We start from the raw sequence: 144,179 nt of genomic DNA, 5'->3' as shown, positions 1-144,179 counted from the left end.
CTTTTTGTATTTTAGCAGAGATGGGGTTTCACCATGTTGCCCAGGCTGGTTGAACTCCTGGGCTCGAGTCATCCTCCCGCCTTGGACTCCCAAAGCGCAGGGATTACAGGCATGAGCCAGTGTGCCTGGCCAACTACAGAGAATTTTACACAATGTAATCATAACACTCTTTCTCCTTCCCTCTCTTCTCTCTCCCTTTCTCTCCCCAACTCCCACACACAACTTCCATGTGTCACACCTCAGGTTTCTATTATATTTCCCCCTATACTTAGCAGTCTAAGTCTCCCCTGATAAGCAAAGAAGAGCTTCGCCACAGAAAAAGTGCATAATTTTAATTGTTGATCAGCAAGACAAGGAGGGGGTGCAGGTGTGTGTTTTATCAGGAAAGGTGCTGGCAGCTATGTGACTGCCCAATATTCACTGAGCGAACTCACTTTTTTCTAAGCATTATTATTAAAGGAATCACCTAAATGAAGCATATCCTCAAAGCACCAGGAGGGAGGGGCCCATTAACACCACCAACTTCAAATGCAAAGTTACTCTGTTTCCCCACCAGGTCTGCCATTGCCTCAGGACTCCATGGGTACAACGGGATGCTGGTGGGACTGCTGATTTCCGTGTTCTCAGAGAAGTTAGACTACTACTGGTGGCTTCTGTTTCCTGTGACCTTCACAGCCATGGCCTGGTGAGGCACCTCATTTTTTCTGCTCACAGCTCCATGGGGCCCCAAGACATTTGTGTGTCTTACACTGGCCAGAGACAGGACATACACATGTGGGGCCCAGCCCCTTCACAGCCAGGCTAGCTTGTCTGACACTGTGAAAGCCCATGAGTTCTCTTGTAACACAAGGGGGTCATTTGGAGATATGGAATAAGGAGGACTATTTTGTTTGTTTGACACAGAGTCTCGCTGTGTCACCCAGGCTGGAGTGCTGTGGTACAATCTCGGCTCACTGCAAGCTCCATCTCCTGGGTTCACACCCTTCTCCTGCCTCAGCCTCCCAAGTAGCTGGGACTACAGGCACCCGCCACCATGCCCGGCTAATTTTTTGTATTTTTAGTAGAGACAGGGTTTCACCATGTTAGCCAAGATGGTCTCGATCTCCTGACCTCGTGATCCGCCTGCCTCAGCCTCCCAAAATGGTGGGATTACAGGCATGAGCCACCGCACCTGGCCAGGAGAATTCTTTAAATCAACAAGACAACTTGTGTTTTATTGCAATGGTAATCTTCCTGAATGACATTCTTAGTAATAAAGGTCAGCATTTCCTAAGTTATTCCTGCTTGCTTGACATAGTGCTAAGCAGGGCTTATGCAGTGCTAAGCACGGCTACATTTGCCCACAGTTTACAGAAGGGAAGACCAAGGCATGCAGAGATTAAGTCACTTGCCGCAGGTTGTACTTTTTGGAAGTTTTTGATGCTGGCATTCCAAATCCAGTATGCACTATTAAACCGCAGGTTGCATGGGAATTGTCTATTATGTGGCCTAACCAAGACCTAAAAGCTGAAAACCCGCTTGTGATAGAAGCAGAGAGCTTTCTTGGAACAGAATATTTATATGTAAAGCATAGAATCTTTGAACTGGAAGTATCGGTTGAGATCTTGCTGGGCAATCACCTCATATTGTAGATGAAATAAGAAGGTCAGGATGAAAGGGCGGTTAGGAACAAATATTCACCGAGTGAGGGGTTGCTGGGCCATTCACACGTGTGATCCTTAGTTCATATGAATTTACAGCAGGTCTGTCGAGCATCTCAGGGTCTCTGCTGTGTGCTCGCTGTCATGGTGAACCTTTGTCCCCCAGACCCTGACTTCACATGTGTATACCACCCTGTTCTCAACTGCCCTCAAACAGGGTGATTTATTCCTATTCTCAGCAATAAATCAGACAGAATGATTTATTTTTAACATCTCTAAGAAGTAAATGCCTTTCTTTGGTTTCAAAGTCTGCAGTTACTAAAACCAGTTAGTTTAATTTAGCTTAAGTACTGTTTTATTGCTTTTTAGTAGTGCTTGCAAATAAATTACTACATTAAGCATTCTGGGCAATTTAGTTTTCTTCTTAGGGTTTCTTTCTTAATCCATTGGGACAAAAAGCTAAGACAGTCATTTCTATGGGGATTTTCTTAATGCCCCCCACATTCCCGCCTGTGAAAAGGAGAACTTGCCTTCATTTGCATACATTTGGTTTAAAACTACATAGATTAAGCCCCTCAGCACAGCTCCTCAGCCACATTGCACTGGCTGGCAATTAGACTTCAGTGCCCTCCATCCCACTTCCCAATTTAAAGGACAAAAAACACTAAGCACCCCACCCTGGGCTCTGTGCTACTACTCCAGTGCATTCATCAATCCATTTATGGGGTCCCTGAAATTCAAGTCATAGGGCAGGTATTAGTAGTGCCATTTTCCAGGTTCGTTCAGTAAACAAGTATCTGTTGAGTGCCTGAAACTATTTGTTGAGTGAAAGGTCGATCCCAGATGCTGGGAATATTTGTAAACAAGGAAAAGTCTCTATTCCCTTGGAGCTAACATTCTTCTCGGCTAAGACAGAAATAAACTTATAAACTAGTTAATAAAAGGGATCATTTCAAGATGTGATAAGTGCTTTGAGGAAAGCAAGAGAGGCTAAATGGGACAGCAAATGATTCCAGACATGTGTGATCAGAGAAGACAACTTTGCAGAGGGGACATTTGAGCTGTCGCCTAAATGATAAGAAGGCATCTGTCATCTGAAGACGTGAGTGAAGGATGTTGCAGGCAGAAGCAGCCCCCAAATGGGGAAGTGTGATGATGTATTCTAGGAAGACAGACAAGACTGGTGTGGCAGAAGCCCAGTGAAGGATGGAGGAGTGGCAGGAGGGGAGGGCAGAGACTCAATGAGAGTCAGACCAGGTACACCCTGAAGACCCAGTAAGACTGATTTCTGTATCAGCTTATCAGCTGTGATAGAAAGCAGTTGGAGTTTTAGGCAGAGGTGTAATGGGATATGGTTTAAATCTAAACAAATCACTCTGCTTGCAGGATGGAAACGGATTTTAACTGGAGTAAGACTAGATACTGGAAGCATCTGCTACAATAATCCACAATTATCTGCTACAAAACCCCACAGAGATGACAGTGTTTAGATTAGAGTAATATCCATGAACATGGTAAGAAGTGAGTGGGTCTGGGGTATATTTTAAGGACAACAGAGGCAACACAACTTGTTGGGATGTTGTGGAATACCAAGAAAAGGAAAAGAAAAGAAAATCGAATACACTCCTATAATGTGCCCGAGTACCTGGGTTAATACAAAAGACCAAGAGAAGAACTGGTTGTTGTTTCACGCGTCCGTGTGAAAAGATCACCAAACAGGCTTTGTGTGAGCAACATGGCTGTTTATTTTACCTGGGTGCAGGCAGGCTGAGTCCGTAAAAGGAGTCAGCAAAGGGTGGTGGGATTATCATTAGTTCTTATAGGTTTTGGGATAGGCAGTGGATCTCACAAAGTACATTCTCAAGACTGGGGAGAATTACAAAGAAACTTCTTAAGGGTGGGGGAGATTATAAAGAACTTTGATCAGTTAGGGTGGGGCAGAAAAAATCACAATGGTGGAATGTCATCAGTTAAGGCTATTTTCACTTCTGTGGATCTTCAGTTGCTTCAGGCCATCTGGATGTATACATGCAGGTCACTGGGGATATGATGGCTGAGCTTGGGTTCAGAGGCCTGACAGTTGGTGGCAGGAGACAGGATACAAATTAAGAATTCTGTTTGGACACATTATACTATGGACTTCCAAGTGGAGATGTTGTAAAGGTAATTGGATATACAAATCTGGAACACAGTGATATGATCAAGATTCGGGAGGCGGAAGCACACAGAAGCTTTCATCTATGGTACTAAAGGCAATCACCCAACAGAGAAGATTTTTTTAAGAGAGAGAGAGAAAAGATTCAAGACAGAATCATATGCTTTTCCATCATTTAGAAGTCTGGCAAGAAAGGGGAAAAACCATCAAAAAAGACTAAGAAGGAGCAGGCAAGAAGAAAACTAAGAAAATCCAGTGTCACGGTAGCCCAGACAGAAAGTATTTCAATATGGTGGGCAGGTCCAACTGTCAAATCAAAGCAATGGGGGATGACCATGGACTTGGCAAGATAGATGACATTGGTGAAATGGACAAGAGCCATTTCCATGGTGTAATAAGGGCACACACCTGATTGAAGTGGGTTTGGGAAAGACTAGGAGGAAAAGATTGGGGACAGCACAGAAAGCCAAACATTTCGAAGGATATTGCCCTGAAGGGAGCAGAGAAATGGAGCCACAGCTGGAGTGGCCATCAGGTTAAAGGGGGAAGATGTTTAAAGGTAGAAGACACTAGAGCATGTTATATCCTGATGAGAATGATCTGAAGAAAAAGAAGGGATTAAAGCTGTAGGAGAGAAAGGAGAAAATTACAGGAATGAAGTCCCTGAGGCAGATTAGATCCAAAGAAAAGGGAAAAGAATTGTCCTGATGAAGGAGCAGGGACGCTTCCATTATGTGAAAAAGGCGGAGAGGCAGAGTATGTGGGAAGAAAGCAGACAGGGTGTGGATTTTATGGCTGGGAAAACAAGCCTTTCTCATCTTGTCACTTCTATTTTCTTAATGAAGTAAAGCCAGGTGGTTGGCTGAGGCTAAAGGGAAGCAGACAGTAAAGATTTGAGGAGAAAGGTGAAAATGTGAAATACGTGTCTCAGTAAGTTGGAGAGTTAATTGGCAAGGGACGTGTAGGAGGGTTTTCAGGAAGTCTTAAATGCCTTTTTGAAATTCATGGTCATTCATTAAAAGCAGACCATTTAAACAAATCATGCAACTTCAGGTTTTGCCCAGCAGGTCACTGAGTGTGGGTGATGTGGGGTATTCGGTGTCTAGGGTGGCTGGTGCCTTCCAGAGGAAACTGAAGCTAAGGGAGATTAATTACCTAACAATGTTCCTTCAGCCTGTACCCATAGGAGTGAGTTAGGATTTGCGCTAAGCTTTGTCTGTCGCCAACATCCATTCTCTTTCCAAGGAAAAGGTGAAGAAGACAGAGGGTAAAACAACTGAAGGTCCTATTTTTCCCCTGGCAGTTTCCAGAGTAGCTCCAAGTATTTTTGCTGAAATTAGACCTGCAACTTGCCCATATGCCATTGCAGCCTCCTCCTAGAAGGTCAGTCTTCTAAAATGTTATCACAGCCCTGAACAATAGTCATTGTACGCCTTGGTGATTCAAAGGCAACACGTTACATTTTGTAAGGGTCACATTTTGTTTAGTTTTCTCGGTTTAAAAAACAAGGAAATATTTCCATTATTTTATAAAGTGTTTTACTCAAAATAAGTCACGATATTTTTAAAATGTGTTTCTCAGTGGTGTAAGCTTATGAAGCAGATGACAATAAATTGGCCAAAAAAAAGAAAAGAAAAGAAAAAAAGGTAAGAGCTGAAATTGAATACCTTATTCCCTATCCCAGATCAGTGGAACACTGGAGTCTCAAGGGGGCCAGAAACGCTGTGCCTAGGAGAGGAGTCAGTGGATGATACAGTGGCCAGAGCTGCTGAGACAATGTAGACCTCAGGATGTCACAGGGATTAACCCTTTGTCTCTTCCATCTGCAGCCCAGTTCTTTCTAGTGCCTTGAATTCCATCTTCAGCAAGTGGGACCTCCCAGTCTTCACGCTGCCCTTCAACATTGCAGTCACCTTGTACCTTGCAGCCACAGGCCACTACAACCTCTTCTTCCCCACAACACTGGTAGAGCCTGTGTCTTCAGTGCCCAATATCACCTGGACAGAGATGGAAATGCCCCTGGTAAGTTACCCAGTGGTGATGAGTTGAGACCCCCATATTCCACTGCAGGCCTTCTTGCCAACCAATTTGTGGATTACCCATGCTCTCAGCTTCTCTAGAAACTTCTCTGCCAGATGATGGGCCTCAGCAGGGTATCAGAAAAGGTTGCTGCCATGTCCATAGATCCTTTCAACAAGTACTTATTGAACAAGTAACGCGGCCTGGATACTTTTTCAGATACTGAGAACACACAAAGATGACATCCTGCTCTTGTGAAGCCTGCATTCTATACAGGGAAACTCCAACACACAAGTGAACAGATAAGCGTTGACAGTACAGAATCATAGTGGTTGAGTAAAAGATATTAGATAAAATGTATAGTCAGATAAAGGGGCAAGATACTAAAATAAACATTTAAAATTAGGATTTTAAAGGCATTAGCATAGAAGGCAGAGGGTTAATTTTTATATACTCTCTCTCTTAGTGGTTCTCAGGCAGGGATAATTTTGCCCCTTGGAGACATTAGGCAATGTCTGGAGACATTTTTATTGTCAAGACTAGAGAGGTGCCACTGACATCTAATGAGTAAAGGCCAGGGACGCTGCCAAACATCCTACGATGCACAAGACAGCTTCCCCCTGCCCCTGCAGAGAGTAATACAGAACAAAGTGTCAATAGGGCCAAAGGGGAGAAACCCTGCTTTCTGTCCTTTTGTGGTAAATGTACATATTCATTAATCTGCTGATCTCTAGACATTGAAGATATAGGAATGTAGTAAAGATCTAACATAAGATTAAATATATAGAATTGTAAAACTTTGGCCTTGTTAATGAACAGAGATAGCTAATAGCTAATACTTAGCAAGCTTACTATATATCAGATACTGTTCCAAGCTCTTGACATATTAACTCATTTAGCCCTCATAATATAACCTAATACTGTAGGTACCATCATTATCACTATTTTATAGGTGAGAAAACTAAGACACAGAGAGGGTTAGTTGCCCAAAGTCCAACTGCAGATAGTGCCTGTTCTTAAACCCCAGGCAGCCTGACACAAAGCCTAAGCTTTGAACCATCACCCGCCTAGTCCAAGGCAGGACATGTACATGCATTTTGAACAATCCCAGTGAGGCAAAATCCCCTACTTATTGGTGCAATCCACCCTGTCATGTTGCAGTGTTCTTTACCTTCATCAGAAATCCATCTCCCTTTATCTTTCACCCATTGGTTCCAGTCTGCTTTCTAGAGCAATTCAGGCTATTGTTTCTGCAACAGTCTTTTGAATATTTGCTATCATAACCTAAGTCCTCAAATATTGTTTGTGTGATACAATGCTTGAGTCCTGCCCATCTAGGTGTGCTGCAACCTCAGTGTAGCCTGCTGCTGTGCTCAGCTCTGGAGCTACCACTCCAGGGTCCTCCAGGGACAGCCACACTCTAAACCTAAACCCAGCAGAAAAGGAAATGCTTCCCCAGCCGTGGTTGTTAACACTGCAGCAAACAATGCAAAACCTTTTCAAGTTGTGTCTGAGGCTGGGGCTGGGGCACGAGTGGCAGTGTTAGGGCATAAACCCAAGAACATGGAAAAGACAGAGCTCTGCATTTAAGGGAAAGCCCACCTTCTCAGGTGGAAAACAGGCAGAGCAGGAGCAGGCACGACACTCAAAATTCCGCCAGGAGCATCGGTGACAGGCCGTCTGACAATCAGGCCACAGGCTGTCCCTGATCCCTATGCATGAGGTATTGCCCAAGTAATGGCCAAAGGCACATGTGGCACCAGCAGGAAGAAAGTCTCTCCGAGCCCCGACTCCACACTGCTAGCCGGACAACCCAACACCGAGGGGACCAGTGTGGTATGGTCCACCCTTGCCATTCCTTTCACAAGATTATAGACTCTGGTCCAAATAGCATTTGGTTATTAAAAGGCCATTCATTCAGATACAAGAGTGGGCAAAGCTTAAGAGCCCTCTAGGCTCTTCAAATACTACTCCCTGAAGAAATCATACTTATTCCAGAATTAAATCAAATTGTCAAAAAAGTACAAAATCTGGTCCAAAGGGAGAAACTAAATGATTCCCAGCGTCTATAGCAACATCGACAGTGTGGTATGGGTCACAGAGAAAAGATGCCTCTTGTTCACCTTCAAAATAAGCAATTAGAAAGTGGTAGGAACCAAACCCAGGCATCCTGAGACCCATACCCACCCCCTTAACACCCCACCAGCCCACCACTCTGACAACCACCTTCCTTCTCTTCCCACCTTCTGGATCTGAGTTTTGAAGAATCAATGCCACTTCCCTCTTTCTCTTTGAAACAACAGAGAAAGGCCTTCCTATTTGTTTAATCAGCTTGTTGTTGCTACATAAGGATTATGAGGAGTGTGGAGAAGGCCTGATGCTCAGTAAATTTCCATGGCACACCTGACTGCCCTTCACCCAGGGTGTCAGCTGCGGCCTGGGAGCAGTGTGCTGGGAGGGAAGGCCACCTGGGGAACAGCTCACCAGGCTGAAATGTGGATCCCAGTGGAGGAAGCTTCATTCTAAACCCAGGCTCCATTGCAAGACCCCTCATTCCCTCATTCCTCTCATTCTTGAGCCCTTGAGTTTAAAATCTGCATTCCCACATGGAAAGGTGGATGTGAACTCCCCTCAGCATCCCGCATTCCTCAGATCTTGGCAATCATGGGGTATTTATTAAGTAGACTTCCAGCCTGTTCCCAACATTTAAACTGAGTTCCCCAGTCTGGTACAAAGTGTTTTCTGGGTTTCTATAAATATGATTGAGCACCCCACCCTTGCCATTCCTTTCACAAGATTATAGACTCTGGTCCAAATAGCATTTGGTTATTAAAAGGCCATTCATTCAGATACAAGAGTGGGCAAAGCTTAAGAGCCCTCTAGGCTCTTCAAATACTACTCCCTGAAGAAATCATACTTATTCCAGAATTAAATCAAATTGTCAAAAAAGTACAAAATCTGGTCCAAAGGGAGAAACTAAATGATTCCCAGCGTCTGTAGCAACATCGACAGTGGATCATCCGTAACTCATCTCCAGTGCATGCCAGACTCACCTAAGCCCCACCATGCCCCATATCAAATCAGAATGTCTAGGGAAGAGCTGGCCATCAGTGTTTGTTTAAAGATTCCCAGAGGATTCTACTGTACAGCAAAGTTTGGGAACCACTGACCTAATCAATTCCTATTTGTTAAGCACCTATGATGTACCTGGGCATAAAGGGCCCTGTCCTCACAGAGGTCATGTGACCTGGCAATTATGAAAAGAACTACAGAGTCTCAAAGCTGGAAGATCATCTGCCAAGCCGGCCTCCTCATGCTATAGATGAGGATGTGACATGCTCACAGCCATACAATGAACTGTGCAGAGCCCTGATGGAAGCTGGAGCCCTCTACTCCCAGGCCAGTGCTCTGCCTGCCCTGCCATTCTCCCTCCTTTCTTTTTCTGCCCTCAAAGGACTCCAAAATATCCACAATTCAGCCTGGCCGAAGAAAAGCCATCTGACAGCATTGCCAAATAAATCCTCCCGAATTCCAGCACCACCAAGTTACTCTCAGGCTCAGGGATGTTTGGACTTCAGGCCATTCTCCAGATGTTCCACATACTACCTTTCCACAATGCTATGCAGTCTCTGTGAGCAGGGGACACACCTACTCCTCCTTTCCAAGGGCTCACAACCCCCAGGGTAGCTGTGAATGGCCAGGGGCCAGCAAAGAGGATGTGTCAGCAGTGGCCTGACAAAGAGACAGCAAGGGTGACAAAGACCTCAGACCTGAGCGAGGGGTCAGGCTCAGAGCCTCTAGTCTGCACTTGGCTACCAACAGGCTGGGTGACTTTTAGTCAAATCATATATCAAAATGGCCTATTATATTTCCAATATTCCTAGAATATTTGTATGGATTTCAGAAGGTCTAGAGGAAATCCCCAAGAGCCCTGAAACTCCCATTGGCATTCTAGGGAGGAGGTGCATTCTGGTCCCCTCAAAGCAGAAGCCATATGTTCCTCAGAAGCATCCATGCCCAGCCCGTGTTGGGGGCCCTGGCTTTGCATGAGGGATGCTCAGATGCTTGCTGGGTGGTGGAGTGAGGAGCTGTTTGTTCCAGCTCATTCCTCCCGTGTTCTCTCACACACTGGAAGGTGCAGTCATCCTCCTGTTCCACTCGATTACTCCCCCAAGGAATGGATCAAATCTGGTCCTGAGTCTGGTTTTACATTACTGGTCCATGCTCCGGTGACCTGTATTCTGTTAACTTTGCAGCTCTTACAAGCCATCCCTGTTGGGGTCGGTCAGGTGTACGGCTGTGACAATCCCTGGACAGGCGGTGTGTTCCTGGTGGCTCTGTTCATCTCCTCGCCACTCGTCTGCTTGCATGCAGCCATTGGCTCAATCGTGGGGCTGCTAGCAGGTAGGACAGAGCTCCCTTTCTTCAGGTCCTCAGGATAATTCACTTGAGGTCACTTCTTCCCTACATACAGCAAATCTTCCAGACATTCTCTTCCCTGAAGTTTTAAATACTTTCAGGGAGCCAGGCATGGTGGCTCACGCCTGTAATCCCAGCACTTTGGGAGGTCGAGGCAGACAGATGATGTGAGCTCAAGGTGAAAACCCATCTCTACTAAAAAATAAAATTAAATTAAAGTTTAAAAGTACAAAAATTAGCTGGGCATGGTGGTGGGCACCTGTAATCCCAGCTACTCAGGAAGCTAAGGCAGGAGAATCGCTTGAACCCAGGAGGCAGGGATTACAATGAGCCAAGATCGTACCACTTCACTCCAGCCTGGGCAATAGAGTGAGACTCCGTCTCAAAAAAGAAAAAAAAAGAAAAAAACCAAACAAGCAAACAAACAAACAAACAAACAACATGGAGAGATGCAAAGGGGTAAGAACAAAGCTGGCCTGCAAACTGAGCCCCTAGAGCTGAGGGTGCTGGAGGGACACAGGGATGGGGGCGGGAGCAGTAACCAAGACCAACTGTGATATAATAAATGTCCCAGCACTTTGAAATTTTTGGTAAGACACAAAGAAAATTGTTCTCAAACATTGGATTGCCATTTGACAAATGTGCTTTAATATTGTTACCTGTGTATATGTGTGTACACACATTTAGATAGGTATTTGCTCTTTCTGACAGCAGAGTCAGAGATTGGGGTAGTAGCATTGGGAGTAGGAACCTGTTTTAGACTTCTTCCAATATTTTTCAAAGATTTTTTGGAAGCAAAATTTTTAAAAGTATTTTTTTATTTGGAAATAATTTTAAACTCATCAAAAAATGGTAAAAATAAAAATATGAGGCATCTGTAAATTCTTTCCCCAGATATACCCACATCTTACTCCTTCTGCTGTATCATTCCTTTATCTACATATATCCATAAGGGTAAAGAAATATTTTTCTGGGCCATTTGAAACAACGTTTTAAAAATATTTGTTTAAATCTTCTAAAGCTTTTTGGAATCTTTCTTGCTAAGACTGTAGTTGCTGTAGTCAAAGGAGTAAGAAGGGGCCTAGAATCCCACCTCCTTGCCTCTTCTCACCTAGGAGGAAATAGTCGGACCTCCAAGTAAAGCCTGTGGCTTGGATAACTGATTTGGAAACCACTGTTCTCTTCTCATTGAAGGTTTCCTAAGACCAGATGCCATTTGTAGAGGCTCTTTTGATGGGCAGGTTTGGAGATGTGGGGTGAACAACAGTATGGAGGCCACCCTGAGACCTGGCACCAGCCCCAGGGTGGTCTTTGTTCTGTGGCCCAGAATCAGACAGAAACACCACACCTTGTCCCACAGCCCTGTCCGTGGCCACGCCCTTCAAGACCATCTACACAGGCCTCTGGAGCTACAACTGCGTCCTCTCCTGCATCGCCATCGGGGGCATGTTCTATGCCCTCACCTGGCAGACTCACTTGCTGGCCCTCATCTGTGGTAGGTGTTCAGAAAAGCTGACAACCAGGTTACTCTGGCTACTCCTTCCCTTCTTGTCTCTGTGAAACCCATGGGAACCACTAATCAATACTGTTCAGCAGTGACAGAAAGGCCAATGGCTGGCGCCCTAATGCCAGTGCTGCCCTTAACAGCTGGGATATCAGGTTCCTTTCTGTCAAATGGGATCACAACCACCTAATAGTGTTACACGTACACAGTGTTGTAAAGTTTACAAGGGAATCACATACACATTTCCCTGTGTGCTAATGACAGCATTCCTGCTCTCTATAACTCCTCATTCAACAACTGTTTATACAGCACCATCCAGTGCCAGGACCTAGTCTAGGCACAGAAGTTACCATGGTGACTACATCCTCATGAAGCCACAGCCTAGCAGAAGAGAAGTAATTGCACAAATAATTACTAAGACTGCAGCGTCCACAAAGGTTGTTGGAATGATCCAGTGAGGTGATGTACTAGGAGCACTAAAAATCATAACAACATTATGCAAGCTCGATTTCCATAGAGTAAATACAGAATATGCTGCCAGAAGGGAAATCAGCCATAGTCCTTCTCATATACCTGTATCCCAGCACCATACCCTGTTATATAAATATATGAACTCATTTAATCCCCCCCAGAATACCACCAGGCATAGCCTGCCTGGCCCATTTTACAGATGAGGAAATGAGGCTCAGAGGGGCTAATTAACTTGCCCTAGAAGATAGCTATTAATGGCAAAAGGGAGAGTCAATCCCAGCCCCAGCTTCCCACCAGCTCTCCTCTCCTGGCATTGTTCTCTGGAAGCAGGACAGGACATTAATAAATAAAACTGGAGTCAAGGAAACAGAAGAATAGCATCTGGAACAGCTTCTCTTTTGTTTTTTCTCACTTATGCATGGAGACTGAGAATGACTTTCATATTCCTTGTAGCCCCCCTCAGCAGCCAGCATGAGGCTGGGCATGGAGATAGTGGGCCCAGTAAATATTTGTCAAGTCAGAAGTGCCTGCTATTTTGAGGTTCAGACTGTAACTGCCGTTGGCCTTCAGAGAAGTGGCAGATTCCAGTGGCTGGAATCGTCTGGGAAGCCTACAGAGGGAGGCTAGGGTTTATCACAACACTTCTGGTAGGATTTGAGTTGACAAACAGAGAGGGAAGAGGTGCTCTGGATAGAGAAGGAGAAAGAGCAAAGCTGCAGGGCAGAAGGAGTTTGTCCAGAGGCACCAGCTACATGGACAAGCTTTCCTGGCTGTCCTCAGGACTCAGCTCCCATGGGGGAACCCAGCTGCCTGGCTCCTGGGGACTGGTTCAGGGGTCCGGTAAGGTTCAGCCCCGGTGAGACCTGGTGAACATCAAGCAGCATCACAGCTGCTCAGAGTTTTGAATAGGAGGGACTTTGGCAGGAGCTCATATAGTCTGACCACTCTTCCCCCACAACAGACAATCATCCAGCCTGTCCTAGCTCTTCACTACCATCAGCGTAGACAAGCAAATGATGTTTATTGACCCCTGACTCTATGCAAGGCCACTATAGAAGCAGGGAGGGGACAAAAAGAAATATAAATTTTAATCTCTACCTGAAGAATGAACAGTCTGGTGGGAGACGGGCCTCACCTATCTACAGATATAACAAATAATGCCAGGCAAGCATGCCAGATGTCAGGGCATGGTGCAGAATCTGAGGCTGCAGGAGAGAGGGTGGGGCTTCTGTTCTTGGTCTGGGCTCCCTAGGCCGCAATGGCAGTGGCTTAGTGGGAAGGCCCTGGGAAGCTCACTCTGGTGATCCTTGTTCCTCCACAGCCCTGTTCTGTGCATACATGGAAGCAGCCATCTCCAACATCTTGTCAGTGGTAAGTGTGGATTCTCCTGAACACTACCCCAAAGTGCTCTTCCCAGAGCTTCCGGACATACGGGGTTGTGGGGTCTGGTAAAGGAACATTGAGGGGATAATGGTAGCTGGTGCTCACACAACATCTCTGTCAAGGTTTGTCTAAGGTTGTCCAGAGGAGAATTGACAATTGCATACATGTATCTCTAGGGGAGTGAGGTGTGTGTTGTGTAGAAAGATTGCAATGTAACTAGCAGCAGAAAACACGGACGGACAGATGGCACTGTGTGACTGGATGTGGGGGACCAATTTGCAGCTCCATCATTGAAAGATTCTGATTGTGCCTCAAATTATCTGTTTTGTTTTTGTTTTCTTTGCAAGACAGGGTCTCGCACCGTTGCCCAGGCTGGAGTGCAGTGGTGCAAACTTGGCTCACTGCAGCTCCAACCTCCCAGGATTCAAGCCATCCTCCCAGTTCCACCTCCTGAGTAGCTGAGACTACAAGCATGCATCACCATGCCCAGCTGTCTCTTGTATTTTTTTGTAGAGACGGGATCTCACTTTGTTGCCAAGGCTGGTCTGGGCTCAAGTGATCCTCCCACCTTGGCCTTCCAAAATGCTGGGATTACAGGCATGAGCCACTGCATCCAGCCCCAAATTCCTTGACCAACTACTGTGACATTGCAAATCTGGGAATATCAGTGTCTTCACTGGAGGGAGGATCTCCATCCTCAATGCCCATCACATTCTTTTCCCCCAGGGTCCCCAGTCCAACATAGCAAACTAGGAAACTTCTTCAGCCCCCAATGCTTTTGTTTCCAGGTGGGCGTGCCACCAGGCACCTGGGCCTTCTGCCTTGCCACCATCATCTTCCTCCTCCTGACGACCAACAACCCGGCCATCTTCAGGCTCCCACTCAGCAAAGTCACCTACCCCGAGGCCAACCGCATCTACTACCTGACGGTGAAAAGCGGTGAAGAAGAGAAGGCCCCCAGTGGTGACTAGCCACGTTCCGGGAAGAAATGCTCTTTGCCTGACCTGATGTCTGCTCCCTGTGTTCTCAGCTCTGGTTCAATCAGTTGCAGCACTCACTTTCTTTGCCTCTCCTTGCACCTGTGTAGAACCAAGCACACCTGTAACTTTCTTTCCCTAAGCTGATTTTCATTCTCTGCCTGAATCTCCATAACTACCTACTGTGCGGCATTAAGGGAAATTGGTATTACAGTAAGATTTCTGGAGTTAGCAATAAGGAGTGTGTTTTAAATGTTGTTGACTTAAAACAAAAACAGTAGTCCTTTGGAAAGGTAATTAACAGATGATCTTCTTGGCATGTTAGACTAAATAATAGATGCTATAAAATTAAACTTGTTGAGTGTCCTAAGCAGACACAGAGTAGGGGGGTAAGTCAGGGGACACAGGCTAGGAAGGGAAGGCTCTCTAGTGGCTGAGCCAGAGGTTAATGACCACAGAGAGAAGAATTTTACACTGATGGGATTTTAAAGTCAAAACAGGGACAACTGGGGCATGGAATTATCTAAAGGAGTCTTGACCATTCAGTGGTCTTTGTAAGGGGCAAGGCGATATTCCATAGCAGGGAGGAATTAATAAATTAGAATCCTATATATGACTTTATTATGCATGATAAGCATTTCCTAGTTCCTGTCATCTAGGTTTTAAGCCCCACATGCATTAGGTATTTGTCCTAGTGCTCTCCTTCCCCTTGCCTCCCATCCCCCAACAGGGCCCAGTGTGTGATGTTCCCCTCCCTTTGTCCATGTGTTCGTTGTTCAACTCCCACTTATGAGTGAGAACGTGCAGTGTTTGGTTTTCTGTTCCTGTGTTAGTTTGCTTAGAATGATGGCTTTCAGCTTCATCCATGTCCCTGCAAAGGACATGAACTCATTCTTTTTTATGGCTGCATAATATTCCGTGGTGTATATGTGCCACATTTTCTTTATCCAGTCTATCACTGATGGGTATTTGGGTTGATTCCAAGACTTTGCTATCATATATAGTGCTGCAATGAGCATATGTGTGTATGTGTCTTTACAATAGAATGATTTATAATCCTTTGGGTATATACCCAATAATGGGATTGCTGGGACAAACCAAACCAGCATCTTTAAGCAGAGATTTCAGGTAAGGAAAGTACCCGATTTCCATGTGTAAAAAGCTTGGGAAATCTACTTCATTCTTCTATTTGCTTGTGAGCATGGGAAGCTTTATGAAGTGTATGATATTTAAGACAAATAGGTAGCCCTGACGGTGGAAAGACAATTATCTATGAATTTCATAATTTGGTTTCCCAACTATAGTCAATAGCTTTCATTTGGTCTTTAAATGTATATATAGATCAGGGGTCAGCAAACTTTTTCTGTAAAGAGCCAGATAGTAAATATTTTCTGATGGGAGGCCATATATTCTCTTTGGCAAAGTCTTAACCCTGTCATTATAGCATAAAAGCAGCCATAGACAACACGTAAATGAATGATTATGGCTATGTGTCAATAAAATTTTATTAAACAGGCAGTAAGCTAGATTTGGTCCCCAAGTTGTATTTTGCAGATCCCTGATAGAGACAGTCAACATATTAATGCTTACAAACTGGTGGGCAGTGCACAGGCCCAGATAGACACCACCAAGTCCCTTGCAACAGACATAGCAAAGGAGTTTGACATGCTGGGTGACGGCATGAAGACCCTCAGGAAATGGAGGACGCTCAGAAAAGTGAGAGTAGCATAACTGGAATCAGGAGGCCCTGCTCTGGGGCTACTGGAGAACTTAGTGCACAGTGATGTGCACTAAGGGGTGCAGTTTTAAACCAATAGTTCCACATTGTCTGGGAACTATTTCTAAGGCTCACTCTTCTCCAACCTCTCGCCCTGTTCTCTCATCTGCCAGAAAGCACACCATTCTTGGACAAGGAAAAAAAATGATGACCCTTCAGTGCTGGAGTTTTCCAGGCAGGAAGGACAGGGAGGTTCAGAGAATCCCAAGGTTGGAAGGGAGTGTGAAGATCAGGTGGTCCCATCCCATGATGCAGGAAAACCTCTATATTATTAGGATAAGGGCTTCAGTTCTCTGCTGCGTTTCCAGAAGGGGTTCAATTACCCAAAATGGAGGCAAAGCTCCCAAAGTATTTTAACAACAGGTAACCAGAACCAGAGACCCCATTCATTGTCCTAGAAAATCCCCTCCTGTCTTCATTAAGCCCTTTGAGACTGTCCACCCAAAGCATTGGGTCTGATTGGGAACTGTCTTTTAGTCATGCTTACTGGATCTCCAGGAGAGGAAAACTATTTGGATATAAAAAATTATTTCAGCTGATTTGGATGAGATTATTGCTTTCTGTTCCCACCAACTCCCCCAGCCCCTGCCAACTCTTCACCTCATCTCATGGGACTGGAGAGCTCCTGGAGTGATCTTGTCCCACCTTCCCCAGGGCTTCCTCGCCTCAGCCACCTGCTGAATGGGTAGGTAAAAGATCTCTAAACTTACAGATTCACAGCACCAACATGAGGTTGCATGGACATGATGAGAGAAGAAGGGTTTGGGGACCCATATTCTGGCAGTTTTTCTACCATCACCCCAAACTACAAGCAAAAGCTCTTGGCTATACAAATGATAGTGTCTATGTTGAACACAAATATGCAATCATTAAAGGTGTGTCCGTTTGGAGAGAAAGGGACTTTAGAGGAGGCTGTGTCTCAAACTCTTTCCCTATGGCACCCATCTTCCACTTCCCCTCTCCCAGTTTCTGCCCTCCCCAACGCTTTCTCCCATCTTTATCTCCTCTCATACAACACTGATGAATTCTACTATCAGCCACGACAGTCTTGTCCTGCTGCACTTTAAAATGGCAGATCTTAAATCATCTTTCCAATTTCTTCCATAATTGACATAGTCAAGTTTTCTGCTTCATCTTGAGGCTTGTTGCCATAGAGTTACTTACAATGTTCTCATAGAATAATTTCAATCTCTCCTGTATGCATGGTTTTATCCCCTTCTCATTTCTAATCTTACATAATTTTGTTATCTCTTTTCTTTAATCAGGTTTGCAAGGGGTGCATTCATTTTATTGACTTTTTCAAAGAAGCAATTTTGGATTTGTTTGTCCTTTCTACTTGTTTTGGTTTGTATTCTATTGATTTATTTTTCCTGTTTCCTTAGGGTTTAAATGTTATTTTCTAATGTTTTAAAATTGATATAGAATTCTTTCATTTTAGGTCTTTCTCTTTTAACAACAAAGTCATTTACAGCTATTAATTTTCTCCTGAGTACGGCTTTAGCTGGGTACTATAGGTTTTAGAATAAAGGAGTCTACATTTATCATTTTTTAAATAGTTTGTAATTTTAATTTCTATTCCTCTTTGGTTGTTTGAGGATTATTTAATAATGGGTTTCTTAATTTCTAGCATTTAGGAATCTTTTGATATTTTTTAACTTTGTATATCTAGTTTTATTGGATTATGAGCAGAAAATATGGCCTGTAAAATCTTTATTTTAAAATTGTGTGAATTTTTCTTAGTTGCCAAGTACCTGATTTTGGACATATAAAATGAAATTTTACTTTGAAGAAATACATATTAAATTGATTTGTTAATTGTATTATTCAATTCCTCTATGTTCTTATTTTTTTGTATATGGGGTCTTAATTCTGAAAAGAGTTTGTTAAAAATCAACTATAATTGTACAGTTTCATTAATTTATTTTGCGTTTCTAAAGCATTTATCTCATATAATAAGTTACCACATTGTTTGATGCCTATTAATTTATACAATCATTGATTCTTCATAAATTTTGTCTATTATAAGTTACCCTCTTTATTCTAGTTAACGTTTTTAACCATCACTCCAACTTAGCCAATATTAATGTTGTTGTACCTTCCTTCTTTCTGATATTTTCTTATCCCTTTGTTTTAACCTTTATCATTTTTAATTTTTAACTGTTTACTTTTAACTATTTCTTAAAAATAACATATGGCAATGTTTCATGTTTTTACCTAATCTCAATGTTTCTATAATAAGTTAACCTCTTCACATCTTATGTAATAACTAATATACTAGTTTTTTTCTTTCACTTTATTTTTTTACTATTCATTTTTCTTTGCTTTTTTGTTATTTCATTTTTCTCGTTTCACAAGTTTGATCATGGTACTCCCTTTCTTTCTTTCTTCCCTTCGTTAATTTGGTCCACTGTTGTTTTACATTCTGCTAGTGGTTACTGCTCCTTTCCCAACACTCATAATCAAAAGCATATTTCTCTCTTATAAAAACAAGATGAAAAATAATTTTCCCTGACAAGATACCCCATTTCTCCAATGACCTTTCCCTACCCCGAGAAACTATGGCCTTTGAAATAATTTCACTATTCCCCTCCCCAGCGCCCCAGTCCCTAAAATGTGTTTACTTCTCCAGCCATCTCCCACTCCTAAATTGTGCTAAGATCATTTATCATTTTTAATTATTTTCCCCTTGCAATATGCCTCTTCTTTTCACAAGAGTTCTTACTGAGCCCATACATCACACATTCCCAGCCATTCTATCGTCCATTTGGAGTTTACCATTTGTATTGAACATGTTACCTTTTATTACTCTTTCATCTGTTCTTCTTCCCCTGTCTTGCTATCTCTGTTCCAATTCATTTATTACTTGTTTACAACTCTTTGTATTTTCTTCAAGTAATCTATGAGAGAATATGGTGACATATTCTTTGACTCTTTGCATGTTGACAGAGTTTCTTACCCTGGCAGATGGTGACATTTTGGAGGCGTGGGGCTCCTGCCCCGCAGTCTCTCCCCTCAGTGGTCTCTAGATGTTGTTCCTTCATTTTCTGGCTTTTGGGTGCTACACATGAGAAATGTGGTGCCAATCTCATTCTTTTTCCTTTGTAAATAACCCGTTCTTTCTTTCTAGATGACTGTTAGGTGTCTTTTTTGTCTACGGAGTTCGGGAATTTTATGAAGCTAAGCCCGGGGTGTCTTTTCTCATCAATCCTGCCTTTAAATCTGCAAACTCAAGTCTTTCTTCAGCTTAGCGACTTTTCTGCTAAGATTTCATTATCGGTTTCCCTCTATCTCTTCGTTTTTTCTGTTTCTGGAACTCCTATATCCATGTGATAGGCCTCCTTGATCTCTATTTCAAGTTGCTTGTGTTCTTCTTCACAATTTTTATCATGTGTATTTTTGCTCTGCTTTGAGATATGCCTTCCATTTGACCTTCCAGACCACTGATTTAGGTCCCAACAATAACCTTTCTTTTCTTCAATTCAACAGATAAGTTGAACTTTTTTAGTTTAAAAATCATGTTTTTAGTTTCAGAAAATCTTTGAGATGAGGGCTAAAATAGAATCTCCATGTGTGCTTATGATTTTTTTTTTAATTTTCTATCTCCTCTTGCTCCAGAAATCAGATACAGCTTCTCACAACTCCTGGCCCCAAGCTTCTGCCCATTCCCCTTAATCCATCACAGATGGGCCCCTGTGTAGCCTGCCCAGGGCCATTTGCCAACTTTCATGAGCTGAGAAGTTCTGTCTGCCTCATGGCCTAACCTTATTCACTCATTCACCCAGAAGACATTGCGTGAGGAACTATTAATGTGTTACTCAGGCCCCAGGATTGACGACAAATTAGGAAAGAATCAGAACAGCTCCTGCCTGCAAGGAATTCATTTTATGGGAATATACCCGGCCAGGTGAGTAGTCTCACCTAGGGTGAAGATGAGGATGCAGACTGCCTGAGCCCACTGAAGGTCACAGCACCACCTCTTTTTTTTTTTTTTTTTTTTTTTTTTTGAGACAGAGTTTTGTTCTTGTTGCCCAGGCTGGAGTGCAATGGTGCGATCTCAGCTCACTGCAGCCTCCACCTCCCAGGTTCAAGCGATTCTCCTGCCTCAGCCTCTCAAGTAGCTAGCATTACAGGCACCCACCACCATGCCCAGCTATTTTTTTTTTTTTTGTACTTTTTAGTAAAGACGGGGTTTCAGCACGTTGGCCAGGCTGGTCTTGAGTTCCTGACCTTGTCAGGCTAATCTTCTGCTTAAAAAGTGTTTTAGGCATGATTTTAAGGGTTCCAGGAAGATTTCAGTGCCCTGTCCCCTTGTATCCCCTATCTTTCCATTACCTGCTGCCCAAGTATTCCCAGCCATTCCTTCAACTTAAGGCTTTGAATCTGTTCAGCTGTAAATAGTCCTGAGAAGGTACCACAGTAAGCATGATCAATCATTTGTATCTTAGGCCAAAGGAGCCATTTCTGAGAACAGATTCGATGAAAAGGGAAGAAAGAGTACAAAGAAAAATGGGTGGCACATTTCGAGAGAATCTTTGGCAAAGGAGGGCATGGCAAGATGAGGCCAAGCTGGATGGATGGGGGTCTGGAGCACCCTCATCTCACAGGGGAGGATGATGATGAAGCTGGTTGTGTTTGGCTTGGAGAAGAGATGAAAGAGCTAGGGCTATGTGTGTCTGCAGTATTAGGTAATGATTGTGGGAGAAGTCAACGTGTTCAATGTTTCTTCAGAGCACAGAGGGAGTGCACTAGGTGGGAGTGATAAGCAAACAGACTTTGAATCAGTGGAGAAGGGCGCTTTTTAACAGTGGAAGTTGCTTGAGAGATAATGTCCTGTGAGGTCCTAGGATTCCTGCCCTCATAGTGCAGGAGCAGGGTGTGGAGGCCAGTTGGAGATGCTTGTTTTGGGTGGTTAACCAGACCAGATGACCACTGCAGCCTCTCTTTTCCAATTCCCAACTTTCTGTGATTCTATGACCCTGAATTCCCAAGGAGGAATAAAGAGGAGTTATCACTGAGGTGGTAAAAGGGTAAGAACATGAGGACCATGTGTACCAAAAATATACCACAAGTGCCTTTACTACTTTTCTAGAGCTTGACCAGTTAGCCCTTTGGCCACTTTACCAAAATGCTCAACATGGTTGCTTACATGGACAAAAGCTGGAGACCAACATTCTTCAACCGCACATTGACTTTCTCCTTCCCATCACTCTCCCCTCTGAAGGGACTCTCTTTCTGGCCAACCCTCTAAGATCTGCCTGTCAGAAAACTATGTCTTCACAGCCTGAGTTTGTGGTTATATCAGACCAGCGTGCAAACATCATGGAACATTTGTTCATGCTTTCCTGTATGAGCCTGAGCTTAGTTTTCTTGGATCATGAAGGTTGTGATGGCCTGAGGACAGCTCTAATCTAAAACCAGGCAGGGACTGGCAGTTTCAGTATGGGTATGATTTCTACTCGATAAACCATGGTCTCATCTGGTAACTTTAAAGGCATTCACATTTTATATGAGACTTTTTTTACTTGCCTGGTTTTTCCTGTCTCTAGTCATTCAGAGAAAAACGAAAGAATCCACAGGGAGCCCTTCTACCCCAAGTGGAACTAGAAATTCCAAGACCCCAAGAAGGGGACAAGCAAGAAAATGACAAGTCCTTTTTAATCCTCTGCAAATTGATAACAAGGACCTCCCAGCCCCCTTCTACCGCTGCACAGGCTGCTGGAGCAGAATGAAGCAAAGTAAGTAGCCCTTTGGAGAACTTCCAGCTCCAGCTTGCATTTATTCCACACGGACTTGGGCCCTTTCCCTTGGAGGATCTGACCTCCCCAGGTTTAGCTCCTGGTGGTCAATGCAGGCCTCCTCCCTCTGTAAGGTTGAAAACGTAGAATTGAAAGAAGCCACTAGCATTGTGAAGAAAACCTCGTTCTCAAGTGAATTCCAGTTGAGCCTTCAAATAAAGAGTCTGTAGGCATAAACTGATCTCTTGAAGAGCCCTTGGTATCTGAGCTCCAGTCTTTAGTAGGACCTGTTGGGGACAAGATTCCATCTCGGCCTTCTGCTTTCCAAGATAGCACTTTATTGCCCCATCCTGAGTCTAGTGCGTGTGACAGATACTCAGTACATCTTGAAGAACCACAGTTCCATTTGGCTAATGGAATGTGTATGAACTTCCTGAAAGCCTTCTTAAGGTCATCATTTTCTGTCTTTTCAAATTAATGATATATTGTTCACAGGTGGCTCCCTGTTATGTCTGGAGTAGGTGGATGCTTAGGTAGCTGGAGTGAGCTCATCTCAAGAAGTTCAGGAGCCCTTAGGAGAAGCCAGGGCAAGAGAACAAGGGACAGCAGTGAGGGCTAAGCCAACAGGCCAGCCAGCAGGGACAAGAAAAACATGAAGGCTCCGTGTTGCCAGCAGATAGCCATGGGCCCTGAACTAGCAACACAAGGACAGGCCCCTATGCAGGCGACCGACCTCCCCTCCACACCATTCCCCACCTCTCCCTGGAATGTCGGGGCCTGCTGGGCTCCTCCCACCCCCTTTGTTTGCTTTCCTTCCTCAGAAGGCCCTCCGTGATTAGGACCCCTCTTTAACAGTTCCAAAACGCCTGGCACGGTGGGAAGGGGGCCTTTGACGTCAGCGGCGGAGTTTGTCTACTCAGGTGTAGCTAATTTCCTCAGTGTTAGGAACCTGGGTAGACTGCCTCACACCCCACCACTGAGTGTGTGTATGTGGAGTGGGGAGGGCAAAAGCTTGGGGGTTGATGCATGACCCATCATACTCACAAAGCCAAACAAAACATGTTTGGATTGGGCCCCCTCCCCAAACTCCAGGCCCCCAGACCCTATGGCCTCATGGGACTTGCAATGGCCAGCTCCCTAATATACAGATCTCAGAGTTCTTCCTGCTGGTGGGGGTTCATCACACCCTTCTTGCTCTGAGAGGGTCCTGCAGTAAGCCTCCAGGTCCCCAGGACCCCAGTCAGCAGGAATCAGAAGGAAGAAAGGTCTGAAAATTTCCATAGAACTAGAAAGGCAGCATCTAGTATCGGGCTGTGCAGAAATTTCCATTCAGATGCTGATGGCAATACTGTTCCCCTGTGCCCTGCCCCTATGGGGAATTAAGGGAGTTTATTGAGGTGGGAAGGCAAATTGGCCCCCTGAGGAGATAACACTTAAATAATTGCTTTAAAGGCAAATGCTGGAGCGAGAATTCTAATGAGAGGTGCAACTGGGAGGTAACCTATGGGACAAGAGAGAAGCTACCAGACAGTCCCCAGCTCTGCCTCTTTAAAGAGAACCTACCTGATCCAACCAGGTTGGGGGAACTATGGTAGCTGAAGCTAGTCCTCCCCAGGGAGTTTAGGAAATAGTCTTTTGGCAGGAAGGCTGGGGGGACATGGGTGAGCATTTGTGAGAAGGGGCATTTGTCTGTCTTCTCCCCGGTCCTCCATGGTACCCTTCCTCAACTGGCAGACGTGCGCCAGGCACAGGTTCAAGGAATGCAAGCTAGTGAATTTATAGCAAGTCAGCCAGAGGATGAGCTGGAGGGCTCAGGGAGGTGAAGAGGTTGGTGTTTAGGAGAAGTCACAGCACCTGGAGTTGAGGACCAGAGACGCCGCCCAATCAGAAGGAAGCTGCTGCTTTCTAGTCCCAGTGGTCTAGATTCCTCCCACTGCATGCAGGAAATCAAAAGGAGCCCAGGTAAGAGGTCCTGGGAGGGAGAGCTGAACCAGGCACACGTCCTAGCCAACGAGACCACTTAACTCTTCAAAGGAAGAGAAGAAAGAAAGGCTGGTCTTGTTCTGTTTCTTCCTTCTGTTGAACTGCATCTGGGGAAGACAGTCCTGGGGTGGGAACCTTACTAAGAATGCCAGAGACAATGTATATATTGGAAGCTTCAAGCTGGATAGGCCTTTAAATATTTCTAGTTCAAACCTCTTATTTTATAGATGAGGAAACCACGGCTTGTCCAGACACTTGTCCAGGTGGTAAATGAGGCTGGACAAAAGTCCAAGTGTCCTAACTCATAACCCTGAGTACTTCCTGCTCACCTGCTCATCTGCTCACCTGCTGCTGAAACCAGTCTCATCCATCAGCCCTCAAATCCCTCACCACCACACACGCCCACTGGATGAGCCATCTCATTATTTGTCATCCTTTCCATGACTCTATGACCCATGGCTGTGACATCAGTTTGATTTCCAGGGCAGCACTGTGCCAAGTTGGGCCTCTGGGATATCACCTCTGGCTAATGAGATAGAAGTGAATACCTTCTGCCCACGATTCATTACCTGCAGCTTCCAGGGAAGATGCTTCTGACCCAGGCTCCTTGGCCTCTCTCCTCAGGTCCTGTACCCCTTCCTCAGAAACACCAATAGAACTGGGTTCTCCAGTGTCCACAAACATCTTAACATCCCAGCTCCTAACAACCTGTCTCCTGTCCCTCTTCTACATACTCAGATTACTGTAGACCTATTCTGTGCAGCCACTGACAGCGGATGTGTCTGGAAGACAAATAGCCATGCCATGAGGAACAACATTCCAGGATATTGAAGTTCTCTTATCAGAGAATGGACAGCCTTGTAAAGTATGTGATATCCTCCAAAACCAGCACCAAAGAATATAAGCCTTGGTGAACTTGGTGAGGGAAAGCAATCCTGTGAGGTGTGGATGTGCCCAGATGTGGTAGGTAGTGCCAGGCCTCTACCTACTATCACCACCCTGGCCTCGTTGGACCCCTTCTCTCAAATGTATGCAATGTCCACACCTTTCTGTGTGGCTAAAGGGAAAAATACGTTTACTCTAAAGTGCCTGATTGGTACTGGCTTTCAAGATCATTGTGTTGAGAAGGATTCTGAGGCTGTATCTAGACTTATAGGGAAAGAGTGCTGGGGTCAATTAGCTATGTCTGCCATAGGTTGCCATACCTTCTGCATAGCTATGTCTGCCATAGGTGGTGAAGAAGAAGGCATAGAAGAGCATGTGGAGAAAGGGAGTATGAAAGAGAAGAACTTTGAACTTTCTATGGCCTTTCAGGGGGTATTGCGATTGTGATGACACACCAGTGTTCATTATTTTTGGTAATTTTTGTAACTCCTTTTGAGATACAAAATAATTCTTAATTTTTTTAACTTAAAAAGTTGAAAATCCATTGATATCATTTGAGAAGGCTCCAACTGTCTGTAAAACACCTACATTGCAGGAGTAAAGAATCCAAAACCAGGAGGTCGAAACCTTGCTTCCTAACTGACCAGGTGCGGCCTCAGGTATGCTACTTATCTCTGGGCCTCAGTTTCCTTCTGCCAGTGCTCAAACTCAAAGGACACTTGGTTACATGGAATTGCTAATTCCAAATAGTTTCATTAGATTGGAATGTATGTACTGAATACTGGTTATGTGCATTGTAACTATCAATAGGAAACTCCACTGCAGCCCCAACTTCAAAAGATGTAGCGTAGAGTACCCTCTGCAAGTACAATGGGAATTCAAGGGCTGGAATCACCCATATGACCAAATAAGCCAAGGATGGCTTCATGGAGGAAGTAGAACACAAAGCAGACCTTGAAAGATGGATAGAACTTAGGCAAGAAGAGGCATGAAGGGAGCACAGAGGGCCAGTGATAAGGCCAGAACACCTTGGCACGGTGTGCATTGGGAAAGAAACGGGTGAGGCTTGAGGATGAAGTTGTTGTAAGAACATCAGGAAAGCCAGGCAGAGGAATTTGAGCATAATACTTTTGGCAATAGGGAGCCATGTAGGTTACTGAGTAAGAGAGTGACATAATAATATGGTCTAGCTGCTGAAGTTTAGAATGGATTGAAAGAGGGAAGATTAGGGAAACTGATGATATAGACATGCCATTCTGAGGGTGTGGGCCAGGGTAGGAACAGTGAGAAGAGTGCAAAGACATTCTGAAGAAAAATCAGTCAGGTGTCCCGCAGTTAGAGATGGGGTGCTCTGACCTTTGTACTCTCTTTAACTTCATTTATGAGGCTTTATCATCAGGTATCACAAGGTTCAATAAGGCATCAACTCATTTATGCTAATTAACATCTTCCCCACGGAATGAGCCAAAGACACTGAAAGAAACGAAATTTAGGCTAGTCCGTTGGCCAACAAGTGAGCTGCGTGGGAAGGAGAAGAGAAAGTTTAAAGCATTTGCTATAAGGATGAGTCTCACTTCTTTCAAGGTAACAGTGACTTATACCCCCACCTTCTTAAAAATAAAAAATTGGCTAATGGAGTAAGTTGAGGCTTCCAAGTAATTTATCTCCAAGTGTTCCTATGGACCTGGTCTTCCTCTTCCTTACATGCATCTCTCATCCCACCTCCCGGTCCAGATAGGAAGTCTCAGGAAGACTAGGGTTTTTCTTGAGGAAAGGAAGCCACGGTTTAAAGAGAAATTGATTCTAGAATACCTACTTTGGCCATTACATTCCAAAGCAGAGTTGAATTGAAAGATTTTAACTAGGCTGGGCATGATGGCTCACGCCTGTAATCCCAGCACCTTGGGAGGCAGAGGCAGGTGGACCACCTGAGGTGAGGAGATCAAGACCATCCTAGCTAACACCATGAAACCCCGTCTCTACTAAAAATACAAAAAAAAAAAAAAAAAAAAAAAAAAAAAAAGCCAGGAGTGGTGGCATGCACCTGTAGTCCCAGCTACTCAGGAGGGTGAGACAGCAGAATTGCTTGAACCCAGGAGGCAGAGGTTACAGTGAGCCGAGAACATGCCACTGCACTCCAGCCTGGGTGACAGAGCGAGACTCTGTCTCAAAAAAACAAAAGAAAGAAAGAAATTCAAACTAAACCCCTAATGGGGAGTAAGGTTTAGGGAAATAAATCTTAGACTACAAGATACGAGAGAAGAGAGACCTATGTCTTATCTATGCTCAGCTCTGCCAATAGCTGTGTAGCCTAGGGGAAGTCATCCCATTTCTTGTGGCCTCAGTTTCCAAATCTGTAAAATGGGAGAGCTGGACAAGATCATCTCAAAGCCTTTTCCAATTCTAACATCCAATGCCTTAGAGAGTTTAGAGAATGATCTTTGAAAATTTCTACTAAATACAACTTCACAGAAAAAGGTACCACCCCACTTACCACCCACAAGTATCCATATCACACACACAGAGAATAGCCAGAGAAATTACAAGTCTTAGTGCAAAGCTCAACTTCCATGTGGGGAAACATTTATCCGAACTGTGGCCAAAGCATAGTCAGTCAAAGCATAGAACTGGTTGTAGAGGAAAAAAAAAAAGATCAAATTATATATGATGTGTCACTTCAAAGAAAGTGGTTCTGGTATTGCAGCCAGGAAATTGCCTTGCGATGTGTGGGTTTGTCCACAAACAACAGATCAGGAAGCTGGAAGGCCCAGGAAGCTGGGGAGGGATGGCAAGTAGGTCTTGATGGTAGCTTCTTATGCTCCTTATGTTGGACATTGCTACTGAAAAATACACAACATCGATTCGCCCCCAGGAGAGAGTAAATCCTGTTCAAAACCTGAGAAAGGGCTGGGTGCAGTGGCTCACACCTGTAATCCTAGCACTTTGGGAGGCAGAGGTGGGCAGATCACCTGAGGTCAGGAGTTCGAGACCAGCCTAACCAATATGGTGAAACCCTGTCTCTACTAAAAATGTAAAAATTAGCCGGTGTGGTGGCACACAGCTGTAGTCCCAGCTACTTGGGAGGCTGAGACAGGAGAATTGCTTGAACCCGGAAGGTGGAAGTTGCAGTGAGCCGAGATCGTGCCACTGCACTCCAGCCTGGGTGACACAGCGAAACTCCAACTCAAAAAAAAAAAAAAAAACCCTGAGAAAGACAACTCACAGAAAGTGTAGAGGCATGGACCTGTTTGGGTAAAGGTCGATTTTTCAGAAAAAGGGTAGATTATTATTTCCCCTCTGAAAGAAGTCACATATGATTTAGGTTTATTTTGTTCCTCTCAAAGAAATTGTAGTAAGTGTTATAACTTTATTTCACCAGTGGGCGCTTCTATGAAATCTTTTTCTTTTTTAACCACTGATATTTGAACAGTTGGCATGAGTCAGAGGCACGAGTACTTCAGGATCACTTCTCCCAAGGAAAGTGTTCCTGAGCAAACCATCATGGCTCATAACTGTTCTTTCCTTCCCTGAGTCAATGAGAAGAAAGCACCATTGGCCTCCTGCCTGTTAAAACACAGGATGATGGCAATCCTCGAGGGCAGGGACCGTGCCCCTGGAACGGTCCTGAATGGCCCCCAGGGTAGAGCTACATGCACCTGGACACTTAATAAGGCTAGTTAGAGGAGAGGAGAGCAGCAGCCCCTACACCAGGCAGGCATGCCGAGGAGTTAACTCAGCTGCCGAGGCTCACCCAACAGCTTTTCCAGGACATGTGTGTAACTGCTCAAGAGAGCTACCCCTGACCTCCAAGCAGCCAGGTACTGTGGCAGAGTTCCTGGGCCCAGGCCCTCTGGCCATAAACATCATCTGTTCACTGCACCATGCTGTACAAATACTATTTTCTATGTGCGCCATGGTATTGGAGGTGGGGAGGGGAGTGAAAAAAGTGATTAAGGCAATTATTGAGTGCTTACTGTAAACAAAATTTACTCTTGAGCTATAGAATGCCCAGTCCCACCTCAAAGAGCTTAGGGTTTCACAGCCAGATGGAATGGACCTATGTAATATCTTAGCAACCAAAATAAATCACAGGGAGCCAGATCCCCATCTTCAATAGCCTATTTTCTTGTCTTTCATTAATTGACTTCTTCTAGCGACTCTTTCAGAGCTCCTAGGTTTCTGGTTAGTTGATCATAAATGACCAACCATTATATCACCATCTATAAACTTCTACTCTTTTATCCAAATAACACTAGAAATAATCAGTCCTTGCCCTGCAATTTCCAAAATCGTACACAATTCAGCTATAACTTTTTTCCGCCTATGAAGGACTCTCATCTGTATTTCAACGTCTATCAAACATTTAACATTTACCCTAAGATACATTTTTTTAATTTGTTTATACCCTGAAATATCTAATGACTTTGTCCATTATGCTATTCAGAAATTAAAATGCAGGCTGGATGTTGTGGCTCATGCCTGTAATCCTGGCACTTTGGGAGGCCGAGGCAGGAGGATCACTTGAGCCCAGGAGTTTGAGACCAGACTGGTCAACATGATGAGACCCTGGCTCTACCAAAAACTAACAACAACAACAATAATAATAATAATTAGCTATGCATGGTGAGGCATGCTTGTAGTCCCAACTATTCAGGAGGCTAAGGTGGGAGGATCACTCAAGTTCAGGAGTTTTAGGCTGCAGTGAGTTATGATTGGACCATTGCACTCCAGCCTGGAAAACAAAGCAAGACCCTGTCTCAAAAAAATATTAAAATGTCATAGGATAATTATCGCTCGCTAATGTGTTCAACAAACACTTCTGAGTACCAACAGTATACCAGATTCATGATAGTTAGTGGGGGACCAAGGTAAAATGGCATAATCCTGGCTGTCAAAGATCTCACCATAATATAAAGGTGATAGTCAAGAACACGTAATTAACTCTTAGCAAGGTAAGAGGCAGTGCAGGTAGGTGTAAAATGCCAGGTGTGACCTAAGGATAAGGAACTATCTTGCCTGGAGCAGAGGGGCCTAGTTCCATCAGAGGAATGTGTCCTCCCTCAGGAGATGCCTAATGTGTGAACACTGCAAAGTTATTTTCCAGAGCATTTTGTAAGCATTATCTCATCTCCATAACAATATGAGAAAGAAATGGTAGATACCCCTGAGATATCTGTCATCATTTACGGTTTGGGTTTGCAAGGTCAACCCTACAGGGTCTGTATATTTCTTTCTGGGAGAATTTCATGCCTGCCATTGAGGAAACTGTGAATGAGATTATGTGACTTGCAAAACACCATGCAGACATTAGTGACTTTGGTTCCCAGCCAGCGTTATTGTTTTCTTTTCTCCCCACCTCACCAATGGCACATCTCATTTCTAAACATGTGATAGACATGTTCATAATATTCTTGAAAGTGTCTTTATCCATGATGAAAGTCCTAAGAATTTGTCCCAGAGGCCAGTGGTAAATTGCTGTCACCTTCACTGTAAGTGTTTGCACAGCCTTGAGAAGTTTGCTATTTTATCTCTAATCTTCTTTGTGGCATCTGTTCCCCTCTCCCATTCTCAACTCTTGGCTGCCACATCGTGAGGAGCTGCTGCCCTCCCTAGCTGGTCTATAGCCCAGCACTCCAGTCTTGGCCACGTGAGAAAGGTACTTTTTGTTTTTGATTTTTGCAGCTGGGCCATCAACTCTGGGAACACATAGCGCAGAATCTGGGCTGCTAACTGTGAAGAATCAGGGAGTGGAGGCTGAGCCACTGGCCTTCTGTAGCCATCTGTCAGCTCTGCCAGGGCAATCACCTACCCACCCACCCACCCACCCAAAGATCTTCCACCAGCAAGCTCAGCACTCTCCACCTGTGTTACTATGGCTGACTCCTCAGTGGACAAATCTGGAGTATCTTAACAACCAATAACTTTCCAGGTAGATGTTGCCTTATTTCGTTAAACTGCAGTACCTCTTTGGATATATGAAGAATATTACTGGTTAGTAAATGATGTCTGTCATGCCCTCCGATATCCAGGTTCAGGCCCTAGACTAAAAGGAAAACTCCTTTCTTGCACCAAACAGGTCTGTGCCATTCAATATAATGCAGCCTCAGGGTGGAAAGAGCAGTGAATTAGGAACTGAGAGACCCAAGTGCAATTCCTAGCTTTGCCATGATTATGAACTGTATGATTTGGGCGAGTTAATTTCTCTGAACTAGGAAGGTGAACTGTGATCTTGAAACTCCCATTCAGTTCTGAGTTTATGATTCTAAGGTCAAACTAGGATTACCAAGGGGATAACTGGGGTAGCAGACACTTGGCATATGAGGAACAAGAAGCAGTGGAAAGGCAGAGGTGCCTTCCCAGTCTGGCAGATGTGCTCTGGGGAATGGCACTATGGGAGAATGCCCTGCTTGGTCAGGTGATACAATGATACCCCTCAGTTCTCATCCTGCATGAACCCTGCCTGCACAGGCATCCCAGGACAAGTTGACACTCCAGGTGTCTCTGAAGTGCAGAGTAGAGGGGCACTTCTCAGCCTCAGGAGTTATAACTCAACACTGACCCCTGGACAGGATGCTGAAACAGTAGCTGCTTCTCTATCCTGAGCCAGAGGGAAGGGACGTGATCAGGTGTGTTAACTTTCAGCATGAAAATATAGACAAGGCCGGGCGCTGTAGCTCACGCCTGTACTCCCAGCACTTTGGGAACCCCAGACAGGTAGATCACGAGGTCAGGAGTTCAAGACCAGCCTGGCCAAGATGGTGAAACCCTGTCTCTACTAAAAATACAAAAATTAGCCAGGCGTGGTGGCGGGCACCTGTAATCCCAGCTACTTGGAAGGCTGAGGCAGGGAATTGCCTGAACCCGGCAGGCAGAGATTGCAGTGAGCTGACATTGTGCCACTGCACTCCAGCCTAGGTGACAAGACTCTGTCTTAGGAAAAAAAAAAAAAAAAGTGTAGACAAGACCTGCTTTCCTTAATCATGCATGCACCACAGACTCTCTAGTTGTTGGCCCTGCTCTGTTCTGAGCTTTGCCAAAGTTGTTTCTACATAAGCAGTGGGAGCTACCCCAGTGCTTTCCAGCTTTCGTATACCCATGAATCAGCTGGAGATCTTGTTAAAAGCCAATTCAAATTGAGTAGTTCTGGGGTGGGGCCTGAGACTCTGAATTCCAAGCAAGCTCCCTGGTCCACAAACCAGACTCTGAGAAGCAAAAATGCAGAGAAAAGGATTAGGAGCTGAGTCACGTGACTCGCCATTTATAGGATGCTAAAGAAATCACTCTGAGCCTCCATTTTCCTCCTTTTAGTGATAATGTATAGTGCCCCTTCTGTTCAAGGCACTACTGAAAGGGCCAAGTGCATCAACCCAGAAAGTGTACAGATATAACAGTGTGAATGTTTTCTACTGTTCCAAGCAGCTGCTGGACCATCTAACTCTAGTGTGTACTGGAGCCCGAAGCAGAGCAAGTTAAAACTGCATACTCCCCAGGATCACCAGATTCTCCAATTACGAGACCTGGGGGTGAGGCTAGGAGCATGCACTTTAACAAGACACCAAGGTAATTCAATGCTGTCAGTTCTTGATCCACACACTGAGAAACCCTAGCCCAAGTGGTAAGAGTGCTCTGCTTTCCTGATAGTGTGAAAATTGAAGATAACAAGGTACAGCAGAGAGCTTCTTGTAGGTGATCACAGACTCAGGACTCCTAGCTCCCCATAAATTGGTATTGGTCAAACTTTAATAAGCACAGAATTCTCCCAGTGGATGTTGTTAAAATACAGATTCTGATTCCATCAGTCTTGGTTAAAGCCTCAGATTCCGCACTTCTAGCAAGCTCCCAGGCAGATGATGCTAATGCTGCTGGTCCAGGGACCACACTTTGAGTAGCAAGAGCCGATGTCAGTTCTCAGCCCAAGCTGCATATTGGAACCATCTTTTAAATACCATGGGCATTCAAAACGTTAATTTTGAAAAACTGGTCTGGGGTGGAGTTCAGGCATTTTTTTAAAGCACCTGGGTGACTCTAACATGCAGGCAGCTTTGGGACTCCCTGCCACAGATGAAGTCCAGGACGCTGGCTACCACCTGCTCATGCCAGTGCAAGTTGCAGTTAAGTGGGTCTTAGAGTGCTTCCTTGCTGGAGAAATAAGGCAAGCTGCTCATCCATATCTTGATGGGCTATAACTTGGGTTACTGTGGGGAGAGGAAGCAGAAGTTTCAATGGGAGAAATAGAGAGCTAAGTGTTTTATGCGGAGACTGATACAATTACTACTCCAGCTTCAGACTTCATCGCTCTCTCCTTTCCAGCATCTGTGTGATTTTTCCTGGCTCGCTGCTTGGCGCTCTCAGGCGTGGACCAGGTGGGACACTGACCTGTCTTATTTTGCCCCTGGCTAGGAGGCAGCGGGGAGCAGCCACGCACAGCGGGCCCAAAGGTGCAGGAGGCCTCGGAGGCTGTGCTGTCGGAGCACAGGAGTGTATTTCACATCGAGCGGTCATCCATTCGGAGGAGGAGCAAAGGTGTGCATTTCCTCCCCCTCGCGCTTGGATCCCTGCCTTCCTAGTCTCTAATAAAACAGGGACGGCCGGGCGCGGTGGCTCAAGCCTGTAATCCCAGCACTTTGGGAGGCCAAGAGGGGCGGATCACGAGGTCAGGAGATCGAGACCATCCTGGCTAACACTGTGAAACCCCGTCTCTACTAAGAAATACAAAAAACTAGCCGGGCGAGGTGGCGGGCGCCTGTAGTCCCACTTACTCCGGAGGCTGAGGCAGGAGAATGGCGTAAACCCGGGAGGCGGAGCTTGCAGTGAGCTGAGATCCGGCCACTGCACTCCAGCCTGGGCGACAGAGCGAGACTCCGCCTCAAAAAAAAAAAAAAAAAAAAAAAAAACAGGGACAATGGCAATACCTACTTCACAGGGTGGTGGGGAGACTGGCTGGAGTCAGACTTGACCTCTCATACCTGACCTCTGACCAAGGCCACAGTTCCCCGGATGTGTCTGGATGCCTGCTGGGTCTCCGAGAGGTTGAAGCTGGGACAGGCAGTTAGCTTCTGGGGTCTCAACTCAGCTGCACATTGGAACTACCTGCATCTCATCCATTTAATTCATCTGGGGAGCAGCCTGGGTGGGCATTAGGAGCTTTTAAAGCTCTCCAGGAGATTCCAATTTGCCAGCAAATCCAAAACCACTGGTCTAGGAGGCTATAGATGAAAAGTTCTCACCTATGGCAATGGTGGGGAGGCCAAGGGCACAGGTAGAGACCCATGGTGGGGAAAGGGCTGCCAAAGGCCAGGAAGAGGGTATCCAAGGACCGCTAAAGCTGAATAAGTGGAGGCCAGAAACTTGGACTTGGAAGCTGAGAACATGTGGCAGCAAACAGGGAGGAGTCTGGGGAGATTTCCTCAACCAGCTGCAAGGTTGGAGCAGCCTCGTGAAGATCCAGGACACAGGGACAAGCTAATCCTACCCCCAATCTCCAGATACGGGGGCAGCATTGCCCAGAGTCACACAGCAGACTAAGCCCACTGTTGGAATAAAAGTGACTCCCGAATTAGTGCAACATCTCATGCTCCCCAGAAGATGCCTGAGTGACCTTCTTTCTCCAGTTCCTCCAAGTCTCATCATTTCATACCACAAGTCAGCCAGCCCAGAGAACTGGACCTGGAATGACTATGGGAAAATACCTGAGGTGGAGTGGGGATTGCCAAGGACATTGCATATCTCAAGGGCCCCTGTAGCTCAGGAGTTTGTCTTTGACAAGGGTTCCCCAGCAGAGTGTGGAAGAGACCATGGTTTGCCTCAAAGGCTTCATAACTTCCTCCTAACATCGTCTTAGGACAGGGGCTGGGATTGGGGAGAGCATAGTAGAGAGCCCTACAGCACTGGCAGGCAGAGAGGAGCTTCAGACAGAAGCAGCGGGTCAGTGGGGATATCACACACACAGGCCTCCAAGTTCAAGTGATCCTCTCTGCTTCCTACTCTTCCTTTCAAAGCTTTCAAAGTGAATTTGTTTCTCCTGAATAGGGTCACCTCCTAACCATACTGGTATCTGCAGTCCCTGCCCCTTCAGAAGTGGGAACACAGTGCCTTTGATATATCCCTTCTAGTGACACCCTGATGACTCATGAGTGCAGAACGGGGCAACAGGCAATTCAGACTGAAAACACAGGGTCAGAGCCCAGCCTGCTATTCTCACACTTGACCACAGGAGGGAACCAAAGCATCAAGACGGAAACTTCCAAGGGCCTGAACATCTTTCATGATGCACAATACTCTACTGAAATTGGTCGTCTCTAAAAGTAAATAACCTGTAATAATAAAAAATGTTTAGATCCACATTACAAGAGTTTTCTAGAATTACAAAGGCTTGCCAAAATCTGCTTCAAGAGATTACATGGATGTCTCTTGTCCTAATCCCACCAGCCATTGCTACTACAATACCTTAAAAAACAAAACAAACAAACAACAACAACAACAAAAAAAAAAAAAAAAAACAGAACAGCCTGAGGTCATCCAGGTGAGGAGAATCATGGGCAAATTCAAACACAGATCATGCATGGCTCATGGCTTATGGCTCAGGCAGCTTAATACTTTATGAACAGGAAGTGAAGGGCTTCAACAACATCCAAGTTTTTGTTTGTTTTGTTTTGTTTGTTCACCTGCAAGTTCCCCATGTGGAACAGGAGAAAGAACCCTGGATTCCGGGATCAAGCACAAGTCACTGTCTCTCCAGGCTGCTGTTTTCTCATCTAAAAAAATATCAAGGTTGAGCTAAATGAGGGCTTCTTAATTAATAGTGGAATCTCTGAGCTCCCTAAATTCCTTGTAACATGCCCTGTTTATATGAAGATGTATACTTTTTTCCCCAAAGCGAGGGCCCGGATGGATCCATGACCAGTAAAAGAACAAAAGAGGCTTCAAGCTGCTGCAAGGCTCCATGATGCTGTGCTTCCTCAGGAGAAACAGGAAATACTGCTTAGTCTAACACCTGAGCCTTGCAGGACATTAGCTTCTGAGGTGCCAGAGTAGAGGTATCCTAATTGATGGTCCTCTTTCCTTCTAACTCCAGTGTTTGGAAAAGGCGAACACCAGGAGAGACAAACCAAAGACCCATTTCCCTATCAACACCAGAAGCCCACAGTGGAGCTGCTTGTGAGTACTGAGTGTCCTGGATCAGGGACAGCGCCCTGCAGTCACAAAGCCCACAGCAGATGAGGGAGCTGAGAGCTATAAACAAGGTTCTCTGATTTAGGCAAACTTCTTGCCTTCATATTTTCTGAAATGTAATTACCTGGGACAAAAATGTCTCTTTCACAGTTTACTTTGTGACTTTTCATATTCCTTTTATTTGAATTATTATCAGGCTTCCTTTAAACCCAGTATTCAAGCATTTAGGAAATAAGCTGGTGCCTGTTTTCAAAAACAGAATCTTCCCATGTTCAATTTCATACCCTTATGTTTATGAACAGTTATATCTTAAAGACTGGACATGCCAGGGAGAAAGGCATTTCTTCTGGAAAGACTATTAATGTTTTATTTAAAAAAAAAAAAAAAAGACTAAAAATATGTGGTTAACTCAGTTCTGCTGTTTGACCTCGACCTTCAAAAATGAGAACCTGCACATGCCAGAGTCCTCATCTACAGAATGAGAGTCAAGATGTTATCTTATTGTGCCTCACAGTAGTTAACCTATTAGATGAGGTAACGTGTCAAACAAAAGACAGTCTAATCTACAGAAACAGGGAGAATGTTAAATTGTAATTTAATGAAATACAAAATGACAATCTTATTTGGTCCCTGACTGACCACGAGCATGAATTCTCAGTGTAAGAACCACCAAATGTGGGAGACTCTTGCCTATCTCTGTCCTGGACAGGATCTGGACACCATGGAGGAGAGTGCTGAGATAAAAGTGGAAACAAACATTTCCGAGACATCCTGGATTCGGAGTTCTATGGTTGCTGGTGGGAAAAGGGTTAGCAAAGCCCTCAGCTACATCACAGGAGAGATGAAGGAGTGTGGAGAGGGACTCAAAGGTAAAATTTTATGAGAGCAACACGGACCCTGACCCTAAAAAGTCACCTCCACCCATTGCCAGGAAACCTATTGCCATGGGGGTTCCCTATAGACTAGACTGCGCTCGGTTACTGTGGTCTTTCCTGAAAGCTGGGAGTTCTGCTGTTATAACAGACATACAGCCTCTTGGAATATAAATAGCAATACATGTAAGAGTGTGAGCTCATGAGCTCTCATTTCTGAACATAACACTTCTGGTATCTCAAATATCCCATCTAAATATTGCAGACGGGTGTTTTTCGCATTGGGATTCTAGAGCCAGCATTCTAGAAAAACACCATCTGGATGGCTCGTGGGAGAACTGTGTCTACCATGCCAATAGGTTCTCTTTAGCACTCCTTCCAGAGCTCAGCCCATGGGTTTAATGCCCTCTATGCAGCAAGAACATTTTCTTGAAAATTCATAGTACCACCATAGGGGACAGAGACAGCTCAGGGCACCTAATCCCCCCTGCCAGAAAACCAGCCTGAAGGTCACATCCGGCTGAGACGGGCCTCGAGAGTTTCCTTGGCAGTCAGATGCTCTCTTGGGTTCTTTATTTACCGTCTTTGGTGGCAGGTGACAGCAGGTGGCAGGCTCTCTGCAAACCCACTTCGGACATCCAGATGCCCTCGCACCCTCTGCCTGCCCACTTACAGCCGCCCACACAGAGCACTCGCCTACTTCCTGCCCTGCTTCCATTTCAGACAAGTCCCCAGTGTTCCAGTTCGTTGACTGGGTCCTCCGAGGCACATCTCAAGTGATGTTTGTGAACAACCCCCTCAGCGGCATCCTTATCATCCTCGGCCTCTTCATCCAGAACCCCTGGTGGGCCATCTCAGGCTGCCTGGGTACCATCATGTCCACCTTGACAGCCCTCATCCTGAATCAAGACAAGTAAGTCCCAGAGGCTCAGGGTCCAAGCATGCGGCCAAGAAGTCACTCCCCATGGGGACCATTCTCCCTCTTCCCAGCTCAGAAACCCTCAAAATAAGGACACTGATAACTAAAAATGACTGTTGCCTGGTTTTGTCATAGCAACACATGGTCTAGAGAAAGATGAAAGATTCATAGGGTTGTCTTCCCTCCCCACTCCCAGAAGCTTGGTCTGTTTGAAGGTGTATGTAGTCAGGTCCCAGGTAAAAAGAATCTGCCTCAATAGGAAAATGTAAAAGGCCCTGGGGAAGCCCCTGCTCCACCTGCCCCTCCCTCTCCTGCCAGGTCGGCCATCGCGGCAGGACTTCACGGCTACAATGGGGTGCTGGTGGGGCTGCTGATGGCCGTGTTCTCAGACAAAGGTGACTACTACTGGTGGCTGTTGCTCCCCGTCATCATCATGTCCATGTCTTGGTAAGTTTGCTTTTGAGGGGTTGTGGGTTCATATCAAAGGCCACCAACCTTTTCATCCCAACCCCATGACCGTCTGTCTAAATGTGACGCTAAAGTGGGATGTATTTAGCTTGCACATCAGAAATGCCCACTGAAAATAATGACTAAGTTTATACCATGGCAGCCCCATGCTAGGTCTATACACAGTATCCCATTAGTGACCACTCTTTAGTATTTTTTTTTTTTAATCTAAAGGGTTTTTGGTCTCACCCTGCGAGAGCACGGAGAAAGAAACCGAGGCCCACGTTGGTTAAGAGCTGCACTATAGGGTCCTGTCAGTTTCTCGAAATCTTTTCAACCCTCCCCCAGCCCGGCTTTTCTAAATCCTTGGCACTCCTGTGCAGACCAAAACCATCTCCCAGGGTAGGCTGAAGGCCCAGCCACAGGTAAGCCCTCGGTGCCTGCTCTACCCCATGTTGAGAAAACACAGGGCACCCTGGCCACAAAGCCAATGCACACGGCCACTCAAAAAGCATCTGTTGAATGAATGTGATTCCCTCTCCTCTGCCTCCCCAACCTGCCCTCTCTCCTGATGCCTGGAGATGGAGCTGTAGGACTCCTGAAGGAAGTTCTAAGACCGCCTGCCTTGTATCCCTTCTGAAGTTGAGTCTGGGTGCCCCCCCCCGTCACTGTGCAGGGAGGAAGAGGCCCGGGGAAAGACCTGCTCACAGCCAGTCAGGCTCCAGAGAATACCCAGCAGGCTGCTTTTCTCTAGGAAGGCACAGGGAGCCCCCACTGCAGCAGTCTAGTGTTATGACCAGGCGGTTTCCTGACCAGCATCTCTTCTGCCGTCAGCCCCATCCTCTCCAGCGCCCTGGGTACCATCTTCAGCAAGTGGGACCTCCCAGTCTTCACACTGCCCTTCAATATCACTGTGACTTTGTACCTGGCAGCCACGGGTCACTACAACCTTTTCTTCCCCACAACGCTGCTGCAGCCTGCATCCGCCACACCCAACATCACCTGGTCAGAGGTCCAAGTACCCTTGGTATGTATCACGGAAGGAGGAAGGGCAGTGTCTATCCACACTGGATATTAATGGCATTTGCATATTTTGCACATCAGAAATATCCGCAAGTAATAATTCTTAACAATTACATGGTACCAGGCATGCTACATACATATCTCATGAGCTGCCACCCTTTTCTACTTCTGAGAGCAAAAAGGGCTAGTTTTGGTCCCACCTTATGATAGCACAGAGAAGGAAACTGAGGCTGAGTTAAGAGACCTGCCTTAGGTCTTACAACCAATTAGGGAGGAGCAAAGTCAAGACTAGAACTTCAGCCTCCTGACTTCCAGGCCTGGGCTCTTTGTGGATGTTTAAAAAGTCTTTTTGAGGCTTACAGCTTACATTGTGTATTTTCTTTCATTCAAGTACACGGAATCACTCAAGTCATACACACCATGCTACCATCTATTGGCTTAAGAAGTCATTGTTCCAACCTCCAGAGTTTATTCCCTTCACTCGCCAAAGCTGGGCCTGGTGGCACATGCCTGTAGTCCCAGCTACTCAGAAGGCTGAGGTGGGAGGATCTCTTGAGCCCAGGAGTTTGAGGCTGCAGTGAGCTGTGATTGTGTCACTGCACTCCATGAGACTCTATCTCCAAAACAAAAACAAAAACCCCAGAATCAAATAGTTTGCTTGCTAAATACTGGTGCTTCTCAGTGTAAACTCAGGGCCCTTTCTACTACACCACGCCGTTGGTTTTAAAGCACAGGTGTTCTTTCATTAAGAAGCATATAACAGAGCTTTTAAAGTTTTTTTTTTTAGTAAGTATTCTGTATATAATCCTGACCTCTGGAAGTCAGCCAAGGTGATTAAGAAGAAGCTGCACTCACAGCATTAAGTCAGCCTGGAGAAATGTGCCCATTAGCCAGCCGCCTTATCTAACTAGGCATGTTTTCTCCGAGGCCCTCCTACTTTCCGTTACACGAAACGGCCCCACAGTCTGGCGCTCACTCTGAGACTTCGTTATTGGCAACTCATCATCTGACCACAAAGTCACTTGGGCTTGTTGAAGGAACTTTCTCTGAAATAATGATGCCTCATTTCTCTTAGCCTTCCACAGTAAGCAACAGTGTGGTGTAGTAGAAAGAGCCCTGAATTTACACTGAGAAGCACCAGTATTTAGCAAGAAAACTATTCGATTTTGGGGTTTTTTTTTTTGTTTTGGAGATAGAGTCTCATTCTGTCACCCTGGCTGGAGTGTAGTGACACAATCACAGCTCACTACAGCCTCAAACTCCTGGGCTCAAGCGATCCTCTCGCCTCAGCCTTCTGAGTAGCTGGGACTACAGGCATGTGCCACCAGACCCAGCTAATTCTTTATATTTTTTTGTAGAGATCGGCTCTTGTCATGTTGCCCAAGCTGGTCTCAAACCTCTGGCCTCAAGCGATCATGCCACCTCAGCCTCCCAAAGTGCTGGGATTACAGATGTGAACCATTGCACCTGGCTGAGAACTATTTGTGTTAGTTGCATCCTTGTTGATCATTTTGGGTGTGAGAGGACCTTCTTGGACCAGAAACAAGAAAAGGTGCTGTGCTGGCAGTTCAGCTTCTTAAGCTGCCCATTCTTAGTCTACCCAATTAATATCTCTTGGAGACAAACTTGCTCTAAGTGGTATGCTATGGGGAAATGATGTTAGAAAATGCAGATTTTAGATATTGCATTCTCTATGTCACAGTTTCGGTTGAGAAGATATTTTGAAATTTTATAGAAATGGAAAAACAATGAATAATCCTGTACAAACACTTGAGAACCCCCACCGCCATCACCACTCCACCAGCGTTCCAGGAAAGAAAAATTCAATTTTGTGGCATTGTTCTTTAAGAAGTAACTTTCTGGCCAACTGAATAGATTATAACAATGATTCATATGTTTTGTCTTTTTGACAAATTAGAGCCTTGAGTTTCTGATAAATAAGCAGTGAATTTCAGAGGGAGAGTCTAAGCTTCCCAGTAATGTTGAGTCCCCACAGGTTCCTCTGCTCTTGTGACCACTGAGAGCCCCCTGAAGGGTACAACTGGCTGGGAACAAAACTGCCCATGCTGCTGCCTCTGTATATACAACTCTCTCTCGCCTGTCCCCTTTACCCTGCATAGTGAGGCCAGAGCCCTCATTCTGTTCTCTGCCCTGGGTAACAGGAGACTGAGCCCAAAGCCTAACTCACTCAGCTGGTCTCCTGTACACACACTCACTGTGGTGTGAGGGCCCCCAAGCGGCAGGATCTCCCTCCCCCGCCATGCCAAGCGGGAAGAGCTCTCTAGAGAAGATCATCCTTGCCATAACCTATACACAGACTCGCCCCAGGACACTGCCTCTCCTCAGCTTCCTGCCCAAGGGCCTTGGCCAGACCCTCCAAAAGACAGTCCCTGTGGCTGGGGAAGCTGGCATTTCCAGGAACTCTAGGACCCTTGTGCAGGTGCCCACATGGCACCAGACTTTTTCAAGTGCTTTTCCATTCAGACAGGTCCCACCAGCCCCGGAGATAGGTGGAGGATGGAATCAAGCAGGGTGCCCCGGGGGTTTACTAATCAAAACAGCAGATGCTGGGTGATACTACCTTCTCCTGGCCCCTCCTATAGATACTAGTCCAATTCCTCCTCCAGACCTTACTAACACAATCACACCCCAAACATGTTGTTCTTGAAAACACACAGGGCCATTTTTTTGTCTAATATTTCGCCTTCTCATCATCTTTTTAGCTTTTCAAAAAAAATCACAGCCAGGCGTGGTGGCTCACGCCTGTAATCCCAGCACTTTGGGAGGCCGAGGTGGGCGAATCACCTGAGGTCAGGAGTTCAAGACCAGCCTGATCAACATGGAAAAAACCTCATCTCTACTAAAAATACAACATTAGCCGGGCATGGTGGCACATGCCTGTAATCCCAGCTACTTGGGAGGCTGAAGCAAGAGAATCTCTTGAACCTGGGAGGTGGAGGTTGCGGTGAGCCAAGATTGTGCCATTGCACTCCAGCCTGGGCAACAAGAGTGAAACTCCATCTCAAAAAAAAAAAAAAAAAAAAAATCGCAAAGGCTTTTTAAACCCCAACTTTGATCAGACGTATATTACTTTTCTAAAGAATAGTACCCTACTTTGAAAGGTTTTCAGGTTCTCTTCCCTGGGGAATAAATGTCTTACACTCATATTTCTAAATAAAGGAAACTCAACATCCTAATCCATCAGTGTTCTAAGAACTCAATATTAAGATAATAAAGCTTTTGTTCCTGTTAAAGGTTAACCTATTTGAATAGAAATAAAAATCTTGGACATCTGTTGCAAAATGTTAGCAGGGAGGGTTCGGTGCCAAGTCTCTTGCAGCGAAGGTCAAGTTGTCTCTTTTGCCTCCATAATAAGCATGTAATCCTGTTGTGCCTACAGCTTTTGAGAGCCATCCCCGTTGGAATTGGCCAAGTGTATGGCTGTGATAACCCCTGGACTGGAGGCATCTTTCTCACAGCTCTGTTCATATCCTCACCTCTCATTTGCTTGCATGCAGCAATTGGATCCACCGTGGGGATGCTAGCAGGTCTGTGTCCTCACTTCCCTGGGCTGTGAGGGGGTTAGAGCCTGGGGCTGGCTCCAAATAAAATGGTGACTTTCATCTTCAACACTACACCTGCTGATTCCTGTGAACTTTCCCTCCTTCTGTTGTACCCTGTTTCTCTATTTTTGGTCTAGTCCCTTTATCCTCTTCTGAGCTACAGCTGCCCTCAAGAAAGGCTTTGGTGTTAGTCATTTACACCTTAGTATAAATTTAAAGTTTGGGAGAAGTTTCTTCCAGGCATATTTACATGTTAAGTCATCTCCAGTGACAACAAGAAAGATTTGTTCTCCATTAGAGAATTAAGGTATCAATGAAGGAGAGGTTCTCTTTCTTGGCAGGGGAAGGATATTCTCTGGGCTGTTTAAATCAGACTTCTGTCCTTACTCAGAGAAGCTCTTCAACCCATGCCAGCTTAACTGCTAGTATTCATGGGACTTTATGGCCATTTGTTTCCTTTAGATGTTTTTTTCACAGAATAAAGCCAAAAGTCTTTTTTGTATAACTACCTAAGAAGATAACTGGCTCTGGGCTTTGAGGACTGTGGTAGGTTTCAGGGCCAGCAGATGGGCCCCATAAGACCCTAGACTCAACCCTGATGCCTGCCTTCTCTCACAGCGCTCAGTATTGCGACGCCCTTTGACTCCATCTACTTCGGCCTGTGTGGCTTCAACAGCACCCTTGCATGCATAGCGATAGGAGGCATGTTCTACGTCATCACCTGGCAGACGCACCTCCTCGCCATCGCCTGCGGTAGGTACTGCCCACAGAATTCCCTGATGACCTCAGATGAGACCTTTTTCTATCCTGGCAGAGAAAACCACCCTGAGAAAATTCTGCTACTCCCCCAAATATGGATGGGAGGACTTGTTTCCTTTATAAAAGGGTTTTTACATAAAACTGTCTTCCATGGTTATTTAGTAATTAATAGATTAAATGCTATTTTCACCGAATACACAATGTTCAGTCACATGAAGACAGTGGTGGAGGTTTGGGTGTTGTTCCTGGGCTGTCTCCTATGATTGCTACTCTCCTGGCGGGGGTTGGAGCAAACTGACCGAGCAACTCTTATGCAGGTTACTCCTTACATATGGAATTGGGTGATTTACATCATCTACAGCGTTTCACCTTAAGCACTCAAACATTAGCTGTGGCCCTTCAAATGACCCCTGTTTGTTATGTATTGGTTCAGAGTCCCAGGAAATTAGATCAACTCTAACAAGTTGTTAGATTTATATGTCCTCATCCTTGACCATCCTTTATTTCTTGATGTTATATGAACAGAAACCAAACAAAACTCCTTTTGAGCAGAACATTTAAAACTGAAGTTCTATTTCAGTACATCCGTAGACTCTGTGAACATTATCTATATAAACTTATTTTATTTTATTTTTTTGAGATGGAGTCTCGCTCTGTCACCCAGGCTGGAGTACAGTGGTGCAATCTCGGCTCACTGCAAGCTCAGCCTCCCAGGTTCACACCATTCTCCTGCCTCAGCCTCCTGAGAAGCTGGGACTACAGGCGCTGCCACCACTCCTGGCTAATGTTTTTGTATTTTTAGTAGAGACGGGGTTTCGCTGTGTTAGCCAGAATGGTCTTGATCTCCTGACCTCATGATCCGCCCACCTCGGCCTCCCAAAGTGCTGGGAATACAGGCGTGAGCCACCGCACCCAGCCTATAAACTTATTTTTAAAAATACATTTATAATAAAAATTTTCCAAATATTCTTGCTAGGGAAGATATTCTGGATCAGCTATGGCCATATATTTGTTTCCTTAAGATAATTTGTAGATATATTTTCTTTTGCATTTTATGACAGTCACCACAAACTCTAAACAAGATACGAAGGGTAAAGCTGCTGTCTTTTTCATTTGCTCTTCTTAAAATTACTTTTTGCTACCCCAACCTAAGGCCAGCACACTGTAGTTACTTTAAAAAAAAATAGTAGCTGTCATATTGCCGAAATAAAGGGTAGCCATTCACCTAACACCCACCATGAAGTAGGGATTTTAAATACCTCGTCTCTACCTTTAACACTAATTCTCCAAGGTTGGTATTACTATTCGTATTTTACAAACGAGGAAAAGTTGTGTCAAAGAGCAAGACTAAGGTGAGATAAGGAAGACAGCTGGGATGCAAAATTTAAGGAGGTGCTTACTCTCAGAGTCAAGCAAGTGATGACCCTGACATATCCCCGTGACCCTGAGAGTGAAGGCCACCTGAAATTTTGCACCCCAGGTGCTTCACTCACCTCCCCAAGTCCCAGCCTTGTCAAAGAGGTGAAGCGGCTCAACTGCGTAGTAAAAGACAAAGCTGAGACATGAAGATAGGTCTTCCTCAGTCCAAACTCAAACTCCCCGCCCCCTTTCCCAGCATGGCACCTCTCTCTGAAGCCTCTCACAAACCAAGGCGCACTCATTGGCTTCAATGAAACCGAGTCACATCATCTTCCAAAAGTGCCAACGGGCCTGATGACTTCAGGAAACATGAGAATACACTAAAGTGAATTTTAAGCCCTTTTAGGTGGATCCTTGAACTTTCAGACAGACTACACAGTAATAATATCTGACATTTATTGGTTTTCACCAAAACACTTTTCCAAATATTACTTCATTATATCATTTTAAGAAGCTGAAAACTGCCGCTCTATTTCGTAGCCATGGTGCCTGAGGCTAAGGGAGGTAAAGGGACTTGCCTGTGGGCAGAGGTAGAGTCAACCCTCCTTCTACAAGTTAAAGAAAGATCTGGAAGCATCCAGTGATATACTTATAGACCAAAAATGGGAAAGCAGTCTATAACATATACAAGTAGAGTTTGGGGGGCATTTCATTGTTGGTGCTGTTTTGAGACAGGGTCTTACTCTGTTGCCCAGACTGGAGTGCAGTGGCATGATCATGGCTCACTGCAGCCCCAACCTCCCGGGCTCAAGTGATCCTCCCACCTCAGCCTCCTGAGTAGCTGGGGCTATAGGCATGCACCACCATGCCCAGCTAATTTTTATATATATATTTTGTAGAGACAGGGCTGCACTGTTTCCCAGGCTGGTACTGGGCTCAAGTGATCTGCCCACTCAGCCTCACAAACAAATGTTTTTATAGGTTCAATGAAAAAAAGAAGTTGAGGCCATCTAGAAAATCTGGAACGTGTAGTCAAGCTTACTTGTGTGTAGGGCCCATTGATAGGCAACCAGGAGGCAGTGAGAGCAGGAGGGAATGATAGCTCCTTCACAGGCAGAACAGCCCCACTGGAAATAAATGTCACTGTTAATATTTTAATTTAAATTAACTTTAACTTCTTAATAGGCTGGCATTTTTACATGATCTGAAACTAGACCTATGCCTAAGTTCCTTCCTTCCATAAAAATGTCCCAATGACAAAAATTCTAAATGCTCAGCTATCTTTAAAATCAGTCATCGTTTATATTATTAAATTGGTTTGGGCCTCATCCCATTAAAAATTAAAAGTTTGAATGCTAGAAATGAAGAGTCAAGGAGTCCTGAAATTTTTAGATTCAGAGTCAAGACTGTGCCACTCTAGGCTCTCTTAGTGGCCCACAAACTCCACGTAAGATCAGAGCGGGTGGCCCGGTTGGGGAGTCGGTGGGGGGCATAGCGGGGTGGGCAGGTGGCTGCATCTGGAGCCTGGAGCTGTAACTTCTGTCCAGAGTCTCAGAGGACAAGGATATCTAGGATACCAGCTGGGAAAGGACATTACAGGATATCCCTGGATACCAACTCCAAGTTCTGCTTATTCACTAAGGAATATTCATGTTCAACAAACAAATCTTAAATGCCCAAATTAAGTCAGATATTGCCCTGGTGGTTCTCAACCAGGGGTGATTTTCCCCTTCCCCAGGAACATTTGGCAATGTCTGATGACATTTTTGTGTGTCATACCTGAGGCTGGGGGAAGTGCTACTGGCATCTAATGGGTAAAAGCCAGAGATGCTCTTAAACACCCTACAATACACAGGACAGCCCCCTACAATAAGGAATTTCTCCGTCCAAGGTGTCCACGGAGCTGGAGCTGTGAAACCTTGGCACAGGCCATCTCATTTAATCTTCCCTCCAGCCCTGTAAAGTGTGTGGATGATATTAATACCCCCATTTCACAGATGGAGAAGCTAAATACATTGCTTGAAGTCAGGTCTGCCTGACTGTAAAAGACTGTGCTCTTTTCAGGACACCACACTGTTTCCTAAAGCCAGTGCTTTCTCTACCAGTGAAAAAATTCAAGCCCAGAACGGTTAGGCCCTTTTCCAACATCACACAGTCAGTGATGGATAAGACAGGCCAGGTGGCCAGGCATCCTGTCACAAAGGTTCCTTCCACCACAGCCTGCTCTGCACATCATCTGAGACGGACAGTTCTCCCTCCAGCCCAGGCAGGCTGCATGTCTCATTTCGTCTTCCTTCTTCTAGCCTTCCTCCTCTCTCCCAACTCTGCAAGCCCTACAGCCACACAGGAGTCCACGCGGGGTTTTCAGAGGATTTTCCTGCTAGTAACACCACCAAATTTGATTAAATAGCAAATATCAGTGGGGGAAGAGGGAGAGAGAATGAATCCTTTGGCTCTGGATTCCAGGGAAGATGGATGGAGTTGGAATCTTCCATTCTTCACAGACCAACACCAGAGTCCCTCTCGGGCCATCTGGCTCCCCTTTATCCTGGGGCCTTGGTGGTGCTTGGTTTGCCTCTGTCTTTTCAACCTCAGATCTGAGAGGCGGGTTAAGAGCCCACTCGCAGAGCCAGATGGCTGGGGCTCTGCCACTGGTTAGCCATGTAATCCTGGGCAAGTTGCTTGAACTCTCAATGCCTGATACTCACAGTGCCCAACTCCTACAGCTGTTGTCAGGATCAAATTAGATCATTTGTGAACATGATGAGAATAATGCTGACACATAGGGAATATCCAGTAAGCGCTAAGCTCTATTATCTCTAGTTAAGTGATGTATGTTAATTAATGAGGATTCAGCAAACACAAAGGATGGCATGGGCTCCTGTTTGCTCTCAGAGAATAAGCTGCCTCATGTGACCCATGATGCCCATTGACAGCCGCACACTCCACTTCATATAACTCATGGAACTCATTCTCTTTCGTTTGTTTGTTTGCTGTTTTTTGAGACTAGGTCTTGCTCTGTCACCCAGGCTAGAGCACAGTAACTAGCATGATCATAGTTCACTGCAGCCTCAAACTTCTGGGCTCAAGCCATCCTCCTGCCTCAGCCTCCCAAGTAGCTGAGATTACAGGCACATGCCACCACACCCAGTTAATGTTTTTGGTTTTTGTAGAGATTATATCTTGCTTTGTTGCCCAGACTGGTCTCAAGTGATCCTCCCGTCTCAGCCTCCCAAAGTGCTGGGATTACAGACATGCACCACTGCTCCCGGCTGTGTAACTCATTCTTTAACCTCATCTACTCTTCCACCTTGAATCTCCACCTCCAAAACAAAAGAGACTTCTCTAACTGAAATATAGGCCAAACAGTCATGTTATTTCACCTCTCTGAGTCTCAGTTTTCTCATGTGTGAAATGATGACAATAATAGTGCTTACACTGTAGGAATGCTGAAAGCTATGGTAGTATTGCTACTAGCTGGGCATACAATAACACACTAATAAAGGTCAGCTCTTGTTAATATAATCCTAAGGACAACTGGGATGCTCTCAGTGAGAAATGAAGGGTTTGGAAGCAAAGGCCAATTACACTAGCACATTTTAATAGCTTCTCCCCTGTTGCTGACACTGGGCTCATTCCCAGTGGTCAGCCTCATCGTACCTTCCATAGGGGCTACATGACAAGGCACTGGGCATGTCGAGTCTTCCTCAAGCTTTCAGAATGCTGCTCTTCCCTAGAAACCCATATTATGTTAATAACTTGTGATGAAATATTCCAGTAGGGAGTTCTGGGATTCACTTGCCTTCACCGTATAGTAAAATTTTCATTTATGGTTTATGCTGTTAAATGTTCCTTTACTGGAATGCAAGGTGGTGGGACCCAAGAGAACTGTAACAGCTCAATTCTGGCCCTTTTTAACAAGTTCATCTGCTGTCTTCGCTGCGCCGGCATTTGCATGGAATTTAACACTTTTAAAGCTGCCAAGGAACGGAAACATAACTCAAATTTTTAAAAAATCTTAGAGATAGCATTTGTGGCATAAAATTGATGGGAAGAGAATATGTAGACCAATCTCGAGGTGCTATTAAATAGTTACTGGTCTATTTCTTGTTTTTTTTTTTTTTTTTTTTCTAGCACTGTTTGCTGCCTATCTGGGCGCTGCCCTGGATAACATGTTATCTGTGGTGAGTCGACACAGGTTCAGAACATGCCTACAACATCCTTCCTGGTGTCCTCTTGGTTTCCCCCAAACCTTCAGAAAACCTCTCTCCTCTAAGAACCATTCCCCAGTTCATCTCCCTCATTTCAAGTCACACTACTCACTTTAGCACCTGCTAGGCAGAGGGAGCCAGGCCCCAAAAGTTTACATTTCAACTATGGGCCAATCCATTCCTATCATCAGTAGGCCAGGAGCTCCTTAGAGGACAATTTGAGGAGCATTATCTTGTAAATCAAATTCCTCTCTATCGTCTTCTGTAAATATTTTTAAATATTTATTATTTAATTTGTGTGTGTCTGCCCAGCTAGCTTGTGAGCCAGCATATATCCTTGCCCCATGGCAACTAACCAGCTCCTCTCCATAGAAGAAGGGGAGTCAAGCCCCAGCCAGGCCAGAGAGAAGCCAGAGCTGAAGCTTAAGATCACGGGCCAGTCTGGGAACCCCTTCCTCATCTGGGCTCCAGTAGGGTGATGTGTGAGGTCAGGAGGAGCCCATGCTGGCCCCCAACCCCAGTGCAGAGGGCTCAGGGCCCCACTTGCAGCTGGTGCCTCCCCTTCTCAGATAAGGGTACAAGGGCACACTTTGCGCAGACAACCAGGAGGAGTCCAGGTGATCCTGTGGATAAGGAGGGGGTGGGCATTCTAGTCACACCTGCCTAAATCTCTCCCTTACCTTTAGTGAAAATGGGTGGTTTGGACTTAGCATAGGAAGGAATTTTTCTAAGCAGTAGAATTTGCCTTCCCTGATACTATCCTGTCTTCCCCAGTGAACTAAATCTCTTTTCTGGGCCTCATTGTATTTGTGCACACCTCAGCTAAACACTTGATGTTGTACAGTTTTGTGATGAGTCTAGTACTCATTGTACTAGATGCAAAAGACACTTCTCCAACAGGGGCTGATGGGAGAAGACACAGGATGACCATAGTTCCTAGAGTTAGAAGTCTAACCTGGCCAGAAACACAGCTTCTGACAAAACACAGCTTCTATAAAAGGCATATTATGCTTTGATGACTTCTACATGAAGGCATATTAGCCCAACTATTAGGGTTCCCAGTGGCTGCATTTTGAAGATTATGTGTTCACCTGTTATAATGCAGATGAATAGCACTGGCATGATTTTATTTATATTGGTCATCAATGAAGTATCTTCATCAATGCCCATAAAGCAGCCCCTCCTGTCCCCAGGGCTGTAGGTGATTGATAAGGGCTGATTAAAACAGCACAAGCACCTGATATGACCAAGGCTTATCTGTGTTCTTTCCCCCCAGTTTGGATTGCCACCCTGCACTTGGCCCTTCTGTCTCTCAGCTCTCACCTTCCTGCTCCTGACGACCAACAACCCCGCCATCTACAAGCTCCCCCTCAGCAAAGTCACCTACCCAGAGGCCAACCGCATCTACTACCTGTCCCAGGAGAGAAACAGAAGGGCATCAATCATAACAAAGTACCAGGCCTACGACATCTCCTAAGTTTCCCTCTCTAAAACACATCACTGTAAATTCAGCCTTCAGCAGGCAGTCCAGGTCCCCAGGATAAGAGACCACTTAGCCTTCCCTTCGGTCTGCTCTGGGACTCTCTCCCCAAACACAAAGAAACATGTATGTAGTCACCATTCCAGAACCTCTCTTTTCTAAGATGCACAACGCTGTTCAAAGATATGTTTAGTTGAAACTTTATACCCATAGTTTGTTCCATAAGAGCTCCCTTTGAGGGGAACTTGCCCTCTTCTGTGAAATAAGCCTCATCCTTAAAGAGAAGTCACCAAGAAAGGGATAGAGGTCAGCGACATGGTCACACAACTCGGTCATTTAATATGGAAAGCACAATACCAGGAGCTGTGTGTTAGCCCGGAAGGCAAGAGGGCTGGTTCTGCCCCAGCTCTGCTGCTAATGAGCCCCTACCATGTTGAGCAAGTCCTTCCCCACTCTCCGCCTCAATTTCTTAATCAGTTTCATGACAGGGAGGGATGTGAAAGTCCTTTCCACCTCAGAAGTGTTGATTATTCTCTCTCTTCTATAGTCTGATGAAATCAGCATGACAACAAGTAATTACTTTAAGTCAAGGATGGAAGGGTTACCCGAGAAGAGGCAGGAGAATGTTAACGTTCTATAAAGTTTTATTTTTGGGTTATGGGAAGATGCTCTCCAGACTTGGGGTTAGGAATCTAAATTCACTGAAAATGCCAATGTGCTTTCCTTTACATTACAGAAATATTTCTGGAGGTGTCAGATGAAAACTGATCTGTATCAACACTCAAATCATGTTATAAACAAATGTGTTTCCCTTTGTAATATTCATAATCGTACTCTCATTAAACTGTTTAAATTTGCAAGTCAGCATCAGGGTTTTCTTAAAATGGGGCTCACCTAGAGGTTCACACATTGCTTACTTGAGGGGTTTTCCACGGTCAAGCATGTGCCTGAAAAGAGACAAGGATGGGCTCAAAATCATCAGAACAGGGTTTGATTTGCTTATGGAGTGAATTACACAGAAATGACCTTGGATATGGTTTTCTGTTTGAGTTGAAGCACAGATTGTTAATAACCCATCTCACTATTTAGGGTGGAGTCTGTTAGCTTTGTGCCCCCAAATTACAAATCAAGCCAGTCTTGAGTGGCTAGTAACTCTTGTTTAGTCACTCTGGTTATAGTTTCAAGCTCATGAGCCACAAACCTTCTTTGTGGAACTCCATGTGGCCGGACCTTCCCACCCCTTCTCCAGGGGGAATGAACCTCTCATAGTGCCACAGTGGGGCCTCCCACCACCCCCCAAGCACACATGCACTCCCAGTTTAATGTCATGGAGATGAGGACATAAGAGGGAATGTGGGGGAGGAGAGGCAGGAACAGACCCTCTATAACCACAGCTTTAAAGAAAGAATTACATTTTACCAAATGTAATTCATTTAGAAAAAGTTAATTTCTATGTTTACCTTTTCTCAGTCTGCCCCCAAGATTCTGGCCATCTTTTAGCAGCCCAAGAGCACTGGGTGGCATATTTCTCTTCCACATCATATCTAGCCCATATGACTTCTCCAGGAAAATGCAGCACTTAAGGGTAGAAACAAATCCTCCACATAGAAAAAGCAAGTCACACTCCAGAGGCTACCTCTGAGTTTGCAATCACACCTTGAGGCCAAGAAGGTCTCAGGCTGTATTTTAATGACCATGGAATTAGTGCTCTCTGAGGATTAAGCATCCAGGAATTTCACCAGAAGGCTGTTTATGCTCACAGCTCGCTCAGTTGCCCCAGAACCTCCAAATGATGACATACAACTATTAAAGCACCAGTTTTCATGCATTTTCCACCAAAGTGTTATAATCTGGTTTTATTAAGAGCAGGAAACCCTTCACGTGCATGCTGTTCTGGTTATTGACCGCTAATAAAGCCCTTCAGCTGTTCTAAGTATTCCAATATCCTCGGCTATAAAGCAAGCTTAGTTGGCCCACGATACTAAGCAAAGTAGAAATAGATGGGGTAGAAGAATTTGACCTATGAAAACATACAAGGTCTACAGAATACCAAAGTAGCCAGTCTAGTCCAGCACTTCAATTAAGCACCAACAGTGGAGAGCTGCAGCCGGTTCCACCAGCTCCTGCGAACCCACTACGTGAGCACATTTCTCCCCATGCCATTCAGTGACATCACATTGATAGCTTGAAACCGGCCACAGTGGGAATATTTACATCACAGAAATCAGCAAACTCTATAAATCTTGGCATGAACACAAGACACCAACATGTGCTTTACAAGCACACATACAAACAACAAGACAAAAAGGTATACAGGAATGTGAGAGGGAAAAGGGAGTGGGGTATAAAAATAAAAGGACAGGGCTGGGTGGGGTGGCTCACACCCGTAATCCTAGCACTTTGGGAGGCAAAGGCAGGTGGATCACCTGAGGTCAGGAGTTCAAGACCAGCCTGACCAACATGGAGAAAACCCATCTCTACTAAAAATACAAAATTAGCCAGGTGTGGTGGCACGTGCCTCTAATCCCAGCTACTCAAGAGGCTGAGGCAGGAGAATCGCTTGAACCCGGGAGGCAGAGATTGCGGTGAGCAGAGATCATGCCACTGGACTCCAGCCCAGACAAGAGTGAAACTTCATCTCAGAATGAATGAATGAATAAATAAAATAAATAAAAGAATATACACACCTATATATCCCAGATAAGGGCCTTACCTGGGCCCATGAAGATACGCTGGGGACCAAGGCACATGATTAACTCAACTGTCGGGGAAATTTTTTAAATGAGTGGGGCAGAGTGTGTGACACATATATGAACACATACATGCACACGCACACATGCACAAGTTTTTTTTCCTTCATTGAACTAGCCCATTGATGGCACATAATAGCCCTGAGAAATAGCAACTGAGTAATTGACTGAAACACCCTCCTACCCCTCTGTCTCAATGGAGCTGCTTTTCTATTCTCTCTACAGAATAAATTCTGTAGACTCTATTGGCTGGAATTTGAAAACCGTTTCACGCACACAACAACGTACTTATAACAGATACACAGGCTCTCAACTAGGCCAACTGACTTGCCTCCAGAACTTACTGCCTGTAGCCTCCTCCCAAAACACATGTGTAGGGTTCAGGAAAAGAACTTTTCAGAGTGGTGCATGGTATCTAGCCCTCAGCATTCCATCATTTTATGAGCAATAACTTTAAGCCCCTTTTGCAAACAGTCTTCTGCAACCATCCTTTCCTTACAGAGCCTTTGTTATATTCAGACATTTAAACTATGTAATGTTCTCAGGTGAGGAGCAGGTAGATCGATGGTAGATTGGTTCTCAAACTCGAGTATGTATCGGAATCACCTGGAGACCTTATTTAACACACGTTAGTGGGCCCTATTCCAAGACTGTCAGTCAGTGGACCTGAGGCAGGGCCTGAGAATTTCCTTTTCTAACAAATTCTCCACAGATGTTGATGCTGTGGGTCTAGGAGCCCATACATTATGAGATAGACTTAGAAATAGGATGCTGCCTCCACTGATTTATTTTCCTTTCATTGCATATTGTAATTCACTGGTTGCAAATCTAAGAATAGACACACTGGTTGTGCATCTACGAATCATCTGCAAGGCTTATTAAAACACAAATCCCTGGGCCTCAACCTCAAAGATTTGGATTCACTAGATCTGGGTGGAACCAAAAATCTGTGCTTCTAACAAACTCTCAGATTATACAGATGTGGCGGGATCCAAGTTCAGAGATCATTGCACAGGTTCTTACTCTCGGCTAGATAAGGATCCTCTGATTCTGATGCCAGGCCACACCTCAGGCCAATTAAGCCAGCAATGGGCCTGGGCACAGGTAATTTTTTAAAGCTCCTGGGGTGATTCTAACATGCAGCTGGGGCGGGAAAACAACTGTGCTGCCTATTTCTTGGGCCCCAGCTGTTTCTAATTTGAGTCACTCTTCAGCCCTTCGTTAACCCCCAGTCCCCATCCTCAGTCCCCAGGTGGGTTTGGACCTGCCATGGGATGCAGGGAGAAGCGCTAGGCACTGAGGCAGAAGGAGCACAGACAGCACAGAGAATCCTCTAAAGTGAAGTTTGTCTCTTTCTCACTGTTGTTGGGGGCTCACCCTGCACCCCAAAGAAGACTAGATGAAAAAAAAAACCACTAACCAGTAACATCCGGCTCAGTTCGCTGAGCACAAAAACAAGGTTTTGCTTTGGCCCTAGAAGCCTGCTGAGTGAGTGCCTCAGCACTAGAAAAGAGGAGCAGTGGATTGTCCGGAGTTCCTCCAACCATGCTGCTCTCAGGCAGCACAGGCACCGGCAGAGCTGGCTAGAGGTCAGAGGTGTGGCCCCAGTGAGAAGCAGCAGGTGTACCCTATGAGCAGGTAGGATGGGGTTAAGGGCTGGCCTGGAATGAGGGCAGAAGGTGGAAGTTGGGGGGAATGGTGATGACAGCAGTTGTTGCAAGAGGGCAAGCCGGTGGGCAGGCAGTGGGTGTAGAAAAGCAGCTCCATTGAGACAGGCATGCAGGGAGCCCTGTGCAGGCAGACATCTGCGGTCAGGGGTGAAGGAGGTGGAGAAAAGCAGAACATGGAGTCATGTAGAGAGCAGGTACTAGTGGCCAGCTGGCACTGTAACAGGAAGAGGGCAAAAAAAAAAAATTAGTTTTGGAGGTGGGGTGAGGCTCCACCCCTCTGTGAACTGCCCGGTGGGGCCAGCGCTGGGCTGGGACAGGGATGGGGTAGCTTTCAATCCTTTCCCCAGTACTTGCTTCTGGAGGGGTCAGTCTGGGTCACTAGGAGCCACGTGTCACTTACAGCATGGCCTGAGCAGTAGTTGTAAAGGGTGTCATGGGGTGGGGAGATGGGCAAGTCAGGCACTACAAATTACAGCAGAGCATTACAAATCCTGGTGCCCAGGCAACAGCCCAGACCAGCTCTATCAGAATCTTAGGGGTGGCCCATGCCTGGGTGGTTTCCAAAGCTCCTCAGGGGGCCCCCTCAGTAGAAGCTGTGGGGGGCACTCGGTGCTGTGCTGCGCTATGCAGGGCTGCAGGGAGAAGATTCTCTAAAGAGCTCTCAAGTGGGAGGAGCCCCAGGCAGCATGATTTTGTCAAGTGGAGATTGTCTCTGTCCCTGGGGTCAGAGGAGACCTGCAACCGTGCAGTTCTTAACCTCTGGATCTGGACAAATGTAAGCTTTGCTCTTGGCCCCTCTAAAGACCTGTGAATCCTGTTCTGCTCATCTGTGTGTCATTCTTGTTTTTAAGCTTCCAGAGAGACACTGATGCTTAGCTAGTTTCTAACCCTAGCATACAGCAAGATGGAAAGCTCAGGACACGAGATTAAAGTGACAATCTGGAGGGCAGGACAGGGACTCTGGGCTGTGGCTGGAGCTGGGCCACAAGCCGCCTTCAGGGGCTGACTTCCTGTTCTCCCAGGCCCCACCGTGGCTCCTTGGCCTTAGCCCCAGGTTCTCAGCATGAACAGACTGTGAGCTCCTTGTGAACAGGGATGAATTTTGTACATTCCCCTAACTGGGGCCTCTCTCCCCAGGGGCAGTGAATGAGTGAGTGAGTGACAGACACAGTTATCCTAAAGTAGGTCCTCCAAATTATGTCCAGCAAAAAAGAGGCATTGCCTTCTCTGTTGTTATCTGTCCTCCCATCAGTGTCTCACAAGTCTTAATAGCTTTTGAACAAATGGACCCATATTTACATTTTGTACTGGGCCCCATGAATTACATAGCTGGTCCTGCGCTGAGCTCCTGGTGGCAACTGGAGCCTGCTCTCCCATGGCTGCAGCATCAAAGATCCCTCTGGGCTAGTTCTCTGCTTTCAAGCTCCTTCCTCACTCATGACAGCATGAGAGAGCAACGCAGAGCCGCAATATACACAGAGCCTCACTTGTGAGGTACTCACTTGACAAGCATCCCAGGGAGCAAAGGAAGTGCACCTTCCACCCTGAAGACCCAGCACACCCAGGCTCCATGGTGCAGGGACTGGAACAAACCAGGATGGCACCCAGCAACCAAAATATTTGTGGATTTTCTAGCTGGAGCAAAGGAAAGACCGAGACAGACCCCTACTCATAATCAGCTCGTGAGACGCCCTACTGGAGCAAGGCAGAAAGAGCAGCCAGACTTTTCTCCATCCCTGCATACCGCCCTGGGGGCTCTTTGAATCAACGTTTAGCTGGATTTCACCCAATCACAAGCGTGTGTGAGCACGGAGTACCACCATGACTTGGCTTCCTGCCCAACACATCACACCACAACCTGTTGAGTAACCCATCTTCCCCACCACGTTATAACCTCTGAGGGGACAGATTATGTATCTTCATGGCCCCCATCTCCAGGCCTGGCACGCAGCAAATGCTTGATACATATTGACTGACAGATGGATCCCTCCTTCAGCATCCCTGTAAACCTGGAATTGATTCCAGGAGGTGTGTACTAAGCGAGGTAATGTTTAACCAAAATGCAGATTCTAGCACCTCCCCTGAACCCCAAGATAATGGGATTCAGTAAGTGATGAGGTATCTGCATTTTTACCTGCATCGCAAGTGACTTAAGGCCAATTCTCCTGACTGTCTGAAGAACTGAAGGAGGCAGGTAGAGAGAGGGGGCCTCAGCACAGGAATTTGAGTAGAATTCACGTAGAAGCCCAGGACGTGATTGCATGAGTGGCCGTGGGTCAGTGGGCAGCTTGCAAATCCAGTCATTGTAAGGCCTTATCCTAGGAAGGCCCTGACAGGAACTGCGGATGGGGGTGTAGGGTCAAGGCAGGTGGCTACCATCTGCCAAGAGCAGCAGCAGACCTGCGGCTGGCTCCATGGCCTCTGTGGTCCATGCCCACCCTCCCTCCTTACCATCACAGCAGTCACCCAAATGGCCCAGAGAGGAGCTCGTGGGAACCACACTTACTGTTGACACTGGGAGAAAAGAATGGAAATATGATTTGGCATAACTTGAGGGACATATAGTGCCTTTCACACCCGAAAAACCTCAGTTTACATCCCTTATGAATGTCTTAGTAGCTTCTGTATTCTTTAAGAAAACTCTAGTTTTTACATAAAATTTAATCTTGACCATATACCTCAACATTTAATTTTATGTTATCTGGTATCACCTGTCACCTGGGTGAAGGGTTTTATTTGCTCAGCAAGGTGGGAAACTCTAAGGTCAAAGACCTCATCTTATAATTACTTGAACACAACATACTTTGGAGACCAAACACATTACTGAGCACAGGATATCCTTGCTGCTTGATTCACTTACTATTTGAACTCCTGGTTCTGAGATTGTTATCCGAGAAGAATAAAAGGATGCTGGATGTGCTTCCATGGAGAGACAAAACTGTCTGAGTTTTCTAAGGGCTAAGGCTAGGGAGGAGACAAAACTCTTCTTCTAAAAGTTTCATAGCTTTAGTTCTTATATTTAGGTCTCTGATCCACTTTGAGTTAATTTTTGTGTATGGTAGTAGAGTCCTCAATCTTCTGCAAGTGGATATTCAGTTGTCCCAGCACTATTTATTGAAAATACTATTCTTTTTTGCATATGGGATTGTTTTTCAGAATCTAGAAAAATCTTTAGTTCTCATTCCTCTTGCTCTAAGGTAGCATTTCTGTAACTCATCAGTCAAGGATCTTAATAAATACATATCCAAAAGAAAAAATTTTAAATAAGAAAAAGTCATATGATCCAAGGAGATCCAGGTACATTAAGCCAAATAAAGTTAAACATCTTTCATACCATTGGCTTCTCAAAGACTTTAATGCCAGTGTGCTTTTAATGAATCACTTATCCTTCTTTTACCAGAGAAGGCTGTGTGTGTGTGTGTGTGTGTGTGTGTGTGTATGTCCACATAGTAACATCTCTAGGAGTATACTTCCAAACACCTCAAGTTTTGGAATCTTTCTTTTGCAAGAATAGACTTACTGACTTGAACACTATTGGGTTGTTTTAATTTCATCTTGGAGAGTTAGGCTAACAGGATGGTTGGGGTGTGTGTGTTTTGTAGAGTTGTAGCTTTTATCTTTAACTTAACCAGGGCAAAGCAGAAATAACACAATAAACTATGAATTCCTCTGGGGTTTTCTTTAGAAACTGAATGTAGAAGCCACAATTTTAGTTTGTTTCTGAAGTGCCATTTTTCTTAAACTGAAATATTAATGAGTGTGTTGTTGTTTTGTTTTACTTTTTGAAAGTGTGGTCCAAGAACCACCTCAATCAGAATCACTCGGGTGTAGTTAAAAAGCGCAGATCCCTAAGGCCCCTTCAGACCTAATACTCAGAAACACTGGGGCTGGAGCCCAGACCGCACCCCCGCCACCCCAGGATCCCTGGTGATTCCTGTGCACATCGAAGTTTGAAAAGCATGCTTTTCCTTGAAATTAAGAGACAGTGAACCCAGTTATCTGCAAAGAGATAGGGGACAGAGACTGACATGCACCTAGGACCAAGATGGCTCTTTCTGTACCTTTGTCCCTTCCCTTCTTCACCTGCACTGCCCACCTTCTGTGCCCTTTTGCATGCTCACACATCCTCCCTTATCATCAACGGACTTGAGCACACTGCTCACTCCTTGGCTTATGAAACCTTCACGGTGTCAGCAGAGGGCGCCAGAGCCCCTCCAAAAGCCATGGAAGGTTCCATTTGCTCGTTGCCCTCCTTTTGCATTCCAGGCTTTTGCATTCTATTCTAGGCATCTAATTTTCCAGGCTTAGGCCTGTCTCCTGCCTCACTGATTTTCAAAGGGACATTGGATCTCAGGAGAGTGCACAGCTGCTAAGAAACGCACTGATTATGGGGCCTGGAAATGTATTTACTGCCTCTGAGCCCAAATTTCACATCCTAACAAGGAACTAATTTATTAGCCTGTTATTGTAATTGTAGTTCTTTTAATGGTTAAATGAGGTAACAGGTGAATGTGCCCACGAAGGTCAGCAGCCCTGTGACTGCCAGCACCCTCCCCTGCGACCAATGGTGCAAGTGTAAGCATAGACACTGGTAACCCTGCTCCCACCTGCACCCTGCCACAGGTACAAGGGCACACAGGAATGCAGCAGCTCTACTTCTGCTGGTACCCCATAAGCACCCTGCCATGCTGCCACAGGTGCTAGAACACGTGAGTGAGCACAGATCCTGCTGCCACCGCCCCAAAGAAGCACTTTGTCTGGCACCACCCATCAGAGGGTTGTGGCCAGTGGACCGGGAACACCTTGACCCCTCTGATGCAGCAGGTTCCCAATCTCAGGGGGCCAGATAACAAAGCTGGGGTCCTGGTACCAGCTCCCCAGAGTTAGAGTCCACCAGGAGTGCTGAGCTGAGCCGTGCCCCTAAAATCTTCCAGAAATGAACCCAGTCAACTGAACCCACCTTATACCACAACGAAACCCCCAAGGGTTTCATAAAAGAAGAGAAAAGCAAAAAAAAAAAAAAAAAAAGAGAGAGACAAAAACAAAAAAACAAAAACAGATTGAACGGACAGCAACTTCAGAGGTTGAAGGGACATCAGCCCACACAGATGAGAAGGAATCAGCACAAGAACTCTGGCAACTCAAAATGCCAGAATGTCTTCTTACCTCCAAATGACCACACAAGTTCCCCAGCAATGGGGCCTAACTGGGCTGAAATGGCTGAAATAACAGAAAAAGAATTCAGATTATGGATAGGAACAGAGGTCACTGACATCCAGGAGAAAGTTGAAACCCAATCCAAAGAATCTAAGGAATATAATAAAACAATACAGGAGATAACATATGAAATGGCATTTTGAGGAGGAACCAAACTGATCTGATAGACATGAAAAACTCACTTCAAGAATTTCATAATATAATCACAAATATTAACAACAGAATCAACCAAGCTAAGGAAAGAATCTCAGAGCTTGAAGACCAGTTCTACAAAATGGACAAAAATAAAAAACAATAAAGAAGAATAAATAAAACCTCCAAGAAATATGGGATTATGTAAAGAGACCAAATATACAACTCCCTGGCATCCCTGAAAGAGAGAGAGAGACAGCGAGAGAGTGAGAGCGAGCACAGAGCACAAGCAACTTGGAAAACATTTGAGGATATCATCCATGAATATTTCCCCAACCTCAGTAGAGAGGCCAACATTCAAATTCAGGAAATGCAGAGAACCCTTGCAAGATACTATACAAGATGACCATCCCTAAGATACAATAGTCATCAGATTCTTCAAGGTCAAAATAAAAAACAAAATGTTAAAGGCAGCTAGAAAGAAGGGGCAGGTCACCTACAAAGGGAATCCCACTAGGCTAACAGTGGCTCTTTCAGCAGAAGCTCTACAAGCCAGAAGCAACTGGGGAGCCTGTATTCAGCATTCTTAAAGAAAATAAATTCCAATCAAGAATTTTACATGCAGTCGAACTAAACTTTATAAGCAAAGGAAAAATAATATCCTTTTAGACAGGCAAATGCTCTTGGAATTCATTACCACCAGACCTGCCTCACAAGAGATCCTTAAGGGAATGCTGAATGTGGAAAGGCCATTACTGGCAACTGCAAAAACACACTTAGGTACTTAGACCATTGACACCATAAAGCAACCACACAATCAAGTCTGCATAATAACCAGCTAATAACAGAATGCCAGGATCAAATCCACATACATCAATATTAATCTTGAATGTAAATAGGCTAAATGTCCCAATTAAAAGGCATAGAGTGGCAAGCTGGATAAAGAAGTAAGACCCAAATATATGCTGTCTTCAAGAGACCCATCTCACATGCAATGGCATTCATAGGTTCAAAGTAAAGGGATAGATAAAAATCTACCAAGCAAACAGAAAATAGAAAAAAGCAGAGGTTGCTATTCTAATTTCAGATAAAATAGTCTTAAAATCAAAACCAATTTTAAAAAGACAAAAAAAATTACATGATAGTAAAGGGGTTTAATTCAACAAGAAGACCTAACTATCCTAAATAGACATGCACCCAACAGAACCACCTAAATTCATAAAGCAAGTTTTTAGAGACCTAGGAAGAGACTTAAATAGCTACACAATAATAGTGGGAGACTTCAACATCCCACTGAAAGTATTAGACATATCTTCAAGGCAGAAAATGAACAAAGACATTCAGGACCCAATCTCGATACTTGACCAAATGGGCCTAACAGACATCTACAGAACTCTCCACCCCAAAATAACAGAATATGCATTCTTCTCATCTGCACATGGCACATACTCTAAAATCAATCACACAACCAACCATGAAACAATCCTCATCAAATTCAAAAAAATCCAAAATCATACCAAACACATCCTGAGATCACAGAGCAATAAAATAAAAGTCAATAGTAAGGGGCCGGGTGCAGTGGCTTACACCTGTAATGCCAGCACTTTGGAAGGCTGAGGCAGGTGGATCACCGGAGGTCAGGAGTTCAATACCAGCCTGGCCAACATGGTGAAACCCTGTCTCTACTACAAATACAAAAATTAGCTGTGTATGGTGGCACATGCCTGTAGTCCCAGCTACTCAGGAGGCTGAAGCAGGAGAATCACTTGAACCCAGGAGGCGGAGGTTGCAGTGAGCTGAGATCATGCCACTGCATTCCAGCCTGGGTGAGAGAGCAAGACTCCATTTCAAAAAAAAATAAAAAATAAATAAATAAATAAACCTACTAAGGAAATTGCTCAAAACCATACAATTACATGAAAATTAAACAACCTGCTCCTAAATGACTAGAGTACACAATAAAATTGAGGCAGAAATCAAGAAATTATTTGAAATTAACGAGAACAAAGATACAACATACCAGAATTTCTGGGACACACCTAAAACAGTGTTAAGAGGAAATTTTCTAGCATTATCCTACATCAAAAAGTTAGATCTCAAATTAACAACCTAATTCACATCTAGAAGAACTAGAGAAACAAGAGCAAACCAACCCCAAATTTACAGAAGACAAGAAATAACTAAAATTAGAGCTGAACTGAAGTAAACTGAGATGTGAAAAACCATACAAAAGGTCAACAAATCCAGGAGTTAGTTATTTGAAAGAATAAATAAGATTAATAGCCTGTTAGCTAGATGAATTAAAAAAAAGAGAGAAGATCCAAATAAACACAATAAGAAATAACAAAGGGAGATTACCATTGACCCCACAGAAATGCAAAAATAAAACCCTACAGCAATGGAGGGTTATAAACATTTCTATGCACACAAACTATAAAACATAAAAGAAATGGATAAATCCCTGGAAACATACAACCTCCCGAGATTGAACCAAGAAGAAACTGAATCTCTGAAGAGAACAATAGCAAGTTCTGAAATTGAATCAGTAATAAGAAGCCTGCCAACCAGAAAAAGCCCAGGAACAGAAGGATTCACTGCTGAATTCTACCAGATGTATGTAAAAAAGAGGTGGTACCATTCCTACTGAAACTATTCCACAAAAATAAGGAGGAGGGACTCCTCCACAACTCATTCAATGAGGCCAGCATCTTCCTGATAGCAAAACCTGGCAGAGACACAATAAAAAGAGGAAACTTCCAGCCAATATCTTTGATGAACATAAATGCAAAAATACTCAACAAAATACTAGCAAACTGAATCCACCAGCACATCAAAAGGCTAATCCACCATGATCAAGTAGGCTTTATCCCTGAGATGCAAAGTTGGTTCAATATATGCAAATCAATAAATGTGATTCATCACATAAACAGAACTAAAAACAAAATGATCATCGCAATAGACGCAGAAGTCTTTCAATAAAATCCATTATCTCTTCATGTTTAAAATCCTCAACAAACTAAGCATTAAGAAACTTACCTCAAAATAATAAGAGCCATCTATGACAAACCCACAGCCAACATCATACTAAATAAGCAAAAGCTGGAATAATTCCCGTTGAGAAACAGAGCAAGACAGGGATGCTTCTCACTACTCCTATTCAACATAGTACTGGAAGTCCTAGCCAGAGCAAATAGGCAAGAAAAAGAAAAGGCGTTAATAGAAAAAGAGAAGAATTCAAACTATCTCTGTTTGCAGATGGTATGATTTTTTTTTTTTTTTTTTTTTATTATTATACTTTAAGTTGTAGGGTACATGTGCATAACGTGCAGGTTTGTTACATATGTATACTTGTGCCATGTTGCTGTGCTGCACCCATCAACTCGTCATTTACATCAGGTATAACTCCCAATGCAATCCCTCCCCCCTCCCCCCTCCCCATGATAGGCCCCGGTGTGTGATGTTCCCCTTCCTGAGTCCGAGTGATCTCATTGTTCAGTTCCCACCTATGAGTGAGAACATGCGGTGTTTGGTTTTCTGTTCTTGTGATAGTTTGCTAAGAATGATGGATTCCAGCTGCATCCAAGTCCCTACAAAGGACTCAAACTCATCCTTTTTTATGGCTGCATAGTATTCCATGGTGTATATGTGCCACATTTTCTTAATCCAATCTGTCACTGATGGACATTTGGGTTGATTCCAAGTCTTTGCTATTGTGAATAGTGCTGCAATAAACATACGTGTGCATGTGTCTTTATAGCAGCATAATTTATAATCCTTTGGGTATATACCCAGTAATGGGATGGCTGGGTCATACGGTACATCTAGTTCTAGATCCTTGAGGAATCGCCATACTGTTTTCCATAATGGTTGAACTAGTTTACAATCCCACCAACAGTGTAAAAGTGTTCCTATTTCTCCACATCCTCTCCAGCACCTGTTGTTTCCTGACTTTTTAATGATCGCCATTCTAACTGGTGTGAGATGGTATCTCATTGTGGTTTTGATTTGCATTTCTCTGATGGCCAGTGATGATGAGCATTTTTTCATGTGTCTGTTGGCTGTATGAATGTCTTCTTTTGAGAAATGTCTGTTCATGTCCTTTGCCCACTTTTTGATGGGGTTGTTTGTTTTTTTCTTGTAAATTTGTTTGAGTTCTTTGTAGGTTCTGGATATTAGCCAAAATCTCCTTAAGCTGATAAGCAACTTCAGCAAAGTCTCAGGATACAAAATTAATGTGCAAAAATCACAAGCATTCTTATACACCAGTAACAGACAAACAGAGAGCCAAATCAGGAATGAACTTCCATTCACAATTGCTTCAAAGAGAATAAAATACCTAGGAATCCAACTTACAAGGGATGTAAAGGACCTCTTCAAGGAGAACTACAAACCACTGCTCAGTGAAATCAAAGAGGACACAAACAAATGGAAGAACATACCATGCTCATGGATAGGAAGAATCAATATTGTGAAAATGGCCATACTGCCCAAGGTAATTTATAGATTCAATGCCATCCCCATCAAGCTACCAATGAGTTTCTTCACAGAATTGGAAAAAACTGCTTTAAAGTTCATATGGAACCAAAAAAGAGCCCGCATCTCCAAGACAATCCTAAGTCAAAAGAACAAAGCTGGAGGCATCACGCTACCTGACTTCAAACTATACTACAAGGCTACAGTAACCAAAACAGCATGGTACTGGTACCAAAACAGAGATATAGACCAATGGAACAGAACAGAGTCCTCAGAAATAATACCACACATCTACAGCCATTTGATCTTTGACAAACCTGAGAGAAACAAGAAATGGGGAAAGGATTCCCTATTTAATAAATGGTGCTGGGAAAATTGGCTAGCCATAAGTAGAAAGCTGAAACTGGATCCTTTCCTTACTCCTTATACGAAAATTAATTCAAGATGGATTAGAGACTTAAATGTTAGACCTAATACCATAAAAATCCTAGAGGAAAACCTAGGTAGTACCATTCAGGACATAGGCATGGGCAAAGATTTCATGTCTAAAACACCAAAAGCAACGGCAGCAAAAGCCAAAATTGACAAATGGGATCTCATTAAACTAAAGAGCTTCTGCACAGCAAAAGACACTACCATCAGAGTGAACAGGCAACCTACAGAATGGGAGAAAATTTTTGCAATCTACTCATCTGACAAAGATGGTATGATTTTATACCTAGAAAACTCCATGGTTGCTGCCCAAAAGCTCCTAGATTTGATTAAAAAAAAAAAAACTTCAGCAAATTTCAGGATACAAAATTTATGTACAAAAGTAGCATTTCTATACACCAACAATGTCCAAGCTGAAAGCCAAATCAAGAATGCAATCCCATTTACAATAACCACAAAAAGAATAAAATATCTAGGAATACAGTTAACAAGGGAGGTGAAAGATCCTACAGTGAGAATCAAAAACACTCCTCAAAGAAAGCAGAGATGACACAAACAAATGGAAAAATTTTCCGTGCTCATGGATAGGAAGAATCAATATTGTTAGAATTACCATACTGTTCAAAGCAATGTATAGACTCAGCGCTTGTATTTATCTATTCTCATATTTGCTATAAAGAAATACCTAAGACTGGGTAATTTCTAAAGATAAAAGGGTTTAACTGGCTCACAGTTCTGCAGGCTATACAGGAGGCATGGCAGCATCAGCTTCTGGGTAGGTATCAAGGAGATTTTACTCATGGCAGAAGGCAAAGCAGGAGCAGACATCTTACATGGCAGAATAAGGACCGAGAGAGAGAGAGCGGGGAGGTGCCATGCACTTTTAAACAATCAGATCTCATGAGAACTCACTATTGTGATGACAGCTCCAAGGAGGATGGTATTAAACCATGAGAAACCACCCTCATGATCTAATCACCTTCCACCAGGCCCCACCTCCAACACCGGGGATTACATGTTGAATCATGAGATTTGGACAGGGACGCAGATCCAAATCATATCATTCCATCCCTGGCCCCTCCCAAACCTCATATCTTTCTCACATTGCAAAATCCCATCATGCCTTCCCAACATTCCTGCAAAGTCTTAACTCATTCCAGCATTAACTCAAAAGTCCAAAGTCCAAAGTCTCATCTGAGACAAGGCTAGTCCCTTCTGCCTATTAGCCTGGAAATGAAAAACAAATTAGTTACTTCCAAGATATAATGGATATTATAGGCATTGGGTAAATACTCCCATTCCAAAAGAGGGAGATCAGTCAAAAGAAAGAGGGAATAGGCCTCATGCAATTCTAAAACCCAGCAGGGCAGTCATGGGAAGATTCATCCCTGTGGGCTCACGAGGCAGGTTTATCCCTGTGGATTTGCAGGGTTCAGCCTGCAAGACTGCTCTTAAGGGCTGTTGTTGAGTGTTTGCAGCTTTTCCAGGTACACAGTGCAAGCCTTTGGTGGGTCTACCATTCTGGGATCTGGAGGACTCTCTTCTCACAGCTTGACTAGGCAGTGCCCCAGGGGGGTCTATGTTGGGGGGGTCCGGCCCCACATTTCCATTCCACACTGCCCTAGCATAGGTTCTCCATGAGGTCTCTGCCCCTGCAACAGGCTTTTCCATACATCTTCTGAAATCTAGGTGGAGGCTCTCAAGCCTCAGTTCTTGCTCTCTGTGCACCTGCAGGCTTAACACCACATGGAAGTCACCAAGGCTTCTGGCTTGCACCCTCTGAAGCAGTGGCCCAAGGTGCACCTGGGTCCTTTTTAGACACAGTTGGAGTAGCTGGGATACAGGGTCCAGTGTCCCAAGACTGTGCAGGGCAGCAGGGCCCTGGGACTGGCCCATGAAACCATTCTTTCCTCCTAGGCCTCTGGGCCTGTGATGGGAGAGTCTGCTGCAAAATTCTCTGAAATGCCTTTGAGGCCTTTTCCCCCATCGTCTTGGCTGTTATCATTTGGTTCCATTTTACTTATGCAAACTTCCGCAGGCTGTTTGAATTCTTCCCCATCAAAATGGGTTTTTCTTTCCTACCACATGGCCAGGCTGAAAATTTTCTGAACTTTTACACTCAGCTTCCCTTTTAAATATAAGTTCCAGTTTCAGGTCGTTTATTTGCTCACACATTGAGCATAGGTTTTTTAGAAGCAGCCAGGCTACTTCTTGAATGCTTTACTACTTGGAAATATCTTCCCCCAGATAACTCATCATCACTCTCAAGTTCAAATTTCATAGATCCCTAGAGAAGGATCAAAATGCACCCAGGCTGTTTGCTAAAGCATAGCAAAAGTGACCTTTACTCCAGTTGCCAATAAGTTCCTCATTTCCATCTGAGACCTCCGCAGCCTGGAGTTCATTGTCCATATCACTCTTAGCATTTCAGTCACAACAATTTAACAAGTCTCTAGAAAATTTCAAATTTTCCCTTGCCTTCCTGTCTTCTTTTGAGCCCTACACACTCTTCCAACCTCTGCCCATTACCCAGTTCCAAAGTCACTTCCACATTTTGAGATATCTTTATAGCAATGCCCCAGTCCTTGGTATCAATTTTCTGGATTAGTTTATTTTCACATTGCAATAAAGAAATACTTGAGACTGGTTAATTTATAAGAAAAGAAGATTAATTGGCTCATGATCCTACAGGCTGTAAAGGAAGCATGGTGGCATCTCCTTCTGAGGAGGCCTCGGGGAGCTTTTACTCATGGCAGAAGGCAAATGGGAGCAGGTGTCTTACATGGTAGTAGCAGGACCGAGAGAGAGAAGGGGAGGTGCCACATAAACAACCAGATCTCATGAGAACTCATTCTCATGATGATAGCACCAGGAGGGGATGGTGTTAAATTATAAGAAACTGCTCCTATGATGCAATCATCTCCCACAAGGCACCACCGCCAACATCGGGGATTACATTTTAACATGTAAAATGTTTAGATGGGGACACAGATCCAAACCATACGAATGTTATCCCTATCAAACTACCAATGACATTCTTCATAGAATTAGAAAAAAAAGAAACTATTCTAAAATTCGTAAGGAACAAAAAGAGCCCAAATAGCCAAGACAATCCTAAGCAAAAAGAACAAAGCTGGAGACATCGCATTATCCCACTTCAAATACTTTGACCAACTAGCCTTTGGTTACAAGGCTACAGTAACCAAAATGGCATGGTACTGGTACAAAAACAGACACATAGATTGGTGGAACAGAATAGAGAGCTCAGAAATAATGCTTCACACATACACCATCTGGTCTTTGACAAAAGCCAAAAGTTGACAAAAACACAAAATGGAGAAAGGACTCCCTATTAAATAAATGGTACTAGGATAACTAGCTACATGCAGAAGATTGAAACTGGGTCCCTTCCTTTACCGTGTACAAAAATCAGTTCAAGATGGATCAAAGACTTAAACGTAAAACCTAAAACTATAAAAACCCTAGAAGATAACCTAGGAAATACCCTTCTGGAAGTAGGCCCTAGCAAAGGTTTTATGAAAAAGTTGTCAAAAGCAATTGCAACAAAAACAAAAGTTGACAAGTAGGACCTAATTAAACTAAAGATCTTCTGCACAGCAAAAGAAATGACCAAAAGAATAAACAGACAACCCACAGAATGGGAGAAAATATTTGCAAACTATACATCAGACAAAGGTCTAATATCCAGAATACATAAGAAACTTAAATTAACAAGCAAAAAACAACTCTAATAAAAAGTGGGCAAAGGACATGAAAAGACAATTTTCAAAAGACGACCTACACATGACCAACAAGCGTATGAAAAAATGCGCAACATCACTAATCATTAGAGAAATGCACATCAAAACTACAAGAAAATGCTATCTCCCACCAGTCACAATGGCTATTATTAAGTCAAAAAGTAACAGATGCAGGCAGGGTTGCAGGAAAAAGGGAACACCTATACACTGCTGATGGGAATATAAATTAGCTCAGCCACTGTGGAAAGCAACAAGGCAATTTCTCAAAAAACTTAAAAAAGAATTACCATTGGACCCAGAAATTCCATTATTATATACCCAAAAGAATATAAATTATTCTACCAAAAAGACATGTGCACAAATACGTTCATCACTGTACTATACACAATAGCAAACACATGGAATCAATCTAAATGCCCATCAATAGTTGACTGGATAAAGATAATGTGATACATATATACAATGGAATACTATGCAGTCATAAAAAGAAATAAGATCATATCCTTTGCAGCAACATGTATGAAGTTAGAGGCCTTTATCTTTCTTTTTTTTTTATTTTGAGATGGAGTTTCACTCTTTTTGCCTAGGCTGGAGTGCAATGGCACAGTCTCGGCTCACGGCAACCTCCGCCTCCCAGGTTCAAGCAATTCTACTGCCTCAGCCTCCCTAGTAGCTGGGATTACAGGCATGTGCTACCACACCTGGCTAATTTTTGTATTTTTAGTAGAGACAGGGTTTTCTCCATGTTGGTCAGGCTGGTCTCGAACTCCCAACCTCAGATGGCCTCGGCCTCCCAGAGTGCTGGGATTACAGGTGTGAGCCACCGTGCCCGGCCGCTAGAGGCCATTATCTTAAGCAAACCAACACAGGAACAGAAAACCAAATGCTGCATGTTCTCACTTATAAGTGGGAGCTAACCATTGAGTACACATAGACATAAAGAAGGGAACAGACAATGAGGCCTTCTTGAAGGTGGAGAGTGGGAGAAGAGAGAAGATCAAAAAACTACCTACCAAGTACTATGCTTATTACCTGGGTGACAAGATAATCTGTACACCAAACCCCTGTGACACACAATTTACCTGTGTAACCTGTACATGTATCCCTGAACCTGAAATAAATTAGAATTTTTTTTTAAATGAGATAACAGAGGTGAAGCTCTTTGATCAGTTCCTGTTACTTTACCATGAGGCAATTATTTGCATTTCTAGAAAATCAGAAACCTTGAATTACAAAAATAATGTTGTAATTTTGTAATTTAAAATAAATTTTAAATTTTATCATTAACAAATTATTAACAAGTCTAAGTTCAGTCATGGCTGTCTTTCATCCATATACTCAGAATCCTTCCATTTCCTCCATAATTTTTGGTCTTAACCTTGTAATTTTGCTGGCAGCACTAATGGTGAGCAGAAGAGCGCAGGTTACAAAAGAGAGGTCTCCCTCCAACAGATCAGCTCCATTCTCATGCTTTACACTCCACTCACTCGGCTTTCTTTCTTTACGTTATGCTCATCAATTTTTAAAGATGTATAGTTAAAATTTTGTTCCCTGGCCAGGCATGATGGCTCATGCCTGTAATCCCAGCACTTTGGGAGGCCAAGGCAGGTGATCACCTGAGGTCAGGAGTTTGAGACCAGCCTGGCCAACATGGTAAACCCCGTCTCTACTAAAAATACAAAAAATTAGCTGGGCGTGGTGGCGGGCGCCTGTAGTCCCAGCTACTCAGGGGGCTGAGGCAGGAGAATGGCGTGAACCCGGCAGGCGGAGCTTGCAGTGAGTGGAGATTGCACCACTGCACTCCAGCCTGGGTGACAGAGCTAGACTCCGTCTCAGAAAAAAAAAAAAAAGTAGCCAGGTATGGTAGCGGGCGCCTGTAATCCCAGCTACTCGGGAGGCTGAGGCACAAGAATGACTTGAACCTGGAAGGTAGGGGTTGCAGTGAGCCGAGATCGCAACACTTCACTCCAGCCTGGGCAAGAGAGTGAGACTGTGTCTCAATAAATAAATAAACAAACGTGTTCCCTAATTAATTGTGCTGTAATTAGCATTATGAAAATTTATTCTGTGAAGACAATTATTGTAATAGGTACTCTGGTGATGATGCTGGAGGTGGAGCTGGTGGTGGAATTGTTGGTGATGATGGAGTTGGTGGTGGCATTTGTGGTGGTGAAGCTGGTGGTGGCACTGGTAGTGGTATTGGTGGTGGTAGAGGTGATAGATTTTCCTACTTAGCATCCCTTAGAGGTTCTACCTGTCCGAAGGATAAAGCCCAAACTCCTGAGCTTGACAGACAAGGTATTTCATGCCACAGCTGTTGCTTATCTCTTTAGACTCACTTCTCCCCATACACACACACTCAATCTCACTCACACTTACTCACTAAGCTCTTCCACATTAAATTACTCTCTGAGCCTCAGACCCAATGCATCTTAATTTTATTGTCTTTGTTCATGCTATTCTTGTCATCCCTTTCTTCCGTTTTCCACCAGAAACACACTTTTCAGTCCTTAATACCCAGTTCAAATGTCACCAGCATCTTTTGTAGGGACTTCTCTGATCCTCAAGGCAAAGTTAAGTTTTCTTCCTCAACACTTATGTACACTTCATCTCTAATATTTCTGATCTGGCTTTTAAGACACTGGTGGGGTCTCCCTTCTCACCATAGGTGGCCTTTTGATTGACCTCTCCACTGACCCCTCTAGACTGATGTGAGAACTCTGACCTGCTGCCCTCAGGGTAAGCCACCAGTCACTCCACTACAGGATCGCACACATACTATGAGGTCGAGCAGCAGGGCAGGATGTGCTCTGGGCTCAGAAAGCCTGTGACAAGTTTTTTGTTTTTTTATGTTTTTCTTAAAGTATAACATCTATCCAGAAAAGTGAGCAAATCATAAATGTACCACTTAATGAATTTCCCATAAATGAACACACCAATGTAACCAGCATGCAGGTCAAGAAACAGAATATTACCACCATCCACAAGATTCTCAACAATTGTACATAAAAATGCATTTTAAATGTTTAAACTTACTGTTAAAAGTTATCAAATTTCAAATATGCAAGCAGTTACTAGCTTTTTGAAGACATTTTAGAAGTTACAGAAGCCAAAATGCCACTGAGGAAGTCACTCTAAGGGTCTGGAGATACTGTGTTCCATTCCAAAGAAAAACTCAAGCCCTCAAGTCACCTGAGCTTTGGAGCTGAGCCAGGTGCAGGAGCAGCAGGTACATTATCTAAGTGAGTGAAGCTGTTACTGAAACACCAGGGGTTCAGTCTAGGTCCTACTGCTCACCCCACAGAAAGCTAATGACTGAGATGATGTTGCCAAGGAAGAAGGCTTTAATCAGGTGCTGCAGCCAAGGCGATGGGAGCTCCATCTCAAATCCATCTCCCACACTGACTAAAAGTAGGGATTTACATAGCAGAAAAGAAATTTAACGATGTGTAAGAAAACAGGAACTAGGGAGCGGCGAGGAAGCAATTATGATAAACAAGGGATTTGACATCTCATTGTCTGGATGCAGCAATCTGTTCCAGAGTTTCAGTTTTTTATACTTTTTTGAGAGACCTGAAGGTCATTTCCTAAAAGAGGAACTCAGATAAAACAAATGTAAGTTTCAATTTTTAAGACAAGCGTCCATTTCTGTTTATCCAAAAAATAAAAATTTAAAAATAACATCTGTGTGACAGCTGGGTCAGTTTCAAAACAACCAGAGATGTCTGGAGAACAAGATGACTTCAACTATGAGGACATTCCAAGCAAGGGATAAGGGAAGTGGGGTGGAGAACAACTGTGATTGCCTGCCTGCCAACTCTATACTGGTCTCTCTACTAAGAACTTCACGTATACCATCTCACTGATACCACTGAGAGGGTCGTCCCCCTTTTAAAGAAAAGAGAGACGTAACAGGACTTGTCCCAAATCTACATATTATGATACTCAGAAGCCCCCAAACCAGGATCTCAATCCATTTGGCTCCCAGTGCATCTTCCTAGAAAGAACAGCACAGGCAAAGGCCTGGGATGGGAATAAGGACAATTTGTCCTGGGGCACTTCCCCTGTGAAGGAACTGACACCCTCATGCAACATCCCATTGAGGAGTAATGAGAGTTAAGGATGGAGGGGCGAAGTAATGCCCCATTACATAGGGAGGGTCCTGAAAACAGGTAGAGGAGCTTGATGAAGGGCATCTCTCACTGGCCCCAACCTGCTACTTCACCCCTCCATGTGTGATGGTTGAGAAGACTTTGCGCGCGTATGTGAGATCTTGAGTGTAGTTTTTCTTCTGCATTTCTTCTGCAGATGTCTTGATGTTTCATGTGGGTGTGTTTGGTAGTCCCCACAGCCCTGGGATTTTCTATGAGAGAAAACGTGCTGGCTCTGCTATTGACACATCACCCTGGCTCCTGGCAGTACACAGGAGTTTGGAATGGCACCCTGACCTCCTGGCCTGATGTGCTTACAGGAAAAGCACAAGCCCAGCAGCTCACACAAGGCAGTGGGAAAACAAGCCTGTGTCACTGCTGTGTGTGCACGTGGATTCCAACACATTCCTCCTTTATCCCGAGAGGTCCTGTACTCCAGGCAGTAGTGCAGAGCAGCATGTTGCTCACCACCCCCTCGGCTGAGCTTCAGGGCCCTTCTGTGAGGCCAGCTGACCTGCCCAGGGTCCGCCCTCTGCTGTTGAGAGCTGCAGGGTCAGAGGCACCGCATACCGTGAAGTGTGCGGGAAGCTGAACAGGTTCCATCACTCCGGTCCTCACCAGCCCTGGACAGCTCACCTCGCCAACCCTCTGTTTCCTCAGCTTGTAAAAGATGATGCCACATGAAACGATGACGAAGCATCTGCCCCACCCCATTAAAACGTAAGTCCTAAAGGACAGAAATCACAGCTGGCAGAACCAAGCGCAGGGACCTACGGGGGGAAAATGCTGAACATGCCCCTGATGAACCGCTCTGCGCACTCCTCATCCTCCTGCCTTTAACAGCTAACTGGATCTAGTTGCTTCTAGCTGGCTCCAACTGCTTCTAGCTGGTTCTAACTGCTCCCCTATGCCCGTGCTCTCACCTTCCCTGTCACTTCTGTGTAAATGATCCCCAAATTCAGTGTCTCCAGCCCCGGATTCTTGCCCAGACCAGAGTCCCACATCTCCAACTGCATCCTGGCCATGTCCACCTGCCTGCCCAGACATCTCAGACTTTGTCACAGAATGGACTCCCAGGTCCCTTTGCTCCACTTCCTAATTTCATTTTAACATTGTTATTAAAGCGTGATAGATTTAAAGTGCACACATCACAAGTGAACAGCTTGATGAACCTTCATGAATGGACACACCCAGGTAACAAGCACCAGATCAAGCAGCAGAACAGTATCAGCATCCCAGAAGTCCCCCAGGGCCCTCTTACGGGGTGACCAATGGCCTGACTTCTGTCTGTTTTTGAACTTTGTATAAATGAAATTATACAGTCTGTTCTCTTCCATGTCTGGCTTCTTTTGGTCAACATTGTGAGATTCACTCATACCATTGCATGGAGGTGTAAACCACCCATTCGCTTGCTGTGCAAGTACAGTATTACTTACCCAATCTACTGCTGATGGCAATCAGATTGTTTCCCTTTGGGGATTATGAGAAGTCTTGCTGTATTGAACTTGATGGTGCATGTCTTTTCTTGTGACTATACATACACATTTCTTTTGTGTATAGTCCCAAGAAGGAACTGCAGGGCCATGGGGTATGCGTATCTGCTCTCATAGATGCTGCCAGCAGCATTTTTTGTTTGTTTCTTTTTTTGAGATGGAGTCTCACTCTGTCACCCAGGCTGGAGTTCAGTGGCGTGATATTGGCTTACTGCAACCTCCACCTCCCTGGTTCAAGTGACTGTCCCGCCTCCGCTTCCCAGATAGCTGGGATTACAGGCACCCACCACCACACCTGGCTACTTTTTTTTATTTTTAGTAGAGACGGAGTTTCACCATGTTGGCTGGGCTGGTCTCAAACACCTGACCTCAGGTGATCCGCCTGCCTCAGCCTCCCAAAGTGCTGGGATTACAGGGATGAGCCACCACGCCTAGCCGGTGCCAGCAGTTTCAAAGTGACCGTATCAATGTACATTTCTACTAGCAGTGTGGGTAAGATTTGGCAACTCCACTTCCCTGCCAACACTTGATGCCATTTTTGATTCACCCTTCCATCACCCCCATGCCTAAGGTATTTCTTTTTCCTCCAGAATGATCTCATATTTTCAGCCCTTTCCTCTCAGTACTGTCCTGCTTCAGGAGAGCTCACAGTGAGGCTCCCTGGCACTGGCCCTCAGGCCACCCCATGGACTGCTCCCAGATAAGCTCCCTAAATGCTGCTTTCATCCTCATACTGTTCTGTCCACAGAACTTCAATCCCTCCTGATCTCCAATTACTTCAGAGCTATATCTGTTCGTCTGGTTTTTGACACTCTACAAACCCGGTCAATGATCAGGAAGACCTCAGCTTTCCTTTGGGCTTCATAATTCCCACATATCATTTTCCAACGTCATCATCTCTCTTCCAGTAAGTCTCCAGCATCAGCTTGCTTGGCAGGAAAACTGTCTTCTTTGTTAGCAGTTCTGTAAGGAACACCCCCTCCCCCCTAGCTGGAGAGGGTAGTGGCGGCAAAGCCTCAGAGAACTTGTTCCAACACCCTTGTTTTCAGAGAAGCCCCAAGTTGTAAAGAACTTTTTAAAAAATCCTAATGACTTGGCAGGTTTTCATAACTTTCTTAAAGTGGCAACCACCACTTCTTATTTGTTGGTATTCTTTATTTGATCCGAAAGCAGGCAGAACTTTGGAGCTACAGTTATCAAGCATCTGCCGCATTTAGGGAGGTTATATTTTCATTTATTTATTTTGAGATGGAGTCTCACTCTGTTGCCCAGGCTGGAATGCAATGGCACAATCTTGGCTCACTGCAACCTCCACTTCCTGGGTTCAAGCAATTCTCCTGCGTCAGCCCCCCCGAGTAGCTGGGATTACAGGTGCCCACCACCACGCCTGGCTAATTTTTGTATTTTTAGTAGAAATGGGGTTTCACCATATTGGCCAGGCTGGTCTCGAACTCCGGACCTCAGGTGATCCACCTGTCTCGGTCTCCCAAAGTGCTGGGATTACAGACGTGAGCTACCATGCCTGGCCAAGAGGGGTTTTAGACCAGCAGAAAGTGTTTGAAACCTTCCATCATTACAGAGAATCATAGAAATGCATGGAAAATAGAGAGCAGGGAAATGGTGCTTATTTCTCCCACGTTAAGAAGAAAAATCAGACTGCTCTGTTTAATATTTGCTTACAGTTTATTGTAGTTATTACTTGAATATTATATAGTTATTAGAATGTTATGTAGTTATATATAACGTGTTATATATTGAATGTTATAACAACATAGAATGTTGTTATAGTTATTACTTGACTCCTGCTTTATATAGGAAACCCCAATGCATTCTAGTTCATATTGCCCATATTATAGAACATAGAGCATAATTTCGCTATTTTAAACGGCATAGGGGTTCATAGTTGCATCTTGTCTTTGATAATGTAGTATTTTTCTTACCTGTACTTTATTTGATGCTGAGTCCTTTGGTAGGGGCAGTAGGGGCTCCATGCCTGGTCATTATGTCATACAACATGAGGAAGGGAACGTCAGAAGATGCTATCAGTTCTGATGCCTTATGCAAACAAAAAGGAGCAGTGCTTTTCTTGTGGACATAAGTGGGGGCTAGATTTGTAGGCCATGACTGACAGCACACACCTTCTAGTCTGATCACCATCTGTTTGCAGCCCCTAAAACAAGCCATGCTTCTCTCGGCTTATCCTTAAGTCTCTCCCCTGAAGGCTTTTCTCTCTTTTCCTGCCTTCGTTAAATGCTACTCAAATATTAAGGGCCTTGTTAGGCTGATCTCTTTAGTAAAGTTCCTTGTGCTTAGACTCTACTGATATTACCCAAACTCTCTTAATCCTAAATCGTGTCTGCCCACAATTTAGCACTTAATTGCGTGTCACATAGTATCATTTAGGGGAGACTTAAAATCTGGCAGTTCTTGATTGAACTTGATGGTCATCCTGTCCCTCCCTGGAAGACCACATAATGAGTTCCCTTTTAGCTCATGATATTACAAACCCCTTGTGTGCTAAGGAAGAAGCATTATTCTGCCCCAAGGTCACCACTGATCTTATGCAGCCTTGACTTTCACTGATGCTCCCTGTGCCTTATTGCTGCCCCAGGTGCGAGAACTATCTCACACTTCACACCATTCCCTGGAGTCCAGAGGACTTACCCAGACACTCAGCAGGATGAGAAACTGGGGGTGAACAAATGACAGTTAATTGGAAGGGCATGGCCTGCAGCCTGAGAGAAGGTGCTGAGTTTGGAGAGTAGGAAGGTGGTGAACTGGCCAACCAAGAGATCATGAATTTACAGCCTGTGACCACAATGTAAAGGAGGACCGGTCCCATTCCGCACCTGATCCTTAGGGACCTCAGGCCCCTGGGTTTGGCAGCTGGGATTGGGATTGTCCTGTGTCATCCACAATGATCTCTGCCAAAGAGGCCCTGAAGACACAGGCTTCCTTCCTGCTTGCCATCCTCAGAACGCCTCGGGTGTCCCCGGAACTGACCAATCTATGCACTTAGAGCTGAGACTTGACACTCCCCAGGTTCAGGGCAGTCCTAGAAGCAAGCAAAAGCCTCTCCCCTCGGGGTAGATCTGCAAGGCTGGCATCTTGAGAGCTTCATGCATAAGGCTGATTCACCAGCCACAGGAGCTTTAAGATCCATGTGTGTCCCCAGTAGCAAGGGCACTAACCCTGGGCTACCTGTCCCAGTCATCATTCTGGAGCCCTGATCTGAGGGCTATATTTAGAGGAATTCTGCCCCGACTTCCCTGCCAACCTAGAGACACACACACCCTATCTCAGGACCTCACAGGAACTCATCCTAGTCTTCAAAAGTGTCAGAGTCATTCACCCATTTATTCATCCATATACTCAGCAAATAACTATTGTGAATCTCCATGAGCCAGACACTGAACCTGGGGCTACAGTAGTAAACAAGACCATCCCAGACTCTGCCCTCAGGAAGCTAGCCAGTGAGTGCGGAAGCTCTATAAAGCAGACACTTGCAAAATCCTGTAATTACGGTGAGAGGAAAGAGAAATATTTTGGGAGATGCATGCCAATGGCTGTGGCCTGAAGTTTGACCTTTCCTCCAACAGGGAGTCATGATGGAAGATGCTTACCCACCCTTGTGCTGAGATAGGAAGGATAGCAGATGGGATGGCAGTGTCATTTAGAAAATTGCCTTCAATATGTCTATTGTTATAATGTAGGCTATAGAAAGTATAGTTCCACACAGTGTTTTATTTTTGGCCTTTTAGACAAAGAAGTTTTACGTATACTGGGGTGGCATGGGAGAGAATTATTGCAGGGTCCTGGAATTTACAAAGGTCAAGGAATCCAAGGTGGAAAAACCGGGGCATGGGGCCCACCAAGAAAATGCTTCAAGAAGTTCCCTGAGACCCTGGGATGGGGATTGCTCCTGCAATGCAGTGGGTGTCAGTCCTGTGGGTGGGCAGGATGCAGAGGCCTCTGGCTAGACCACTGGAGGTGCTGCCAGGCTCCCTGGGCTGGAGGAAGTCCTGCTCCTGTGCGTGCGAGCATCACCCTCCCATGACATGTGATGATCTCTCATGTTAACTGATGGCCTCAAGGCACCCACCAAACCTATGTGAAGCAACCAGCACCACGCAGAAGGCAGGACCTGATGGAGACTTGATGGAGTTTAATGGGATGACAAGGCTTGGCCTAGAGTGTTGCCTTCCTTTGCTGTGGCCCAGCATGCAACAGCACCCTCCCTGCTGCCAGCTGGAATGCCACCATGACTCACTTGGGCTCACCATGGCATCTCCAAACAAGACATTGGAATTTGTAAACTGTCCCCACTCCAGGGGCTGAATTCATGCCTTTTCACCTAGTCTCAAGGACAGGGATGCTTTAGAGCAGTGCTTTCCAAACAGTAATGTGCACACAAATCCCCTGGGGACCTACTGAATGCAAATTCTGATTCTGAAGGTCTAGGTGGGGCTGAGATGTCTCATTTCTAAACAAGTTCCAGGGGATGTCAATGCTGCCAATCTGGGGACCACATTCTGAGTGGCAAGACCTGAAAACATTCACCAACGTGAGTGAAATTTAACCTGCACTTCTCCTTCCCAAGGGAGGATGATCGGCTCCACCATCTGGTGCTCACTCAACAAGCAGTTGTTGAGCCCAGGAACTGAGATAATGGTAACACCATTGAAGGAAATCGTGAAGTTAGATACAGGAACTGTTTTAGGAGAAATAATAATAATAATTACCTTTGCTTGAATGCCTGACCTGTTCTATGATCTTGTTTGATACTTACATTTGGAAGGTAGGTATTATTAATCTTCATTAATTTCATAGTGGAATTAGGTTCAAAAAGGTGAAGTGATTTTCCCTGAGGTGTTACTGCTGGCTGGAAATTGAACCTGGTCTATTAAACTCCAAAATCTATCTGATCCCACTGTGAAGCTGTTCCTTGTTTTGGAGAGTGGGGAATTAGGGTTAAGTAGATTCAACATAGTGGTTCGCAACCCTGCCTGCACATTAGAACCACCAAGAAAAATTTAAAACCCCCCACACCCCAAACTCATTACAATAGACTCCTAGGGGAGAGATGCTCTATCCACATTTTTTATAGCTCTCCAGATAGTTCCAATGTGCAGACAAGCCTAAGAATCACTGAGTTAGCCCAACTCTTCTCCTAAGAAGTGAGCAATTGAGAAGCCAATAAATGAAATGGCAACTTTGTCAGAACTAGTATCTCTCCATTCCTTCCTCCAGGACTCTTTCCAGTAAACTGGCTGAACATAACATGCTGTAGTGAGATGAAGCAGAATGGGAAAGAAAGTAGGATGCAGGAATATGCCAAGGGAAAATACATAAGGAGCCGAGAATCCAAGCCAACACTGGAGGCAACACACATTTAGGAGCTGAGGAGAAGATTCCAAAAGATAGAGAATTTCACCAAACTAAAATCCTTAACATCAAGAGCAACACTTCTTCATTTAGGAGTCCTCCTGTGCTTGGCATCTCTTACGCAACGGATGGATGAGTGAATGGAGGGAATGAGAAAGGTGGTGTGGCTCTAATGGACAAGAAAGTTCAGAAGCCAAGTTGAGTAGGAAACGGGTGTCACACTGGGATTCAGGAAAGGGATAATAACAGGAGAGATGGCTTTACCCAGTGTGAATCTACCAAAGTAAGGAGTACAAAAGTGAATGGCCTCCGTGAGGAAGCCATATTGTAAGGTTTTCTGATTAGGATGATTTTTTTTTTTTTTTTTTTTTTTTTTTTGAGATGGCGTCTCGCTCTGTCGCCCAGGCTGGAGTGCAGTGGCCAGATCTCGGCTCACTGCAAGCTCCGCCTCCTGGGTTTACGCCATTCTCCTGCCTCAGCCTCCCGAGTAGCTGGGACTACAAGTGCCCGCCACCTCGCCCAGCTAGTTTTTTGTATTTTTTTTAATAGAGACGGGGTTTCACCGTGTTAGCCAGGATGGTCTCGATCTCCTGACCTCGTGATCCGCCTGTCTTGGCCTCCCAAAGTGCTGGGATTACAGGCTTGAGGATTTTTAAATAATAGGATGGAATACACCAAGTAGAGAAATAAATGGAACAATCTGTTTGAAGCAAAAAAAAAAAAAAAAGCTTCGGGCTACTCTAGGGACCATAATACACCATCTCTTGCCATAATCAAGAGAAAAGGTCAGAGGCCCCTACCATCTCCTCAAAAAGAAATCTCAGATAAACAGAACAAAGCTCTGAGTACTACACTGACCGACCACTGGGATGCCCCTGGGTAACTTTTCATCCTTCAAGACTGTCATGCATGTTAATTTAAAGTGAATTTCTCCTTTTTTTTTTTTTTTTTTTTTTTTTTGAGATGGAGTCTTGCTCTGTCGCCCAGGCTGGGGTGCAGTGGTGGGATCTCAACTCACTGCAACCTCCGCCTCCCAGGTTCATGCCATTCTCCTGCCTCAGCCTCCCGAGTAGCTGGGACTACAAGTGCCCGCCACCATGCCCAGCTAATTTTTTTTGTATTTTTAGTAGAGACGGGGTTTCACCACGTTAGCCAGGATGGTCTCGATCTCCTGACCTTGTGATCCACCCACCTTGGCCTCCCAAAGTGCTGGGATTACAGGCGTGAGTCACATGAATCTCTCCTTTTTAAACATTGAGGATAAAAAGCTATTGAGGATCAAGTGTGGTCCTCGCCCATAATCCCAGCATTTTTGGAGGCTGAGGTGGGAGAGTTGCTTGAGGCCAGGAGTTCAAGATCAGCCTGGGCAACCTAGCAAGACCCCTTGATTGCAAAAAATAAAAATAAAGCTATTGAGCAATTGGTTGTGAGACTTACATGGCAGTCAAGTCTCTCGGAGGTTCTTTTGACCCCAGGTTTTATAAAAATGTGAGTCAGAAGGAGCCAAAATGCTAAGTGACGTTGGGCATTAGAAGTCCACACAGGGATATTGTTTTACACATCATATCACGATGTGTGTTTAAGTTTCTGCCTGGGATTTTCCATCTCACTCAGCAATGTTTAATTCATTGTCCATGTCGATGTGGGTTTGATTATGAGATCACAGACACTTCAAAGATGACATCTCCTGAACCATGCCTTAGGCATGCTTCTGTGTGCAGGAAGGACATTTCCTCACCCATCCTTGCTCCCCTGGCCCGCTTTCAGACCTCCACTGACACTTTGGGACTGGCTGGCCGATGTGCCAGTGTGTCATGCTGCTGGGGGCTAGAGAGCTAAGTGACCTACCCAGGAATAAACTCTTTGACTTCACTCACATCAGCACATCCCAGCCACAATGGGCCACAGAACAAAACTAAATATTAGCCCCCAATTTAAATATGTCCCTTGGTCCAGGTGTTGGGAGAAAATAATCAGCAACCTCAGCTGAGTGAGAAAAAGACAGCAGGTAGGGAAAATGGATAAACAATGGGAAACCCATCTCTCTGTCTATGCCCTATTGCTTCCCACATTGCTATTTCTCCAGGACCCAGAATTGACACCTCAGTTGGGAGAAGGCTCCACTGGTCCCAAGAAGCTGAATTAAAACCTGGCTTCTTGCAGTAGCAGCAACAGAAACAAAGTCAATGCAAACACTTCTCCAACTAAGAGTTACAACAGTGTTTAGAGTTGCCATCTTTTGTTTAAAAGCAGGGGTTTGTGATTAATCAGGAACCATGCTTTTAGTTCTATCACCATTTATTCATCTGAATTTTGAATGAGAAATGGAAAATGTTGTATTTTTCCAATGCTGTACAGAAAGGATAATGGTGCTGTAATGCCTAGCTGATTTTTTTTTTTAAGTACTAATAAGAGATGTCGCATCCAAAATAAATAAATAAAGTCTACTGGGTTTTAATCTTGCTTTTGAAGAAAACTTGGAGTCAGGTTTATTCTTTAACAATAGGATACCATGTTAGAGGTACGGGGATTCCCCTCTATGTCTGTAGCATCCCTACAAACTACATTTCTTAGGCCAATGCTATTATAGTGAGAGTTGCTAAGGCTGTGCTCAGTTAAATCATAATACTTCAGTTTACCAGCTCAAGAAGTTGAGGATGCAGCGTGGTCTAGTTTCAAGTCAACTGATGGGACAGATCATTGAATAGTTTGCCCAGTTTGCCCTTAAATTTCTTCTGCCTTTGCCCCGCATCCCAGCCTCAGTGATACCAAGAGAAAATAAAGTAGAGGCCAGGGGAATGGGAGGAGGTGTCAGGGCCAAGGGACTTTGAATCACTCTCCAGCTCTTGGCCGCCAATTGGTGTAAGGCAGGGGAACAGTAACAGGGAGGATTCCTAATAACCCCCAAAGGTCCTTAAATCAGGCTGAGCAGACAAAACTGTGCAGCTGGCAGATACTCAGTCTCCAGTTGAGACAAATGATGAGGAAGGGGCCTGAGCCAGCTGCCATCTCCCGAGTTGCAGAGAGCAGATGCACTTTAACACACCTGCCCCATCCCAGCCAGGCCCCTGGTGAGTAACTCAGATCCTGATCTACGCATGGGCAGTTTAATGTTACACATAATTTTCACCTCAAGGGTATGTAATTGGAAAGCGCCCACACTCAGGAATTCTACAAGACATTCTCAAGCTTCTCTGTCCCCTCACCCTCAACAAAGAGAATGGCAAGGACTGCAGGTCTGGAACAGAACATTCCTTTGCAGTGTGTTTTGAGCCCACTGGTGTTTTGGTTTGGTAAATCTTCAGACAAAAAGGTAGTAGATCGATCTGGGTGCCCAGCGAGTCCCATTTGCAACGGTGATGCCAGGCCATCCCACCTCCTCTTCCTGGCCCAATTATCACATCGAGCTCAACTTCCTGAGCTTGCGGCCAGCTTCCCCATATCTTTCACAGTGAGAGAACAATCCGATGCGTGTGGTTTACCCTCCGCAGAGGGCCTAAGGAAACGCGGCCATGCCAGTCCCCACCCCTCATTTTTCCCAACACTTTACTCTCTTTCTCATCTGAGCCTAAAAAGATTGAAAAGATTCTCCTACCTCTTTTCCTATTGTTCCTCATTGGAAAATGACTTTTTTTTTAAATCTTGAAGAAGCAAAAGGCGCAAGCGTGGGAGGCTGGATGATGCCCCAGGTAGTTTAGTGGATGGGATTTGGCACTCTCACCACCATGGCCCTGGTCTGATTCCTGGTCAGGGAAGCCTTTCTTCTTGCTAGGAGTGGTGGCTCATGCCTGTAATCCCAGCACTTTGGGAGGCTGAGGCGGACGGATCACTTGAGGTCAGGAGTTTGAGACCAGCCTGGCCAACATGGTGAAACCCTGTCTCTACTAAAAATATAAAATTAGCCAGGCATGGTGGTACATGCCTGTAATCTCAGCTACTCAGGAGGCTGAGGCAGGAGAATCCCTTGAACCTGGGAGGTGGAGGTTGCAGTGAGCTAAGATTACACCACTGCACTCCAGCCTGGGCAACAGAGCAAGACTCTATCTTTAAAAAAAAAAAAAAAAAAAAAAGAAGAAGAAGAAGAAACAAAAGCTAGCTTCTCAGTGTTCAAAAAAAAAAAAACAAAAATGAAAATTTTTAAAAGCTAAAGGTATTGCTAGACAATATGGCTCCTTGCACAGACACACTAGCACCCCTTTTCTCAAGACATTTTAGTGCCATCTGCAAGAACTTTGTTGCAATAAACACATAAATGTCTAGAACACTAATAGTGACCCCCTTAGGCGTGGTGCATTTGTGCAGTGCACAACCTGCACACCCTTACACATTGGCCCATGACACCAGAGACCACATTATGAGCCTTACACTAGTATGATTTTAATTTAAAAGATGGAAAGGTGACAGGTGGGCATCTGATGAAAGTTGTAGGTAGGGATGGAGACTACCTGGACCCTCTGCTTTGTGAAGGAGGAACAACATCTTTGGATGCTCCCAGCTATTGAACCCCTTTTACTTCTAAAATGGATGAAATAATTTCAGGACTGCATTTAAAGGGAGCTAAAAACTTAGGGACCTCAGTGCCTCCTTTCATCACCCATCGTGTTCCCCCAGCAACGGCAGGCGGTGGAGGTTTGAGTGACACTTTTGTACTCTGCGCTGGCTTGGCCCTTGGCTTCACTCTAGGGTATGCCTACCACAAAACATCCCCTCCAAGTGTCATTCTGGAAGTTTTGGCTCTCGTCTGGCGCCTTTTTGTCTGACTGTTTGCCAAACCAAAGAAGTCAGTGGGCTCAGAACACACTGCAAAGGAACATTCTGTTCCAGACTTGCAGTCCTTGCCACTCTCCTTGGGGGGGGTGAGGGGACATAAAAGCATGAGAATGTCTTGTAGAATTCCTCAGTGTGGGCACTGCCCAATTACATACTCTTGAGGTGCCAATTATTTGTAACATTAAATTGCCTATGCGTAGATCAGTATCAAGCAGCAATCTAGTGAAACAGTGCTATAATTTCAGATTAAAACAACACAAATTTAGAAACACCTACAAATGCAAGGTATTGTAGAAAAAATATGAAAATTGTGTTTTATCCTGTAATCCCAGCACTTTGGGAGGCCGAGACGGGCGGATCACGAGGTCAGGAGATCGAGACCATCCTGGCTAACCCGGTGAAACCTCGTCTCTACTAAAAAAAATACAAAAAAAACTAGCCGGGCGAGGTGGCGGGCACCTGTAGTCTCAGTTACTCGGGAGGCTGAGGCAGGAGAATGGCGTGAACCCAGGAGGTGGAGCTTGCAGTGAGCTGAGATCCGGCCACTGCACTCCAGCCTGGGCGACGGAGTGAGACTCCGTCTCAAAAAAAAAAAATTGTGTTTTATCCATAGTTGCATTCTCCTTTCTCCATTTTGTCACCTAGTCCTTATGTCCTCTTACATATATTTGATGAACTGCCTCAAAATCTTTCTGGAAAGAGAGAGGTCCATTATGAACAAAGAGAGCTATTGGATCCTGACTTCATCATCCTGTACTTTCTGGCTCGGATGGGACTGTGCATCGTAAGATATATTTAAAAATAATAATAAAAGACAGTACCAGAACTGTTGCAGAGCTGGGGGGCATGATTTCATGCCCAGTGAGGAATAGAGATGGAAACTGCTTTAAGTGCACAGAAGCCCACTGGGAAATCCAAATAGATTTGGGCAGAGCATGGGGAGGGGGAGGAGAGAGAAAACATCCTAGGGGCAGAAACTCCAAGGAGAAAGTCGTAGAGGAGAGCAGCTTTATGTATGTTCATTTGTGATTGTTCCAGGCAGAGAGATGGAAGGTGCATTCACGTGGTATGGGAACAGAGAGGGGCACCCAAAGAGGAGATGCAAAGGAAAGACAATGTTAGGGCATGAACACTCAGCAAACGACTCTCTGGAAATAATAAAGGAGCTGCTATAGAAAGAACAGGGAAAAGGTCATTGTATGAAAAATTAGGCTGCTTAAAAGCACCGAGAACACAGATATGCATGTCTTGCATCAGAAAGTTACCTAGTTCACAGTTCTTGAATGAAGTGAATGGTTTCCTCTGTACTCATAACTGCACTCCTTCTAATATCAAAGCAGAGAGCAGCGTGTCCCCTTATTCAAGCCAGGAGGAAGGTTCCATTTGGAAATCCGCAAGGTAACCAGTGCTGACTGAGAGGGGCAGACATCAGAATGGTGGCACCTCTACATGTTCAGCATGGTGCGTTAAAGATGTCATCCCTCATCACAACATTATAAAGGAAGTAAAGTTACCCCACTTTACACTGAGGAATCTGAGGCTCACAAACAGTGAGTAACATGCCTGAGGTCATACAGCTTGACAGAGAAAAGCCAGTATTCAAACTCAGGTTTATCTGACTTGGAATTCCATGTGACTTGCGCTGCCTTGTGCATACAATATGGCAAGGCTATATTTTGTGACCCCCGCTTAAGGTGTGGCTTTACAGGGACCAGGAAAAAGGCCAGGGAGGGAGGGTGGGTACAGAAGGAGGTGGTTTTTCCAAGAAGACCTGAGACTCACTACACACCCTCAGCCCTGACCAGGGCCACTGAGGCAGAAGGCTGCATAGGTGTCATGTGGAGGCAGCTTCAGGACGAGGTTCATAAATATGCATCATGGCCAAGTTGAGTGAAGGCATTAATGAAAAGCAAACATACAGGCAGAAGCTGGAAATATTGGACAGCACTAGAGTGGTTAAAAGTACAAAATTTGAAAAAAAAAAAAAGTATAAAATTTGAGTCAGACTTTGAGCAAGTTATTTAAACTCTGAGCCTCAGTTTGCTCATCTACAAAATGGGGACAATAGTATAATATAGGATTTTTGCGAATGCTCAACCATTTGTGGCAGTTATTATTCTCATTACTATCATTATCACGATTATTTCTATCAGGGACAGTGGCCCATTCGCATAAGGAAGTCATGGAGACACTAGTATGATTCCTTTCATTCCCAAAGCAGGCCACTCACACTGTCTCCTGGTGATTCATTTTCCTCCTTCAGGGAAACCCTAGCAGCTTATTTTCTCCTTATTTTACCAAGGAAAAAAAGTTGGAAGGAGACTTGCCTGAACCTCAAAACTCTTATTATAAACCTAGACCTATACACACTCTGCCTGAGCTGCTCAGGAGGCACTTGGGAGGAAGGATGTCCCAAGCAGACAAGAACCCTGCGGTCTGGCGGGTGTCCAGTGGGTGGAGCCAGAGAGCTCCCAGCCACGGGCCACCTTGCCAAAGGCTGATAAGTATTATCTGCACATCCAAGCAGGCGGGAGACCCAGACGAAAGAAGACCTATGACATCTGCATGACTGGTTGTGGGATCATACATATATACATACATTTTAAATTCTGTGCTCATAAAAGTACATATGAGTTAGATTTTTGCCATAACAGAACAAGCCACAAAATTGAAATTTAAAAAGAAGGGGTAAGGAGGAGATATTTTAATTCAGTTTTAAATTTCCCTGCTATGGAATGTTTGCTTCCCGACTTTTAAAAAGGCAGCAGAGTATGTCCGAGAATTCTCACCTGGGAAGAAGGATATTCCAGGGAAACACATTTTTGTTTTCTCCTCACTGGGAAAAAGGGCAGCTGACTTTCAGAAAACAACTTGCACGTACCTTGTCTTCCCCACCCTCCCAACAGCCCCTCAGGCCCTTGCTGGAGTCTTACATCTGTGTGGAAGTTGTGTCAAGTCTAAGAAAATTTCACCCCAGGAGCAGTCGCTTAGCTTCCGAGTCCACACAGCAGCAACCTGCCCCATGGTTTTTAGTTTGACACTGTGTTGATCCTTTCCAGTTGTAAATATTTCCAAAAATATGAGTAGGGGCCAGAGGAAACAGGAGAAGAAAAAGATGTATTTTTGTAGGATTATTGCTGGTCAAAGACCCTGGAATGCTGTGGAAACCGTGGCAAAGCAGTTGGCACCATGTCAAGAACAGAGAGAGAGAGAGACATCAGTTACTGAAGCCAGGGGACCAGTTCCTTAGTGTTGCTTTGGCATTGATGCCTGAAGTGGGAGGAGAAATCCGAGCCCACAAACACACAGAGCAGAGCGGGGCTCTGGGTATATAACTGTTAGGTGCCTCCCTTCAGCACCATCTCCTGAGAAGCACTCTCCCTTGTCGTGGAGCCAGGCAAATCTTTATCAGCCACTGCCTTCTGCTGCCGGGAAGCCTGCTAGAGTGGTGTAAGTACCCATCCTCATTTCTATTCATTTCCAACTAGTCATCATTTGGGGCTTGTCTTCGCAGTTCTAAGTCTTGCTCTTTTTCTCTTTTTCTTCAGAAGAGAATGTTTTATCTCACCAGAATTGATGAGAAGCAGCAAAATCAGAGTTCTGGTAGACTAGAAAGCAATTTACCAAAGCCACAGCTTCCTCCTGGAAGCTCAAAGGCAGGCCTTTATTCGTGATTTCTGAAGCAAGGTGCATGCAGCACCTGAGTTGATGTGGAAGCAGGTTTGCAGGGAGGTATCCACCCAGTGCGCTCAATGAGTCTGAGTGAATCAACACCATTAGGAGTTTCAGGCTGTGTTCTTGAAATCATAATTCAGGCTGTGTTCTTGAAATAAGTTTGAGACAAGTGTCTACGTGACTCAAAAGAAAAAAGTGGGCCACTGGGAATGGCCCTTTCCAGTGATGGATTTATGTACTCCTCTGCATGTGCTGTCATGCTGAGGGGAATGTTCTTGTGCACCCATCGGGAGAACGAGTCAGTCACAACTGAAGCCACGAATTTGGCAGCTTCCTTGCAGCTGCACTCTCTGGTGTCTGCAATCAAGACTTCTGGGAGTAGCGTTTTCTGAGGAGGGAAGAGTTTTAACCAGGATACAGGAATATCTGACAGCATTTTGTCTCCAATTACAGCTTTAAAGAAAACTGGGCATCTCCTGCTACTTAAAATCAAAAACTACATAAAATAAAGATTATAGTAAGTACCAAATAAGTGTCAATGCTGAAAGTCTCTTTATTATGCTAGAGCATGAGTGTTTAAATGCTTTCTTCTATATCCATATCCAACACTTCATATTATTTTTAAAAGTAATAGCTGAAGCGTGGAAAATTGAAGACTTCAGGTCTCTCCAATTGCACAAACTTCTAGTACATGCTGGCAATAGAATGTATTTCATTTTGTGTAATAAAATAGAGGATATTAGTTGAATTGAAATCTTGATATTGCCTTGTATTAAAAATGCTAAGCACTGCTTAATTTTACTCGTGACCTGGGATATGAAAAGCGCTTTTTCACTTCTGCTGGAAAGCTCTTCAGGTGCAGCTTCCGGGATATTCTTGGGATGTTAACTTCAGCACACACAAGTCTTGCTGTAGATGTGTCAGCTTTGAGGCACAGGGAGACATTTGTCAGAGAGTAACTGCTTCTGACAAGAGCATAGAGTGAAAGTGGGGATCGCAGAGCTCTTTCTTTGTGGTTGTTCAACCCCCACCTGAAGATTAGTTCAAAGTGACCGTGAAGACAGTCTGTGCCCACCGCATCGCTGAGTCCTAGCCCCCACTGCCTACTCCAGCACACCGAAACTGCTGCTTCACTTGTTTGTCGACTTGAACAGAACCTTGGGTGGCATTAATGTGCCTGGCTCGACTGAAAAATTGAGAACCAGAGCTGACCTATTCCGTAAGACCCACTCTGCCTGCCACATGCTGAGTGAATTTGGATGGTGCCCACTCTGAACCTCGGTTTTCTCTTATATAAAATGAAGGCTTGAACTATGTGGTCTCTAAAATCCTACCTAGCTCTCAAATCTCCCTATCTCTTGGTTCTAGGAAAATATTGATGTTGAGCTCAAGGAAGGGGTTCTCCAAGGTGTGTGATATTGGTGGTAGGGGAAAGGTGGGCGCCAGGCAGGGGCAGAAGGGGAAGGCGTCCACACTGAGAGAATGTGACAACCCCTGCTTGTCTCTTTTTTCATTCTTCACTCTTTCTTCTTTGTTTTTAGCTTTATATAACATGAGATCCCTACCACTGGGTTTCTTAACCATTTGTTCTTTATCAAATAAAAATATTCATAATGCAACACGCAGGCACATCAGTGTGGTACAGAACTAGCCAGCTAGTTCACCACAGGTAAATACACACACATGCATATGCACATACACAGGTAAATACACACACATGCATGCACATACACAGGTAAATACACACACATGCATGCACATACACAGGTAAATACACACACATGCATGCACATACACAGGTAAATACACACACATGCATGCACATACACAGGTAAATACACACACATGAATGCACACACACAGTTTTTACCTGAGACATGTCAGAAGTATTTCCCAACACTGGATTTTTCCAAGTCACTCTGGTAAAGGGTAGGTTTTCAGGTTTCAGGCCAAGCCAGTAGAAAAAAGTAAAAATAGAATAAACAACAGGGGGAGAAAAAGAGAAATACCACACACACAACTGTTTCAGAACTTCTGGAAAAGGAGTGATATTCTTGGATGCAATGGAAGTTTTAAAAAGGAAAAAGAAAATTTACCAAAAGCTGCCACACTTGTGGAATTCAACTAAAAACTGTTTATTATTAACAAAGTGATGTTCAAAATTTAAGAGTTCCTGGCCTGGCATGATGACTTATGCCTATAATCCTAGTGCTTTGGGAGGCTGAGGTGGGAGGATCGCTTCAGGCCAGGAATTCAAAACCAGCCTGGACAATACAATGAGACTTTGTCTCTGCAAAAAGGAAAAATAAAAATAAAATAAAATAAATTGGATGTGGTAGCACAGAAAACAAACAAACAAACAAAAACACCATTTAAGAGTCTCTTAAAGCAGGCTTGTGAATGCATACAAAGCGTGGCTATTATCTTACTATAGAAAACAGAGCCCACATCATGTATCCTTCTCACATTTCATAAACAAGGCCAGGGGAACCTGCTGTGGGGCAACCTGTTGCTTTGGTGTTGGTCCTCAAGATGCAGCCCTCACAATCTGCCCCCAAACATATCAGAATGTGAACCCCCTCCTCCCCCTCTGGAAGAGGCGGCTTCAGATCCAACAGCAGAGACACGCAGCAGAACGAAATCTGGTCATTGGTCCCTGTGTAGGATGACTTCCCATTTTGTTTTTTTAAGCAAAGTAAATGAACATTTAATTTCCATAGACAGCTGGTTGTGCTCCGCCCACTGAGAGCACTTTGGTGAAGGCAAAGTCCTCCCCCTCTGTTAGAGGTCTCCCGTGTGGGGTCACATCTTCCCTCACCAGGAACCCACTGGGCACGCTCCAGCCCTGCTCAGCTTGCCTTTTGCGTGGTCATTAGAGCTAGGGCACATGTCATACTGATTCACATATTTTTGCCCTTTGTCATGTATTGAGAAAAAGTAAGGATGAATGGACGGTCTTTGATTGGCGGCGCTGGTGACGCCTGTCATGGTCCCGTTTGGAAGGACCCTTTTGGAACTAGAGCTGGTGAAGCAGCGCGCAGAGGCATCACCCGGCTAAACTTGGCCCTGGCAGATGGGTCGCAGGAACAGGTATGCTTCCTTCGTGCAGCCTCTGGCTCGGGGGACCTGGGAGCCTGCTCCAAACTCAGGTGTATCTTTTCTGGGCAGATCCTGGGAAGTGGGGGTTGGCTGTGAGCTGAGTCAAAGGCACAGGGATCTTGGTCCAAAAAGTCCGACAGTGCTCACCTTGGTTTAGAGACTGGACAATTGAGCCAAGTTTTGACAGCCAAGGAAAAGCTGGGGGAGAAGTCACCTGGAGTTTTACATTTACCCTGCGTCTATTTTATTAGAGTGCCTTTTATTTATTGTCCCTTCTTAGTTGAAATTAATGGCCTACTTCACTGGGGCTAAGATGTTTGAATATCAGCAGAAAGTCCTGGCTCCATAGCCTTGCCTTGTCTTCCCAGTTAGGATGTGTGGACTCTTAAAGTTCCCTAAGAAATGCAAATATTCTAGCATGGCAAAATTCTAGGGCAAACTACAACTGTAAGTGATGGATTTCTCCTAAGTGGTTCTCATTCCTGACTTCTAGAGCGAGTAGTCAGGGCTCCTAGGGGCTCCAGAAGGGTTAAGCAGTTCAGAATAAATGGTTCCTGGGGACTCCAAAATAGCAGCAACTGTCTGCTCAGGTCATGAGAAGACCCCTCTCTGCAGAACATCCTAGCCCTACAACCCATCCCAATTATGTTGAAATTAGATTCACAAATGGCAATAAGTCTCCTATATGTTGGGCTGTTGATTTGGAGAAAACTAGTTTAATCTTTACTTAACTCTGGGTGGCTCAACAGGAGACTCAGGCCATTCAGGTTCTCAATCACGTCTGGCCAGTTATATTATCAGGTTTCAAATCTGTATCTCCAAAATCTGAGGTGATGGGCTATTTCAAGCCCTCTAGAACAAATATATGCTGAGAATTTTGAGAACATGAATTTGTTTATTCTGAAATAGCCCATGTTCCTGCTTTGGGAGTTGATGGAAAATGCTGCTTGAGTGTTTTCATTTGATGCTGCCACCTTAGGGTTTTATAGATTCAGTTCCAGAAACTCAAGGCAGTTATGTCTTTGGGCTGCTTGTCCTTGCCTGAGCTGAAGCCTGATGCCTCCCATAAGTTGGTATGGCTTTGAAAATGGGTCACTGCAGCAGAGGCATGCAGTGTTTCTTTGGTCATGTCTTATGTGGCTGTGGCTTCAACATTTCACAATTATGCCTTCCAGGGTCTGATGATTTTGGCGTTTCTCTGCTTCCCAATTGACCTGGCTGTGCTGTTGACTGTTCTTGCACACTCAAGGTGGTTTTGCCATTGGCTTCCTCCCTCAGCCTGCCTCTGGGATTATGCCACTGGTATTCTTTTGCATCTACTATCAGCACAATGAAATCATTTTTGTCTTCAAGGTACCAAATTCTGGTGATATTGGTGCTTTCTTGCAGATACTTATCATGACAAGTGAATGGTCCCATAGTGAACACAGTCATGGTTATAGTGTTCATATGTTCCAGAGACATGTTTCCTATAATTTTGCCCTGTACATTTTTCTATCATACAATCCTTAGATTACAACTCTTTGGTTTTCAACAGCTTTGTCCAATTCCATCTTTCCCAGTTCCTCTATCTTGGTGAAATATCCTTCTTGCCTGGTTTTACACATTTAAATAACAAATTCCAAAAGTAAAGAGTATCTGAGACAGTCACATGACATAAGGACAAATTCAAGCAATCTTAGACTTCCAGAGGGTGGGGAGGCCATGTCAACTCACACAATTTTTAAACATTCTTCCCTTTCAATATTTTAAAAACAAAATTTTGTAAAATGAAAATTTAAAAAGGCTACCTGTCTTGGCAAGTAGCTGCTCAGCCCGCATTGGTGAGCAGGCCATTCCATAACCCGATTTCTTACTCCTTAAATGACAGCATGGAGTTAACGCACTTAATTTTAGCTCTTTCTACATGATTTGACTCATTCTGTTGACATTAACTGTTTTTCAGTCTTCTCAACTAGACTGAGCTCCTTAAGTGCAGGAAATACGTGCTCAGTAAATGTTTGTTGGACCAGACACTGAACCTTACGAAATTAAAGAACAGAACCTTTCCATGGTAGCATTAGAGACACTGATGGCAAAGGTACAGTGGGATTTGAGTTTGGGTAATAAGCTCTGTGGTGGTGTTTCAGGAGGAAAACGGTGCTCTCTTAGTTCTATGGAACACAGTGGTCCAGATCTTCTACTGTAACCAGGCCCAAGGCTGGCTGATCCGGAGGGCTCTGCCTTAGGGATACTTATAAGCTCTGTCCTTCCCTTAAGGAGCCAGAGGAAGAGACGGCCATGGAGGACAGCCCCACTATGGTTAGAGTGGACATGGGTGAAAACCAGGTTTCACCATGTAAAGGGAGAAGGTGCTTCCCCAAAGCTCTTGGCTACGTCACCGGCGATATGAAAGAACTTGCCAACTGGCTTAAAGGTATTTATCCTTTCATCTTTTTGGAGAGGCAGGAGAAGTAGCTTTGGGGGAAATGGTTTCCTGGTACTTCTACTTATATCTTTAGTCATGTTCTCCAACTTTTTATAAATCTCTTTACTCACCATATTTTTTTTTTTACTTTTTATCTTTTAACCTGCAAACCTCTCCACCATTTTTTTTTCTTATGGAGACAGTAGCCAGGGCCCAGTTCCTATGAGAAGACACCTGGCTTCATCTTGTAGTTTCAGTACTTAAAACTTAAATTTTACTATTGGTAATTCATTCCTTTGGCTTCAGAGTTTGTGCCTATAAGCATGATAAATAAGCGCATTAGATGTTTTCAGGAGCTTAGATTCTAGGAGGGGCAGTGTGGGTTGAGCATACTGTAGACAGATGCTTTCAGGAATCTGGGTGCCACTAAAGCGACAATGGGTTCAGAAAGAAATATTAAAGAAATATCAAAAATGTTTCACTTCCAGGAGGTTTTGCCGATTTTGCTCAGGGTGGGCCTGTGGTTGAGGAGTCTCACTTGGCTGCTTCCTTAGCTCTGCTTTACCTCATCCCTTCCAGACAAACCTGCGGTGCTCCAGTTCATTGACTGGATTCTCCGGGGCATATCCCAAGTGGTGTTCGTCAACAACCCCATCAGTGGAATCCTGATTCTGGTGGGACTTCTTTTTCAGAACCCCTGGTGGGCTCTCACTGGCTGGCTGGGAACAGTGGTCTCCACTCTGACGGCCCTCTTGCTCAGCCAGGACAGGTAGGTGTACCCTTTCAAGCCTTCTCAGCTCCCTTCTAAGACACAGGGGGCTGACAAGTTACTATGGGCAACAGTGATAAAATCACATCCTTCCCAGAAGAAACAACCTTTAGTCCACAGAACTCTTTATATTTGTTTTTAGTCAGAGGTCAGGGAATCAGTTCCAGTCTCTTGCTCTTGATATCTGAATAAGTGGCTGGTCTAAATGATGCCAGATTCTTGTGGCATTATATCCTAACCAGGACTAAGCTGTAAGTAATTCCCTGGAGAGGTTCTGAAGGGATCTTCTTTAATGATTGACAAAATTATTTGTCATCAGCATTCTACTTGGGAAAAAAGTGCATATGAATTCAGGAAAAGTTTTAGTGGCTTAATAACACCCTTTATATCTTGCTGCCATGATGAGTTTAGCAAACTCATTCTTCATAGACAGTGCAAAGGTCAGCTCAGCTCCTGGAGAAAAGAATTACCAAAGGTCACCCTCAGCTCCTGGAGGAAAGACTTACCATAAATTCCAATTAAGTGGATTCTGACTTAAGAAGCCTTAGTGGGTGTTCCGATATATTCATTAGATTAGAAATAGCATGCACTTTATTAATTGATCTGTCATTGAAGAAGTGATGAGCTGACTCTCACCAGGGTAGTAGACAGCTCCCCACTGGCCAGTTCCTTCAGGGAGGGAACCAGTATTCTAGGTGTCTGGGATCAATGCATACTCCCAAGTGTGGTCATTACACAACTAAGCTCTTGTAACACTCGCTGCAAATTGCCTAAAGAGGTCCATGGGGAGAGAGTTAGCAAATGCTCCACTTTTCCATCAATTTCAAAGAGTCTGATTTGCTCCCCGTAGAAGAGGATTTTATAGCCTAGGTTAAACTCTATTCCAATGCATGCCAAGAAAGTCTTCTCAGTTTGGGGATAGAGTCTAGAATTGTGCTATATTGAATATTCCTTTATTATTTTGCTCCAATGAAATATGATCAACTCATATTTTATCAGATATCATTTAGAAGACAAGTCATATGTGTTAGTTTCAGATGTTTTACTTTCCTTGGTCTGAAAAGACTGCATTAAAATGGCAATCTTCTGTTTTAAGTAAATATATGTCTTCCTGTGGCTTTAACTATGGCACTCCACAACTTGTAGATGTGGCCATTAATTTTCCACTGATCAAACTCAAGCATTAACATCTCCAAGTCAGTTGTTGAGAGGACAAGTCTGCATAGTTCTCCATTGTCATGTGTAGTCCCAGTTTCTGGCTTGCACCATTGCAAATTGCATCACCTCCCATTTGCCCTCAAGGATTATTTAAGGGAGACAAAGAACTTTTGAATAGGGAATCCCACCTCTAATGTTCATCCGATTAATGTACGTGACATCCTCTTGCCTGTTGCAATGGTGCCTCCTGGCCCAGTTAGAAACAAGTCAAGAAGCAGCTGTCATGCTATCTTTTACCAGCCCCTGCGGTGTGGCTCATTGGCTGTAGCACCTCCTGTTCGAGCCCAGCATTAGGCCTCACCCACTCGCTTCACCATCTTTACTCCCCTGTCCCCCTATAGACATCACCCTTGAGTGACAGGCCCTTGGGAAGTGGATCCTGTGCCTTTCATGGTGCCAGACACTGCCAACTCTGAGTTGTGGGAGTCCTGGCGTGTCAGGTCAATCAATGTAGGTACCCATCAACAGTGGATTATATAAAGAATATGTAGTACATATACACCATGAACTACTACATAGCCATAAAAACGATTGAAATCAGCAACGTGGATGCACCTGGAGGCCAATATCCTAAGTGAATTAAGGTAGTAACAGAAAATCAAATACTGCACGTTTTCACTTCTAATTAGGAGCTAAACATTGGGTAAACATGGACACAGAAATAGTAGACAACTGGGACTCCAACAGAGGAGAGGAAGGGAAACAAGGGTTGAAAAGCTACCTATCGGGTACTTTGTTCACTATTTGAGTGACAGATTCAATAGAAGCCCAAACCTCAGTCAGCATCATGCAATATATCTATGTAACAAACCTGCACATGTACCCCTTCAATCTAAAGAAGGAGAAGATGGGGAAGAAATGAGATTGAATACTAAGCAAAAAGTAACCTCAGAAAGAATTGGGTGCTCAACAAGCACATAATTAAATGGGGTACTTCTCCAAGTAAGAGAAAAGCAATCCTTCTTTGCAATAACTTTGAAATGTATGTTTGGAGACAACAAAATAGAAGTATCAGAACACAAAAATGTATACTAAGCTGGAAGATTAATGTTGATAAGATCAAAGACACTAGAAAGTGAATTTACATTTCAGGAATCTCTCTCACCAAGAAATCAAACTTAGGCAACAGTTTCATATGCTAAAAGTGCTATTCAAGTCAGAGGCTCTTGATTTAAAAGAATAACTTTCCAAAGGAAAGGCTAAAATAGAGCAGATTGCCTTGCTAAACTCCCCTTTCCTCTCAGCCGCTGTAGACCTGTCTTTAACTGTGACACCTGTAGAGGGAGTCGTTCTCTATCAGGGGTCCCCAACCCCTGCACTGGAGACAGGTACCAGTCTGTGGCCTGTCTGTGGGAACTGGGCCGCACAGCAGGTGAGCGGTGGGCGAGGAGCATTACCACCTGAGCTCCGCCCACTGTCAGATCAGCAGCAGCATTAGATTCTCATAGGAGTGTGAACCCCATTATGAACTGCGCATGCGAGGGATCTAGGTTGCTCACTCCTTATGAGAATCTAATGCCTGATAATCTGAGGTGGAACAGTTTCATTCTGAAATCATCCCCCATTCCCTTTTCATGGAAAATTGTCTTCCATGAAACCTGTCCCTGGGGCCAATAAGGTTGGGGACTGCTGATCTAAATGCACATTTATATTTTTATCTATGTATATTTCACTTAATGTCTTTATTAGTTTTTGTACGATGCTTACATAGACTTTGAGATACATTTCCAAATATAATTTCATGTTTTAATATGAATATGATCTGGAAGTTACTAGTGTTATTTATGTGCAAGTGCAACCAAAGCCCACCCAGGAAATGTCCATGCTGTGTCTCTTGCCCCGCAGGTCATTAACAGCATCTGGGCTCTATGGCTACAATGCCACCCTGGTGGGAATACTCATGGCTGTCTTTTCGGACAAGGGAGACTATTTCTGGTGGCTGTTACTCCCTGTATGTGCTATGTCCATGACTTGGTAAGTTACCATTGGTTTTCAAAATGCCTTTTTAAAAAAACATGGCAGGAGGAAGGAATGGGAGTTGTTATATGGGCATAGAGTTTCAGTTTTGCAAGATGAACAATATTCTTTGAATGGATAGTGGTGATGGTTGCACAACAATGTGATTGTCCTTAATGTCACTGAGCTGCACACTTAAAAATGGTTAGCCAGGTGCAGTGGTTCTTGCTTGTCATCCAAACTATTCAGAAGGCTGAGGGGGAAGGATCACTTGAACCCAGGAGTTAGGTGCTACAGTGAGCTATGATTATATCACTGCACTCCAGTTCCTAGAACCTCCTTGCTTGGGCTAAGTAAAAAGAAAGAGGAGGAGGAGGAGGAGGAGGAGCAGGAGGGAGAGCGGGAGGGGGAGGAGGGGAAGGCGGATGGGGCAGGGGAGGGGGGAGGAAGGGAAGGGGGAGGGGGAAGGGGGAGGGGGGCCTTGGCAGGAGGGGTGGGGGAGGGGGGAAGGGAGGAGGGGCAGGGGAGGAAGTGGAGGGGGAGGAGAGGGGAGGAGGGGCAGGGTGGAGGGGAGGAGGGGCAGGGTGGAGGGGAGGAGGGGCAGGGGGAGGGGGAGGGGAGGAGGGGCAGGGGGAGGGGGAGGGGAGGAGGGGCAGGGGGAGGGGGAGGGGAGCAGGGGCAGGGGGAGGGGGAGGGGAGGAGGGGCAGGGGGGAGGGGAGGAGGAGCAGGGGGAGGAGGAATAGCAGGAGGAGGAGGAAGAGAAGGAAGAGGAGCAGGAGGAGGATAAACAGTTAAAACTGTAAATTTAAAATTGGATTCCAGTAGATTCTGTCTATTGGAAACAGAAACAACCATTTTAAAAGATGTATATTTCCTTACAACCAGTTATTTGGCCTTTTGTCTGATCTGGCTACATATCCACCAATATCTCTCAACCAGAGGTTCTCAACCCTGGCTGCACATTGACACTTCCGTGGGGAGCGGAAAACAGTGCTGCAATGGACATAAAAATGCAGGTGTCTTTTTGGTAGACACACACTGATGCACGTGGCCCCCATACACCTGACTCCTCCCTCCCAAGACTCTACTGTCATTGGTCTGCAGTAGCACCTGGGCATTGAGAGTGCTAAAGCTTCCCAGGTGGCTCTAAAGTATAGCCAAAGTTGAGACCCACTTCCTCCATCATTGCCTCTCAAACTTGAGCGCTATGAGAATCACCTGCAGGGCTTGTTACAACACAGGCACCTGCTCCCAGGTCCCAGGGTTTTTGATGCAGTCTGCCTGAGGTGGAGCCTGATAATTTGCATTTCTAATGCATTCCCAGATGATGCTGGGAGAACCACTGTGCCTACGTGAATTCTTACCCACCTGCCCCCCAGGTCTCCCTTAGAAAATTTTTGTTTACTGAATTCCCTTCAAACTAGTTTTTATGTTGACAATGTCTTAAATCCTTTTCCTGGAAATAGAGATTTCCTTCTTTCTATATTGCAGTTAAATATACAATACTAATATGCACATAAATAAGAAGCACAGCCTGTTGTGGGCAATGTCTGCAGAAGGGCCACCCACCCTTGCTGCACCCACAGGTGTGTAGAGGACCTACCTGTAGAGCCAACCTCTTCAGGAGGTAATTTGGGACCTGCTCTGAAGAACAGGTTCATGGGAAGGAGGCCTCGCCTGCAAGTGCTCACCACGCTCCCTTCCACAATCCAGGAAAATGGGAGTTCTGGTCTTTAAGTGATGGCTCTTTGATTGGGTCAAGTGAGAACCTACAAGGGACCTGGAGACCATGCAGCCCAGCCCACCAGTTTATAGGTTCAGAGCCTGAGGAGATGCACCTTGCCTAGGTCATGCAATTTATCAACAGCTCAAGGACGCACACTCTGCCCCTCCGACTGTGAGATCCTTTTCCTCCAGCTCACACTACCTGCATCCTTGAACAATTGTTTTTTTTTCCAAAAATAGGTATATTAAAGAAATGATATATGCCAAATCAGGATCACAGTTGCCTCTAGTGGGGAGGGAGTGACATAAGAGCAAGCAGAGGGATGAAGGGGACTTTAACTATGTAGACATTATTTTATTTTGTATGTCATAAGTACTTCAAAAATATTTTTTAAATCTCAATATATAGCTCACTCTGAGCAACCCCAGAGTAGAATTTTTCAAAAGCCAAATAAGCTGAGAGTTGATTTTTTTTTACTTTATGTAGTATTTACTGCCTCTATAATAGAATTTATCCCAAGTTTTCTTTCTGTGGCAAATTTGCCAACACAACATGTAAGGGGCCTATTGGCAGGTGAAATAAAGGCCCTCCAGAGTATAGCGAGATTCCATGTGTCAGCCTGGTTTGTCACATACACATTCTTCTGCTCTGTTCTTTTTTTAGCCCAATTTTCTCAAGCGCATTGAATTCCGTGCTCAGCAAATGGGACCTCCCTGTCTTCACCCTCCCTTTCAACATGGCGCTGTCAATGTACCTTTCAGCCACAGGACATTACAATCCGTTCTTTCCAGGCAAATTGGTCACACCTGTAACTACAGCTCCAAATATCTCCTGGTCTGACCTCAGTGCCCTGGAGGTAAGACACTGGCTTCTCACATTCCCCCTGGCTCTGCAAGATACGCAATGGCCTCTGGTCAATTGTCCACAGATGTCAGAGTCCCCTAGATGCTCAGGACTATGGTGGCCTTTCTGCCTTCATCTTGCCATTTAAAGCATTTGTTCTACTCCAGAACATTAGGGTCTAAGGGATTTTTAAAAATTACTATTTAGCCAAGCTAATTTTTCTGCCTTTTCCCCTAAACATCTACAGTGCTAACCCCAGAGTACAGTTCCCCTGGGAGTCACTCCATCGTAAGCTTGGGGGTGGGTGATGGGAGCCAGCCCTTAGGGCATGTGGCCTCCAGCCTGGTTTTAAATCTTCCACAGTCTACTCCCTCCAATCAAAAAACTGGATGCTTAGAGTTTATGACAGAACCTCTCTATTCTGCTTTTCCTTATGGCATAGCTCATAGAACATCTACAATAATTTAGGGTTCCCAAGCTTTGGTAGGCATCAGAATCACCTGGGGAGTTTTCAATACCCAAACAGGCTTCATCTCAGACCCTCTAAATCATAATCTCTAAGTGTGGGGACTGGAACCTGTTTTAACAAACTCCCCAAATTGTGATGCGGGCCAGAGTTTGAGAACCTCTGTATTAACGGATGAATCCTATGTATCTCTTTAAAGATGACCATAAAGAGATCTCGTACTTTTTAAAACCTGGCTAACCCAAATCAAATTCCAGCTCTTCCTGTTGGTGTGTAATAAATATGTTTAAGGTTTCTGGACTATCAAGAACAAGAGAATACCTGAAATTAGAAGAAAACCAAAAAAACAAACAAAAAAACCAAAGCACATTACCTTTTTAATGTGCTCTCCCACTGTCAGGTTATGAAACGCCCTTTTCTGTCTTCTTTGTTGAGTGATCAAAACACATGAGGAGCTCAAGTCACCTTCTCTTTAGCTTCTTGCCAGAAAATTAAATGAAGCACCTGGAAATAATTCAGAAGGAAAAATCAAAGATTCATTAGAACTACCCACGAAAAATAACAGTATAAAATAGCATTAATCTATCTAGAACTGCACGAATACAGGAGCCACTAGCCCCACGTGGCTGTATCAATTTAGATGTAGTATTGTTAAAAACTGAGTTCCTCAACCTCTCTAGCTACATCTCAAGTGGTTGATAGCCACATGTGGCTAGGACCCACTGTGTTAAACATCACAGACACAGACTATTCCATCATCTCAGAAAGTTCTCCTACACAGTGCTGATCTGGGGCAGGAGAAGCTTTGTCCTTCTCCTCACTCCGAATGACCAGTCCATCATCAGCACCAACCCCAACCCTATGGCTACCTGAGACAGAGTTCTGCAGTCAAATCCGGAAAAAAAAATAAAAATAAAAAGGGTATCCTGTCTTTGCCAAGTTCCCTGGTCTAGAAATACCAAAATGTTTAGACATGAAGACCCAGCATGGGCTAGAAGAATTGAGTCCATGTTAGGGTAGAGTCAAACTCACACTATGGTCTGGTGCCCAACCAGAAGTTCAGCTGTAAAGAATGATCATTTGTTAGGTTCAGTCAAACCTTGTTCACTCCTGAGAACTGCAATTCTGTGAACAGAATAACTAAATTCAGGCCTCAGCCAGAAAGCAGAATTGTGACATTTCCATGTATTTTTGTGTTTTTAGACCTGCTTGACAGTTGTTCGTAACTAGAATAAGCTAAAGATATCTTGGTTTAAATGAATACATGTTCCACTTAATGACAGAAAAGAAAATTCACAAACTTGCTAATAATTGCTTCTAAATTGTGGATAAGATAACCTGGTATTGGGTCTCTGGCTTTAGCATAAGCATCCAAATTGTATGGTGATAATAATCTCTCTATTGAACAACGGGATGCACGGATAGATTAGATCACCCTCAGCACTGACGGACATTTGAAAGCAAAAGAAGGGTCAGCTGTGGTTCCTGCCATCCCCACTGGGAGCATGGCAGAGCCTCACAGCCGGGAGCAGTGAGTGGCACCACACTGAGACCTTATCAGTGACCCAGGCCAAGTGTCAGTGCAAGCAGGAGAGCCCGTGAGCACAGGGGGAACTTTGAGAAGGCATGTGTGGCATGCACCAGGGAAGGGCTGGTGTGTCTCTGGGGATAAAGCTGAAGAATGACTGGGATTTTTCTGTAATCAAGGAGAGGGAATTTTAAAAGGTAGTAACACTGTTCTTGAAAGAGATAAGGTATATCCAGTGTAAAATTATATTGTAGGAGTTTGTGGGTGTCCTGTGGGTTTCTGTTCAGTTGTTTCGGTGGCATTTTTTTTAAAAATTTCTTTTGCAGTTATTGAAATCTATACCAGTGGGAGTTGGTCAGATATATGGCTGTGATAATCCATGGACAGGGGGCATTTTCCTGGGAGCCATCCTACTCTCCTCCCCACTCATGTGCCTGCATGCTGCAATCGGATCATTGCTGGGCACAGCAGCAGGTGAGCACAAGAGCCCTTACCAAATATTGAGCACCTCCTCCATCCCGTGCATTGCCTCAGGCATCTTCTGTGCTCCAGATCTTTGAGATCATGGCTTCCTAGGGACCAATGGGAATTCCTGGGATGCTTGCTGCTAACCTTCAATCCCACCCTCAGTCTCCTTCCAAACATCCTGCCTTTAGTCCTGAGCTCTGACCCCTCCTGTCTTGTTAACAGGACTCAGTCTTTCAGCCCCATTTGAGGACATCTACTTTGGACTCTGGGGTTTCAACAGCTCTCTGGCCTGCATTGCAATGGGAGGAATGTTCGTGGCGCTCACCTGGCAAACCCACCTCCTGGCTCTTGGCTGTGGTGAGTCTCCCACACCCCTGGGGGAGGGCTGCCCATGACTACAGGATCTCAATCAAGGACAAGCAGTAAAAACGGACTGCGTGAAAAATCAGGGCCAGGGTTCTGGCTTGAGCCCACTTGCTAAATGTGTGAACAGGACAAGTGACGTCCCCTGAGAGCATTAAAGTCACCTCTGCCTACCTCTGATGACTGTGAAGGCAGGAGCCTATTGAGTCATATTAACATCCTAAAATATGGATGTTTGGGAGGATAGAAAAAAAATCCCAGTTATTCTTCAGCTTTATCCCTAGAGATACACCAGCCCTTCCCTGATGCATGCCACACATGCCTTCTCAAAGCTCCCCCGTGCTCATGGGCTCTCCTGCTTATGCTGACACTTGGCCTTGGCCACCAAGTAGCTCCCAGCGTCGTGCCACTCGCTGCTTCTGGCTGTGAGGATCTGCCATGCCTCCCACTGGGGATGGCAGGGACCACAGCTGACACTACTTTTGCTTTCAACTGACTTGTCCTACGTTCTTCAAACTAGTTGTTTGACCCAAGAAACTAAAGGGAAATAACTCCAGCTAAATACAAAGCAATGTCCCCTGGTGAATCAGGGTTGATGACATTTACCCCTTTGAGCGTCACAGTAACCCAGCCATTCTAAGACTTGAGAATGCATCAGAATCACCTGAAAGACTTGTCAAAACACAAATCGCTGCGCCCCCCCCCCCAGTCTGATTCGTTTAGAGGTGGGGGAAAGATTTTTTTTTTTAATTTTTCTGAAAAACAGTCTCATTCTGAGCCAAGATAGTGCCACTGCACTTCAGCCTGGGCAACAGAGCAAAACTTCATCTCAAAAACAAAAACGGGTCTCATTATGTTGCCCAGGCTGGAGTGCAGTGGTGTGAACACAGCTCACTGCAGCCTCAGCCTCCCAAATAAAGTCGCTAGGACCACAGGCATGCCACCACGCCTGGTTAATTTTTTGTTTTTTACAGAGACCGGGTCTCCCTATGTTGCCCAGGCTGATCCCGAATTCCTAGGCTCAAGCAATCCTCCCACCTCCACCTTCCAAAGTGATGGGATTACAGGAGTGAGCCACCACTCCGGCAGAATTTCCACTTCTAACAAGTTCTCAGGAGGCACTAATGCTGTTGCTCTCGAGACCACATTTCAAGAACTGCTGTATTAATCCTTTCTGACTCCCAGTGTTCTAGCCAGACTCAGCCTGTCAGAGGAAGAAGGCACCCTGAGACCTCCACTCCATCCTTCTTACTTTACTGTTGGGGTCCTGAGGCCAGAGAGACTAAGGAATGTGCCGCAGGGAATCTCGACAGTGATGGGTAAATCCACACCCAGAACCCACACTTACCATCCACTTCCAGAGTTATCCCACCACACTCCTCTGCTTCCCTTTTGTAGCATTCAGGCCCTCATGGCAACCTCTTAGGTGAAAACAGATTGCATGTGATTTGAATCTGAAAAGCTAATAGAAGTCCCAGGTGGATTGTGAGTGGCAGCTCATTCACCCATAGCCTCTGGCATCCCTAATGCAATCAAAGTGTAAGCATTTAAGATAATGTTCTAGAGTGGAGAGAATGAGATTCACTTGGGAACAAAAAGGAGGCGGGACAGTGTAATGTGGAGAAATTATTTCTGATCTAGTGGAAATATATGTCTAGAGTCAGTTTATCACCAGATTAATCAAGCCAAAATATTTAAACCATTATGAAAACGGTGGGCCACGTATAAGGCAGGGTTTAGAATAGATTTCTGCACTAGAAAATGGGATGGTACCAAGGGTTTCTAAAGACCCATTCCATTTTGATGTGATGCTATAGCAAGAGTATATACATAACTCAGGTTGCTGGGTGTAGCCATGTAGACGTCATTTTTGTCAAGTTATTTACTATTACTCAGCTGTTTAACCTAACAGTTCTGTTGAAATGTTGTGCTCTTTCTCCAAATTTGTTCACGAGCTTAGGATAAAGGAGAGGGTTACAGACAGGTGCTGTAGCCACCTGAGTTCAGCTGTGTTAGAATGTTTATCTTACAACCTTTCAGCTTTATTCTGAGATTGGTTAGGAGTTTCCACCTGAGTTCAGCTGGGTTCAAATGTTTATCCTACAACCTTTCAGCTTTATTCTGAGAATGGTTAGGGGTTTCCACCTGAGTTCAGCTGGGTTCGAATGTTTACCCTACAACCTTTCAGCTTTACTCTGAGATTGGTTAGGGGTTTCAAACCTTTATTTGGGATGCATACCTTTACTTTTCTGGAGGCAGTAGCCATAAATATGTATTAAACACACATGATACAATTAAGACAGTACCAGGAAGAGCAAGGAGTTTAGGAGCTTTAGGATCCATGCAGTTCCTGCACACAGAGTGTTACAGTAGAGGGCAGAAGCCAGGCAAGAGAGGGAGCCCAAGAGGACCGTGCAATCTTTGTGGAAGAAGAAGGAGAAGTCCACAGTACAGGATTCTCCAGGGGCCCATTTCCATTCAGAATTATCACCAAGTGCCTCCTGGAGAAGGGGGCTTTTCCATAAATGCTAGAAAATAAGAGGAGGAATTCTGTTTGGTGGAAAGGGTGGTGCAGGGAAGGACAGCCTGAGCATGTCCTTCAAGATCAAGGAGAAGGCATTTTGAGAGCACAGGAGATGGCAATGAGGTTTTTGTTTTTCCATTGTTTTTGTTTTTATTTTTGTTGTCTTGTTTTGTTTTTTGTGGTTTTTTTTTTTTTTTTTTTAGACACAGTCTCGCTCTGTCACCAGGCTGGAATGCAGTGGCACAATCTTGGCCCACTGCAACCTCCAACACCCTAGTTCAAGCGATTCTCCTGTCTCAGCCTCCCAAGTAGCTGGGCTTATAGGCACGCACCACTATGCCCAGCTAATTTTTGTATTTTTGGTAGAGATGGGGTTTCACCATGTTGGCCAGGCTGATCTCGATCTTCTGACCTCGTGATTTGTCCACCTCGGCCTCCCAAAGTGCTGGGATTACAGGCGTGAGCCACCGCACGTGGTGGGTGCTGAGTTTTTTTTTGTTTTATGTTGTTGTTGTTGTTGTTTGAGATGGATTCTTGCTCTGTAGCCCAGGCTGGCATGCAATGGCATGATCTCAGCTCACTGCAACCTCTGCCTCCCGGGTCCTGGTTCAAGCAATTCTCCTGCCTCAGCCTCCCAAGTAGCTGGGATTACAGGCACGCACCACCATGCCTAGTTAAATTTTTTTGTATTTTTAGTAGAGATGGGGTTTCACCAGGCTGGTCTTGAACTCCTGACCTCATGATCTGCCTGCCTTGGCCTCCCAAAGTGCTGGGATTACAGGCGTGAGCCACCGAGCCCGGCTGGTGATGAGGTTTTGACAGACCATGGAGAAGGATGAAGCCAAAGCTCTCGACATGTGTTTCCCCAAAGTGGGAATATCTTTGATATTTTCTCAATTATAGAAGCAGCACAGGTTTATTGTATAAAACAAAACAAAAATGTAATCTGTATAGAAATGTCTGAACCAGGAAGTGGAAATACTCCATTTTACTCCCCAGAGAGGGCTTTTTTGCCCGCTTCTCATAAGGACCCTTGTGATTTCACTGGGTCCATTCAGTAGTCTAGGAAACTCTCTCCATCTCAAGGTCTTTAACTTAATCACAGCTGCTACTAATTCCCTTTTGCCATGTGAGGTCACATATTCTCAAGTTCTGAGGTTTAAAATGTGGACATCTTTGGAGACCATTATTCTTCCTACCACACTCACCTTCCTTTGGATAGATACTCTTTTTTTTCCACTGGTGTAGCATAATGGTTGAGGCAGTCTACTGAGCTGGTTATGGAGCTCAGACTCTGGTGCCAGACAGCCTGGATTCAATTCCAGCAGCTCTGCTACTTACTAGCATATTTGCTTATGAATGTAAGCAAATTATAAGTAATCTGCTTTTCTATGCCTCAGTTTCCCCATCTTAGAAAATGGAAGTTACCATATTTAATTCATACAATTGTTCTGATGATTAAATTAGTTAATGCATGTCCGAAACTCATAGAACAAATAGTGTCTAGGACTCGGTAAGCGCTATTTAAAAGTCTGGAAAAAAGTTTTTCTGGTGGCTTTGCATAACTTATTAAGAATCAAGCTTGTTTATTTTCTCCTGTCAATTTCTTAAGTTTATTAACACCTGTATCTTCTCCCCAAATATGACTGATACATGAACCTGCCTTTACTTCCTCTGAGAAGGCCCACCCCTAACAACTAGTAAAACCATTGATACTGTATAGAATTTTTATTTTGGATTCGTTGTTAAGTGTAAGTTTTTGTTTTGGGTACTTGCTTATTTAGGCAACTGTAAACTTTATTAACTGCTTATTCACTCTGACTTAGTTCATATTAACCTTCTGTACTTTTTTTTTTTTTTAAGAAAAAAGTCTCACTCTGTTCCCAGACTGGAGTGCAGTGGCACAATCTCAGCTCACTGCAGCCCCACTTCCTGGGTTCAAACGATTCCTATGCCTCAGACTCCGAAGTAGTTGGGATTACAGACATGCGCCACCATGCCCAGCTGATTTTTTGTATTTTTTGTAGTGACAGGTTTTTGCAATATTGGCCAGGCTGGTTTCGAACTCCTGACCTCAAGTGATCCGCCTACCTCGGCCTCCCAAAGTGCTGGGATTACTGCTGGATTACTTCTTCAGAGATGGTTTGCAAAGAGAGTTTTGTTTTCTTTAAAGAGGGTCTGCAAAGAGACCTTGTATGCTGGAGAACATCTTCATTTCACCTTCATTTAAATTTTAGTTTAGCTGGCTACAAACTCAAGATTTAACATTTTTTTCTCAATATTTTGAAAATTGTCTTCAAAGACTACTCCATTGTCTTCTTATACCCAAAATTGCTATTAAGGTGTCTGAAAAGAAACTAATTCTTGTTAAAGTTGATTTTATTTTTCCTCTCTGGACTCTCTGAATTTTCTCTTTGCATATGAGATATATATATGGTTTTATTTCACTATTATCTGTCTAGATGTAGCTTTTTTTTTTTTTTTTTTTTTCCTACTAGGTACTCAAATCCTCTCAATGTGAGCCCTCATCTCTTCCTTTAATTCTAGGAACATCATCATTTTTCACTTTGTCAAATCTTTTCCATTTTTCCCCTCTCCTTCTGTGATTTCTAGTATTTCAGCGTAATACTTTATGCTATTTTTTCATAACTCTTGACTTTTTCTTAATATTTTCCATCTCTTTATCTTTTCATGAGGCCCTTCAGTTCAGTTCATTGGCCTGATCATTCTTTGGCTCTGTCCATTGTGCTGATCACATCATTCATTGAGTTCTTCATTTCTGGGTTATTAATTAAATTTTATTGGCTGGGAGCGGTGGCTCACACCTGTAATCCCAGTACTTTGGGAGGCCAAGGGGGGCAGATCACAAGGTCAAGAGATTGAGACCATCCTGGCTCACATGGTGAAACCCCATCTCTACTAAAAATACAAAAATTAGCTGGGTGTGGTGGCACACACCTGTAGTCCCAGCTACTCAGGAGGCTGAGGCAGGAGAATCTCTTGAAACCGGGAGGTGGAGGTTTCAGTAAGCCGAGATCGCGCCACTGTACTCCAGCCTGGGTGACAGAGCGAGACTTTGTCTCAAAATATATATATATATATATATATATATATATATATATATATATATATATATCAACTGTAAGTTGTTCAGTTTGTCATCCTTCTTTTATGGTACTGCTCTCCTGGGATGTCCCCTTTCCCTGTCCTGGGAGCTCATGTTTCCCTCAGGATATCAGCTGTTTGGGTGAGTCTCTGGGCAGAGATGGAAGCCCAGGCTGGAGCTGCATTTTTCCTGGTGTATTTAATGAAAAAGGGGGCCCATGCTGCAGGGTATAGAACCTCCACTGCTCAAGGCCATGGAGATGGTGACTGTGTAGACACTTTATATGATAAGTGCCCTCTTGCTGGGGAAAGTTCAGATTGCTTCTAGTTTGAAACCATTACAAACAGTTCTGCAATGAATATTTTTGGCACAAATGTCCTTGTGTACTTTGTACAAGCATTTCTGTAAGAAGATTCACCTTCTTTTCAAGAAGCTAAATTGATAGGTTAAAGGGAATGCCAATTTTTATTTCAATGGATGCCAACTTTATCTCCAAAAAAGCCATACCAGTTTCCACTGCTGCCAGCAGTGTGTGAGAGTGCCCACTGGGCTCCCACAGGGTACAATCAGACTTTTAAATCTCTGTGCATGGATTTTTGAGACAGATCTCCAGCCCCCCTTGGAAAGCGAATCTCACATGTAAAATGCCACACCAAGTTTCAGCTTGTCCACATCACCCTGATACTGCCAAACAAAAGACCAACCCTGTCAGCCAAGGTAAATAAGTAACAGACATTTATTATAGAGCTGTTATTTATTAGTCCCCGATGGCTTTTATAAGGAAGTGGACTCAGGAAACTCTGACAGAACCTGGCACTGCTGTCTTTCTGGCCTCTAAGCCAGAGCAACTGCATGGCCAGAGAATATCTCAATGTTGTTGTTTTATCAGTGGAGACTGTAAACACATTGTGTATCTCTTCCAAATGGTTGGGTTATCACAGTGGGACTCACCCATTGGAAGGGACACTATCCAGGAGGAGCTAAAATCCAGTTTCCCCTTCAGTACTCAAGGGCCTTTTCTTCCCTCAGCTACCAAGAACGTTGTCAGGGTCATTGCCTACAAACTGATGATGTTGTGCAGAATTGCCCCTCTACTGTAAGGCTTTCCCAGTCCTACTTGGTGAGTCTTAATTGACATGCCTACCATTAAATAATCTATCACTTTTACTATGGAGAGAAAAGCAACTTTGAATTGGAGATCACTTCAAAGCAACATAACAGTATGAGACGTAAACGTGCCAAAAGTGAGCCTTAGAAGTGTAATGGATATTTTAAAAAGAGAGAAGGCAATAAGGCCTCATGTGCTCAGGGGTGGTGTTGTAGCAAAGGGGGCACTCAAGAGATCAGGGACAGAGGACCCCAGTGCTTAGCAGAGGGCCAGTGAATAGTTGTTGAATTAATTGATTAAACTTTAACAATGAATGAAATTGGTGTAACCGAGGAGAGAAACCCTTCTAAGCCAAGCCGTGAGCACCCTTCTGCTCAGAGCAGTCCCATGGTGAAAGAGATGCATTTACAGCTGTATTTATGGAAATAAATCTCTCATTCGAGATTCATCGCCTCCCAGTAAGGCAGATCTTCAAGATGCCTTTTTACAGATGATGAAACTAGATTCCAAGACATTCAGTGATTTGTTATACAACAAATAAAATGGCAGAGCTGGGATTTTAAACCAGTACTGTTTCCAAAGACCAGCCCTTCCCACTAGTGTGAGACAATTCATACATGAAAGAATTTGATATGCTATTGAATAAGAAACACCAGGATAAAAAGACAAAATATTGGTAAAAGGACAGAAGTCTATGGTAAAGTAAATGAGGATCACAGAGCTCCCCCACCGCTGGCGACCATGTCCTGCCACATCCCCACACACCAAGATAGCTGATGTGATTTCTCACCAGACATGGAGACAAGATGGTGAGTGTGTCTAACGGTGAGCTCTGGTGGCCCAAGTGGCTAGGTGGCCATTATATGAAGGTCATTCTTCAGGCTATCCCCATGAAACCTGAGGGCTTCCCTGAGCCTCCGTGAGCCTTCTCTTCAACCAAAACTGAGGAATAGATAATTATCTGGTTGAGATCTTTGCATTAGTTGTTTTACATTGAAAGTCACCCATATACTCAAATTACTGACTCTACAATTTTTTTGGCCACTCAAAGTAAATAAAAACATAAGACATTTATTCATTGATTTTAATGGTATTGGAGAAGATGTTATCAAGGGGAGGAATCCCAAGTTTGTGTTCAGTTCCTGCTGTTCTCTGAGTTCTTTCCTTCTTTCTTTCCTTCTTACTTTATAAACATGGTTTTGTTTTGGTTTTTAGTACATACGCTGCCAAAGCAAGCACTAAGATTTTTTGTAGCTTTGAATCCTATTCATTAATATGAGAATCCTAGATGCTATCTCAAGAAACATTAATAGGTTTCATTTAATTCAGCTATGCTTGGATAATTTCATTTAATCCAGCTATGCTTGGATAAAACATCAGAGAAATTTATTTTCCATAGAAGGCCTTTCCCTTAAGTATTAGCAATAACAACAAAATAGTAACCATAAAACAACTACCTTTATTGAACACTTACTGTGTGCTAAACACATGCATTATTTCCTTTCATCCTCATACCAACACCATGAAAGAGATATTCCTTTTACTTCCATTGTACAGGTGAGGAAATGGAGGCTTAAAACAGAGCCCATGGAGCTCCTAAGTGGTGGAGCCAGGATTTGAATCCAGGACTGCTGACTTTAGACTCATGCTTGTAATCAGCGCACTGTGCATTCCAGGTGATTTATATTGGAAGGCAGCCTTTCCTGTGATTAAAAGTGCATCTACCAAGCATTGTTCTTTCTCTCTCTCTCCTTTTTTTTTCTGTAGCCCTGTTCACGGCCTATCTTGGAGTCGGCATGGCAAACGTTATGGCTAGGGTGAGTGTGGTTTAGTCTCACTTTTCATTCGCGTAATTGACCAGCTTACGACTATATGGGAAATGCTCCTGAAGTCCACTGGGCTGGCATCCAGTGGCAGGATCCACGACCGTGAGAAGCACTGCCCTACCTTCTGCTGGAACTCCCTGGCCTTTCTTTCAGCATCACAGCAAACTTTAGTCCAAACCACAATCACCCAGTATGTTACAAATATCAGATTGCTTGGTTTAAAAAAATGAAACTTAGGTTGTATAACATATTGTCAAGTTCAGAGTCTAACTGAGTGATAAGAAGTTGACTTTAGGATACCTTTTACTTAAACAGAAAGCCAGATATTCCATTGCAGGTGATACCTTTTACTTTAGGATACCTTTTACTTAAACAGAAAGCCAGATATTCCATTGCAGGGCCAGTTTCTGATAGCTCAGTCCATGCTGATGTCGTCATGGCTGCTAAGGAGTCAAGGCAATATCTAGCCCTCTTGGCAACAGCATAGAGATTTTATCTGGGAGGGTCCTTAAGGAGACACAGTATCTTTCTGGTAGAAAGCCAAAGTCCCATTACAGGCATGCATGATGGAGAATACATCAGAGCACACGGGACCCTCCACATGTCAACAAAGAAGGTTCACAGGCATCAGTCCATGGACCCAAATGGGCAAGCTGCATACCAGAGTCAGCTAGGAAGACGGGAAAATATGGAGCCTTAGGCCTTGTGTCCTTGGTATTTCTGATAGAGTAGATCTTGTACGATGCTTGAACATCCATGTTTTTTTTTTAACTCCCCCAGATGATTCTGATGTGCAGTCAGGTTAGGGTACCCCTATACTCCATCACACCCCAGGGAGGTCCATGCATCAGGCCAGAGCTAACCAATGGCATACGCTCAGAATTGTGTGAGTTTCCATGGGCAGCACAAAGAGGACCTACCCTCAAGGAACTTAGAGTCTATTTGGGAGACAGAATGGAAAGAAATAAAGCAAGTCAAGTCTAAGATCTAGACCAGGCATAAGTCAAGGTCAGAGAGGTCACTGTGGGTTGGACTAATCAGAGAAGGCCTTGTGGATGTGAAGAGTGGTCAGGGGCCATTTGCAGTTTGCAAGTGTCATCTGTTTGTCAAATGTCCTCTTGGCACATCTGGTGCAGGAAGTCTGAATATATGAGAGGGAGAGAAAGACATACATACAAGATAGAGACATAAGTGGCTGCCCTAAAGAATAGATGTCAACATTCCAACAGCTCAATGCCCTGAGATTATAAACTCAGTCTCCACGAGCATGCACAGAATCCAGAGCAATGCCCCCAGTGGTTCATCCCCTTGGGCTGAGTGCAAGTAGAGGGGGGATGCTTTGTGTAGCTCAGCTGTCAGATGGGATCTGAAAGGAGCGTGTGACTTTCTCTTCTTCTCCAGATTGGATTGCCAGCTTGTACCTGGCCCTTTTGTTTGGCCACGCTATTGTTCCTCATGATGACCACAAAAAATTCCAGCATCTACAAGATGCCCCTCAGTAAAGTGACTTATCCTGAAGAAAACCGCATCTACTACCTGCAAGCCAGGAAAAGAATGGTGGAAAGTCCTTTGTGAGAACGAGCCCCCTCTGTAGCCATGGTCACGAGGCCTTTCTGCCTGACTGCTCCAGCTAACTTCCAGGGTCTCAGCAAACTGCGGTTTTTCATGAGTATCAACTTTCATACGAACGCATCTACGATCTGTTCTTAGGCTCATTTTGTATTTTCCTTTCGACTCCAGGAATATCCTCAAGCATATGAGAGCCACATCCAGGTGATGTGCTCTGGTATGGAATTTGAAACCCGAATGGGGCCTCAGCACTAAGACTGGAATGTATATAAAGTCAAAGTGCTCCAACAGAAGGAGGGAGTGAATACAAACTATTAGTATTTATTGATATTGTTGGTGTTTAGCTGGCTCGATGACATTAACAGTATTAAAAATTAAACCCCATAAACCAACTAAGCCTTATGGAACTCACAGTCACAAAATTGAAGTTAATCTAGAATTCTGTGATAAGCAGTTTGGCTTTTTTTGAATCAATGCAAGTTACACATTATAGCCAGAGTCAATATCACAGAGGGGCAAGTTGACAGCTGAGCTCGGTCCCCACTTCCTGCAAACAATGGTCTGCACCCTATGCCTTGTGTGTGTGACGTTCTCTCATGGGACATAGTTGGGGTTTTTCATACTGACAGGACTGCAAGAGGAAGAAAGCAATTTTGTCAATTAAAATTATTCTGTATTGCAACTTTTCTCAGAGATTGCAAAGGATTTTTTAAGTAGAGATTACTTTTCCTTATGAAAAATGATCTGTTTTAAATCGGATAAAATAGGAGAAGTTCCTGGCTTAACCTGTTCTTACATATTAAAGAAAAGTTACATACTGGATTTATGAAATACTCAGCTTAGGTATTTTTACTTTAATCCCTAAATTGATTTTGTAAATGACACAAATGCATAGAATTGTTGCCAACCTCCAAAGGGCTCTTTAAAATCATTTGAGGATGTCTTATAAAGACTGAAGGCAAAGGTCAGATTGCTTATGGGTGTTATTTTTATAACTTGTTGAATTTCTTAATTTAAAAAAGCTCATTATTTTCTGCACACTCACACTCTCTCAGAAACCAGTGGCATTTGAACCACCAAAAAGAAATAAAGGGCTGAGTGTGGTGGCTCACGCCTGTAATCCCAGCACTTTGGGGAGCCCAGACGGGCAGATCGCTTGAACCCAGGAGTTCAAGACCAGCCTGGGCAGCATGACGAAACCCCACATCTACAAAAAATACAAGAATTAGCCAGGCATGGTAGTGGGCACCTGTAGTTTCAGCTACTTGGGAGGCTGAGGTGGGAAAATGGCTTGAGCCCAGGAGGCCGAGGCTGCAGTGAGCTGAGATCGCACCACTGCACTCCACCCTGGGCGACAAAGTGAGACCGTGTCTCTCAAAAAAAAAAAAAAAAAAAAAAAACAGGTAAGGATTCCCGTTTTCCTCTCTTTAATTTAAAAGTTACCAGTTCCGTAAAGGCTCTGTCACCAAACATGCTGAAGACAGCAACAGAAGTCACATTCAGGGACTGGGCACAGTGGCTCACACCTGTAATCCCAGCACTTTGGGAGATGGAGGCAAAAGGATTTCTTGAGCCCAGGAGTTCAAGACCAGCTTGGGCAACATATCAAGACTCCATCTCTTAAAAAATAAAAATAATAACATTAGCCAGGTGTGGCAGCACACATCTACACCAGTTACTCAGGAGGCTGAGGTGGAAAAATCGCTTGTACACAGAAGTTCGAGGCTGCGGTGAGCTACGATCATGTCACTGCACTCCAGCCTGTGTGACAGAGCAAGACCCTATCTCTAAAATAAATAATAATTAATTAATTAATTAATTAATTTTAAAAAGAAGTCCTGTTCATTTACCTTCCACTTCAGTATGTATGGTGCAATAGTTTGGAGGTTGGAAAGTGAAACGTCGGAATCCTGAAGATTTTTTCCACTTCCAGTTTGCAGTGCTCAGTGCACAATACACAGCTTGCCGAATGAATAAACAGAAATAGGGAAGTAAACCTACAAATATTTTAGGGAGAAGCTCACTTCTTCCTTTTCTCAGGAAACCAAGCAAGCAAACATTGTTCCAATTTTAAAATCCTGTGACCAAAGCCTTTGAAACTATGAATTTGCAACTGGCATGGGTTTATGGATATTGCTGTGGAGAAGCTCAATTTTCAGTGTTTGAACTGAACCCTTTCTTGTTAGGGAATGTGTGAAAGAAGAATTGTGGGGAAAAAAAAAAAAAAAAAGAAAACAAGCATAACCAAAGATCATCAGCAGTGAAGAATCTAGGCTGTGGCTGAGTGAACCAGAGGCCTCTAAAATGCACCCAAGTCGATCTTCAGAACGGAAATCTACCGTGTAGGATCTTCTTGTGCTCACACAAATCTGTAAATAGGAACATTGTACGTTGTCGAATTTAAATGATATTAATTTTCTCAAGCTATTTTTGTTACTATTATCCTAAAAATAAGTATTTGCAGAGAGCACTTGTACTTTTTCCTAATGTCTGTATAACAAATTTCTATGCAAGTACATGAATAAATTATGCTCACAGCTCAGTTTTGTATAATGTGCCATTGATAGCCATCATGTATATGAACAATCACAAGCATAAGTCAGTATTGCTTATGTTGCATGTGCTAGGATCCTTATTCCTTCCTTACACTTGGTAATAGCACCAGATGCATAGTTGAGTAAACCCTTTTCAGTTTCAGATTGACAGGCCCATCCCCTTGGGTATCCTCTCAACTATCCATTGTTCTTTCAACTCGGGGATGAGAATGAATAACTGAGGACAGTTGTTAAGAACATGCTCCTAACACTTTGAGATCGATATCCCGAGAGCCACTTCCATGCATTCCCAGACAGGTCCTGGGCACCCCCATCAGGGCTGACCCTGGGCCACGGCATGCCTCAGGGGTCAGCTCTCTAGAATAAGCCACTTGTCAGAATTTTATCCCCTGAGGCCAAAGCCACAGCCATGCTTGTCTCCGCCACAGAAGCACTTCTCTTCTACCTCCTTTCACCATGGTTGGCAGATTTGAAAGAAAATACGGTAAGAAGGGAAATTTACTTCAACAAGTTTGAATGATAAGTTTCAAAGCAGCCCTAAAAGGAAACTAAAAAAAGGCACAATGGGGTCTCCCTATTGAAGTGCCCTCTGTCATAACATTCTCCCACCTATGGTTTCAAGGTAAATTCAAATAAATTTTCCAGAGTGATCTGGGCATTCTGTGTCTTCTTTTATCTGGGGGAGAAACGACAGGCTGTGAGGTTCTTATGCTAAAGACACTCTATCCTTTAGGAGCTACAGGGGCCAACTTGCCTGTTATCCATGATACATGATTAGCATGGATATTATGTCAAGATCAAAGCCAAGTTTTACAAGAAACCAGGAATTTCTAAGGAAGCTTCTTATAAACAACTTTGCAAGAATATTTTTGTGGTTAGTAAACATAACATTTCATGCACAAGACTGTTTTCAGCCTTTCTCCTTATCTAACTAGTTCCTTCCAAAAGGCTTCACTCTTTAGTTTCATCTTCTTGAATCTGCATTGACAAGCCCCAGACTATTAGGAGGGCTGATAGCTTCCAGGCTGTAGAGTTCCACTTGCTAAAACAGTCAACAATGCAGATCCTGAAGGAATTTAAGGCTTAATAAATGAATATGGTAAATAATAGACTTTTAGAGAATGATATATAAATATAGTCTGCTTTCACAGCTCTTCATTAAACTATAAAGTAGATGCTGTAGATCAGACCAGACATGTGCAAAGTCACCTAAAAGAGAAAATTGCTCCCAGGGCTGACCTAACCTTATTTAATATTAACCTGGTAGGTATGAACTTATCTAAAGCAAGCTTAGGTCCACCTAATGGGGTAGAAAGTCAACCACTGAGGCTCAGGAGAAGAAGAAAACCTAGGAAGGGGGTCTTCAGTATTGGAACTTGGGATGGGACAGCCACAGGTGTCAAGGGTGAGCTCTGTGGTGGAAATGGCACTGGGGTATTATGGTTTAGTAAACTGAACTATATAGACCAAGCAATTAATGCTCCTTGTCCAATCCTGTACTCACAAGCTATTTGGCTTCCTATGTAGACTTGTCTTACAGGGTAAAAACACATGTATCCACACTGATGAGCTTCTCTGATCCTTGATAGTTACATTTCTCATTTTAGTTGATAATTCTAATTTTTATACATAAATCTTCTAAAATTTTATTTACCAAACTTTATATGTCACCAATCACACACCCTCCCCATGGTGCTCCAAAAAAGTTAAGTTTCTGAGGCCCCAAAGGTCAAAAGGGTGACGGGTGGGTAGTTAGGGAAGGCCTCCCTGAGGAAGGGAGGTTTAGGCAGAAATCTAAGGAATAGGCAGGAGGTGGAGGAAGGTGGAACGTGAAGGGAGCGGTACCCTTGGCAAAGGCAACCTTGTGGATAAAGGCCTTAAGAAAAGGAGATTGGTGCTTTCAAGGAGTGAAAAGATTGCTGTGGCTGGATTATGGTGAATGAAAGGGCACTGGAGTGAATTGAGCAAACCAACTGGGAGGCCATTGCAATAGTGCAGGAGAGAAGTAATGGTGGCTTGGACTCCAGTGGTGATGGAGAGACGTTCATGGATATGAGAGACAGGAGGCAGAATCACCAGAACTCTGTGATGAGTTGATTTGCAGGGTGAGGGAGAGGGAGGTGTCAAGGACGGCTTCCTGATTTCTAGACTGGGCCACAAGGTGAATGGTGGTGCCACACCGTCGATGGAGCACTGAGGGGTCACTTCTCCTCTCATACTGCACACTCTTCCTCGCCAATCCCATCCTTCTCATGCTTCAATCCAGACCTTATCTTCAACTCCCTATAGGGGCTGTTCCAAAAGCACTTCCTCAAACTCAACATATCCAGACAAAACTCATCTTCTTCAACTATTCTTCTCTCCCTCCCATGTTGACTCATGGAGAAAGGTAGCACCCTCCACCCAACTGGGAAAGCCAGAAACAGGATGCCATCCTTGACCTCATTCTCTCACCTCCAGGAAATAGATAGCCAAGTGCTGAGGGTTCCACCTCCTTGATAGCCGCCATTCATTCATTTATTGAATGGCTGTTTACTACATAACAGGAACTGTAACTACAATAGTGAATCAGACAGCCATGGTCTCTTCCCTCACAAAAACTTTATGAGGTGAAATGACGAGTAAAGGAGTAATATAATATAGTGCAGTGATGATGATGAGTAAGAGACAGCCAGGTGACAAGGTTGAGGGAAGGGTATGCCAGTGACCTCTTTCTTCTAAAAAACAAAGACAAGAATATATCATTAATTATCAGGCATCCATACTAGTTAGGATGCCTTTGCCTGCAAGTAACAAAATACCTGACAAAAAGTGGTTAAAACAGCAGGAATTTCATTCCTAAAAGTAGGAAGTTCCAGATTTGGTGCTCGATGATGTCACAAAGAGTGCAATGTCTTTCCATCTTCCTCATCATTCTCAGCATCCTCAGAAGGCTCCACTTTCATCCTAGAGCTTGTAGCCTTATAGTTACAACATGGCTGCCCGGGTTACAAACATCACAACCACATCAAGAAGAAGAGGGGCAAATAGATTTGCAAGAGGGCCATCCTCTCATGTTTCTCTTCTTTATCATGGATGGAAATCTTTCTCAGAAGCGCCTCCAAAATAATTATACTTGTATCTTTTTGGGAGAACTGGGTTGTATGGCCATTCATGGCTGCCTAAAAGTCTGAGAAAGTATGCATCTGGTATGCAGCTTCTCTTGTAACAGGTGAACTCTGCCCTATTGGAGCAAAAGCAAGAGGAATGGCAATTGGACAGGCAGCCAACATGGCTGCTATGGTGGTATATAGTACCACCATATAGCGTGTAGTTCCTATGTGCCCCCACGAGAGAAACACAGTGACAGGTTAAACTGTCTATTGTGGGATTCACAAAGGGGTTTGGAACAGAAATCTAGACCAAGACCCTTTGCACAAGAGATTCTTTGTGGAATACTTGCTGGAATATTCCCAGAGTATTTTGGGATACCCCAGACTCATACAAGGTTGTATAATCTCTAACTAACAAGATTCTAAGCAAAGGATGAGACGTGATCATGCTCAGGCAAGGAAAACAGGGTCAATTAATGTTCTAATTAGTTCTCTTGATCTAACAGTTAAGGCTTCTAAATCATTCCATGTCAGAAGCCCCACTGGAAATAGTTGAGGGTCAATTCAGTTACAGCTCAATGAAGTACTGAAAACAAGTGTCTAACATTTTCTGGTTCATGGTTTCAAATAGATTTCAAATAAACAATGAGGAAGCCAGTTTCCTGTTTGGGTTGGGTCCATTGGATCCTAGCCCATCAAAGCTTTGAATTATATTGCAATGACATGCAAGGACTAGAGGGGGAAGAACTGAAGCACAGAGGAAAGTGGGCACAGTGCTAGGAAACCTGGCTAAAATTAAGTCCCTCAGTCCAAAGGAAACAATGGCAGCTAGGACATGAGTCAATGATCCAAGTGCAAGTGCATTTGGGGGCTACAAGAGCACACACAAGCAGGCCATGGAACTGGCCAACCCAACAAGAAGGTCTTTCCACATTCTGAGACCCCCCCCACTGTTGGCCTCTCAACGAGAGGGTAGATCTGTACTATTAAATATAGTAGCCACTATCCACGGTGTAGCACTTGCAGTGAAGCTGGTCCAAACTGAGATGTGTTCTACATGTAAATTGCACACTGGGTTCCAAACACTTAAAACAAAAGAGGAAAAAATATCTCAATAATTGTCTATATGAAATTTTGACATGAAATAAAATATATTGTTAAAATTAATTTTAGCTTTTTAAATACATTTTTAAGATGGCCACTTTTGAAAATCTAAAATTATACAAATAACTTGCATTTGTGGCTCACATTGTACTTCTATTCAACAGCACTGGGCTAGACAGTGCCCCAGCCCTGGGTTCTTAGTGGTTTACAAAGTCTCCATAGCAACTTAGATGGCACTGAGCTGTTGGAACTCAAACTTCTGGAGAATTCATTCATTCCTCCTCCAGAAATAATGCATGCAAAAGAAGCCCTTCTTCTGTCATGTTGTGGAGACAGAGCTTACTGATTCTGGGGTCTCTATCTCAAATTCATCAGTTCAAAGATTCTTAAGGTCAATTTCAGGTAAAATTGTATACTTTTCCAGGAGGGCTAAGTGCTGTGCGCTCTGAGGATTATCTTAAAATAATCATTTCTTAAGTCATTTCTTAAAATAATCATATCATGGCTACAGAGTGAGGAGACTGGTTTTCCTGCATGTGATATTAAGTTATTCTGAAGGCAGTACCTAAAGAACAGCCTCAGAAACACTTGGCCCTCAGACAGTACCACTGGGACAAACAGGCTGCCTCTCCATGTGTCCATGTGCAGGATAACTCTAACCTGAATGTACAAGTGCTCATCAGTCATAAGCTATGAAAAAAGTGAAGTACCTGGATATAAGGCAATAGGGAATAGTGGGGACGGGAGCCAACTGAAGACTGCATTGCCTTCACCTAAAAGCATTCACATACTATGCTAACCAAACAAAGCACATTTGGGAGATGGATTTCTTTCGTGGGTTCCATTTTGCAAGTTCTATTTCCAGGCAGCTCTTATGAATGCTCTACAATGCTTCACAACCAGGGGCATTTATCAGGCCTAAGGGCCTTTGAAAAAAATTCAGTTATTCCCATCTCTTCTTAGACCTCTTGAATCTGAATTTCTAAAGGTACTACAGATGATTCGAAATGTGAAAGGAAAATAAATCTCAAGACCCCAAAATCATTAAGCCAAAGGGAAAAGTTAAGCTGGGAACTGGGTCATGCAAAACTGCCTCCCGTTTGGTTCCTAAATCAGATGGCTATAAGATGAAAAGCTACACACCACCCTCATATTTTGCCCACAGGGAAATTCCTAATGAACTCCAAGATCTTTACTCTGAAGTGTTTCTGTTAAAATTCACCATGGCAGCCACGCGCAGTGGCTCATGCCTGTAATCCCAGCACTTTGGGAGGCCAAGGCGAGCGGATCACAAGATCAGGAGATCAAGACCATCCTGGCTAACACAGTGAAACCCCTTCTCTACTGAAAATACAAAAAATTAGCCGGGTGTGGTGGCACGCACCTGTAGTCCCAGCTACTCGGGAGGCTAAGACAGGAGAATTGAACCTGGGAGGCGGACGTTGCAGTGAGCCAAGATTGCGCCACTGCACTCCAACCTGGAAACCTGGACAACAGAGCGAGACTCCATCTCAAAAAAAAAAAAAAAAAAAAAATTAACCATGGCAATGTAAATGGTAACTTATCTTTATAGGTGCAACAACCCCTCTTCCCACATGATACAAAATGCATATCTGATTGTTCCCCCCTCCCCATCACCCCCGCCCCAGTTGTCTGTTATCTTATGTAAAAGTGCAGATTCCCTGATTTCCCCTTTCCCATTTGGCCATCTTATCTTATGTAAAAATCCAGATTTACTGAGCTAGACAAAGGCATGAATATTTTCTCCATACCCTCCTCTTGCTCAAAAATTGTGTGCTTCTCAATATCCTGCCCTTTCCCCTTTAAATTTGGAGCCCTCAAAATCATCTTTGGAGAAAAGCATAGACCCATCACCCAGGTGTGCATCCTTAACTTTGGCAAATAAACCTCCTAAAATGATGGAGACTTGTCTCATCATTTTTCTCGATTGACATAATGGGCCCTCCTACATAAAAGCCACTGTACGTTCAGAAAATTCAGAATCCCCTGGAGGCTGGAGTAAATGAGGATGGCTTCCTGGAGGAGGTGTGACTCTGGCCTCATTCTGACACATTCCCTCCCTGGCTCACCTAGACTTGGCTTTAGGAGCTCATCTGGGCTCCCCCTGGACCCCCAACCACACCCTTTCCAGAACCACTGCTAGAGTCCAAGGAAATGATGCTCTTACCAAGGGGCCATGTTGTGGTGGGGCCTAAGATCCATAGTTCAGGCAGTGTATACAGAAGGCAGCCAGAGAAGAAGGGAGTGGCCATGGCACAGAATCTATTTTCTTTAAATGCTCAAAGCTTATGTATGTCAAGTCAGCCCATAACAGCCATCTCTTCCCATTTTGCTCGCACCCCACACTGACACAGCCAAGGCAATGTCATGGCATTTCTCTTAATCACCCTCATGGTCTGCTGTGTGCTTACTCCTTTTCAACTGTAAGGATAACCTAGAAATATATAACCATATTTTACATAAATACAGAACTGCCTAAAGAAGCAGCTAATATTGTGATTCCTCTGGCCCTGCCCCCACCACTTCCTGCCTCCAACCCCCCACCCACCATGTGAGGAAAGCTTATGCTTCTCTTCCCTTCTCCTGGGGACCTCCTTTCACTGCCACGCCAGTCCCACTTGCCCTACCTCTGACCAACACCAACATTCCTCATGGACAGCGCCCATCACCTACAGCTCTGCCTCTCACTGCCAGTCACAGGGCCCTGCAAGCTCTGAGCCACAAGGCCAATGATAGCCTAAGGACCCCCTTCCTCCGCACCTCAAATCGACCACCACTGTCTGCTCATCCTAGGAACCTCCAAATTCAGACCCTTTCGACCCTCAGGACTCCAGATTATTCTTCCCTATACCCACATCTAGGAATGACCCACTGCTGATTCACACCAGTGCAGACATTCAAATTATTAAACTATTGAGTTATTTTGTGCACTTTGTGGTAAGTAGTCACTGCCCTGAGCCCTGTCCCCTGAGTCTCTCTATAACCTTCAGGAATTTCTCCACAATCCAGCAACTAAAGGGTTAACACAAAGCACAGCTAAGAGCTCCAGCAATAGTTCTGACTGATCGGTTCCCTTGCCTTACAAGGTGATTAAGGTTTTAAATGTCACCCTGGCACCGCATGGCAGACAGATTTTGTATGCCTAATGCTGGTTGTAATTTAATGCAAATCATCATTTCTTTTGAGGCTGCAAGAAGGGGATCGAAGGACTCCGGACTCAGCGTAAGGTGCATGAGGGCATGCGAACACCTGGCATCAGGATCATACAGTCACACCCACATCAAGCCAACATCTACATAATGCAACTGAAAGGCAGCAAAACTGGTCCCCTAAGATGCCTTCACCAGCAGCCCACCATGGAGCCTAACATTTCTCCTCTCATTCCCTGAATTTTCAGGGAGAGAAGCAACACAGCAAGATCTCAGATATCAACACCCCAATTGAATTAGTTTTACCTGGTCTCTTCCCACCTAATAGCAAGAGAAAGTCCTGGCCGGTGCGGTGGCTCATGCCTGTAATCTCAGCACTTGAATGCTGGGATGGATCACTTGAGGTCAGGAGTTTGAGACCAGCCTGGCCAACACAGCAAAACCCCGTCTCTCCTAAAAATACATAATTAGCCGGGCACGGTGGTGGGCACCTGTAATCCCAGCTACTCAGGAGGCTCAAGCAGGAGAATCGCTTGAACCTGGGAGGCGGAGGCTGCAGTGAGCCAAGATCGCACCACTGCACTTTAGCCTGGGCGACAGAGCGAGACTCTGTCTCAAAAAAAAAAAAAAAAAGAGAGAGAGAGAGAAAGTCCTATAGGAAAAAGACTCTAGAAAGATTAGTTTTCATGGGAAATCCAAGGAAGGTAGCCATCCAGGACTAGGGCCGTATCAAGCGAAGGAAAGGAATGAGGCGTAATAGGGGTGTACAAGAGGAAACCCAGGACAACGCATCATTAAAGTCGTATTCCCCTGAACATACTGCAGTGAAGAGACAAGCCAGTTAGCAAAGATTTGACTCTTTAGTCAAATGAGGTGTGAGCCTAGGCTTCCCTCCTCCATGCCATTTACAATGTGGTTACTTCCTCTCATAATCTTCAAATCCTGGCTTGCCTGCTCTAATGGCCATTTGTTGTTTTTGTCTTCCCTGCATGCTTCCCACCTTCTTCTAGTAACAGCGCCTCCCCTTCCTTAAGGGATCTGCTCCTTCCCCATCCATGGGGGTCCTTTGAGGCTGCTGGCCTCAGTACCATACTCCCAAACACAGTGGAGTCAGTGACTCAGGTGTAATCAATCATGGTACCTCAATCCCCTGGCCATGGGGATGGACCCAAGGGTCAGCCACTTAACCCAAACTGAGCCAATAAGATTCTTCCTTGCAGGAATTTGAAATCTAAGTACACAGACATCCAGGATGAAGGGAAATTGAGGCTGGGTCTGACAATAGTGCTCTAAGAGAAAGGCCACGAGATACCCAGAACCATCCTGGTTTCTTTCCCTCCCAAGCCCAGGTTACTATTACCTTGATGCAATAACAACATCAACTAACACCCAGCCCCATATCTTTCCAATAAACTCAATTGGTACTTAAGTTAGAATCTGTTTGTATCATTTCAAGCACAACCAAAATTCATACAGAATGTTATAACCCATAGAAACTAAGGTTTCCTTTAGCTCTTCCTAAATGGGGTTTGAATAACCCACTAACCATGTTTAAACAGGTCTTCTTAATCATAAACATCACCGTAGAAGACAAACATCACTCTTCTATTACGTGGCTGCCTGTAAAACCTAGACAGCTTCCTGTTTCTGTGTTTGGACCTCATGTGCCTGCCAAGGGTATGCACCATTTCCCAGTGGCTTTGAGGGAGGCATAAAAGTCAGAGCCCACAGGATTGTGTTACTCGGTCTTTGTCTTAGGTCTCAGGTGGGGCCAGATAGGGAGAGGAGTGTCACATCTTGTTGCATTACTAAGGCTGCTGGTCACCCAAAATACCAAGGAACCCAGCTTCCAGCAGCTCAGTGCGCCGCCCTTCTCCTTCCCCCGTTTCTTCCTGCTCAGCCAAGAGTGTCCAGCAAACCCTTCCCGGCTGCCCACGACCCAACAGTTCTGCCCTCCTGAGGGTTCTCAAGCTCAGAGTCTTCCAACCTTCCAAACAAATACAGCATTCTGCCCAGGAGGTATTTCTTAAGGTTGTTGAATTATCTGGTTCCTGTATCTTGGAGATGAAGGTTCACATGTCAACATACACTTCCCACCTATGTGAGTCTTCCCACCCTCAACCTTGATCATGTCATTCCTCACCTCACTTCCCTCCTACTGCACTTCCAATCTGGAAAGGCCCCTCTTCTCCTGTCCACCCAACTAATGGCTACCTCGCCCACCAAAGTACACTTCAAGCCCCACCTCCTCTCTGAAGCCTCCACTGCCTGCTCAGGTGACTTTCTTCTACCATTCACAGATGGTAACATGTGTGTATCATTCCTGCCTAAAATGCTGGAGAATGGTGTGTTAACTCTTCCTATGGTATTTGTTTTCTCAACACTATCTTTAAGTTCCTGGAGTGCAGAAAGTGTGTGCTGTCCATGTTTGATTGCCCCACCTACCTAATAAAGGACAATGTGGATGAAAGACCCATGATCAATACACTCAATCAATTAAAGAAACAGGGCATGACATTGTTCAGGCAGCTGTTAAGAATAATAACTAATAAAATTAGTTGCTATTTTAAGCCTGTGTTAAACTGCAGAGAACAAGACAGACCCAGGGATGACCTACAAGCTTCAAGACTCGGATAATTCAACAACCTTAAGAAATACCTCCTGGGCAGAATGCTGTATTTGTTTGGAAGGTTGGAAGACTCTGAGCTTGAGAACCCTCAGGAGGGCGGAACTGTTGGGTTGTGGGCAGCCGGGAAGGGTTTGCCGGACACTCTTAACTGGGCAGGAAGAAACAGGGGAAGGAGAAGAGCGGCGCACTGGGCTGCCGGAAGCTGGGTTCCTTGTAAAGGGACGTTAGGCCACCGTCCCTAACATCACCCCAAGCCTCAGCCTTCTCAGGAAAGTCGCTTATGAAGCTATGACTCAACTCCTGCAGTGCTTGGGCCCACGCTTCGCAGCGTGGGATCAGCGGCGGGGCGGGGCGGTACAAGGAAGCTGTGCGAAGCGGAAGGGGCGGCCTCGGACCAGCAAACTTACCCGCCTGGCGGGTCTTATGGCTGAGTCACCGTGGCGGCGCAGCAGCTCGGGCCCCGTTCTCCCGGGCTGGGGTGGTCACCTCTGCAAAGCAGGCTTTCTGGGCCGTGATCGGGTCTTGCCCGCGGGCATATCGGGAAACGCCTGCTGCGCTCCCTGCCTGAAAATCCACTCTTGAAAATGCACTCCCTTAGGTTAAAACGCTGCCTTTCTTAAGGACCTTCTTTAAAAGTAAATCCTAATATAAGTTGGTGCAACCAATTTCCTTCCCTTACAGACGCTGAAAGCAGAGCACTGAAGGGGTGGGATTCTTGAAGGTGAGGGAGGTAAGGCTACTGATGATTCTGGAAGGGACAGCTCCACTGCGAGGGGCTTAGGGGAAGGAGGGTGTCAGCTCTAGTTGCTTGGTGAGTTTACCCTATTTCAACTGACGACTTTTGTTAATGAATTTCACCTCTAGGGCTCAGTGGTTTATCTGAAAGAAAAGGCTGGACTAGAGCAGTGGTTATCAAAGTGGTCCCCAGACCAGCAACATCAGCATCACCTGGAACCTCGTTGGAGATGAAAACTATAGGCCAGTCCTAGATCTACTGAATCAGAAACTCATCGGAGAGCCCAGGAATGTCTTTCAACAGCCCTCCAGGTGTTTCTGATTCATGCTCTAGTTTAGTGACAAACGACTAAATGATCTGGCGAGTCCCTTGCAGAGAAGAGAGCTGATACTTTTTAATGTGGCTCATGAGGCCATACAGGGCCCTCACTGACCCGGTCCTCGTGTAACTGTCCAGTCTCTTACGGCAACAGCCTATCTCATCGACATAAGACTGATAAAACTTTCTCTAAAGAGATTTCCTCTTTGAAATCCAGCCTTACATATGCTGCTCTTCCTGACATAGCCTTTTTCTTCCATTACTATCTCCTATTTGTCCTTCAAGACTTGTTTTGTGATTACCCCTTCCAGGAAGGCCACCTCACACCTCCCAAGGTCAGGTGTCTCCCTTCTGTGTTCCTGTAGCACCTTATGAATCTGTTATATCCGTTTACCACCTTTATCAAGTCACGCACCAGACTGAGTGAGGTGTGGGCAGAAACTTGTACTTCTGCACATTCAGTGTCTGACACAATGTTAGCCACTACAGTATGTCCTCAGTAATCATCAATGCATGAGTAAATGAATGGATGACTTGAATCCTTTTGTCAACGGAGGGCTCAGATAATGGCTTGCTGGTTCTTTTTGATCTCTAATCATTGATAATTTAATGCTTTTCATGTTACGCCAATGATTGATCAATGCTTATTACTGTTAGTAATTCTTTTTTTTTTTTTTTTGGGGGGGGATGGAGTTTCACTCTTGTCGCCCAGACTGGAGTATGATGGCCTGATCTCGGCTCACTGCAACCTCCACCTCCCGGGTTCAAGCAATTCTCCTGCCTCAGCCTCCCAAGTAGCTGGGATTACAGGCATCCACCACCATGCTCAGCTAAATTTTTATATTTTTAGTAGAGATGGGGTTTCACCGTGTTGGCCAGGCTGGTTTCGAACTCCTGACCTCAAATGATCCACCCACCTCAATCTCCCAAAGTGCTGGGATTAGTCACTATGCCCAGCGCATGTTAGTAATTCTTTATAGTACATTACATAATACAAATTATTTCATATCTATTAGCCCATTTCAGCTTCTCATCAACCTCATGAGTTAGAGTAGGTATTGTTTTAATCATTTTAACAGCTGCAAAACAACTCACGGATATTAAATGGCTTTCCATGGTTACCTATTTCTGTAAAAAATATTTACACAGAGTACAAATAAAACACAAAGTGTCTTCTTGGCAACGCATAGTGATAGACACATAGGAGATAAAAAAGTTCTTAAAGACATTATCCCTATCCTCAAGGAACCTCTATTTTAGGAAAAATAAATCATATTCTCCAAATAGCCACAATATAATAAGTGTATAATAAATCCAGTCTTGAGTGAGTCATTCCATCAAGGATCTAGGAGTTTGGTGGACAGAGGAACTGTGGGTGGCAGAGTAGTGAGGGGAAACATGACTGGGGCAGAGGTGGAAATTGCATGATGACTGGACAGAAAAGGATGTGAATAGATATAAGAAAGCCTCCCAGGAGCAGAGAACAGACTAATAAATGAACAGAGACTGGAACAATCTACACAGGGGCAGTGAATAGGTCTAATAGCTGTAGCAGATAGCAGAGATGCTGTGAAGGGGACCTGTGAAAGTCAAAAATAGAACTGGTGGTGGCACTACATATGCCACTGAAAGTGGGCTTGCTGAGAGGATTTTTCCCACTTTTATTTTGCTATTAGTGGCCACTCTTGAAATTACAACATACATCGTTGATTTATTAAACATTAATGTTAACTCTTAACTTTTCCATCCTCCCAGACAATGCAAGGACCTTAGAACACTTTAACTCCATTACCCACCTCCTGACTTGCTATTGTTATCATGGATCTTGAGTATTTTAAACCCCTCTAGTCATTATTTTCATTTTGCATAATCAGTATTCATTTATATTTACCTGTGTTGTTTCCATTTTTCATTCCTCTTCAATTTTTCCTTCATCTCCAAGCTTTCATCTGGAATCATTTTCTCTTTACCCAAAGAATATCTGTCAGAATTTCCTTTAGTGCAGGTCTCTTGGTGGCAGCATCTTTCAGTTTTTATTTCACTGACTTTTAAAATCATCATTACTGGAGAATATTTTTACTATGTGTAGAATTCTAGATTGGCCAAATTGAAAATATCGTTCTACTATATTCTTATATGAGTTATCATTTTTGAGAAGTCTGCTGTCATTCTTTTCGCTCTCAGAGATGAGGGTCTCACTGTGTTGCCCAGGTTAGAGTGCCATGGCTAGTCACAGGTGCAATCATAGCTCACTGCAGCCTCGAACTCCTGGCCTCAAGCAATCCTCCCACCCGCCTCAGCCTCTTGAGTAGCTAGAACTACAGGCAGGCACCACTGTACCTGGTTTACCACCATTCTAACTGTTGCTTCTGTCTATTGTCACTTTGCTTTTAAAATTTTTCTCTTAGATTTTGGTCTTCTGAAATTGGACTATGATATGTCTAGGTATGAGTACATTTTATTTATGTTGCTTGGGATTCATAGGACTTTTATCTGTTTGGGAGAATTCTCAAACATTATCTTTTCAAATGTTCTCTCTCTTCTCTCCTTTGGGGACCCCATTTGAATATGCACACATTTAGTATATATTCTGATCAAACTGCATATGTCTCTGACTCTTCTGAATTTTTCATACTTTTTCCTGAGCTAAGTCTGGATAGTTGCTTTTGACCTTTCTCCTAGTTATTTCATTAACTGTATTTATTTGCTGCTAAATACATCATTGAGATGTTGATTTTGATTATTATATTTTTAATTAGAGTGTTTCTGGAGGTTCTCTATCAAATGTGGACAATTACTTTTTATAACTTCCAATTTCCAATTCTTGTCAACAAATTTCAAGTTTGGCCTTTCCTTTTTTTTGTTTTTTGTTTGTTTGTTTGTTTGTTTTGTTTTGTTTTTGTTTTTTGAGACAGAGTCTCGCTATGTTGCCCAGGCTGCAGTGCAATGGCACAATCTCGCATCACTGCAACCTTTGCCTCCCGGGTTCAAGCGGTTCTCCTGCCTCAGCTTCCTGAGTAACCGGGATTACAGGCACCTGCCACCACACCTGGCTAATTTTTGTATTTTTAGTAGAGACAGGGGTTTCACCATACTGACCAGGTTGGTCTCGAACTCCCGACCTCAGGTGATCCGCCCACCTCAGCCTCCTAAAGTGCTGGGATTACAGGTGTGAGCCACCACACTCGGCCAGGCCTTGTTTTCTTGAGTATATTATAATGTTGCTTTAGATTCTGTGCATGGTAATCCCACTGTCAAGAACGACCATGAATATCTTTCTGTTACTTCTTGTTTGTGCTGATCTTTGAATGTTGTCTTCATTTCTTATTTGCTTGGTCATTTATTACTATGTGTTGAACATTATGTTTGAAAAAGTATCTTTAGAAATAATGTGAGACTTAGGATGATATCTTCTGGACATGATTTTTGATTTTCAGTTTCTATGCAAGGCATTTAGGGGCACTAGTAATCCAACCAAGATTGCTTCAATTCAAAGTCAAAGCTTCAAATTTTTTGAGCTACTCAGATGACTAAGGCTAGAATCTATGTGAAGTTTAATTCCAGTTTACCTTAGTCTGACAGTGCAGCTCTTTGGGGCCCCAACTCTGAGTACCAAGTAGTTTACCAGGGTCTCCACCATGGAAAAGAAAGGAAGCAGTAGATTCGAACTTATGGGCACCTAGCCACCAACAGTTTTCAAAAACATGGCTCATCTCTCAGCCTTCTTTTTAGATGAGCCAATGCCCTCTGGGCAAAAGTAGCCCTAAATGCCAAGCTTGTCCCTCTAGAGCTTCATCTTCTCCTAGATCTTGGCTTGCTTCCTCACTATCCTATTAGTTTTTGATATTTTAGGGAAAATTTTTTAAATGTTTTCTCTGAATTTGTTAGTTGTTTTCAGAGGGAAGGTTGGCCCATATTAGCTAGTCTGCCTCTATTAGAAGCAGAAGTCTGATATGGACTTTGGATAGAAATGAGAATCAGCAATTTTTAAGAATAGAGGGACATGGCCGGGCACAGTGGCTTACACCTGTCATCCCAGCACTTTGGGAGGCCGAGGCAGGCAGATCACGAGTTCAGGAGATCAAGACCATCCTGGCTAACGTGGTGAAACCATGTCTCTACTAAAAATACAACAACAACAACAACAAAATTAGCGGGGCGTCGTGGCAGGTGCCTATAGTCCCAGCTACTCGGGAGGCTGAGGCAGGAGAATGGCGTGAACCCGGAAGGCAGAGCTTGCAGTGAGCTCAGATCACACCACTGCACTCCAGCTTGGGTGACAGAGGGAGACTCTGCCTCAAAAGAGAAAAAAAAAAAAGAATAGAGGGACATAAGCAGATAAATGAATCAGAAAGTGGTGTGTATGATAATTTGAGGGGGCTGTTGCAGGGGTCAGTAGAGAGATAAGAACAGAATAAGATTCTTTTTATTGGTTCCCTGGCTTCAGCCAGCATAAATGATCAAATAATTTATTGCACTAATGCTCAAATTGGTACTTCTAATCCCAGTTAAACCCACGGAATTTCAAAAACAGGCAGTGTTGTTTAACTTACTTAGTTGTTTCCTTGTTGGGAGGCCTTTGATTCCAACTGCAAACTCTGCCAAGAGAAAAGAGAAACCTAAACCACAGATGGATTAACCCCTACTCTAGGAGCACTGAACCATTGTCCCTGCTCTCAGAGAACTGCCTGGAGCCATGCCGGGGCAGTGGCTGAATTCAGAGAATCAAGGCTGCACTGCTGAGACAAACACCAGTCAAGGTGCATTGCCCTCTGCTGTGGTCAGGGCTATAGGTGCTGGAGCTTGTGAATAGGGATGACGGCAGACCCTGCTGATTGGGCAGCATAGTACCCATCCTCTACCTCCTTTACCTTTACTTCTTTCCATTAGAGAGGCTGCAGTAGCTAAATATTCACTCTCCCAATATCCCTGTATCATAGAGTGGTCATGTGATACAGTTCTGGCCAATGAGATGTAATCAGAAGTTTGGCAGGAAAGTTCTGGGAAAGTTTTAGCTTTGCTAATAAGAGACAGATGGGGCTGGCACTAATCCTGGTATTGATCCTAGACTTGAATGCAGATGTGACACTTAGAGTTAAAGCAGCCTTTTCATGACCATGAGGAGACATGCAGGAGGGAAAGGCCCAGAAAATCTCAAAGACACCAGCCCTAACATTGCTTTTCTCTTATGTGAGAAAAAGAAACCACTCTTGTTTCAAGCTACTGTGGGTAGGCTTTCTATAATTTGCAAATAAAAACACTCCTAACTGACGCAGAGAGATTCCTAATGTCAGGACCCAGCACCTGAAAATCATCTTTGGCTTTAGGATTAAAAACTTGATCAAACAGCAAATATTAACCAAACTTCTTGTAAAGCCAGCACTGAGCTAGGTGGCACTATGAAAATCACCGAGGTAGCAGGCACTGAAGGCATTCACAGCCTAATTAAGAGGTAGAATTTAATACAAATGAAATCTCATGATCATGATCAAATGCTAGAAAAGTCTTTAAGATTATCTAGTGGTTTTGGACAGGTGTTGGCCATGATACCATCCCAACACCATACAGAGACTCAATGTGTACAACATAAAATCTGCTTCATTTTAAGAAACCTGTGCAATTGGCCCCTCCATATCTTTGATGATTTGTGGCTGAAAATTTCTGAGTAGCACTGCCATTGATTTGACAGCTGAGAAAACTGGGGTCTCCATGGCAGAATGGAAGTAACTTATTCTAGGAGATGTAACAGGTTTGCCATGGTGCTGAATGAAATCTACATCTCTAGGACGATTTTCAAGGTTGTTTCCTTCCAAACAGTGATCAAAAGAAGGGAGTGGATTATTACGTGGTAAACTGGAAAGCAGCAGCAATAATTGGTACAGGAGACCAAAGAAAGGAGAAATTAGCATGACCAGAATTAACCAAAGCAAGCTTCATGGAAGAGGTGGGACTTAAATGAAGTCATGAAGGTTGGATAAACTCAAATTGGATCAGTGGTTCCATTGGCCCCCAGGGGACATTTGGCAATGTCTAGAAACGTTTTTGGATGTCACAACCTGGGATGGGGGGTAGCATTTAGTGGGCAGAAGCCAGTGATGCTGCTTAAAGTCCTACAATGTGCAGAAAAGTTCCCCACAACAAAGCATTATCCAGTCCAAAATGTCCCAATGGTGTCCAAGTTGAGAAACCCTGGAATACATGGAAAGAAGGCCAGGCAGAGGGAATGGTATACAAATGCAGAGGTGTACATAAGCAATGAGTTCCTTGAGAACAGAGACTGTGTATCCCAACACACATCAGTGGCTGCCTGGTGGGTAGTTATTTGCTGGATGGATGAATAAACACTGTTCGTCTTTGAATTCTACCCTAGTACTTTGGCAGCAAAGAACTTTGCTCAGAATAAGAAAAGCAGTCAGCCTCATCAATACTTATTTTCCTGATTTCCCCTGCCTCATCTGTTCCTCATCCCAAGTCTTTAAGAAAGGAAGGGAGTTGGAGACTGGAGCTGTTCAATCCAACTTACAAGGGATGTAAAGGACCTCTTCAAGGAGAACTACAAACCACTGCTCAGTGAAATAAAAGAGGACACAAACAAATGGAAGAACATACCATGCTCATGGATAGGAAGAATCAATATCGTGAAAATGGCCATACTGCCCAAGGTAATTTATAGATTCAATGCCATCCCCATCAAGCTACCAATGAGTTTCTTCACAGAATTGGAAAAAACTGCTTTAAAGTTCATATGGAACCAAAAAAGAGCCCGCATCTCCAAGACAATCCTAAGTCAAAAGAACAAAGCTGGAGGCATCACGCTACCTGACTTCAAACTATACTACAAGGCTACAGTAACCAAAACAGCATGGCACTGGTACCAAAACAGAGATATAGACCAATGGAACAGAACAGAGTCCTCAGAAATAATAGCACACATCTACAGCCATCTGATCTTTGACAAACCTGGCAAAAACAAGAAATGGGGAAAGGATTCCCTATTTAATAAATGGTGCTGGGAAAATTGGCTAGCCATAAGTAGAAAGCTGAAACTGGATCCTTTCCTTACTCCTTATACGAAAATTAATTCAAGATGGATTAGAGACTTAAATGTTAGACCTAATACCATAAAAATCCTAGAGGAAAACCTAGGAAGTACCATTCAGGACATAGGCATGGGCAAAGACTTCATGTCTAAAACACCAAAAGCAACAGCAGCAAAAGCCAAAATTGACAAATGGGATCTAATTAAACTAAAGAGCTTCTGCACAGCAAAAGAAACTACCATCAGAGTGAACAGGCAACCTACAGAATGGGAAAAAATTTTTGCAATCTACTCATCTGACAAAGGGCTAATATCCAGAACCTACAAAGAACTCAAACAAATTTACAAGAAAAAAACAAACAACCCCATCAAAAAGTGGGCAAAGGATATGAACAGACATTTCTCAAAAGAAGACATTCATACAGCCAACAGACACATGAAAAAATGCTCATCATCACTGGCCATCAGAGAAATGCAAATCAAAACCACAATGAGATACCATCTCACACCAGTTAGAATGGCGATCATTAAAAAGTCAGGAAACAACAGGTGCTGGAGAGGATGTGGAGAAATAGGAACACTTTTACACTGTTGGTGGGATTGTAAACTAGTTCAACCATTATGGAAAACAGTATGGCGATTCCTCAAGGATCTAGAACTAGATGTACCATATGACCCAGCCATCCCATTACTGGGTATATACCCAAAGGATTATAAATTATGTTGCTATAAAGACACATGCACACGTATGTTTATTGCAGCACTATTCACAATAGCAAAGACTTGGAATCAACCCAAATGTCCATCAGTGACAGATTGGATTAAGAAAATGTGGCACATATACACCATGGAATACTATGCAGCCATAAAAAAGGATGAGTTTCTGTCCTTTGTAGGGACATGGATGCAGCTGGAAACCATCATTCTTAGCAAACTATCACAAGAACAGAAAACCAAACACCACATGTTCTCACTCATAGGTGGGAACTGAACAATGAGATCACTTGGACTCAGGAAGGGGAACATCACACACCGGGGCCTATCATGGGGTGGGGGGAGGGGGGAGGGATTGCATTGGGAGTTATACCTGATGTAAATGACGAGTTGATGGGTGCAGCACACCAACATGGCACAAGTATACATATGTAACAAACCTGCACGTTATGCACATGTACCCTACAACTTAAAGTATAATAATAATAAATAAATTTAAAAAAAAAAAAAAAAAAGAAAGGAAGGGAGTACCTCTTATTCATCCTTCTAAATTCATTTACATTCTTACACCCAGGTTTCTCTCAATACTCACCAAACCCCTTTGCTACCTGGGTCTCAGGAGCAAGAGAAGGTACCAGCCCTCACCCTTACTGAGCAGGCAGATGACAGGTGCCAGGGAACTGTATGTTCTTTTGTACTCATAACAGCTTTAGGGGACTTCCAGCCTCATAGCCCAACCTCCCAGCTCCCACACTTGTAAGTGGAGGAAGGGAGGGAGAGTGGGGTTTGTGGTCCTCCTGGTGCCAGTATGTTTCCAAGACGAAACTTAAGGCCCCACCCTCTTCTGGGGGGCTCTTTCAGGTAAATAATAGGTGCCCTGTGGGCCCAGATCCACTGAAGGTTGTTAATGCATATCCTGGTAGGAGATGGTTCCTTGAAATCTAATTGCTTCCAAGACCTTAATACCATCCATTTTATTGTGTACAAAGAATGCTCAGGACAGCAAATGTGAACATGGGCAAGCCCGTACCTCAAGGCATCTGGCTCAGTAAACAGTGTGTTCAGGAGACAGCAAAGGATTAAACAACCACCAGGGCATCCATAGGCAGGACTCTCTGTCTGTGCCCTGCTGCACCCCAATTCCTTATGATCCCCACTCCTACTCCTCACTCAGCCCTGTTCCTTTACCTCTTATCCAAATACTTCTGTAAGATGTCCTATCAGTCACTGACCCCTCAGTCTAGTACAGCTCCAAGGGGACTATATTGTCCTATCTCTGGTTCTAGAGAAAAAGTTCATCCTTCCTAAAATGAGTTTTAGGCTCTGGGTCACAGGAGAGGTTGGGACTTTGTTTAGTGCTTATGACAATGCTTACTTGAGGGAATTCTTCCCTGGATTCCTGAGATTCCTGAGTATTACTGCCTTCTTCATGGAAGCGGAACCCTGACTCTTTCAGATCGTCTTACTCCCATTCCTCAGATCCGAGCAGTATCAGATCTGAGAGGCTAAATACCTTGTTCTGGGTCAAGGAACTAAGTGCCCAAAACAGTAGTTCAATCCAGACCTGCTCCCCCCCCAGAGACTGAGACTGTAATACTCCTAAACTAGAAGAATGGGAAGCAGCACCAAAGGGCACAAAAGTGTGCCCATGTATGAAAATCTATTAACCTGAAAAGGCTGTTATTTCAGTGAGGGTACGAGTAAAAACAGATATGCACTCATGCTAGAAATGCACACACAAACACATCCACAGCCAGATCAAAAGCATGGGATTCTCCCTTAACAGACCTCCTAAAGTAAATGAAGATGTATCAAGCTGGCAGATAGAGCTGGGAAAGGGGCCTCCCCAAGAAGTCAAGTTCTGCTAAAGTTGTAGTGCCTAATAAGGTATTATCTTGTCTCTCTATCATTTAAGTTGGAAAACAGAGGCAATAACAAGAGGAAGTGGTATGGTTTCTCGGTGTTTATATCTGAGTAAAAAGAAATAACCAACCAGAGCCATGAAAGTGACATCCTTGGGAGGCAGTGATTTCTCACCTACTGTTGAAAGTAGATTTTATGTATTTATTTATTTGAGATAGAGTCCCACTCTGTCGCCCAGGCTGGAGTGCAGTGGCATGTTCTCAGCTCATTGCAACCTCTGCCTCCCGGGTTCAAGTGATTTCCTTGCCTCAGCCTTCCAAGTAGCTGGGATTACAGGGATGTGCCATGATGCCTAGTTAATTTTTGTAATTTTAGTAGAGACAGGGGTTTTACCATATTGGCCAGGCTGGTCTCGAACTCCTGACCTCAAGTGAGTCAGCCTCCCAAAGTGCTGGGATTACAGGCATGAGCCACTATATCCAGCCTGGAAGTGGATTTTAAAATACCATAGACCAGATATGTATAGAAAAAAAAGAGAAAACTACATATAAAAATATTAACAATATTTTCCTTTGAGTGTAGAGATTATATTATTATTTTACATTTTTTCTCTTTTTTCATTTATTTTTATCTTTATTTAGAGGCAGAATCTGGCTCTGTCACCATCCTGGAGTGCAGTGACATGATCATAGCTCACTGCAGCCTCAAATTCCTGGGCTCAAGCAATCCTCCTGCCTTGGCCTCCCAAGTAGCTAGGACTACAAGGCACACACCACCAGGACCAGCCATCTTTTGGTCATTTCTGGATTTTCATGGGGTTTTTTTGTTGTTGTTAATAATAAACAGAGATTGCTTTTATGATTACATATATATGTATGCTTCAAAATTAATAATACATGAACAAATCCATAAAATGAAAGAGCTTTGAAAGTTTAGATAGAAAATTCTAAGAATAGCATAGACATATCCAAAGTCCAGAGTGAACAGGACTTATGAAAACTGCTAAAGACCCCAGAGAGGCCAGTAAAGTTGTGCTCAGAGCAGAAAATCAAGGAAGAGGAAGGCCTGTGGCCTGAAAAGCAGGCTCCAATGTTGAGGACTGACAAAGAGAAATCAGAACTCAGCAACATCTCTCTCTGAACACCTTGTCTCCACCACAGGAAACTGTCCTCAAGTTGGAAAGGGCCCAACAGACACCACTATGAATTCCAGCCTAATATGGATTTTAATGAGGACTCTTGGATGCAAGTAACATAAACCCAACTGCTATCAGCTGACAGAGAGGAGGGAGGGGGTTCTGGAAAGAAGAGTGGTTGGTGTCACTCTCTGAATCAGAAGAACTGCAGGATGTGGGCTCCTGGCCAGAAAGAGCCTCGGTGAGTCTCGGCACAGTTAGGACACTGCCTGTCTCTCTCCATCTTCCTATGTCACTATTGCACTGTTTTGTCCTTTCCCTCCCATTTGCTTTCTCTCAATCTTTCTTATCTCTGCTTGTCTCCCTAGGCTTCCATCTTCAGGGCGGGAAGATGACCACCTGCAGCCCAGCAAACCCAGGAGAGAAAGAATTTCTCTCTTCCAGTGTCTCTAGACCAATCCCAGGAAAGGGGTCTGACCATACTTCAGTTTTCACAGTTAGAACCAATCACTATTGCCTAGAATTTGGGTTCCACAATTAGCCAAGCCTCTCCCTTTGGCCATGTACTGGGACTAATATCCATACTCAGCAGAAAGAACCAGAGAGCCCCTAGGTACTCTCAGTTTGTCTCCAGGCTCAAATATTTTGCACCCTATCATTTTAAAATAAATGTCTTAAGCATCGTCAGATTTATCAACAGTAATATTTGGTAAATTATGGAAAATAGGACATATTTGAAAAGGAAACCTACATTTATTTAAAGGGGACAAGGAGTGTTTTGAAAGACCCTCTGAAAAATCCCCAACATAGACCTGAGTACCCAGACGCTTCTATGCAAATCTTTTTTCCTTCTCAATGGAAGCAAATTTGGATTAATGGTAGTAACTGTTTATTGTACTTAAATAAGGTACACCAAGGTCTTTGTATACCTTCCATGGAATTGGTTGCATATGTGCCCCCAGGAACAGTTAGTAGAGGGGCAGTGCTGGCCTTAGGTAAGGTCCTGGACAAGCCTCTACTGTCTACGCTACGATGGAGTGAGCTCCTTTGATATCTGAGAACATTCTAATGGCTGGCAACCCTCACGCAAGGGCAGAGGTCACGGCAGCAATATTTGGTATTATAATGGAAAGAGGGGGTGATACAGGGCATATGAGCTTTTGTACCAGTTGTAGCTCTTGCCAATAATAAAAATCAACTCTGGCTAACTTAGGCAAAAAAAGAACATATTGGTAGATCAGCCAGGTGCGGTGGCTCATGCCTGTAATCCCAGCACTTTGCAAGACCGAGGCAGGCAGATCACTTGAGGCCAGGAGTTTGAGACCAGCCTGGCTAACATGGTGAAACCCCATCTGTACTAAAAATACAAAAATTAGCCAGGCATGATGGTGGGTGCCTTGTAATCCTGGCTACTCAGGAGGCTGAGGCAGGAGAATCACTTGAACCCAGGAGGCAGAGGTCGCAGTGAGGTGATATCATGCCATTGCACTCCAGCCTGGGCAACAGAGTGAGACCCTGTATCAAAAAAAAAAAAAAACATATTAGTAGATCATAGAAATGACTGGAATGCTGGGGAACTAGGCTTGGAAGGCAAACCAGGGAGGCTGGGCAGAAAGTCATACAACCGGTATAGCCACGAGGGGCAGCCTAGTTGGGAGGGCGCTGCTGGCACTGTTGGTTCCACTGGACTGTTGCCGCCACTGTCTCTGGACTCTTGTCTCTACCTTTAATGATCAGTAACCTATAACTTGTCCCTGCAAATTGCATTTTCCTTCTAGGTTCAGAGTCCAGGTGGGATCCTCCAACAGCCCAGACTTAGTCATGAACCCACACTAAGCTGCCAAAGGCACAGAGAGAAGCTGGCCCTTTGCAGATGCCATATTGGGAAGGGACACCTCCCACTAAGTTGCACAAACTGGGGAATTCTCCCAAATAGAGATGAGACTAAGAGGCAGCTGAAAACAAAACAAAACACCACAGGCAAACTATGTGTGTCTTCAAAATCTGCAGGGCTGGATTGCTTCGGCAGAGTTCCTAAGGGCAGAGCTGAGATTGGGGGGAGGAGATTTCAATTCAGATGAAGGAAAAACTCCCTCAGGCTGAGAACTGCCTGGAGATAGTTCCTGAAGGGCAGCCCATCTGCACCTCAACTTGCTGACACAGTTCAGAACAGAGTTTCTTGCACTCAGCAAGGCCTTCAAACCCCATCTCTTCTTGCATCTCCTTGTTAGAGCATAAGCTTCCCTGAGAGAGAGGACCAACGTTTATTTATTTTTGTGTCCCACAGTGTGTAGCAGAGGATGCTACACTGAGAGAAACTGAACAAAAGTTGGCCACATAAAAATAAGCAGCACATAAAAATATGCTACATGATGGCAGGTCAGATTTTCCAATCATGTATCTGGCAAGATGCTCAGCAAAAGACCTTCCATACAGCACAACTAAAAATGTTGCCAGGCACGGTGGCTCACGCCTGTAATCCCAGCACTTTGGGAGGCCGAGGCTGGCAGATCATGAGGTCAGGAGTTTGAGACCAGCCTGACCAACATGGTGAAACCCCTTCTCTACTAAAAATACAAAAATTAGCTGGGTGTGGTGGTGCGCACCTGTAATCCCTGCTACTCAGGAGGCTGAGGCAGGAAAATCGCTTGAAACCAGGAGGCGGAGGTTGCAGTGAGCAGAGATGGCACCATTGCACTCCAGCCTGGGCGGCAGAGCAAGACCCTGTCTCAAATAAATAAATAAATAAATAAATAAATAAATAAATAAATGTTGGATTTTTAAAAGAGGCATATGAGCCAGTGGGAAAGGAAGAGAATTCCACAAAGGCTAGAAAGATTTTAAAAATGCAATCCAGTAGGTTAAGAACACACTGGAAGTCGACAGCATGAGACATACCTATAGTCCCAGATACTGGAGAGGCCAAGGTGAGAGGATGGATTGAGCTCAGGAGATCAAAGCTGGCATGAACTATGATCACACCTGTGAATAGCTACCGCACGCCAGCCTGGGTACAAACATAGACTTGCAAGACATGGCCTGTATGAGAAGAAAAAGACCTCACGAAAGCAGCGAAAGAAGCACAAGAACAGAATGAAGAAAGTCAGGGACACTGCAAAGACCAATATTGGTGCTGGCAAAAAGCCAAAGGAGTAAAGATGCTACAGTGACATCATCTGCAGACATCGTGTGGATTTTTGATGAGCAGATTAATAAACTAAAAGCTTTCATGTGGAAAATAAAAAAAATTTAAAAAATTTAAAGCAGTAATTCAATTCAGCAGAAAGAGAATAAGCTAATATATGATGGTAGTGGTGCTGCTGCTGCTGCAACTATCTGGAAGAAAATAAAAATGAACACATATCTCTTATACTATATATTTTTAACCCCACTTGAATTAAAATGTTGACTATTAAAAGTAAATATGGTATAGGCTGGCTAGCTTCTGACTTTTCCTCTTTCTGAGCACTGAGAAAGACATTTCCCAGCCTCTCTTCCAGTTTGGTTGAGACCATGGGGCTGGGTTCCATGCAATGGAATATAGGAGGAAGTAACAGAGAACACAAAAAAGTCCCTTGAGTAGTTGTCCTTTCTCTTGCTCCCTCTTCCTCTTCTGCAGTGACTGTGGGAGTCACATGTTGAAGATCCATCACAAATGGAAGGGATCTGGGTCCCCAACTCATTGCTCAGGGTTGACTGTCCCACACCTGATAAGACTGATTGAAAACTAAGCCTCTCTTGTGCTGGCCACTGAGGCTTTGGAGTTGTTTATCTTAAGTAGTGCTCATTCCTGTATTACAGAAATGAAATAAAAATCTCACAAGGAGAATCTGGTAGACAATATGTTATTGACTGAGTGTTTGTGTACCACCTCCAAATTCGTATGTTAAAGCACAAACCCCAAGTGTAATGGCAGCAGGAGGTGGGGCCTTTGGGAGGTGATTAGGGTCAGATGAGGCTATGAGGGTGAGGCCTTCATGATTAGATTAATGTCTTTATAAGAAGAGGAAGAGACACCAGAGCACTCATGAGCTCTCTCATTCCCTCACTCACTTTCTCCCTCTTTCTCTCTCTCTTACTTTGTCTCTGCTATGTGAGGACACAGCAAGCAGGTGGCCACCTGAAAACCAAGAAGAGAGTCCTCACCAGAAACTGAAATTGCCAGCACCTTGATCTTGGACATCCCAGCCTCCAGAATGGTGAGAAATAAATTTCTGATGTTTAATCCACCCAGTCTACAGTGTTTTGTAATGACAAACCAAGCAGACTAAGACATGATATATATGAAATAGCAGAGAAGGCCTTCATAACCAAGACTGAGAACTTAGAAGCTATTTAAAAAAAAAAAAAAAAAAAAAAAAGATGGGAAAGAAAAAAAAAAAAGGGCATATTTTGACCATTAAAAATTACAAAGAAAACAAGAACTTTTGTACAGTAAAAGGTTCCATAAACAAACTACAATTGTCCCTTAGTGTATGCAGGGGATTGGTTTCAGGACCCCCTCTTATACCAAAAGTCAGTCCTGCAGAACTGGCATATATAAAAAGTTGGCCCTTTGTATATGGAATTTTTGCATCCCATAAGTACTGTATTTTTGATCCACTTTTTTTTTGTTTTGTTTTGTTTTTTTTTGTTTGTTTGTTTTGTTTTTTTTTTGAGACAGAGTCTTGCTCTGTTGCCCAGGCTGGGGTGCAGTGGCCGGATCTCAGCTCACTGCAAGCTCCGCCTCCCGGGTTTAGACCATTCTCCTGCCTCAGCCTCCCGAGTAGCTGGGACTACAGGCGCCCGCCACCTCGCCCGGCTAGTTTTTTGTATTTTTTTAGTAGAGACGGGGTTTCACCGTGTTAGCCAGGATGGTCTCGATCTCCTGACCTCGTGATCCGCCCGTCAATCCACTTTTGATTGAAAAAAATCTGCATATAAGTGGACTCATGCAGTTAAAACCCATATTATTCAAGGGTCAACTGTACAGTAATGCAGTTGTCCAAAGGAAAATATTTATAATGCAGATGATATAAAGTTAGTTCTTAAAACATGCAAACAGCTCTTACAAGTGTGACAAGAAAAAGACAATCATCACAAAGAAAAGTGGACAAATCAAATTATTTAAAAACCCATAGAGGAGCAAACCCAAAAATCCAGCAAACATGCTCAGATTCACTCACAGACATGGAAATAAATGTGACATAGTTACAAAACATCATCGTACGCCCTTCTGATGAGAAAAGAAAATTAACACTTAAAACTCCTATTGCTGATGTGGATGTAGAGAAATAGGTGGTATTTTCCTCTATTATAGTGGAAATGTGACATATTAGAATCATTTTAGATAGCCAACTGGGGCTTTCACTAAAATTAAAACTATATGGCCAGGCGTAGTGGCTCATGCCTGTAATCCCAGCACTTTGGGAGGCCGAGATGAGTGGATCACCTGAGGTCAAGAGTTTGAGCCCAGCCTGGCCAACATGGTGAAAATCCATCTCTACTAAAAATACAAAAATTAGCAGGGCGTGGTGGCAGGCACCTATAATCCCAGCTACTGGAGAGGCTGAGGCAGGAGAATCGCTTAAACTCAGGAGGCAGAAGTTGCAATGAGCCAAGATTGCGCCACTGCACTCTAGCATGGGTGACAGAGCAAGACTCCATCTCAAAACAACAACAACAACAACAAAAAAAACAAAAACAAAAACTGTATATGCCCTTTGGCCTAACAATTACACTTCTGGGAATCCATCTTATAAAAATAAAATTGCCAGTATTTGAGGATATATGTGTGAGGGTGTTTCTGACAGGATTGTTCATAGTGGGGGAAAATGAAAACAAATGAAATTGCCATTAATAGAGACATAGCTAAATAAATGTGGGTATACCCACACCATGAAATATTGTGCCATTATTTAAAAGAATGAATAAGACATAACAAATGGCTTAAAGAAGTCTTCAGCAAACATCATTGAGTAAGAAAACCAAACCACAGTCAAATGTTCATAACTCGATCCATTTTAATAAGTTAATCACTTCAAAATGCTGTATATGTAAATGTTTATATGTACATATATATGCTTGTATTATATGTATACATATCTATTACATATATACACACGTATATGGCATGAAGAAATATGGCAGAGTGAATAGTTGTAAACGTGGTTTACCTGAGGTTGGGGGCAGGATGATGACGTGGA

General features: G+C 44.2%; 2 protein-coding genes across 5 annotated transcripts in view; both read left to right on the top strand.

The window, feature by feature from the left end:
• The window catches only part of SLC14A2 (solute carrier family 14 member 2), a 67,885-nt gene extending 16,279 nt beyond the window's left edge, over positions 1–51,606 (top strand). For 2 of the 3 annotated variants that reach the window (XM_015121857.3, XM_077975542.1), the window contains exons 5-20: positions 557–685; positions 5,625–5,817; positions 10,071–10,218; positions 11,594–11,728; positions 13,530–13,579; positions 14,380–14,554; positions 33,349–33,471; positions 36,023–36,105; positions 36,830–36,989; positions 37,716–37,905; positions 38,230–38,358; positions 39,193–39,385; positions 42,782–42,929; positions 43,563–43,697; positions 49,197–49,246; positions 50,550–51,606. In XM_015121857.3, the coding sequence (XP_014977343.2) occupies positions 557–685; positions 5,625–5,817; positions 10,071–10,218; positions 11,594–11,728; positions 13,530–13,579; positions 14,380–14,554; positions 33,349–33,471; positions 36,023–36,105; positions 36,830–36,989; positions 37,716–37,905; positions 38,230–38,358; positions 39,193–39,385; positions 42,782–42,929; positions 43,563–43,697; positions 49,197–49,246; positions 50,550–50,750 (2,242 nt within the window). In that variant the 3' untranslated portion in view covers positions 50,751–51,606. The remainder of the gene's footprint in view (positions 1–556; positions 686–5,624; positions 5,818–10,070; positions 10,219–11,593; positions 11,729–13,529; positions 13,580–14,379; positions 14,555–33,348; positions 33,472–36,022; positions 36,106–36,829; positions 36,990–37,715; positions 37,906–38,229; positions 38,359–39,192; positions 39,386–42,781; positions 42,930–43,562; positions 43,698–49,196; positions 49,247–50,549) is intronic. The other variant, XM_077975543.1, reaches the window with a different exon arrangement.
• Positions 51,607–54,946: 3,340 nt separating this feature from the next.
• On the top strand, positions 54,947–114,607 carry SLC14A1 (solute carrier family 14 member 1). 2 transcript variants are annotated; one of them, XM_077975541.1, is made up of 9 exons: positions 54,947–55,141; positions 94,021–94,177; positions 94,748–94,937; positions 98,001–98,129; positions 100,502–100,694; positions 103,002–103,149; positions 103,366–103,500; positions 112,012–112,061; positions 113,472–114,607. In XM_077975541.1, exons 2-9 carry the CDS (start codon positions 94,042–94,044, stop codon positions 113,643–113,645), a joined length of 1,155 nt encoding a protein of 384 aa, XP_077831667.1. In that variant the 5' UTR covers positions 54,947–55,141; positions 94,021–94,041; the 3' UTR covers positions 113,646–114,607. The 2 variants fall into 2 exon arrangements, with proteins under 2 accessions (XP_077831667.1, XP_014977342.1); XM_015121856.3 differs by lacking the exon at positions 54,947–55,141 and adding an exon at positions 91,471–91,752.
• Positions 114,608–144,179: the final 29,572 nt, after the last annotated feature.

This window comes from Macaca mulatta, chromosome 18 (genome assembly GCF_049350105.2).
Source record: "Macaca mulatta isolate MMU2019108-1 chromosome 18, T2T-MMU8v2.0, whole genome shotgun sequence".
NCBI lineage: Eukaryota > Metazoa > Chordata > Mammalia > Primates > Cercopithecidae > Macaca > Macaca mulatta.
Note: the sequence above shows the minus strand (reverse complement) of the source record. Positions and strands in the feature narration are given on the sequence as shown.

What these genes read in the sequence shown, in the direction of transcription:
- SLC14A1 (XM_015121856.3), top strand. Translation starts at nt 91,606, where the DNA reads ATGAATGGACGGTCTTTGATTGGCGGCGCTGGTGACGCCTGTCATGGT. An exon ending in CTGACCTCAGTGCCCTGGAG is followed by an intron (nt 100,695 to 103,001) that starts GTAAGACACTGG and finishes TTTCTTTTGCAG; the next exon opens with TTATTGAAATCTATACCAGT. An exon ending in CCTCCTGGCTCTTGGCTGTG is followed by an intron (nt 103,501 to 112,011) that starts GTGAGTCTCCCA and finishes TTTTTTCTGTAG; the next exon opens with CCCTGTTCACGGCCTATCTT.